The sequence below is a fragment of the Schistocerca gregaria genome, chromosome 6 (genome assembly GCF_023897955.1).
Source record: "Schistocerca gregaria isolate iqSchGreg1 chromosome 6, iqSchGreg1.2, whole genome shotgun sequence".
Classification (NCBI taxonomy): domain Eukaryota; kingdom Metazoa; phylum Arthropoda; class Insecta; order Orthoptera; family Acrididae; genus Schistocerca; species Schistocerca gregaria.
In genome coordinates this window covers 90,379,858-90,524,036 of record NC_064925.1, presented here as the reverse complement: position 1 = coordinate 90,524,036, position 144,179 = coordinate 90,379,858, and the positions used below count along the sequence as shown (strand labels likewise).

General features: G+C 45.0%; 1 protein-coding gene across 1 annotated transcript; it reads left to right on the top strand.

Annotated features, from left to right (window-relative positions):
• Window positions 1-79,207: 79,207 nt before the first annotated feature.
• LOC126278668 (uncharacterized) lies at window positions 79,208-134,740 on the top strand. The gene is made up of 3 exons (XM_049978906.1): window positions 79,208-79,290; window positions 105,333-105,539; window positions 134,086-134,740. The coding sequence occupies exons 2-3, from the start codon at window positions 105,439-105,441 to the stop codon at window positions 134,675-134,677; spliced, it is 693 nt and encodes a 230-aa protein (XP_049834863.1). The 5' UTR covers window positions 79,208-79,290; window positions 105,333-105,438; the 3' UTR covers window positions 134,678-134,740.
• Window positions 134,741-144,179: the final 9,439 nt, after the last annotated feature.

Sequence of the window (144,179 nt, the reverse complement as noted above, 5' to 3'; positions counted from 1 at the left end):
CCTCTCCCTCCCTCCCTCCCTAACCCCTCTCCCTCCCTCCCTCCCTAACCCCTCTCCCTCCCTCCCTCCCTAACCCCTCTCCCTCCCTCCCTCCCTAACCCCTCTCCCTCCCTCCCTCCCTAACCCCTCTCCCTCCCTCCCTCCCTAACCCCTCTCCCTCCCTCCCTCCCTAACCCCTCTCCCTCCCTCCCTCCCTAACCCCTCTCCCTCCCTCCCTCCCTAACCCCTCTCCCTCCCTCCCTCCCTCCCTAACCCCTCTCCCTCCCTCCCTCCCTCCCTAACCCCTCTCCCTCCCTCCCTCCCTCCCTAACCCCTCTCCCTCCCTCCCTCCCTCCCTAACCCCTCTCCCTCCCTCCCTCCCTCCCTAACCCCTCTCCCTCCCTCCCTCCCTCCCTAACCCCTCTCCCTCCCTCCCTCCCTCCCTAACCCCTCTCCCTCCCTCCCTCCCTCCCTAACCCCTCTCCCTCCCTCCCTCCCTCCCTAACCCCTCTCCCTCCCTCCCTCCCTCCCTAACCCCTCTCCCTCCCTCCCTCCCTCCCTAACCGCTCTCCCTCCCTCCCTCCCTCCCTAACCGCTCTCCCTCCCTCCCTCCCTCCCTAACCGCTCTCCCTCCCTCCCTCCCTCCCTAACCGCTCTCCCTCCCTCCCTCCCTCCCTAACCGCTCTCCCTCCCTCCCTCCCTCCCTAACCGCTCTCCCTCCCTCCCTAACCGCTCTCCCTCCCTCCCTAACCGCTCTCCCTCCCTCCCTAACCGCTCTCCCTCCCTCCCTAACCGCTCTCCCTCCCTCCCTAACCGCTCTCCCTCCCTCCCTAACCGCTCTCCCTCCCTCCCTAACCGCTCTCCCTCCCTCCCTAACCGCTCTCCCTCCCTCCCTAACCGCTCTCCCTCCCTCCCTAACCGCTCTCCCTCCCTCCCTAACCGCTCTCCCTCCCTCCCTAACCGCTCTCCCTCCCTCCCTAACCGCTCTCCCTCCCTCCCTAACCGCTCTCCCTCCCTCCCTCCCTCCCTAACCGCTCTCCCTCCCTCCCTCCCTCCCTCCCTCCCTCCCTCCCTCCCTAACCGCTCTCCCTCCCTCCCTCCCTCCCTCCCTCCCTAACCGCTCTCCCTCCCTCCCTCCCTCCCTCCCTCCCTCCCTCCCTCCCTCCCTAACCGCTCTCCCTCCCTCCCTCCCTCCCTCCCTAACCGCTCTCCCTCCCTCCCTCCCTCCCTCCCTCCCTCCCTCCCTCCCTCCCTCCCTCCCTAACCCCTCTCCCTCCCTAACCGCTCTCCCTCCCTCCCTCCCTCCCTCCCTCCCTCCCTCCCTCCCTAACCCCTCTCCCTCCCTCCCTCCCTCCCTAACCCCTCTCCCTCCCTCCCTCCCTCCCTCCCTCCCTCCCTCCCTCCCTCCCTCCCTCCCTCCCTCCCTCCCTCCCTCCCTCCCTCCCTCCCTCCCTCCCTCCCTCCCTCCCTCCCTCCCTAACCCCTCTCCCTCGCTCCCTCGCTCCCTCCCTCGCTCCCTCGCTCCCTCGCTCCCTCCCTCGCTCCCTCCCTCCCTCCCTCGCTCCCTCGCTCCCTCCCTCGCTCCCTCCCTCCCTCCCTCGCTCCCTCGCTCCCTCCCTCCCTCGCTCCCTCCCTCCCTCCCTCGCTCCCTCGCTCCCTCCCTCCCTCGCTCCCTCCCTCCCTCCCTCCATAACCCCTCTCCCTCCATAACCCCTCTCCCTCCCTCGCTCCCTCCCTCCCTCCATAACCCCTCTCCCTCCATAACCCCTCTCCCTCCCTCGCTCCCTCCCTCCCTCCATAACCCCTCTCCCTCCCTTGTTAATTCCAAAGAGCTGTTATTTCTCAGTCTTGTATATGGCCTTCCATTGGTTTGTTTCAGAGCTCTCTGCCCGGTTTTCAGGCGGTCTTTTCAGATGTGTTGAGGAATATGCAACAAGTAACTGAAGAACAAACGGTCCAGGAAGCTGAAGAATCGGTGCTGTTAGAGCAGGAAGGAGAGGAGGCGGTAGCTGGAGGATCTAGAGACAGTGGAGCACCAGAAGGTGCAGGTTTTGCCTTAACTGTACCTTTTACAATAGCCCTTTCAAAGGATTCAGTTTCTGGGAAATCTGCACTCGCATCGACACACACAGAAGAACGACATTTTCTATTCGCTTCGAAAGAGGCTCAAGAAAATGTCCCTGTAACGGAGAGCACTTACACAGGTTCAGCAACAGAAAGCGCCACAGATCTGATGCCGATCCCTAGTGCTATTGACTTTAATCTGCAAACTGTACACTTCAGCAGTGAAGACAAAATTTGCTTACTCAGGATGATTGGAGACATGGCTTCTTCCCCACAGCCAGAATCGCCAGTGCCATTAGAAATCCCAGTACCTGTTTCCGGAGGTGAACACCAGACGAGCGCCAAACCATGGAGAAATCCACAGTTCGCTGTCGGAGCGTCCACGTCATCCGCACATACCGCACAGATGGGATCAGTAGCATCTATGGAATATGAATCATTGCCACAAGTGGAAGCTCAAACTATTCCTTTGCCAGCACATCCACCCCATTCAGAGGCGTCTAGAATGATGGGAACTGAAGCTATCAGTGATACTATACTGACCCAGCCCCTGCCACATTATTCCTCACCGCCAATCCAGGTCAAATTGAGTTCCGTTGGCTCTGGATCTGGCCATCAACAATTTCATCAAGCTACTGGTTCCCAGACAGGGTTTCAACCCATGTCATATGATTCATGTACTGTAAGTGATATACCTCACATACCATTACAGCGACCTGGAACACTATCGCATGGTGCTCCACACAGTTCTACATCGACACAGCAGCTTTCTGTCATAAAACATTCCGCAAAAAGACACTGGAAACGTTCGTTACATTGGCAGGAAAAACGCAGTAGAAGCCAGGCATCCTCTGGGTCCTCTGGGTCGAGAGAGACATTATCATTAGATACATATGAGCAGCTCACTCCAGCCTCTTCCAGCCCATCCATTCCAACTGTGGAGACGTCCACCATGTACCAGGGTTCGGGCCAATATCTGCAGAATGTGCCACGAGACCTGAGGTCTTCACAGCAAATGTCTGCTGCGCCTGCAGTGCCAGTGGTAAGTTTCGTATTCAAACATTTTTTTCTCATTTTTCGAAAGACTTTGTTGAATCCTTGTTATGAGAGTGTACTGAAAAGTAATGCCTCAAAACTTTCATGTAAAAGCTCTTAACGCTTTTTTAAATAAAGCAAACTTCCTCTTTCTAGATTTTCTGTGTGTGTGTGTGTGTGTGTGTGTGTGTGTAGAATGTTTGACGCTATAGATGTACCCAAAACCTTGTTCATCCTTGCAATGTTTCACCACTACCAAAGTGAACGTCTTGAAAGCGTTAAAGTTCCGAAAACAGATGGTAGTCGGATGGTGCAAGTGAGGACTGTGTGGATTTTGATAGATGATCATGAAGGAAAAGTGTCGGATTGTTACAGATACTGCAGTGCTCGTGTGTGATCTGGCATTGTCATGCTGAAGGTGAGCATGCTCCATGAGCAGACAGAAGCTTTCCACGGTTATAAACTCGTCTGCAGCACGTTGTTCTTCAGACACCGACGTAGTTCGGTTAAACACCCCCATGATACACACTACAATTCAGAGCACTCAGGTTTTATAGGGCTGCAAATTGAGTTAGTATAGTGGGACAGTCGACTGAGTAATACGTGTGACAGGTGATACCTCTATCGATTTTGAGAACTGAATAAAATACTAGGTGATCAAAAAGTCAGAATAAATTTGAAAACTTAATAAACTATGGAAAAATGTAGATAGAGGGGTAAAAATTGACACGATTGGAGTGACATGGGGTTTTATAAAAAAAAACACCCAATATTGCTACACGCATGAAAGATCTCTTGCGCGCGTCGTTTGGTGATGATCGTGTGCCCAGCCGCCACTTTCGTCATGTTTGGCCTCCCAGGTCCCCAGACCTCAGTCCGTGCGATTATTGGCTTTGGGTTTACCTGAAGTCGCAAGCTTATCGTGATCGACAGACATCTGTAGGGATGCTTAAAGAAACATCCGACGCCAATGCCTCACCATAACTCCGGACATGCTTTACAGTATAGTGAACAACATTATTCCTCGACTACAGCTATTTTTGAGGAATGATTGTGGACATATTTAGCATTTCCTGTAAAGAATATCATCTTTGCCTTGTCTTACTTTGTTATGCTAATTATTGTTATTCTGATCAGGTAAAGCGTCATCTGTCCGAAATTTTTTGAACGTTTGAATTTTTTGGTTTTATTAAACCCCATGTCATTCCAAGCATGTGTGTCAATTTGTACTTCTATCTACATTATTCTGTGATTTATTCAGTTTTGAAATTTATACTGACTTTTTGATCACCCGGTATTTCGAGGAATTAATCGTGCACCACGTGAAATGCCATAACAAACGTATGTAACGTCAAATTGCAGTGCCACCAGGGGGCTCGCAGCTCTTTACCAGGTTCATGCTTGGCTACCATGTGTCCCCAGCCTTTGCAGCGTCTGTCTCCTTCCGTACTGCACATACATCCTCTTACTATTCTTTCTCCTCCCTTGGCGAACATGTCTGGGATGTTGTTGGAAATGGGTTCTGCATATTCAGTCGCCAATATCAGAACTCTCTCCCCACTATCTGTCGTTCCTTCTTTTTTTCGTTCCCGTCCTCCGCTTCGGCGTTTGAGGTTCCTCTTTTTCTTGCTCCCTGTGCGCTGCTGATGTTTAACCCAAGCGTCACGGGTAACAGGGTAACGCGAAATTTCCAGCTCGGGTTGACAAGTGGGTTCGCACACACTTCCTGGTTTAGGCCCAGAGGGGGTGATTGCCTGAGTTTCTACCTTTCTAAATGGCCGATTGGTCCCTCTGTCATGTCTGAGAGAGGTGTGACCTCAGGTGTTAACAATCAGCTAAGGTGGCTGCGCCCCCTTTTGAAGGGGCCCCAGTTAGGAGGAGACGATAGTAATAAACGAGATTTTCTGGCAATGAGCCAATTATTATATTAAGTCAACGTCGGCCATGGTGGCCGAGCGGTTCTAGGCGCCTCAGTCTCGAACCGCGCGATTGCTACGATCGCAGGTTCGAATCGAGTCTCGGGCATCGATGTGTGTGATGTCCTTAGGTTAGTTAGGTTTAAGTACACTCCTGAAAATTGAAATAAGAACACCGTGAATTCATTGTCCCAGGAAGGGGAAACTTTATTTACACATTCCTGGGGTCAGATACATCACATGATCACATGATCACACTGACAGAACCACAGGCACATAGACACAGGCAACAGAGCATGCACAATGTCGGCACTAGTACAGTGTATATCCACCTTTCGCAGCAATGCAGGCTGCTATTCTCCCATGGAGACGATCGTAGAGATGCTGGATGTAGTCCTGTGGAACGGCTTGCCATGCCATTTCCACCTGGCGCCTCACTTGGACCAGCGTTCGTGCTGGATTTGCAGACCGCGTGAGACGACGCTTCATCCAGACCCAAACATGCTCAATGGGGGACACATCCGGAGATCTTGCTGGCCAGGGTAGTTGACTTACACCTTCTAGAGCACGTTGGGTGGCATGGGATACATGCGGACGTGCGCTGTCCTGTTGGAAAAGCATGTTCCCTTGCCGGTCTAGGAATGGTAGAACGATGGGTTCGATGACGGTTTGGATGTACCGTGCACTATTCAGTGTCCCCTCGACGATCACCAGAGGGGTACGGCCAGTGTAGGAGATCGCTCCCCACACCATGATGCCGGGTGTTGGCCCTGTGTGCCTCGGTCGTATGCAGTCCTGATTGTGGCGCTCACCTGCACGGCGCCAAACACGCATACGACCATCATTGGCACCAAAGCAGAAGCGACTCTCATCGCTGAAGACGACACGTCTCCATTCGTCCCTCCATTCACGCCTGTCGCGACACCACAGGAGGCGGGCTGCACGATGTTGGGGCGTGAGCGGAAGACGGCCTAACGGTGTGCGGGACCGTAGCCCAGCTTCATGGAGACGGTGGCGAATGGTCCTCGCCGATACCCCAGGAGCAACAGTGTCCCTAATTTGCTGGGAAGTGGCGATGCGGTCCCCTACGGCACTGCGTAGGATCCTACGGTCTTGGCGTGCATCCGTGCGTCGCTGCGGTCCGGTCCCAGGTCGACGGGCATGTGCACCTTCCGCCGACCACTGGCGACAACATCGATGTACTGTGGAGACCTCACGCCCCACGTGTTGAGCAATTCGGCGGTACGTCCATCCGGCCTCCCGCATGCCCACTATACGCCCTCGCTCAAAGTCCGTCGACTGCACATACGGTTCACGTCCACGCTGTCGCGGCATGCTACCAGTGCTGAAGACTGCGATGGAGCTCCGTATGCCACGGCAAACTGGCTGACACTGACGGCGGCGGTGCACAAATGCTGCGCAGCTAGCGCCATTCGACGGCCAACACCGCGGTTCCTGGTGTGTCCGCTGTGCCGTGCGTGTGATCATTGCTTGTACAGCCCTCTCGCAGTGTCCGGAGCAAGTATGGTGGATCTGACACACCGGTGTCAATGTGTTCTTTTTTCTATTTCCAGGAGTGTAGTTCTAAGTTCAGATGTTGAGTCCCATAGTGCTCAGAGCCATTTGAACCATTTTAACAGTCAACGTCTACCAAACGTAAAAGGAATGAAGCTAACGATCCAAAGACCCTCCCAGCCGCACCACAGCTCCTCATGGTTTCACGTACTGTAGACAGTCAGTCCTTTGCTATGGTAAATCCGTTTATTAATTCGGAAAGGTGTTGACGCAATTGCTGGCCCTGTGAAGTTCTGCTCTCATTTAGGAAATGACATTTCGCTTTTGGAGACTGCTTCTGATTCTCGAGCCCAACTGCTTCGAGCTTCGCTCCTCCATGGCCATCCCGTTTGTGTTGTTGCCCATCGAACCCTGAATTCTCCCCATGGTTTTATTCACACTAGGCTGCTCGATGATCTGACTGAGGCAGAAATCCTAACGTGCCTCACTGATCAGAGTGTCACTGCACTCCACGTGGTGCTGAAAAAGTAGATGCCTACTTAGCGACCACTTGCACTCTTTCTCTCGCTATTGATAGATCGGTTCTTTCTTCAAAGGTCAAAGCAGATTATGAGGCTACCACAGTATATTTCGAACCAGACGCGCTGCTACCAGTGTTCTCATTACAATCACACTCGAAAGTCCTGACACTCAGCGAAATGTGTTATCTGTGGTAGGCATGCTCACAAGAACGATTGCCTGCCTGCTCTTCCCCGCTGTATCAACTGCAATGGCGAGCATGCCACCTCCTCCCGCAATTGACCCACGTATCTCGATGAGCAGGCTGTCCAGGAGATAAGGGTGAAGGAAAAGGGCCTTATCCAGTCATTACCAAGTTGTTGGCTAGTCAGAAACACTGCATTCTACCATCTGGCACCTTCGGTACTGTTCTTGTTACATCTCGATCCACGAAGGACATGGCCATGCAGACATGCGCCTTCAAATTGAGTACTGTGGTTCTCAAATCGCCCAGTGTCGTGTTAGCGTCCCTGTCTCCTCCTCCAGCTGGGAAACAGTCCACCAAACTTTCGCCTCACAGAGCGAAGTGATCTGCTACGCAACTGCAGGCCCGAAAGGACAGAAGGAATAGTCCTGCGAATATTTCATGTCCCTCCAGCCACCAAACATTTTAGTCTTTCTCTGCCAACTGGAAAGGGTGCAGAAGTCAAACGGAAACGTTCTCCTCCTTTGGCGCCGACTCAGATCCTTTTAGTGTTACCACGTGATACCCTCACATGGCCGACCTCCATGTCGCTGGTGTGCACCACCAATCGTTTTTCTGCCCAATACTCCGCAGACCAACAGAAGGCGAATGCTGACACCTCTGTAGACTTGATGGAGCATCATAATCCTGCCTCTGCGCCCTGTAGCAGCGAGTCTCTGAAGGCTGGCCCTTGGCAGCAGCTGAGGTGACACCCTTTCATTTCTGCCTTGTCATGACTCTTCTCAAACGGAACGTTCGCGACCTTGTAACCAACCTATAGGACTTACGGTTGTTCATAGAATCGCAGCTTCCTCTGTTACTCTGCCACCAGGAGAAAAAAACTGCGTCCTTAGGGCCACTTCGAACTGTTTCCGTTTCTTCCTGGTCTGCTTTGACCTTCCCCCCCCCCAACCCCCCCCCCCTCCTCCGAGGGTGGCATTACATATCATAGGGAGTCATGCTGCTCATCTGGGATGTTCATAGTCAATCCATCTCCGTGACTACCTGGCTGAAAGCCGTTAGTATCCATTTTAATCACTTGACCTTTTCCCTGTCTTCCATTTACATCCCTCAGTCATTCCATGTCACTAGAGCAGATGTCCTCCAACTTATTTGACAACTCCCTCATCCCTTCAATACGCACCATCCCCTTTGTGGCTCCCACACATCCTATCAGTGATGCGCCCTCTTTGCTGACCTCTCACCTTCACCTCCTCTTCCATAACACATTAGCACCCACGTTTCTTTAAACTCCACTCATACAATTCCCATTTGGACCTACCCTTCTGCACTGCCCATCATCTCGATCAGTCCAGTATCTGACACATACTCGAGTAACCATTTCCCTTGTGCTATCCGATTGCTGACTCCTGCCCGACCTATGTGCGCACCCAAATGGTAGCTTTCTAATGCCTTCCAGGTGCCTTTCGACGAACATTATCTCCCCAGTTACAATGACCAGTAGAATATCTTACAAAGGTTATCCTTCACACCACAGAATGTTCCATTCCTCCCACTTCTTTATGCGCAGTGTTATGGTTCCTTGGTGGACTAAGGCGTGCAACGCTGCCATTCGCGCACAGACATGGTCTCTGCGTTTTTAACTGTCGTCCTACGATGGCAAACAGCATTCATTATGAATGGTTGCTTGTACAGTGTCGTCGCTTTCTTCAGGATAGCAAAAGGTTTGTTAGATTTCATTTACTAGTATCTAAAACAATTCAATTTCCTTTTCTGTCGTGTGGGCCTAACGTCCGACGGCACTCTGGAACCAAGAGCCATTCCCCAATTTCTGGCCTGCCAGTAACAGACGATATCATAGTGGACCTTATTGGTATCACCTTGGGCCGCCAGTTTGCGGAGATTTCGAGCTCCTCCCGCTATGACCCTGCCTTTTTCCATTGGAAACGAGTGCTACAATGCCGCCTTTACTATGAGTGAGGTAGATCAGGCTCTCACTTCATCCTGATCCTTCGCGCCAGGGCCAGCAATGTTAAAATTCAGATGTTGCAGAACCCCTCTCTTTCAGGCAAGCACTTCCTCCTCCATACGTACAGCCACATATGGGCAGAGGGCACGTTTCCCAAACACTGGCGTGAAGCCACTGTCACACCCACACCTAAGCCCAGCAAGGACAAACATCTTCCTTCCAGCTACCACCTTTTTTCTCTCACCAGCTGTGGTCGCAAGGTGATGGAATGTGTGATTCATGCCCGCCTGGTATGGTGGCACGAGTCACACAATTTAGCCATCCCATCACTTTGTCCAACCATGTCATGAATGGCTTCTGCGGAAATCCCTGACAGTGGCCGTGTTTTTCGAATTAAAGAAAGCCTACGCACCTGCTGGAGGACTGGGGCTTGTGTGGTTGTACACTGATTCCTTCAGGAATTTTTGAATGACCGTGTTTTCAATGTATGTGTGGGTTCTGCCTTGTTGGACAGCTTTATACAGGAAAACGGTGTGCCTCAGGGTTTTGTCCAGAGTGTCGCCCTCTCCAGTATCGCCACTGATCCTATCTTGGCCTGTGTCGTGCCGGGCATCTTCACTCTCCTTTCGTCGACGATTTTTCCATCTATTGCAGTTGTTCACGGAACTGTCTCACTGAGCGGCGTCTTCAGCTATCTCTAGATTGCCTTTACTCGTGGAGCATGAACAATGGCTTTAGTCTTTCCACTGACAAAACCGTTCTATTAATTTCTGGCGGCGCAATAGGTTTCTTCCAACATCTTTACATCTTGGGTCTGTCTCTCTTCTGTTCATTGAAACTACGAAATTCCTGGGGCCTTAAGAAACTTTCTTGGTCCTCCCACGTCTCTAGTCCGGCAGTCCACTGTATGCAGTCCCCCAATGCCCTACATACCCTCAGTGGTACTTCCTGACCAGCTGAACGAACCACCCTCCTCCGTTTGTACCAATCCCTTGTCCCTTCGACACTAGATTAAGGGTGTTAGGTTTACGCATCTGCATGGCCGTCCTTATTATACAGTCTCAATACTATCCACCATCGTGGCATCCGTTTGGCCACTGGTGCCTTTTATACTAGCCCAGTTGAGTGTTTGTCTGGAGAAGCTGCCGAACTACCACTGTTTTACCGCCGTGGCTTTCTCCTCAACAGTTATGCCAGTGTAGGGCGCGTCACTCTTCATTGTTACTCCTGGAATTCGCTTTCAGCTCCAGCTCCGGCAGCTGAACTTCACGCTACCTGCCACTTAACCAATGGGTATGAACCCTTCACCAACTTGGATTCATGTGGCGGCCTTCATCACATTCTAAAATCATACTCTAGCCTCACCCTGTCGCCTTCAGTTTCACGACCTTAACAGGGAATTTCGCAAGAGTACCTTCGTGTACACTAATGGCTGTCGGTCTGACCGTGGTGTCAGGTGTGCCTTCGTCATTGGCACCAAAGTTTTTCGGTATTGGATTCCTGAACGCTGCTCAGTATTTACAGAAGAACTCTTCGCACTGTATCAGGCCACAGAGTACATCCAGTGGCGCAGGCTTGTCAATTGCGTCATCTGTTCCGATTCTCTGTGCCCTTCAAATCGTCTGTGAGCTGAATACCGTCCATCGCTTAGTGCAACAGGTACAGGAAGCCTGTCACTTGGTCACTCGTGATGGAGCCCTGTGATATTTACGTGGGTTCCTGGTTACCTCGTCCTGACAGAAAACGAGGCCACTGACTTTGCTGCCAAGGCTGCAGTCCTCGTACCTCAGCCCGCTAGTGCTTAAATTTCCTCTGATCTCTGTATTGCCGTCTGTCGGTAGGTGGTGTTACTTTGGCATCACCACTGATTCTCCCTTTGTGGAGAACAGCTCTGTGTTGTTAAACCATCGCCCTTTAAGTGGTGCTCCGCCACCACTTTGTGTCTATTGCGCTCAACCTTTGACAATGCGCTATTTCCTGACGGAATGCGCTTTTTTAACCACTTAGGTTCTCGTTTTTGTTTACCATCTGAGTTAACGGCCGTTTTAGCGAACGACGATCGAGCTGCCCAACGCGTTTTCTTTTTTCCGTCACTATGGCGAAGGACATTAAATTTTTAGTTCTAGACCTCTGTTCCTCTATGGTGTATTTTGCAGACATTGATCCACGTTCATGTTTTCACCTGTCTTCTCTTCTGTTGATTGGGTTTAATGTGTAGTCGTTTTTAAATCCTCACCCCCCCCCCCCCCCCAGGGAGTCCACAACTCTTTTGCAGATACATGCGTAGCGAGCACGGGACACCGAGCTCCTTCCTTTCCAGGCTGCAGACTTTCCTTTTCCGCATCCTTCCCCATCCCCCATCCTGCGCCCCCCCCCCCTCACCTCCGCCTCTTTCCTTCACTTTCTCTCCCTCTGGGAGTATGTTTCGTGCCTATGTCAGGAGACAGACGCTCGAAAATGTAACAAATTCCTCGCTTTCTCTGCTTGGAAGTCTTCATCCTTCCTTTGTCGTCCTCTTTTCCTTACCTCTTCTCTTTACCCTTTTCTCCACTGAGGCGTTTGAGAACACTCTTCTTTCCTTTCCCTTTCTTGGTTTTCCCTTCTCTTTGTCCTCCCTGTGCGTGTCTGAAGTCCGACCCACGCATTTCCATGCATAGCTGGTGACGGGGTAACGCGTAATTCCCCGCGCCGGGTCGACAGGTAGCACACGTACGTACCCCTTGGTAAAGGCCAGGCCCAGGGAGCGGTAATTACCCGAGCTGACACCTTCCGAAAGTGCCGATTGGTCTCGTCCGTTTCTCGGGAGGTGTGACCTGAGGTGTGACCTGAGGTGTGACCTGAGGTGTGACCTGAGGTGTGACCTGAGGTGTGACCTGAGGTGTGACCTGAGGTGTGACCTGAGGTGTGACCTGAGGTGTGACCTGAGGTGTGACCTGAGGTGTGACCTGAGGTGTGACCTGAGGTGTGACCTGAGGTGTGACCTGAGGTGTGACCTGAATCACCTAAGGCGAGAGTGCCCTTGGAAGGGAGGAACACGCCATCAGAGACGCCGGTAATCGTGGGGGATACTTACGCAATGGTTTCCTCATCTTCTTCTATGTCTGCTCACAAGCGTAAGTTCAATGAGTCTCAGCCACAGACAGTTCTTCCATCGTTGCCACAGTTCCTTGTTGTCTCTCGGTCTGACGAAGGTCATGACTTCTCCACAGTCAACCTTTTCATTATTCAGAAAGGTGTCGCCGCAATTTGAGGTCCTGTAAAGTCTTGTTCCAGATTAAGAAATGGCACCTTGTTGTTAGAAACAGTCGGTGCCCTCCAGGCACAAAAATTGCTGCGTACTTCACACCTTCCCTGTCCGGGTGGAAGCACACTGCACTTTAAATTCATCACGTGGGGTCGTTTATACACTCTCCCTCGACGGACTGTCCGACGAGGAAATTAAACACTACCTGTCTGACCAGGGCGTAACGGCTATTAACTCATGAAAAGAGTTGACACGAACATCGTTCCAACCCGTACAGTCTTCTTGACATTTCACAGAGTTAAACTCCCACATAAAAGTGGCCTATGAGATAATTTCCATTCGCACTTACATCCCAAACCCTACCGTTGCTATCGGTGTCAGTGGTTGTCATACCAGCCACTCCTGTTCCAATCCGGCCAAATGTGTTACGTGTGGCAAGGATGCCCTTGAGGGTGCTTGTCCACCTCCATCCCCTCATTGCATCAGCTGTATGGGTGACCACGCTGCTTCCTCTAGGGATTGCCCCATTTTCTAAAGACGAAAAGCTCATTCAGGAAATCAGAGTGAAGGAAAAGGTGTCGACCTTTGCTGCTCGAAAATTATTCGCCAGTCGAAAGCCCACTGTGCCTGAGACAGGAAAATATAGCACTGTCCTTGCCTCTCCTCAGCCAACAAAGGAGGTAGCCACGCAGACTTGCGATGTCACCTTTAGTGCCACGGTTGTCAGACCGGACAGCGCAAAGATCGCCCCTTCAACCTCCCCACTCTCACCTGCTCACTCTATGGCTCACCCTTCATCGGGTTCTGCTAAATCTCAAGCCCATAAGTCAGACACCCTGACTTCTAAAAAAAGCCCACTCTTGAAGATTTTTTACATACTCCAACTATTTCACAATACTCCAACTATTTCACAATACTCCAACTATTTCACAATACTCCAACTATTTCACAATACTCCAACTATTTCACAATACTCCAACTATTTCACAATACTCCAACTATTTCACAATACTCCAACTATTTCACAATACTCCAACTATTTCACAATACTCGGTTCCTACTTCCAAGAAGGCTAATAAGAAACCTAGTTCCTCTCCTTGTTCGCCATGGCATGTCTCATCTATAGCACCAGGTGGTAGTAGCCACCCTCGTACATCTTCTGTGTCGCTGAGGCACACTGCTGGCGGCCGATCAACCCGCTGATGGCTGGTGGCAGGAGCTGCTGCTGAACAGCCTATGGATCAGGATCTTCAGCTGAATGCCATTCCACGCTGTCGCTCGCAAGCTCTGAGCAGTTGTTGAGGGCAACCTTGGTCACCTTCCATTTTCTGTCCATCCTGTGTCCATTATGCATTGGAATATCTGCGGCATTAGAGCCAATCAGGATAAATTGTCGATCCTCTTACTATCCTACTCGCTAGTCACCTTCTGTCTTCAGGAAACAAAGCTGCGTCCCTACGACCGCGTTGTTTTACCCCATTTTCATCCAGTCCGATTTGATCTCCCTTCTGTTGAAGGCACTCAAGCACATGGACTAATGATTTTTCTCCTTGATACTCTCCATTACCACCGAATCCCCTTAAACCCTTCCTTCCAAGCTGTCGCTGTCCGTCTTTCCCTTTCTGGATACACCTTCTCTCTTTGCACGGTATACATTCCATCGTCCACACCAATGGCACTAGCTGATACCCATCTTCTTGATCAGCTTCTGTCCCACTATTTGCTGGTTGGGGACTACAATGCCCACTACCCGCTTTGGGATCTCCGCATCCTTGTCCGCGTGGCTCACTGTTGATAGACGTCTTCCACCAATCAGATCTCGTTTGCCTCAACACTGGGGACCCTACGTTTTGTCTGCCTCCACGACAAATTTCTCTCATTTTGACCTTTCGGTCGGTACTGTTCCGCTAGCTCGGCGCTTCGAACGGTTCGCTCTTGCTGATACACACTCGAGTGACCACACTTGGGAAGTGTCGACCAATGTGTATGCCATAAAAGAGCAACACGATGACATAAAACACTCCGTAGATCGGCGAAGGGAATAGTGCGAATAACTGGCTGAAGAAGACTTCAGCCGTGGCTGCTATATCGGCCGCCTCATTTCCACAGATACCAACGTGTCCTGGGATCCAGGGGAACGCCACAGAGACGCCCCCCCCCCCCCCAAGCGGAGCAAGTGGAGGCAGACCTGAATCCGGTGGACTAGAAGGTGGACAGGGTAGAGAGCTTGGAGACTGAGGAGAGAGCTGAGAGAATCTGAACAGATAACATACTGTAGCCGCCGATGGCGACGGATGTATTGGACAACCTGGAGAACAGCGTAAAGCTCCGCAGTATAAACTGAACACTGGTCGGGAAACCGAAATCGATTTGGGGTGTCGCCAACAATATAGGCACTTCCTACACCAAGTGATGTTTTTGAGCCATCAGTGTAAATAAATGTGGCTTCCTTCATTTATGCACATACAGCACCAAATGCCCGACGATATATAAGTGAAGGGGTACCATCCTTGGGAAACTGACAAAGGCCACAGAGCAGGCAGGTCCTTCGATTGCAGCCACAACGGCCATATATGCGCCCGAGACGCTGGAAGTTTGCACAAGCCGATTGGACACTTTTTTCGTCACTAGCGACATTCGATGACCGTCACTTTCCTAGCGTCGACGATGAGGTCACTGATATTAAAGACATTATTCTTACAGCTGCGGAACGTTCAATACCTCGCACCTCCGAATTGCCCCGACGCCGCGGCGCCCCCCCCCCCCCCTCCCCCCAGTTCCTTGGTGGAACGAGGTATGCCGTGACGCAATACGTGAGCGGCGACGCGCTCTTCGCATTTTCCGCCACCATCCTACTTTGGCCAACTGTATCCGCTATTAAGCAGTCCCGTGCGCGATGCCGTCGCGTCATCCGCGATACCAAGAAGGCAAGCTGGGACTTCTTTACTAGCTCATTTAACACCTTCACTCCCTCCTCGGAAGTTTGAAGTCGGGTTCGACGGTTATCTGGCGCGCCTAGTTTCTCCCCGGTCTCGGGGTTCACTGTCGCCCATGATACATTAGTGGACCCCGTCGCAATTTTTAACTCATTGGGTCAACACTTTGCTGAGATTTCGAGCTCTTCAAATTACCCACCGGCGTTTCTCCAGAAGAAACGTGCATCGGAAGTGCAACCTCTTGCTTTCTCCTCTCAAAATCGCGAAAGCTATAATAATGTATTCTCCATGCCGGAACTCCAACATGCACTCTTCTTCTCGCTCCTCCGCCCCAGGACCGGATGGTATCCACACCCAGATGTTGCTCCATTTATCATACCATAGTTTGCGTTACCTCCTTCGCCTTTATAATGGAATTTGGACCGATAGTACTTGCCCCAGACGATGTCGGGAAGCAATCGTCGTTCCTGTTCCGAAACCTGGAAAGGACAAACATCTCCCCTCTAGCTAGCGCCCCATTTCTCTCACGATTAGTGTATGTAAGGTTTTGGAGCGTATGGTGAATTGCCGTTTAGCTTGGTGGCTGGAGTCCCACAGTCTTTTAACACCTGCCCAACGCGGTTTCCGAAAGCATCGTTCTGCAGTTGACATTCTGCTGTTGACCATCTTGTTGCTCTCTCCACTTATATCATGATCAATTTTCTCCGGAAACACCAAACAGTACCGATATTTTTTGATCTGGAGGGAGCATACGATACCTGTTGGAGGACAGGCATCCTCAGTACATTGTTCTCTTGGGGCTTTCGAGATCGGCTGCCCTTTCTCCTTCGCGAATTTATGGCAGAGCGCACATTTAAAGTGCGGGTGAACACTACTACTCTCTCCCGCACTTTCTCCCAAGAAAACAGGGTACCCAGGGCTTCGTGCTAAGTGTTTTACTGATTGCCATCAATCCAATTATGGATTGTCTCCTTCCTGATGTCTCGGGCTCCCTCTTTGTGGAAGATACTGCGATCTACTACAGCTCTCAACGGACCAGCCTTCTTGAACGACGTCTTCAAAGATGTCTCGATCGCCTCCACTCTTGTAACATCGAAACAGGCTTCCGCTTTTCTCCCACTAAGACCGTTTGTGTTAATTTTTGGCGTCGTGCGGAGTTTCTTCAACCTTTCTTACATTTAGGACCTGTCAACCTTCCGTTTTCGGACTTCGCTAAATTCTTGGGTCTTATGTTTGACAGAAAACTGTTCTGGTCCTCCCACTTTTGTATCTTTCGGCTCACTACCTGCGATCCCTGAACACTCTGTGTCCTATATGGTACCTCCTTGGGAGCGGACCGAGTGGTCCTTCTCCGCCTATATTGCGCCTTAGTGGGCTCGAAATTGGACTATGGAAGCATAGTTTACTCCTCCGCTCGGCCGTCTATTCTTCGGCGTCTCGACTCTATCCACCACCGTGGATTATGTTTAGTGTCTGGAGCTTTTTACACCAGCCCTGTGGAAAGCCTTTATGCTGAGACTGCTGAACCTCCGCTGTCCAATCGGCGAGCTGTCCTTCTGAGTCGTTATGCTAGCCATCTGTCTTCCATGCCTGCTAATCTGGCCCATGACATTTTTTTCGACGTGTCCTTGGATTTAGGGTATGCAGGCCGCCCTTCCTCCCTACCACCATCAGGAGTCCGCTTCCGTCAACTGCTCCATTCTCTTTCCTTCCGCTTTCCTAAAACTTTCTTGACAACTTGGGGTACAGCACTGCCTTGGCTCCATCCCTGGACCTGCCTGCTCCGTGGCCTTCGTCAGTTTCCCAAGGATGGTACCACTTTACTTATATATCGTCGGGCGTTTGCTGCTGTATGTGCACAAATTAAGGAAGCCACATTTATTTACAGTGATGGCTCAAAAACATCGTTTGGTGTAGGGAGAGACTATATTGTTTGCGACACCCCAAATCGATTTCGGCTTCGCGACCAGTGTTCGTTTTATATTGCGGAGATTTACGCTGTCCACCGGATTCAGGACTTCCTCCACTGCCTCCACTGCCGGGGCGTTCTACTGGATCCCAGGACACGTCGGTGTCTGTGGAAATGAGGCGGCCGATGTAGCGGCCAAGGCTGAAGTCTCTCCAGCCAGTTATTCGCACTATTCCCTTCACCGATCTACGGAGTGTTTTATGTCGTCGTGTAGCTCTTTCATGGAACGCACATTAGTCGACACTTCCCCATAATAAATTGCGGGACGTGAAAGCTCTTTCCTGTGCTTGGACATCTTCCTCCCGACCACGTCGTGGGGAGGAGGTAATTTTAGACTCCGGATAAGGCACTGTCTATAGCCATCGACATGTTTGAAGCGGCGATCCTCCCCCACTCTGTCCCCACTGCTCTCAACTGTGGACGGTGAGACACTTTACTTGAGTGCCACTATTTTACTCCGTTACGCGCCCGTCTACAGCTGTCGCCTGACGTATATTCCATCTTAGCAGGTGATACGCGCTCAGCCGATCGCGTTTTCGAGTTCATTAGTGTCAGTGAGATGACGCTCATTTGAAGCTCTTTCTTGGGACAACCAACCCCCTTGTATAGTGGTTTTTAAGCTTTCCTTCTGTATTTAGTTTCTCCAGTATTTTGAGTTTCGTTCCCATTGCTACTGATTGTTTCATTTTTTTAACTTTTCCTAAGTCACAGACCGGGCGCTAATGACCGTAGCAGTTTTGCGCCCTAAAACCACAACAACAAAAAAATCCTCACCCTGTCCTTGCGTTCCACAGTTCTGACGTGGGTGCGTGTGACCCTAGTTGTTACTGCGCCCTGAAACAAAACCTCAAATCACAGCTGTCACAAAACTGTTCTTGCCACAGTCATCGTTCTGAAGACACTGATGCAGCGCTTCACGCTTCTTAATCGTGTGCAGAATCTGTTTCTGCATAATCACTGCAATTTAATTGAACATGTTAGCAGCAATCGAGCCTCGGTCCCCCTCTAAAATCTTTATCTCCCACATTAAAATTCACTAGCAAACTGAAAATTCCTTCACATCTCTGGGTGGGTCCTGTCAATAATTACCTTCTTTAGTCAGTCTGTGGCATAAATTTTTTTTTGAACCCAGCTCAGTTTAGTGCCGCCACAGTACACAATATATCAGACTACTCAATCTTCAGCGTTTTACTATAACAACCACAATTCTAGTTAGGACGGTTAATGGTCCACGATTCTCTTAACTACAAGACTACACTCAGCCCAAGTACCTTCACAAAATACTTCCTAATGCTTAAATTTAAATTAGATATTAACAATTTTCTTTTTTGAAATCATCTGTTTCTTTCGCCAGTCGGCATTCTATATCCTCTCCTCTGTTATTTTGCTGCTGAAATAGCAAAGGTCATCGACTTTCCATTCTAATACGCTCTACGTCACCTGGTTTAAATCTACTACCTTGTATTACCTTTGTTTTACTTTCGCTCATCTTCGAATCTCTCCATCCATATCGTTAATATGCGCTGTCAGGTCCTTCTCACTGTCAAGTTATTTTCTGATGGCATGGTAGATATCTTTCCTCACTGATTCTTATTTCCCTTTCCGAATTTCTCACTGGTTTCCTGCATAGTTTGCTTATTGCACAGACTGAATGAGGTTGTGTAGTCTGCAACCCTCTCAATAAAGCGTCGTTGTCTTCAAACCGTCTAAGACATTGTTGAGAGGGAGAGGCGGTGGCTGATGGCTCAGCTAAAGAAAGATTCACAGATGTGAGACGAGTTTGCCCAGACGCCAGATACAGCGCCGAATTGGATTAGCACAGGCAGGTGTATGAAAGCAGCACAGGAGAAAGTCACCTGGGCACCTGTTAGACTTTCATGGAATACTTATGAACAAGACAAAAGGAATTATTACAGATTTTTAGTTACTGCCTGTAAGAATCATCTGGAATCTTTCAATAGCTTCGCCGCTATTTTATTCGTAAATAAATTTCATGCTTAACATGGATCTCACTTTATCCTTATATGACTATGTCCCTCGACTGAGACTTCATATACTGATAAGCCAAAACATAACGACCTCTGCCCACCGCGCTGTAGGATGACTCCTGGCATCGTTGCGACACGTGACGCGGTAACAAAAGCAAGCAAGAAATCACAGCTGACGTGGGCGGGGAATCGCCATAGCGAGGATATGAGCTGCATATGGGGAAATGCATTGAGATAAGCGTCTCTGACAGAGGACAGATTATTATGCAGAGTTTGTCAACGAGTATCTCTAAAACGGCGAAGCTGGTCGAATGTTAATGTCCTAATGTAGCGAGCATCTACTGAAAGAGATAAGACAGTGAAATCACCAGGCGCTAGTTGGTTAGACGCTGTAAAGTAGGGTAGATGATGATCTGCGGCATCTCTGCCGGAAGAGCACAATGCTGGTATAAGCCCAATTGTTCCCAAGCACACCGTTCATCGTTCATTGTTGAACATGGAGCTCCACATCAGACCAGTCCTACGCGTTCTCATGTTGATTGTTGCTACACTAGGTCGATGGTCGTCTCAACAAACGCCCTCATGGAGGCGAAAGGCGGCTCGAAACGTGCAGCGCGCGACGGACGGAGGCTGCTAGGAGCGGTATTGTGCTGTGGGAGACATTCTCCTGCGCTTGCATGGAACCTGTGGTAGTAATCGAAGACTCGCTGACAGCTGAGAACCAACTGCATCCTTTAATGCCTGATGTCTTTCCCAATGACAATAATTTCACTGGGTCGCTTGTGGGTGCCGTCACCGCGTACGCAAATCAGCGGCCAGTTACACTCCTGGAAATGGAAAAAAGAGCACATTGACACCGCTGTGTCACACCCACCATACTTGCTCCGGACACTGCGAGAGGGCTGTACAAGCAATGATGACACGCACGGCACAGCGGACACACCAGGAACCGCGGTGTTGGCCGTCGAATGGCGCTAGCTGCGCAGCATTTGTGCACCGCCGCCGTCAGTGTCAGCCAGTTTGCCGTGGCATACGGAGCTCCATCGCAGTCTTTAACACTGGTAGCATGCCGCGACAGCGTGGACGTGAACCGTATGTGCAGTTGACGGACTTTGAGCGAGGGCGTATAGTGGGCATGCGGGAGGCCGGGTGGACGTACCACCGAATTGCTCAACACGTGGGGCGTGAGGTCTCAACAGTACATCAATGTTGTCGCCAGTGGTCGGCGGAAGGTGCACGTGCCCGTCGACCTGGGACCGGACCGCAGCGACGCACGGATGCCCGCCAAGACCGTAGGATCCTACGCAGTGCCGTAGGGGACCGCACCGCCACTTCCCAGCAAATTAGGGACACTGTTGCTCCTGGGGTATCGGCGAGGACCAAGGCACACAGGGCCAACACCCGGCATCATGGTGTGGGGAGCGATCTCCTACACTGGCCGTACACCTCTGTTGATCGTCGAGGGGACACTGAATAGTGCACGGTACATCCAAACCGTCATCGAACCCATCGTTCTATCATTCCTAGACCGGCAAGGGAACTTGCTGTTCCAACAGGACAATGCACGTCCACATGTATCCCGTGCCACCCAACGTGCTCTAGAAGGTGTAAGTCAACTACCCTGGCCAGCAAGATCTCCGGATCTGTCCCCCATTGAGCATGTTTGTGACTGGATGAAGTATCGTCTCACGCGGTCTGCACGTCCAGCACGAACGCTGGTCCAACTGAGACGCCAGGTGGAAATGGCATGGCAAGCCGTTCCACAGGACTACATCCAGGATCTCTACGATCGTCTCCATGGGAGAATAGCAGCCTGCATTGCTGCGAAAGGTGGATATACACTGTACTAGTGCCGACATTGTGCATGCTCTGTAGCCTGTGTCTATGTGCCTGTGGTTCTGTCAGTGTGATCATGTGATGTATCTGACCCCAGGAATGCGTCAATGAAGTTTCCCCTTCCTGGGACAATGAATTCACGGTGTTCTTATTTCAATTTCCAGGAGCGTATTTTCACGAAGTACATGACTTGTGCGTAGACATCTAATGCCACATACCTCCACAAACCTACCAACAATCTGTCGGAATGTGTTTCGTTCCAAAGATTAACGAGGAAGCTGTTAAGCAGGTGGCATGAAGTTCAGGCTTATCAATGTATAGTCGCAACTGAAACAGTATTGCACTATGTTAGTGCCAGCAATTTCGTCTACAGAGCCAGTCAGTCAGACAGTGTTATGATACTAGTATAATACTATTAGATTTCTGGTAGTTAACACAACGGCTGTAATACCTGACAGCTGGCGTCCCTTCGTGATCAATGAACAGCAGCAGAATGAGGTAAGCTGAAGGGACTGTTGAATCTGTGAGTTTCACTATGTTATCAAAAGTATCCGGACACCAGGCTGAAAATAACTTAAAAGTTCGTGGCGCCCTCCATCGGCAATATGGTGTTGTCCCATCCTTAGCCTTGATGGCAGCTTCCACTCTCGCAGGCATACGATCAATCTGGTGCTGGAAGGTTTCTTGGGGAATGGCAGCCCATTCTTCATGGAGTGTTTCACTGAGGAGAGCTATCGAAGTCGGTCGGTGAAGCCTGGCACGAAGTCCGCGTTCCAAAATATTACAGATTTGTTTTATATTATTCAGGTCTGGTCTCTGTGTAGGCCAGCCCATTAGAGATGTTATTGTCTAGTAACCACTCCACCACAGCCCTTGCATTATGATCAGTGCTCGATCGTGTTGAGAGATGCAGTCGCCATCCCGGAATTGCTCTTAAACAGTGGGAATTAAAGAGGTGCTTAAAACATCAATGTAGGCATGTGCTGTGATAGTGCCACGCAAAAAAAATGAACGTGTGCAAGCCCCCTCCATGAAAAGTACGACCACACCACCGTCGCTTCCGAATTTTACTGTTGTCACTACACACGCTGGCAAATGACGTTCACCAGGCATTCGCCATACCCACACCCTCCCATCTGATCGCCACATTGTATACTCTAATTCGTCGCTCGACACGACGTTTTCCCACTGCTCAACCGTCCAATGTTCACGTTCCTTACACCAAGCGAGGCTTCTTTTGGGATTTACCGGCATGATGTGTGGCTCATGAGCAGCCGCTCGACCATGAAATCAGTTTTCCCACCTCCCGTCTAACATAGTACTTACAGTGGATTCTGATGCAGTTTGGAATTCCTGTGTGATGGTCTGGATAGATATCTGCCTATTACGAGTCTCTTCAACTGTAGCCGCTCTCCGCAAGTCAAGAGATGAGGTCGATCTGTACGGTTTTGTTGTACGTTCCTCTTCACGTTCCTGCTTCAGTATCACATCGGAAACAGTGGGCCTAGGGATGTTTAGGGGTGTGGAAATATCACACACTGTCCTATGACACAAGTGACACCTAATCACCTGACGACGTTCAAAGTCCGTGAGTTCCGCGGATCGCCATATTCTGCTCTCAAGATGTCTATTGACTACTGAGGTCGCTGATATGGAGTATGTGACAGTAGGTGGCAGCACAATGCATCTAATATGAAAAACGTATGTTTTGGGTGTGTCCGGATAATTTTGATCATATAGTGTGTGTGGTATCGAGGATGAAAAATGTAAGTTGCTAGTGCTATTATTCTAGCGAACGTAGACTACTAAGACAGTGCATCACTACATGAGTAGTGACAACGGCAGACGGTTAGAATTAGGTAAGACTGCTTTTGCGCGCTGTACCTGAAACACAGGAAACTGAAGTAAAATTTCGAGCAAGCCCCAAAGATGCGTTAAGGATTATGACTTTTAAATGTCAGCTGTTCCATGACGCTTTTCACGACGCTTTTGGATACAGAGAAATCGCAACGCTAGAAAACAGTACCGAAATGTAAGGCTACCAGCAGTGGATCGACTCTTGGTATAGGGGTTGGGAGTTGATCTCAAACATAAATAAACGATGTGGTCCCGGTAAATAGGCACATTTTCTGCAATCACTGGAAGCATTTGCATGAATTAAATACCTGGGACTACGCGTTCAGAGAGATTTAAAACCAGTCGCAAGTAAGGCAGAGGCTACAATGAGTCACTGGAAGAATCCTCGGGAAGTGTAACACATCGTGGATAAGGGAATTAAGAAAACCCTCCTTGGACCGAAACTAGAATGTGAGCTGTCAGTTTTGAGTCCATATGACAAGGGATTGATAGCGACAATGAAGAACCAAGGAAATGCAGTGTGTTACGTTAGAGGTTAATTTAGTAAGAGCGAAAACATCTCGGAGATGCCCATACAGTCTCACGCCATAAAAGGCTTTCTGCCTCATGGTGTGGTTCAGTCTCAAAATTCTGGCAGCGTACGTGCATAGTCAACGAATGTCGCTTCCTCCCACTTTTATCTCGCGAAGAGATGCGAAGCCTCACGGACGCTTTCCGGCAATGTTTCTTCCAGTGGACCATGAGCGACTGCAACGTGGGACTGGAAAGTGACAGCGGCGCACAAAGCAGCCTTCATCACACATAATGTAGCTTACAGAGTGTGGATATAGATCCGACTCTTAACAATGTTGGTGCTTCATACACCACAGAGTTGGCTGCCGCCAGACAAGTTACAGTACGTCACTGTGTCCTCAGTCTTTCGTAGCGGCGCGTCTGAATATCACCTCGGTTTTCTAGCCACACCAATTCGAATAAAACTTTCGCGCTTTCGATGGCTATCTCCGACATTGTCGTCAGGAATAAAACCAATGACTGCCAGGGTTGGTACGTTTTTCCACTTATACAGCCACTATTGCAGCTTCTGGCACCAATCGGTTAGGACAAATACATTTGAGCGAAAGGTGAGTTGGGCGGCTGATAGCAGTTCGTGGGGGCGGGCACTGGATGTGCAATATGCTTGATGCTTGTAAGGAGGCGGGAGCGGCAGTATGTCCTGGCAGAGGCACCGTTCGCGCCAGCTGAGGTCACTCGGACACGCGCCGTGCCGGAGTTGCTATGGGCTGCCCAGCTAACCTTCCGCGCACGCGTCGTTTCGGCACACTCTGGTGACAGATGCTACAGTCGTTCATGCGGAAAACAGTGCCAGCCCCGGGAGCCAGTGATCTTACTCCTGACAACGGCAGGATAGCCATCGGAAGCTCGAAAATATTCTTCTGGGGCGGCTTAAAAACCGAGAAGATTTTATTCAAGTTACGTGACTGCTGTACCGGTTTCAACGGTTCCTCAGTACGCTCGCACCGCGTCATCTCCTATCAGAGGTAACGTACCAGTTGTCTCATGATAAAAACATAGGGTCTCGGTTATCTAGTATCCTAACTGCGCATATCTATGGAACGAAGCAGTAGCAAACTCCGCATCTGTCGTCTGCCTTAGAGCAATCAACCCTGCATTCTGTGCGCAATTGTATGCCCGATTTCTTTTACCATGAAACTGAACATCATTACGTCAATGCCCAGTGTACCCACTGTCAAACAGTAAACCAAATGCTCCCACATCTCTTCTCCCTTACCTTCATAATTTCATCACGTCCCTCTTTCTCCTCCTCCGACACTCTCCTGCCCATTGCTGATAGCGCTGGGCGCTTAAATCTACCTTCCTCTAATTTTTCCTTCTACTTGACACGAACGATTACAAACTGCTTCTTCACTGCAACACTCTAATTTCTAACGTTTTATTCAGTGTTAAATGTAGCTTAAAATATACTTACCTTAATGAATGGCTTGTAAAATATGTAGAATATCTGGTTGTAGAAGTCGCCTAGCAGTAATTGCCACATTAAACAAACAAATTGAAATCTTGACTGTTTGAAGTTAACCTGTCCACATGATACAAGTGAGTTTTCGTTACTGTACCTAGAATAAACTGACAATTTGCATGTTCATATCTGATCCCGAGTGAAATTTTGCCGACTGCCTCCCTGCTAATTGACACCTTTCCAGGCTCGTTCTCTTCCCTCCACACTCTTGATTCAATCCTTAGCATCGTTGATTAATGTGAATCATTGCCAACCACTTTATCCATACTTAGTGTGGTAGACCCTCTTGTCGTTAAACTTCTGTCTGTAAATAGTTTAGTGAACCAACCCTGCTCGTTCAGTAGACAGTGTCCCAAGGCAGACGAAACTTGCGAGTAGTCATATTGTACTATGTTTGGCAATTCCTATTACAAACTTCTAACAGTTAGATGATAGTTCTTATAAGGAAAGCATGTCCAGGAAATGTACTGTATGGCTGTAACAGTAGTTCGAAGATCGGATCACTTTCACGATACGCTCCCAGCAGAAACAGTGGGTGCTGAGGTGCGTTGTCTACAAAATACCACGACATGCGGAGTGTTGAGAGAAATTATTGCAAGATTCTCTTCCACGTGATGGACGTCATCCTCAGAGCCGAGAGCGCGTCGTGTCCGTGGAGTATGTCAACCTTCCTAGCTGCGAAGCTGTCAGTTTCTCTCAGCCCTTGTAATCAGAGGAAAATAGTATGTGACGTCATTAAGACATGGACTAACGACGGTGCCCTCATCTCGTGTGCGTACTATAAAGAGGGAGATTTGTAAGTGATCCGATCTTCAAACTTATTATATAAGCAAACGGTACATTTCCGCACGTGGGTTTATCAGAAATTTATCTGATAAGTCCTTTACAACCCACAGATGTCTCTAGTGGAATTTTGAAACACACTATGTAATCTTAAGAAATTCCTGCTGCCGCTACTGCTGCAGCACCAGATTGAGTAGTGTAAATAATCTGCATCCTCAGTTATGTATCTTGCTTAATACTTCCAATTTTAAAAAAGTTTAGAGTGCAAATTGCGTGGACTGCGGCCTTCATTCCGAAGACTAGTTACATAAAGCTCCCCGCATTGGTCTGTCCTGTGGAAGCTTCATCTCTACATTACTACAGCAACCTACATCTACGGCTTACTGTTGTCAAGTCTAGGCTCAGTTCCACAATTTTTACCCCAGCACTTGCCTGCATTACCGAACTGACCATTTCTTGGTGTCTCAGGATGTCACATGAACAGATTGCTTATTTGCCTATTTTTTGTTAACTTAAAGATTTCCTTACAATACTGCTTTTCTTACGGGTTTTACAAGTATCTGTTGATGTCTTTAACCCTGCAAAAGATATCTGCAAATGCTTTCGCTTAGTCATTTGTAATACATTCAGAGAACGTATTTAAAAATGGAAATTTCTTCTTTGTTTCTGATACATTTCCATTGTTGTTTAATTTCCAACACTCTACAAAATATAGAGGTCATAATTAATTCCTTATCTTCTCATACTTCAGTTTTTTGGTCTTATAATTCAGTAATTAACACTGGCTGGCATGAGGGCATTCCAGTTTCACCATTTCCTTTCAAGATTTTTAGATAGACATTTTCTATTGCTATTACCCTTAATTATGTTGTAAACCCCTTTCCACATTACGTGTCGTTACCTATCTGACGTGTTTTTGCAAACCACACTTTGATTCCTCCGTCTTCGGCCAACGCCTTTTCCATTCTATATTGATGTTCCGTTCTTCTTGCTTACGGAGAAACTACTGTAGTGATGAGTAACAGGGTGAAACTTCATGGATGAAAACTGTATTCTGGGATTGGGATTTCGACGTAGACATTTGTCTTCAGCGGACATTGCTCTGACTGGGCTATGCACATAAAATTCTCCATGTTGCACAGCTATCAGCTGGGTATCTCAGATGGTAGAGCACTTGCCCGCGAAAGACAAAGGTCCTGAGTTAGTCTCAGTCCGGACCCAGTTTTAATCTGCTAGGAAGTTTCACATACAGGAAGAGTTAGTGAGGTGTTGGAAAGTACATTGAGAGATGTGGGACCCCATGCCCACTCCAGTTCCATGGCCAGCTGCGCTTAGGTTTCATGAGGATTAATGGCGCGAACTGCCTGACAGAGGTGATTCTCAGCTGGGTAATCCAAGGAGCTTCGTGCTCAGGGGAGTGTGGTAAGGTCACGTTGGTGCTCTTCAAAACACACACACACACACACACACACACACACACACACACACACACACACACACACACACACACACTCACGTTGAAAACATTCGCCAGTCCATAACTCTCCCTCTTCCAGCAGGGTGTTGCTTTCACACGTTTCACGCCATACATGCCAACAGCCATCTGTCCGATGGACCACAAAACGTGATTTATCTGAAAAGGTCACCTGTCTCTGCTCAGTGGAAATCCCAGCCTCCATTGCAAGTCCACAGCAGTTAGCACTGATGCATGAATCTAAGCACCTGCTGCAGAGGGGCCCGCACGTGGCCATGTTCACTATACGATCTCTGCAGCCATAGTTCAGTCATCTACGGCCTGTGGTGCACCAATGTTGGCTCATCGCGAGAGGTGGATAGCGCTATATTTCCATGCATCGAATACTTTAACCACGGCTGCACACATACAGTCCACGGAAATGCTTGCATCCTTGGCCCAAAAGCCAATGACCCTGCACTTTCGGAGATAAATAGCTCCAATTCTGCATTACGACAGTAACTGCACTGGGCACAAAGCCTTCTCTCTTGTCGAACAAATTGAAGAGAAATACAAAATTGCAGCCATCTCGAAGAAAAGTTCCTTCTTGCTTCAGACGTCATCTCCTGCCCTGTCAAAGGCGCTTCTCTTGTGAAAAATTGAGTGACATTCCCTTGTCACTCCCCACAAGTATCTGAGTATGGTTAGGGCATAATCTTTCACGGTGATAGTCTTTTGCAACCCGACAATGAGCTGTGGGCCAGTTTACAGTGATGGGGGTGTGCACTTCGTTTTGTCTGGGTCCAAGGAAAACAGAGTTCCTGCTTAGACCTTCATTTTGGCTTTCAGGGCTGATTCGTTGCCTGAGAAAGTAAAGCTGGTGGTCTACCTGTGTGACGTGAAATCCTGCGTTTCTCCTCCTATAAGATGCTTAAAGCATATGAATTTCAGATAAGTTTTCCCACTGCACCGCTGCCCTGTCTGCATTGCGTGGACTGTGGACATGGGGGTGTCATCAGTCTACTGACTGGTTTGATGCGGCCCGCCACGAATTCCTTTCCTGTGCTAACCTCTTCATGTCAGAGTAGCACTTGCAACCTACGTCCTCCATTATTTGCTTGACGTATTCCAATCGCTGTCTTCCTCTACAGTTTTTGCCCTCTACAGTTCCCTCTAGTACCATGGCAGTCATTCTCTCATGTCATAGCAGATGTACTATCATCCTGTCCCTTCTCCTTATCAGTGTTTTCCACATATTCCTTTCCTCTCCGATTCTGCGTAGAACCTCCTCATTCCTTACCTTATCAGTCCACCTAATTTTCTACATTAGTCTAGAGGACCACATCTCAAATGCTTCGATTCTCTTCTGTTCCGGTTTTACCACAGTCCATGTTTCACTACCATACAATGCTGTACTCCAGACATACATCCTCAGAAATTTGTTCCTCAAATTAAGGCCGGTATTTGATATTAGTAGACTTCTCTTGACCAGAAATGCCTTTTTTGCCGTAGCGAGTCTGCTTTTGATGTCCTCCTTGCTCCGTCCGTCATTTGTTATTTTACTGCCTAGGTAGCAGAATCCCTTAACTTCATTGACTTCGTGACCATCAATCCTGATGTTAAGTTTCTCGCTGTTTTGATTTCTACTACTTCTCATTACCTTCGTCTTTCTCCGATTTACTCTCAAACCATACTGTGTACTCATTAGACTGTTCATTCCGTTAAGCAGATCATTTAATTCTTCACTTTCCCTCAGGATAGTAATGTCATCAGCGAATCGTATCATTGATATCCTTTCACCTTGTATTTTAATTCCACTCCTCAACCTTTCTTTTATTTCCATCATTGCTTCCTCGATGTACAGATTGAAGAGTAGGGGCGAAAGGCTACAGCCTTGTCTTACTCCCTTCTTAATACGAGCACTTCGTTCTTGATCGTCCACTCTTATTATTCCCTCTTGGTTGTTGTACATATTGTATATGACCCGTCTCTCCCTATGGCTTACCCCTACTTTTTTCAGTATCTCGAACAGCTTGCACCATTTTATATTGTCGAACGCTTCTTCCAGGTCGACAAATCCTATGAACGTGTCTTGATTTTTCTTTAGCCTTGCTTCCATTATCAGCCGTAACGTCAGAATTGCCTCTCTCGTGCCTTTACTTTTCCTAAAGCCAAACTGATCGTCACCTAGCGCATTCTCAATTTTCTTTTCCATTCTTATGTATATTATTCTTGTAAGCAGCTTCGATGCATGAGCTGTTAAGCTGATTGTGCGATAATTCTCACACTTGTCAGCTCTTGCCGTCTTCGGAATTGTGTGGATGATGCTTTTCCGAAAGTCAGATGGTATGTCGCCAGATTCATATATTCTACACACCAACGTGAACAGTCGTTTTGTTGCCACTTTCCCTAATGATTTTAGAAATTCTGATGGAATGTTATCTATCCCTTCTGCCTTATTTGACCATAAGTCCTCCAAAGCTCTTTTAAATTCCGATTCTAATACTGAATACCCTATCTTTTCTAAATCGGCTCCTGTTTCTATCACATCAGACAAATCTTCACCCTCATAGAGACTTTCAATTTATTCTTTCCACCTGTCTGCTCTCTCCTCTGCATTTAACATTGGAATTCCAGTTGCACTCTTAATGTTACCACCGCTGCTTTTAATGTCATCAGAGGTTGTATTGACTTTCCTGTATGCTGAGTCTGTCCTTCCGACAATCATATCTTTTTCGATGTCTTCACATTTTTCCTGCAGCCATTTCGTCTTAGCTTCCCTGCTCTTCCTATTTATTTCATTCCTCAGCGACTTGTATTTCTGTATTCCTGATTTTCCCGGAACATGTTTGTACTTCCTCCTTTCATCAATCAACTGAAGTATTTCCTCTGTTACTCATGGTTTCTTCGCAGCTACCTTCTTTGTAGCTATGTTTTCCTTCCCAACTTCTGTTATGGCCTTTTTAGATATGTCCATACCTCTTCAACTGTACTGCCTACTGCGCTATTCCTTATTGCTGTATCTATAGCGTTAGAGAACTTCAAACGTATCTCGTCATTCCTTAGAACTTCCGTATCCCACTTCTTAGCGTATTGATTCTTCCTGACTAATGTCTTGAACTTCAGCCTACTCTTCATCACTACTATATTGTGATCTGAGTCTATATCTGCTCCTGGGTATCTGATTTCGGAATCTCTGTCTGACCATTATGTAAACTAATTGAAATCTTCCCGTATCTGCCGGCCTTTGCCAAGTATACCTCCTCTTGTGATTCTTGAACAGGGTATTCGCTATTACTAGCTGAAACTTGTTACAGAACTCAGTCTTTCTCCTCTTTCATTCCTTGTCCAAAGCCCATATTCTCCTGTAACCTTTTCTTCTACTCCTTCCTCTACAACTGCATTCCAGTCGCCCATGACTATTAGATTTTCGTCCCCCTTTACATACTGCATTACCCTTTCAATATCCTCATACATTTTCTATATCTGTTCATCTTCAGCTTGCGACGTCGGCATGTATACCTGAACTATCGTTGTCGGTGTTGGTCTGCTGTCGATTCTCATTAGAACAACCCAGTCACTGAACTGTTCACAGTAACACACCCTCTGCCCTACGTTCCTATTCATTACGAATCCTACATCTGTTATACCATTTTCTGCTGCTGTTGATATTACCCAATACTCATCTGACAAGAAGTCCTTGTCTTCCTTCCACTTCACTTCACTGACCCCTACTATATCTAGATTGAGCCTTTGCATTTCCCTTTTCAGATTTTCTAGCTTCCCTACCACGTTCAAGCTTCTGACATTCCACGCCCCGACTCGTAGAACATTATCCTTTCGTTGATTATTCAATCTTTTTCTCATGGTAACCTCCCCCTTGGCAGTCCCCTCCCGGAGATCCGAAAGGGGGACTATTCCGGAATCTTTTGCCAATGGCGAGATCATCATGACACTTCAACTACAGGCCACATGTCCTGTGGATACACGTTACGTGTCTTTAATGCAGTGGTTTCCATTGCCTTCTGCATCCTCATGTCGTTGATCATTGCTGATTCTTCCGCCTTTAGGGGCAATTTCCCACCCCTAGGACAAGAGTGCCCTGAACCTCTATCAGCTCCTCCGGCCTCTTTGACAAGGCCGTTGGCAGAATGAGGCTGACTTCTTATGCTGGAAGTCTTCGGCTGCCAATGCTGACTATTTATCAAAATTTAGGCAGTGGCGGGGATCGAACCCGGGACCGAAGACGTTTTGATTATGAATCAGACGCTACCCATAGACCACGGGGCCTTCGCTAACAGCGCGATATCGCCTGCAACGACTCTTCTGGGCTCGTGACCATTTTGGCTACACACTAGACGATCATGCCTGGTCAGATGAGTTCCAATCTCACTTGGTAAGAGCTGATGGTAGGTTTCCACAGTGGCGCAGGCTCCACGAAGCCATGGACCAAAGTTGTCAACGAGGCACAGTGCAAGTTGGTGGTTGCATAGTGGTGTGGGCTGTGTTTACATACAGTGTACTAGGTGATCTGGTCCAAATGAACAAATAATAAACTGGAGATGGTTATGTTCAGCTCCTTGAAGAGCATTTGCAGCCATTCATGGACTTCATTTCCCCAAACATCAGTGGAATTTCTATGGATGACAATGCGCCATGTCACGAGGCCACACGTGTTCACTATTGGTTTCGATAACATTTTGGATACTTTGAAAAAACTGTTTGGCTGCCCAGATCACCCAACTTTAATCCAACTGAATATTTGTGGGACCTAATTGAGAAGTCAGTTCGTTCACAAAATCATGCACCGGCAAAATTCCCGCTTTTGTTAATGGCTATAGAGGCAGCATGGCAAAATATCTCTACAGGGGACTTTCAATGACCTAAGTCTGTCGCATCAAGATGCTGTGCTATGCTAGACAAAAAGAGGTCTGGTATGATATTAGGAGATATTATGGCTCTTGTCATTTGGGGGATGATGGTGTACGCATAAGTATTTGTTTCGTGGCACTCTGTCTTCCAAGGACACAATGAGAGGAGGGTATATGCAGATAGGGCATTTACTCAATTTATCCCCTCAATCTGCCTTCACTCAAAGGCCACGCAAAGTTGTTGACCTGCATCAGCTAATCATTGTCCTATCATAAATCACAAAATTTATTAATCATTTTTCACAAATCCCTCCACCTGCTGCCTGTAGCGGGACAGGCCCTACTGATAACATGAAAGTAACTTAGGAGGGAACTACACACTGCTGCTAATCTTAACACTCGTGTTAGCAACCTCTGGTCCATTCAACTAGCCAGTGCAGCACTCAGGATAATGAGACTGTAAGTCATTCCAGTTTATCACTCTTCACTGCACCCTGCAGTCTTTTCTTTTCGGGTTGCCCTCTTCTATACATCAATGTCAAATATGTAGGGCAGTGGAATCCCACCTCCCTGTAGGACAGCAGGCCTGAGACAGTAGCACACGAAGCAGTTATCTGTGGCAACGTATCTCCCAGTGGTTACATCAGCGTGGGGGCTCTTTGTGGCCTGCAAGGAGTCTGATCGTAGATCAGCTGATGGCAGCAGGCAGTGACATGTGGGCATGATGGCATGATCGGTCTGGACCGAGGCTGGTGGGAACTCAGATGGGCTGTGGAATGGGAAGCAGCAGGAGGTGGTGGCTACTGTTGCTGCACGCAGACCATCCTGTCTGAGCTGTGATCTTTCTTCTTTTTTAACCAAGTCTGAACTTCAGCTGGCCACAGGTATACTTTGCCTCGAGATTCGATAGTGGCCTTGGCATTCGTGGCACGTTGGCTTCCACAACCAGATCGGACCAGAATATGGTAGCTTGCACCTGTGGTTCACTCTTCTGCTTCTGCCTCCCCCACCTCCCCCAGAGTGGTGGTGCCATGCCTCATAACAATGTACGCGCAATCGAAAAATGGCGGCCGGTTTCAGGGTAAGAAATGAATTGTTGAAACTGCTATTAACCACACATTTACTTAAGAAACAAAAAACCTAAATTTAAAGGCATTTAAAATGTAATTGAACAAAATAGATACGCAGGGTAAATGACCTAAAACTGGCGCTGCGAATATGTTGAAATGGAAAGTGTTACTGATCTGTGGTTTTCACAGATGGTATTTGCAGTCAGGGGCACATATCATTAGCCAGTCAACAGATTGTACTAACGCTTAGAAAGTGTATTTTTCGTGAAAATATACAGTTTCTAATTGGAACAATACCTACTGACATTAATAACTAAAAGTAGGGTAAATTAAACTGCCGGTTGTATTTGTTGCGGGATTCTACTGTGAGTTGCTTACGAGAAACCATATTTTGAAAAGTTCTCACGCCCACACTGTTAAAATATGTGGTAGCAGATACTAAAGAATAACACCAGTCTGTACTCTAGTAATGCCTCCCAGCAGCCTCGCCACCCTTTGGCAGGTTCGTGCTTGACTACCATGGGGCCCCAGCCTTTCCAGCATATTCCCCCTCCCGTGCTGCATGTCTGTCCTCTTGCTATTATTTTTCACCTCCCTTGGGGAACATGTCAAGGCTGTTCATGGAAATGTATTTGGCATTTTCGTTAGCCACTATCAAAATTCTCTCTACTGTTGTTCGTTCCTTTTCTTTCTTCGTTCACCTTCTCCTATCCTTCCTACGCGTCGGCGTTTGAGGTTTCTCTTTTTCATCTTCCTCCCTGTGGAGCCCTGAAGGCCAGCATGGTGCATCTGATGAGTAACAGGTGACTGAGTAATGCATAGTTCCCAGCCCCAGATTGACAGGTAGGATTCGCCATGCCCAGGAAGGGGTGATTACCTGATCTGCTACCTTCCCGAATCGCCGATTGGTCCCTCTGTCAGGTGTTCGGGAGGCGTGACCCGAGGTGTCAGCAGTCACCTTAGGGGGGGCGAGCTCCCTTCTGAGTGGAGCCCCCAGCTGCAAGGAGCACGCCATCGGGCACGCTCGCAACCATGGGGATTTTTTTGTAATGGGCCAATCATCTTATTCACAGTCAGTCTCTACTAAACGTTAACAGAATGAGGCTGATCATTCAATGACCCTCCCAGCTGCACCACTGTTCCTCATGGTGTCACGTATTCAAGATGTAGTCCTTCGCTACAGTAAATCCGTTTATTATTCAGAAAGGTGCGGACGCAGTTGTCAGCTCTGTGAAATTCTGCTCTCGTTTACACAATGTCACTTCACTTTTGGAGACTTTCCGATTCTCAAGCACAAAAACTGCTTGCCACTTCACTTCTCCATGGTTATCCAGTTCGTGTCGAGGCCCATAGAACTGTGAATTAGTGTCGTGGTATGGTTTACACAAGGCTGCTCAATGGTCTGACCAAGGCAGAAATGCAAACGTAACTCTCTGGTCAGGATGTCATAGCACTCCATTGGGTGATGAAAAGGTAGATGGACCCTTAGTGCCCACATGCACTCTTTTTGTCACTTATGATAGTGTGTTTCTTCCATCCAAGATCAAAGCAGGCTATGAAGTTATCACAGTACAACCATACATTGCAAAACCAATGTGCTGCAACTACTGTGATCGTTTCAGCCACACTCAAAGGTCCTGTCAACACTCGGCCAAATGTGTAACCTGTGGTAGGGATGCTCACGATGGCGATTGTCTGCCGCCTCCTCCCAGCTGTTTCAACTGCAGTGGCGACCATTCTGCCTCCTCTCGAGATTGTCCGGCGTATCTCGGTGAGGGGGCTGTCCAGGAGCTCTGGGTGAAGGAAAATGTGCCTTACCTGATTCCTCACAAGATACTGAATAGTCGCAAACCTACAGTCTACCATCTGGCACTTACAGTACTGTTCTTGCTACATTTCGCTCCATGGAGGACATGGCCACACAGACATGCGATCTCTAATTCACCACTGCAGTTATAAAGTCGGCTAGTGTCATTGTAGCGTCACCATCTCCCTGTCCAGCTGTGCAACAAGCCACCATACATTCGCCTCCCTGGGCGAAGTCACCTGATACACAACCAGAAGGTCAGAAAGCATGGGAGGAATACTCCCACGAAGACTTCCTGCGTCCGTCCAGCCAACAAATATGAGTCTGTCTTTGCCAACTGGGACGGCTCTAATAAGTCAAACAAAGGGAAATGTCTTCTCCTTCACTGACTCTTAGATCGTGTCGCCACATGAGTACCCTCGCCCAGTCGACCTCCGTGTAGCCATTGCGCACCGCCAACCAATTGTCTGCGCTAGGCTCTGCAGATCGACAGTAGTAGTGTGCCGACACCTCTGTAGATCGCACAGAGCTGGGTACTCCAACCTCCGCACCCTTTAGCAGTGGTCTTTGAAGGTTGGCACTCCGCTGTCGCCGAGGTAACATTCATTATTATACCTCCTCCGTTTTCCTCGTTATGATTCTCCTTCAATGCCGCGAACGTTCCATTGAAGTTCGTGGCATTCGATCACACAGAGGATTTACGACTGCTCTTAGAATCGGAGCGTTGGCTTGTTTTCTACCTCCAGGAAACAAAATTGCGTGCTGCCGACTGCTTTGGCATTTTTTCCTCGCCGGTTTTGACCTCCCCCACACCTCCCGCCCTGCAAAGACGGCATTCCATCTAATGGAGTCATGCTGCTCATGCGGATTGAAGTTCATAGTCAACCCATCTCCCTGTCTATTCACCTTACAGTGTCGCATTTTCCTTCCTCAATTGACCTTTTCCCTGTGTACCATTTACATCCCTCAGTCATTCTGTGTCACCTGGGCAGACTTTCTCCAACTTAGTGGGGAACTTCCTTATCCCTTCAACACGCACCATCCCTTTTGAGGCTCGCCCAGAACGTGTCAAAGAGGTGCCCTCTTGGCTGACTTCTTAATAAACTTAACCTCCTCGTCCTTAACATAGGAGCACCCACATTCATTTCAGACTCAACAAACTCCTATTCCCATTTGGACCTACCGTTCTGAACTGTCCTGCTTGCCCATCATTCGAGTGGTCCATTCTCTCTTATACATACTAGAGTGACCGTTTCTTGGGTGCTGTCCGTTTGCGGACTCCTACCCCACCTACATGCAAACCCAAATGGTAGCTGTCTAGCTAAGGCAGACTGGAGGCCTTACTCCTTCCTGTCGACCTTAGACGGACATTTCCCCAGTTCTGATGACTGGGTAGAATATTTTACAAACGTTACCCTTACCACTGCAGGACTTCCATTCCTCTCACTTCCTCTTAATCACAGTGTCCCAGTTCCTTGGTTTACTGAGGCCTGCAACGACGCAATTGGCGTGTGGAGATGTACTCCCCGCATTTTCAACCATCATCCTAAGATGGCAAACTCCATCATAAACAGTTGCATACACAGTGTTGTCGTGTTCTTCAGGATTTCTAGGTGGGTTTCATTAACTAGTTCTTCTAACAGTACCACTCCCTCTTCTATCGTGTGGGCCAACCCCTAACGTCTCTCTGGGACCAAGATCCAGTTCCCAATTGCCAGCCTGCCAGTAGCACATGATGTCATAGAGGACCCTCTTGCTTTCTCAAACATCTTGAGCCGCCATTGTGCAAAACTTCAGAGCTCCTCCCACAAACACCCTGCCTTCCTCCAGAGGGAACGAGTCGAGGGTCTGGTGATACCCTTCTCTTGTCACAATCGTGATTGCTACAATGCGGCCTTCACTATGAGGGAGCTAGATCATGTTCCCACTTCACACCAATCCTCCACCCCAGGGCCAGAGGCTGTTAACATTCACATGTTGCAGCACCATTCACTTGTGGGCAATCACTTCCTGCTTCATATGTGAAACAGCATCTGGGAAACGTGCACAGTTGCCAGATGCAGGTGTGAAGCCACTGTTGTACCCATACCTAAGCACGGTAAGGACAAAAACCTTCCTTCTAGCTACCACCCCATTTCCCCACCACCTGTATTTCCAACGTGATGGAACGTATGATTCATGCTTGGCTGGTATGTTGGTGTAAGTTTCGCGACTTACTAACCACTGAACAGTGTGGATTTCAAGCGCGCCGTCGTGCAGTTGACAATCTCGTCATTTTGTCCACCCATGTCACGAATGGTTTTCTGCGAAAATTCCAAAGTGAGGCTGTGTTTCCTAAACTCCCATCTCAGGGATTCTGAGACGGCGTGTCCAGTTTCCTTCACAAATTTTTAAGACATAATTTTAAAGGTATGTGTGGGTTCTGCCTCCTCAGACATTTTTACCCAGGAAAACGGTGTGCCTCAGGGTTCCGCCCTGAGTGTCTTCCATTTTGCTATCGCCATTAACCCTGTAATGGGCTGTCTCCCGCCGGGCATCTCGGGTTCCTTTTTTGTTGACTATTTTGCCACCTATTCCAGTTTCCCATAGACCTGTCTCATTGAGCGGAGTCTTCAGCGAGGTATTGATCATCCTTACTCATGGAGCATCAACAGTGGCCTCTGTTTTTCCGCTGATTAAACCGTTTGTATTGCAATTGGTTTCCTCCATCGTCTTCACATCTTGGGCCTGTTACTCTTCCATTAATTGAAACTACGAAATTCCTGGGACTCATACTCGACAGGAAACTTTCTTGGTTCTCCCACGTGTCTTGCCTGGCAGTCCCTCAATGTCCTACATGTCATCAGTGGTACTTCCTGTTGACCATATCAAACGACTCTCCTCTGTTTGTACTGATCCCTTGTCTGTTCGAAACCAGACTGTTTCGTTTATGCATCTGCATGTCTGTCCTTACGCCGTCTCAGTTCTGTCCACCAACGTGGCATCCATATGGCACTTCTTACGCAATCCCATTTGAGTGTCTGTTTGCAGAAGCTTTCGAACTACTGCTGTCCTACCGCCGTGACTTTCTCCTCAGCAAATACGCATGTCATTTGTCTGCCACGCGTGGTCACCCATCCTATGTCTCCTTATTCGATGACTCATTTGGTCGCCAAAGTGGGTTGCATCCTTCTGTTACCTCCTGGAGTTCGCTTTAGACTCTTGCTCTAGCAGCTTAACTTCTACCCCTTTCTCAATGGGTATGAACCCTTCATCACCTTTGCTTCATGCGGCGGCCTGACTTGATCTTGGCCTTCATTCGCTTTCTAATGACACTACTCTAGCCTCGCTCTGCCGCCTTGAGTTTCACGACCTACACAGGGAACTTCATAATAGTACCTTTGTGTGCACTGATGGTTCTCGGACTGATAGAGGTGTGGGGTCTGCCTCCGTCATCGGCACTTTCTTCGGTATCGGCTTCTGGAGCACTGCTCGGTATTTATAGCAGAGCTCTTCACCCTGCATCAGACCACGCAGTACATCCGGCGACACAGACTTTACAATTGTGTGATTTGCTCACACTCTGTGCCCTTCAAAGCCTCTCCGTGCTGTACACCATCTATCCCTTAGTGCACTAGGTACAGGAAATTTGTCGCTTGCTCACTCTTGATGGAGCCTCTGTGATAAGTATGTGGGTTCCTGATCACTTTGGTCTGACAGGAAAGTAGGCCGTTGACGCTGCTGCCAAGGCTGCGGTCCTCATACCTCGGCCTGCTAGTTCTGATATTCCCTCAGATTTTCGCTGTGTTGCTGTCTGTTAGCAAGTGGTGCCACTTTGTATCAGCACTGGTCCCCCCTTCATGGTTTAAAGCTCCGGGCAATGAAGCCTTTCCCAGTGGACGACCTCCTCTCGGCCCTCTCACCATGAGAACATTTTAGCTAGGTTGCGTAACAGGCACTGTCATTTTAGCCGTCGGAATTTAAGTGGTGCTCCCCCACCACTTTGTGCTCAATGCGTTCAGCCTTTGACGGTCCGCCATTTCTGATGGCCTACCCATTTTTAATCACTTACGTTCTCGTTCCTGTTCACCGTCTGTGTTATCGGCCGTTTTAGTGAACGACGAGCGGGCTGTCGACCGCGGTTTCTTTTTCCGTTCTAGCAGTATGACGAAGGACATTTAATGTTTAGTTCTAGACCTCCGTTGGTCTTTGGCGTATTTTGTAGACTTTTCTCCACGTTCCTGTTTATAGCTGTCTTCTCTTCCGTCGGTTGAGATTGACGTTTAGTCGTTTTAACTCATCTTTGTCGTCGTGTTCTACAGTTCTGACATGGCCGCGAATGACATTAGTTGTTTTTGCGCCCTAAAACAAAACAAGACTCTAATTATGTGGAGTCTGACCAGTAACGGGATAACTGAACAAAACGGGTTGTGTTCAAAATTACCACCAGCAGCGGCAATACACGCTTGCAGTTCAGTATGGAACGACTGCCGCCCGTATGCTAGCATTTCTAAGGAGACGTCGGAGTGGGCTGCAGTAATACATCTACATTGGTACTCCGCATGCCACCCAACGGTGTGTGGTGGAGGGCACTTTACGTGCCACTGTCATTACCTCCCTTTCCGGTTTCAGTCGAGTATGTTTCGCGGGAAGAACGACTGCCGGAAAGCCTTCATGCGCGCTCGAATCTAATTTTACATTCGTGATCTCCTCGGGAGGTATAAGTAGAGGGAAGCAAATATTCGATACCTCATCCAGAAACGCACCCTCTCGAAACCTGGACAGCAAGCTACACCGCGATGCAGAGCGCCTCTCTTGCAGAGTCTGCCACATGAGTTTGCTAAACATCTCCTTAACGCTATCACGCTTACCAAATAACCCTGTGACGAAACGCACCGCTCTTCTTTGGACCTTCTCTGTCAACCTGACCTGGTACGAATCCCACACTGATGAGCAATACTCAAGTATAGGTCGAACGAGTGTTTCGTAAGCCACCTCCTTTGTTGGACTACATTTTCTAGCATCCATGGATGATTTTCTATTGATAGGCTGCAATACTTCTGTGCGTTCAGTGTTCTAAGAAAAACGTGCCTATGAGCTGATGGTTTACTATACCGCACCACACTTTGTGTCTATGGACGCTAATGTACCACATGACGAGGCCAATGGGACCAGTAGAGCACGGTTCGATGGTTTACTTAGCCATGATGGGTAAATGTGGCTTAATCACTGAACAAGATAAAAGATGCATCTGGTGTATCTTAACGCCTACGTACAAAAGTTAATAAGATTCTCATAGTTGTTTCCATTCAGCTCTTGGAGGGAGACGATAGGAATGGAACCTATGTCTACGAATAATGCGTAGGACACTTTCCAGACTCGTCACTTCCCTCCGCGATTGTATGCCAGCTAACATGGGGATCAACTGGTACAGCAGCAGGAACATTTTCTCTCTCTTCTGCCGTCCCTTGTTTCCTTCTGTTACGTTGTCAAGGTGTTGCACACTACTTTCGTACAAGTAGTTGAAGAGGTTGTTAAATAACTGCCCAGATGGCTTACGTCTATTGGGATATCTTGCCACGTACACTGTACAAAAAAAACTGCAATCCCCTTACACTTCGCGTACAACATGAGCATGTCAGAGTTTTCTTTATTTGTAAATACCATCGTCCACTCAAGACCTACTGCTTGGACTGCCACACACTGAATAGCAAACAAAGATGTACTCAAGAATCACACAAGCGAACTGTAAGCAAACATAACATCGTAGCTAGCAACTACGTGGGTTGAATGGCTCAGGTATGTGTGGAAACTTTTCAAAATGCAAATCGTAAATTAATCGCACTAAAAGCATGCAACAATACCACTAACGTCCTAATTTCTTAATTTTCATTTCACTAGCCATTATTCCACTTAAAAATTTTGTTTGCACAAAATACGTATTATTAATTTAGTGGCTAACAATACGGGCCCCTGACTAAAAGCCCATTCTGTGAAAATCGCACATTACGCTTTCCGTTTCCGCAGTTTTTACGATGCAAGTTTTAGGTGATACACCCTGCGTAGGCAAGCCACAACACTGCTCATACCCCACCGTGACAATGAACATCATTTGTTGCCGTTACGATTGTTCTAATTCGGTATGAGTCTACACAGATGAATCTGAAGTCAATGACAGGGTTGGTCACACTTTTGCACGTACAACTATACATGAGAAGCACTCTGCCGAGGGCCTGTAGTGTATACACTGCAGAATTGACTGTCGTATCTCAGGCTTTGCGGTACATAAAGTATCTGGCCACGGCGAACTTTCTGATTTGTAGCAATTCTATTAATTATAACCCTTAGGGGGCTCAGCATTCAGTTGCTGGGTACGGGCTTAGCGACCTCAGGGTCCCTGAGCTGGGGACTGGGAAGCGCCACCAGTCCTCAATACTGTAAGCTCTGAGCGTGCTTCAACGCCGACCATAAGACGCGACGGTGGAACGTTGTATGGTACAGAGTCCGGGGATCTTGGCTTAACTGCCTGGGTGGCGAGAGTGGTATAAACGTCTATAAAAAAAAGCCTCAGTCTCAAGGTGTACTGTGGGCTAAGGAGACGCATGGCTGTTTAGGTAGAACAGTTACTAGCGGGCGACCTCTGGGGAACCTGCCGCTCCCCGGTTGCATTATGCTTACCCAGGCAAGTGGGAGTCTGTCTGGGTGGACAGTCCTTTCTCTAGCTGCTTGTGGGACCACCATGAAAAGAAATGCCAATATGCGCAAGCACGAGTCTCTAAGAAAGGAAACTTTAATGCTTTAAAGTATGATCCCCAATCGTTCCCTTCCCTTCCCTGACCACACCAGGGGAGGAATGGCAGTCTAAATTACCTGGTTTGACGTATTCTCCTCGATTTCTGGTTTGCAGCCGAACAGATGGGGACTCATTTCTGACCACAAAGCCCCAGTTTTTTGTGGAAAATTAAGAGGACAAGTTCGGAGAAGTTGAAGGCATGTCTAAAATGAGGTATGGGGCAGTCCTAATACAGACAGCATCCCCAGCACTCTCATGCGCACTGCTTGTTTGTGACAAGCTCGGTGAGGCTGCAGTCTATATTACGCCTCAATATGGTTCAGGGACTTACTTTTCATCGTTAGCTGTTGTTACAGTCTGACGACGAGCTCCGTGCAAATCTGGAACGCCGTGGTGTCCATTTTGTACGACGTGTCTTCAAGGGACCTAAAGATAGTAGGGTCGCCACTTCATCTTGGCTTTTGAGGGTGACACCCTGCCTGAGGTCAAGGTGGTGGTATATCGATGTAATGTTAAGCCTTACATCCCTCTTCCCATGCGCTGCTTTAAGTGCTGGAGGTTTGGGCATATGTCATCGAGATGTGACGCCAACCCTACCTGTCAGGATTGTGGACGTGCCTCCCACCCCAACATCCCATGTTCGCCACCCCGTTTGTGTCAACTACGGCCAGAAATATTCACCTTGCTCGTCAGACTGTGCAGTTTATCACAAAGAACGGAAGATTATTATGGAGTGTAATACGTAGGACAGGCTCACTTACACAGAGATAAACTTCACCCTGTGTACGTTTCATCGACGTTTGGTGCAGCAGCTTCAATGTCGCCATTCCTGGCGATGAGCCACCAAGCTTAGCTACTTTTTGTGGGCCCTCCAGCCCAGCCGTCTATTCCTGTCCCCCTAGTAGTTGGGAACACCCTCTTCCATTGCTCCCCTGTTTTCAACATCGGGAGTACCAACCCCTCCTTCTTTGTGGACTTCAGTCCCCACCTCTGCGCCAGAGAAGTGCCCGCATCCTCCGGCTCCCCACGCGCAGAACGGATCGCTTGGTGCCCTTCCTTCCACGGTTACTGCCCCTCCAGATGTCAGCCAGTGGCTGAAAGAGCCACCACCTGAGGGCCATATAGCTTCCAGGTAATCCTCGGTCCATGAGACTGGGTCGGAAAAGCCAACCCAGCCTGATAAACCGAGGGATGAATGGGACCCTACGAAAAATAAGAAAAAGCAAAAGGACATAGACAGAAAAAGAGTTCACCGCACCACCAGAAGATGATGTGGAGCATCTAGCGTCCACTCAGGAGCTTGATGTTGATTGACCCGCAGCTCCTATGGAAGTTGTGCTTATGTTCTTGTCACTGTTCCTTGTGCCCCAGTGCCCCAGTGCCACTTCACACACCTCTCGAGGCTGTGGCTGTTCGAATCTGGGCAGGAATGGAGCTTACCATCTGTTCCCTCTACCTTCCCCTGGATGAGGTTGTCCCTTTTGCTGACATAGCTGCCTTGTTCCCTCAGCTCCCCCTAACATTCCTCCTTTTGGGGTACTTAAATGCCGACCACCATTTATGGGGTGGGGCCCAGATCTCAGACCAGGGTAGGAACATAGAGGGTGTCTTGGCACAACAGGACATTTGCCTCCTTAACACTGGTGCTCCCACATATTTTAGCTTGACTTATGGCATAAACTCGGCCATTGACCTCTCTCTTAGTAGGCCCGGTCTTCTTCCATACATCATGTGGAGGGTCCACGACGACCTCTGTGTTAGCGACCACTTCCCTATCCTGGTCTCTTTTTCAATTCCTACCCCCTGACCAGCTACCATGATGGCCTCTTCATGGAGCCGACTGGGCAGCCTACACCTCAGCTACTATGGCCATTGCTCCGCTTCTAGTGACAGTGATTTGGCAGTGGACGAGGTCACTATGACTATTTTTTCTGCTGCCGAGGCAACTGTCCCCTGTTCTTAAAGTACGCTAAGGCGTAAGTCAGTCACTTAGTGGATATCGGAGATTGTAGAAGCTATCTGGGACTGCCGGCGAGCCCTGCAACGACACCGGTCTCATTCTTCCCTAGAGAATCTGGTTGCCTTTAAATGGCTATGGGCCCGAGCTCCACGGTTAATCCAGAATAGCGAACTGGACTGCTGGGAACGATATGTTGCCACCATAGGTTCTCGCACCTCCACATCTCACGTATGGACGCGGGTTCGGCGCATTTTGGGCTTTTGCCTCATACATCTGTCCTTTGTCTTTCTCTTTGGGGTACACTTTGTACTGATCCAGTCGCCATCGCCGAACATCTGGCAGAGTACTTCACTCGTAGTTCTGCGACAGCAGGCTACAGTGCAGAATTCCGCGTCATTCAAGAGCAGGCTGAGCGTATGCAGTTGTCGTTTCACACGGACTGTTGGGGATGATATAACGCCCCATTCAGTGAATGGGAGTTCCAAAATGCAGTTATAGCTTGCCCCAACACCTCTCCAGGTCCAGACCGAATTTACAACGTTTCTTTGCCATTCCTCGGCGCTCGGCCAGGGTGAATTACTCACCCTGTTTAATCGCATCTGGATGGAGGGCGTTTTCCCAACTAGTTGGCAGGATAGCGTTACCATCCCGATGCTAAAACCTGGTGCAGATCTGCTGGTGATTGATATCTATCGTCCTATCAGCCTTACCAACGTTATGTGCAAACTCCTGGAATGAATGGTGAGTCGGCGGCTCATGTGGATCCTCAAAGCTCAGGGCCCCCTTGCCCAGCAACAGGGGGGCTTCTGTCAGGGCCGCTCAGCGATCGACAATTTAGTCTCGCTAGTGTCGGCTATTCATACAGTTTTACTCGGCGAGAACATCTAGTTGCAGTTTTCTTTGATCTTCAGGAGGTGTAAGCTACCACATGGCGCCATCATATCCTTGCTATGCTGCACGGATGGGGCTTACAGGGTTCACTTCCGATTTGTCTACGGAATTTTCTCTCCAATCGTTCCTTTTGGGTTAGAGTTAGCACTTATTTTAGCTCTGCTCATATTCAGGAGAACAGTGTCCTGCAGGCCTCGGTTCTCAGTGTTCCCTCTTTTTGGTGACAATTAATGGTCTTGTGGCTGCGGTGGGCTCAAAAGTCTGTTCCTTTCTATATGCCGATGACTTTCGTCTTTATTACAGTTCCCCAAGCATCAGTGTCACTGAATGGAGGCTGCAGGGAGCTATCCGTAAGGCACATTTTTGGGCATCCAACCATGGTTTTCAGTTCTCAGCCTCTAAGTCCCGAGTGATGCATTTCTGTCATCGAACAGTCCACCTCCATCCAGAGCTCTACCTTGCCAATGAACACCTTCACACTGAGGAGACACATCGTTTCCTTGGCATGCTGTTTGTGCTCAGCTCACTTGGACATCTCATCTTCACAAGCTTTAACAATGGTGCAGACTGCACCTCAACATCCTTCGCTGACTTGGCCTCAACGTTTGGGGTGCTGCGTAAACAACCCTCCTACAGCTCTAAACAGCCTTAGTCCAGTCCCATCTCGACTACGGGAGCGTGGTGTACGACTCAGCAGCACCGTCAACGTTGCAGATCCTCGACCCGATTCTCCAGAATGGCGACAGGTGCCTCCTGCACTAGTCTGGTGACTAGCCTTCTTGTAGAAGCTGGAATCGCTCCCCTACGATTCTGCCGACAACAGTTGCTTGCATCATACATCGCCCTCGTCCATGCCTCGCCCGACTGGCCAAACCTCCTGCCCCTTTTTCCATCTTCTGTACTCCCCTCCCCAGGACGGCGGCCTAGGTCGGGTCTCCCGATCGCGGTCCGTGATCTTTCCTTCTCTCGTCACTCCAGTCCTTTCCCCTTCCTCCATCCTTCTGGCCCTCTTCTTCTACCCCTTCTTGGTCCCTCCCTCGCTTGCAGTTTTGCTTGAATTTGTCCTGCGACTCAGTCCTCAGTTCCACCTGCCAGTTTTCAACAATTCATGGCTCTTCTTGCCTCGTTTCACGATGGAGATGTAGTCTACACCAATGGTTCTGTGGTCGATGGACGCACTGGGTTTGCTTTCATCCATGGCTACTACGTTGAGCAGCATTCCCTGCCTTGTGGGAGTACTGTTTACACTGCAGAGCTGGTTGCTCTTTGTCATGCACTCGCTCACCTTTCCTCCTGCCCAGGGAAGTCATTTGTCGTATGGAGTGACTCCCTGAATGGATTGCAAGCACTGGACCAGTGTTTTTCTCGGTAACTTTTGATGCGCGGTATTCAATATGCTGCTTTTGCTCTAGCCGAATGTGGTCATTCAGCGACGTTTGTGTAGACCCCAGGCCACATCGGCATTCCAGGAAACGAACGTGTCGATTGGTTGGCCAAGCAGGCCACCACTTCGCCACCCCTGGAGCTTTGTCTCGTGGAAAGAGACCTCCGGTCAGCCTTATATCGCAAAGTCCGTCACGTCTGGAGCTCTGAATGGTCTGTCTTGAACACGCCAAATAAGCTCCACATGGTAAAATCGTCCACGGCCGTATGGAACTCATCCTTGAGGAGCACGCATAGGGACTCAGTTCTTCTCTGCCATCTCTGAATTGTTGACCCACAGCTATCTCCTTCGCCGTGAGAACCAGCCCAAGTGTCACTGTGATGCAGGGCTGACAGTGTTCCATCTTCTGATGGACTGCCCCCTTTTAGCCCCCTTGCGGCACTCCTTTAAATTACCAGCTGCACTTCCTTCAGTTCTAGGTGACGATGCCTCTATAGCTGACTCAGTTTTACGTTTTATCCATGCAGCTGGGTTTTATCACTCACTCTAGTGTGGTCGCTCTCGCATGATTTCTCAGGCTACACCCACTCCAGCAACTTTTGTGACATGGATACCAAAATAGTGTCTTTTATGGTAACAAGTTGTGTTGGTACCTCTATCAACGCTTTCCAGCTAGAGGTTCTTTGTTTGGAGTTGAGTGGTTGGCCTTCTACCTGATCCATCAACCACTGTAGTCTATTTTACTCTACTTAACTATTTGCTCTGCTCCTTTTAAGTGTCCTCTATTTTATGTTATTGCGGTATTCATTTTAGCTCTGTACCCCTTGGTGTTTCCTCCCTCTGAGTGCCGAGGTTACGCATTTACTGTATAGGCCTTTTACAAGTATGTCTGTTTGGAACATGGGACTGTAGACGTCAATGTTTAGCACCATCAAACCCCAAAACAAACCAACAAACCAACCAACCAACCCACCCTGTGTTACCCCAAAAATCTTTGGTTAGTCAACATCCAGGATCTCTACAAATCTGGAAAGACAATGACGTTCATATGAACACTGAGTCACATAGGCATCTCAGAAAACGAACTCTCCAACTGTCAAGCTAAAGACGCAGCTGTAGATAAACTTGATGTCCGAATCCTGGACACAGACCTACAATTACAACTTTGACGAAATACTTTGAGTCTCTGGGAATTGGAATGCCAGGCTACTGCGACCTAAAACAAGTTAATAGCGATTAATGGGTTCTAAAAATTGTCACATCCATCTTTCCAGGTCTCTCAGAAAGATGCCATTGTGTTGTGCCGACTATGCATTGTTGACGCTAGACTCAGCCACGAGTTTCTTCTGCAGTGGGAGGATCCTCCTCACAGTAGTCTTACTGGTTTACTTCTTTATCTCATGAGACGGAAGGACTGGTGTTACAGTAGTTTAGTCCCTTTAAACACAACGCCACCGCCACTAGGAAATAGAATAAAGAATAAAATAATCCACAAGTGTGTGAAATATAGGTGGAAACTCAATGTATCAAATGATAATCTAAGAAAACACAAATTAGAGAACCATTAGAAAACAAAAAACAACAATCATGGCGTGACTAGTCTGTTCCACGATGAGTCAGTTTACAGAGACCATCTGATCAAGATATGCTCTGAGATGCATGTTGCTTACTATCAGAAGGCTGTTCCAAAGTAATTGCTTTGTTGGATAGGAACTACCGAGGTAATATTGGCTCAGTCTATCAAATTTCGAATACTGTTTCGTATAAGCGAAATGTACTAGTGGAAATAAACAAATTGCAGTATAATTGGACAACATAGTCCTTAAGACTACAGCATAACCATGGTATTTTGCAGGAAATTGAACAGCAAGCACAACATGGAGCTTTCCAGGGCCCACACCTGCATGCACAACAAGAAGCTTGGCAAGCCCCATACCTGCATCCACAACCTGGACCTTCGCGTGGTGGCGGTTACCTGCGGGGAAAACCTTCTGCACATTCGCGTGGTGGCGGTTACCTGCGGGGAAAACCTTCTGCACATTCGCGTGGTGGCGGTTACCTGCCGGGCAAACCTTCTACACATTCGCGTGGTGGCGGCTACCTGCCGGGCAAACCTTCTGCACATTCGCATGGTGGCGGCTACCTGCCGGGCAAACCTTCTGCACATTCGCGTGGTGGCGGCTACCTGCCGGGCAAACCTTCTGCACATTCGCATGGTGGCGGCTACCTGCCGGGCAAACCTTCTGCACATTCGCATGGTGGCGGCTACCTGCCGGGCAAACCTTCTGCACATTCGCATGGTGGCGGCTACCTGCCGGGCAAACCTTCTGCGCATTCGCATGGTGGCGGCTACCTGCCGGGCAAACCTTCTGCGCATTCGCATGGTGGCGGCTACCTGCCGGGCAAACCTACTGCGCATTCGCATGGTGGCGGCTACCTGCCGGGCAAACCTACTGCGCATTCGCATGGTGGCGGCTCCCTGCCGGGCAAACCTACTGCGCATTCGCATGGTGGCGGCTCCCTGCCGGGCAAACCTACTGCGCATTCGCATGGTGGCGGCTCCCTGCCGGGCAAACCTACTGCGCATTCGCATGGTGGCGGCTCCCTGCCGGGCAAACCTACTGCGCATTCGCATGGTGGCGGCTCCCTGCCGGGCAAACCTACTGCGCATTCGCATGGTGGCGGCTCCCTGCCGGGCAAACCTACTGCGCATTCGCATGGTGGCGGCTCCCTGCCGGGCAAACCTACTGCGCATTCGCATGGTGGCGGCTCCCTGCCGGGCAAACCTACTGCGCATTCGCATGGTGGCGGCTCCCTGCCGGGCAAACCTACTGCGCATTCGCATGGTGGCGGCTCCCTGCCGGGCAAACCTACTGCGCATTCGCATGGTGGCGGCTCCCTGCCGGGCAAACCTACTGCGCATTCGCATGGTGGCGGCTCCCTGCCGGGCAAACCTCCTGCGCATTCGCATGGTGGCGGCTACCTCCAGGGCAAACCTCCTGCGCATTCGCATGGTGGCGGCTACCTCCAGGGCAAACCTCCTGCGCATTCGCATGGTGGCGGCTACCTCCAGGGCAAACCTCCTGCGCATTCGCATGGTGGCGGCTACCTCCAGGGCAAACCTCCTGCGCATTCGCACGGTGGCGGCTACCTCCAGGGCAAACCTCCTGCGCATTCGCACGGTGGCGGCTACCTCCAGGGCAAACCTCCTGCGCATTCGCACGGTGGCGGCTACCTCCCGGGCAAACCTCCTGCGCATTCGCACGGTGGCGGCTACTTGCCGGGCAAACCTCCTGCGCATTCGCACGGTGTCGGCTACTTGCCGGGCAAACCTCCTGCGCATTCGCACGGTGTCGGCTACTTGCCGGGCAAACCTCCTGCGCATTCGCACGGTGTCGGCTACTTGCCGGGCAAACCTCCTGCGCATTCGCACGTTGGCGGCTCCCTGCCGGGCAAACCTCCTGCGCATTCGCACGTTGGCGGCTCCCTGCCGGGCAAACCTCCTGCGCATTCGCACGTTGGCGGCTCCCTGCCGGGCAAACCTCCTGCGCATTTGCACGTTGGCGGCTCCCTGCCGGGCAAACCTCCTGCGCATTCGCACGTTGGCGGCTCCCTGCCGGGCAAACCTCCTGCGCATTCGCACGTTGGCGGCTCCCTGCCGGGCAAACCTCCTGCGCATTCGCACGTTGGCGGCTCCCTGCCGGGCAAACCTCCTGCGCATTTGCACGTTGGCGGCTCCCTGCCGGGCAAACCTCCTGCGCATTTGCACGTTGGCGGCTCCCTGCCGGGCAAACCTCCTGCGCATTCGCACGTTGGCGGCTCCCTGCCGGGCAAACCTCCTGCGCATTCGCACGTTGGCGGCTCCCTGCCGGGCAAACCTCCTGCGCATTCGCACGTTGGCGGCTCCCTGCCGGGCAAACCTCCTGCGCATTCGCACGTTGGCGGCTCCCTGCCGGGCAAACCTCCTGCGCATTCGCACGTTGGCGGCTCCCTGCCGGGCAAACCTCCTGCGCATTCGCACGGTGGCGGCTCCCTGCCGGGCAAACCTCCTGCGCATTCGCACGGTGGCGGCTCCCTGCCGGGCAAACCTCCTGCGCATTCGCACGGTGGCGGCTCCCTGCCGGGCAAACCTCCTGCGCATTCGCACGGTGGCGGCTCCCTGCCGGGCAAACCTCCAGGACCTCCACTGGCCCTAGAGTGGGCACAGCATTCCAGCAGAGTTGAGGAAACACATCTGCACTTGGGATACCTTGCAGGACAACACCGAATATCGCGCCCCCTCAGTGCTCCACCACCGCGAATAAGGTAAGTTAGTTAAATGATGACAGCTCCCTTCCCAAATACTTCAGTATTTTATTGGTTCCCTCATGTTCACATAAAAATTAAACTAGTTAATAGTGGAGGTAGCACAGTGCTCAACCAGGTGATCTGTTTGAACACCAGCATTTTACTAGTCGTGGATTTGTTGGGGGTTCTTGCATTGCTCCAGCCACTGAACTGACTTGCCCAATTATAGTAGGGCTTAAAGTTTCACATAGTCTCCAAGCGAAGTTGCAGATTATCAGTTTTAACATTCACTAATAATTATGAGGTGAAGGAAGAAATAAGTGACAAATAACCCTAATACCAATTGTGGTTTGAACTTTGGAACTGTACTGTCACACTAATCTGTGGATCTACTGAGCCTCAATAGATAATTGAATACTGGGTGTATTCTTCTAAAATTGCATGAAATTTTCTTTGTTAAGCAGAACTGCCTTCTGCAATTACAAACAGAGCTAGACTCTGCAGTAAAGCCTGAATTGGTTCCAATCTTCTTAGCTGATTAAAATTGTTAGTTGGACTGGGCCACAAACCTAGGGCTTCTTTCCTTCATGGCTAAGTGATCTACAAACCAAGATGCCCAAACACAACCCACAGCCCGCACTCTGGTACTGGAGGAAGTAAAGCTGTTAGCATTGTGACGGGTCGTTCTTGGATAGCTCAGTCGTTAGAGCTATACCCAAAGTAAAAGTACCCTGGTTAGGGTCCTAGTCACTCAATCTACTTTACCAAGAATTTCCAGAGTTAAGTATGCATTTTAGGGTCCGTAGTCGCTACAGTTTGCTTTGGCATTACGTCAGTGTGCAGTATTTTCAACGAGACGACACTTCCTCATGACTTTCACTACGTTTACCAGATTCCTGCTTGACTCAGGAAGGCGGTTTGCTAGTCTTCGTTGAATACTGGCCGATAGCGTCTGATCCAATACTTATATTGTGGTTCTAGAAAGTTTTGAATTTGTGATTTTGCTGTTAATTGTGAGAATAGTACCTGTATTGTGGAGGAAAATCTATCAACTGGTAATTGTGCCATAATACATGGTTACGTACTTTTGCGATCTCTTCATTCATCTTCAGATACGCTGCCGGTAACTTTTACACTGCAAGGTCCCCATCATTGTTTTGTAATACAGTACTATAGTTCATTTAATTTGAAAGCAATCAAATTTATACAAGTGAGAGAACTTGCAAACAGATCACACCCGGTGGACGACGAAACCATGCATCTACTTCCTGCAATGTGCTTCACAAAATTTAGTGATGACAAGCATACTTTCCAAAAAAAATGTCCGTTGATTTAGTTTATTAACCTTCAACAATACAACACTTCTGATTCACACATGTAATAAGCAACTCAAGATCCGTTTGGTCCAGAGAAGCACACAGTTCATATGTGGTCACTATGAATCCGATTAAAAATACGTTAAGATCGCCGATAAGCTATTCCCTGAGACAGTGTCTTGACTGACAATGGGTACTCACACAGGAATTAGGACAGTGACATGTAGACTACTGTGCTTCAGTTATGCGCCCAGACCAAGTTCCATGTGTTGGGTTCTGCTAGTGGTGTCTGAGTGCAGGATTTTTATATTCTTAGTTTCAACTAACCTGTCGGTATGTGAACTCACGTATCATGTTCCATTATGATTCCGTAAACTGCCATCAGTACATCCACAGTGACAACCTTGTCAGGAGTGCTAAAGGTGGACAGTGAGGAGAGGACCACCGGTAGAGGTAGTGCCATGTTGTGACCACCTCAATTGCCTGTGATATTTATCTTCGGTGCAAATTGTATCAGGTGTACTTAAACAATCTTCACACATACTGGAAGAGCTACAGCAGAACACTGAATACACTATTGCTGCTGTTCCGACAGGCAGAGCTACGAGTGTGTTCTAGTTTCATAACTAGAGCACAGTGCTAGACAGAGGTCAATGGTGGCGACTTAAATGAAATTCTGTGATATTTCTTTAACAGGGACCCATGATGTCTCACTCTCATTGTAAATATTTCAGTCATTTCCATTTTGCGACCACCCCGTAGGGGTAAGGCTCACTCGTTAGTGCATGCTAACCCAGAAACTAAAAGTGTCACGCTGTTCTCTTTCTAAAAAATAGACATGTTGGGGCAAGGTAGTTTCTAGTGCACTGGGCATTGTTGTCAGATGTATCAAAGATTGCGGCGTGCCCACTTGGCAACAGCTCATGACATCATCAAAGATGGCGGATTTTGGCGGGAAGATGTCAATTGGGCAACCTCCACTAACCTAAACCCCTCCCTCCCCTCCTCTCCCCTAGAAAAATGGAGGGAAGATCAAATTCCAACAGGATAATACATCACACCATAGTTCCTCATCCAACCTAAGAAAATGGTGGGAAAGAAAGGTCATCTCCACTGTCACCTAACCGCCACCTCCTCCCAGGGCTTTGACAAGTGCTGGACATAAGTCTGTCCTTAAACAATTAAGTGCACTGCCGAAATCTTGTCTGTTCGCCACGAGGTCCTGAGCCCAACTGACATAGTACACTGTAGCACTACCAGAGGGTGCTGTCGTCCATTCTGTGATGTAATCCAAGGTCACAGCCATGACATCAGCTGATGATGCAAGTACAGTTATCCAAGATGGCGGCAGTGTGTTAACCACGAGGTCTGGACCTAGTACACAGTACTGCCACCAGAGAGTGTTGTCATCCATTGTGTGATGTAACCCAAGATGGCAGTCTTGTGTGGGGGAAAGTTGCAGGAAAACGACTCAGCCTGCACCGGGTTGCTGGATAGAGTAAGGAAGGAGTGTACTTAATTTATTTTAGAGCAATTTATTTAGGGATGGATTATATCACACTGATACAAAACACATGCTTGGGGTCATGACACACAGTCCAGACATGTGAACTACTCCTAAATATCGCTCTGCACACACTCAAACAATTCCTAACTTACCAAAATAATTTCAGTACAGAGATGCAGACTGTTCCTAAATAATGCAGTAGACTGATGGAGACACACACTCAATACTCGTACACTGTCCAAATAACGCATAATGCAGCATACAGACACACTCCCAAAATAATGCAACAGACACAAAAACAACTCTACAGACACCGCCCGTTGCACCCTTACTCCATTGGACTGCGCAGGAGGGTACTGCACATGTTACCTGAAGTCAGGATGCACCGACACCCCCCCCCCCCCACAAAGTGATACACAGATGCCCATTCAGCTCCCACATGCATGAGGTGACGACATCCCTTTCATAGTCCTCTTGACATACGTGTTCACCTAGGCACCGTTGCTGACGTGACAGGAAGGGAGCAGAGACCTTTTTACAAAGAGCAGATGCTCGAAGGTAGGCCGTGCGCACATGTGTTCGCAGCTGCTGACGTGAATGCTCCCTCTACCTGCAGTCCAGCGGAGAGCTAACTGCCGAGTGACGCCCCAGAAATCCGTTCCCGAATAGCACAAGCTGCTTTCTCCATAGCAATTCTAATGGACCATGTGCAACATGTGACTGATGCATCGCTGCGTGTAGCTGCATACCATCGAAAGTGCATCTAGCAATGTTCTCAATGTTACACTGAAGCCACATGAATATCTAAAATAACAACAAAGTCGAACTCTGGTCAATTTTTAGTGTCCCAGAAATACTTAATGTGCACTTTTGTAAGAGTTTTCGTGATGTCTCAGCTTGTATGCACGGAAATTCTTGCCCTAACAGAACCTGTTTACGAAAACAGCGCAGAATAACGTCGAATGCAGTCTTGCTAGCGGCCCTAACAAGGGACCCCATTCATCACGTGTTACCCCTCCTGCTTTCAACATACACAAACGTTCTCAGCACTATGTAGAAACTCTTATATCCCTGCACAAAGGATGTCTTGTGAACGAATGGGTGATTATGATTGGCTCTCATTGAATGTACCCTTCGAATTACTGATGCCGTCAGTGTGGAAGCACCGTCCACCTTGTCTTTTCCTTGCTGCAAACGAGACTTCCAGCAGCAAAAACTATTTTACACTGATCACCATATTGCACCGACAACTAAACCTCGCAATGTGCCCTATGTATCATCAAGTACAGAAGGACTCTTATTCAGTTACACTGCCCTCCCACTGAGGACAGGAGTTTGAATATTAGACCGTGAAACTGATCTCCATCCCAGCCCTATATCACCATGTACCTTTTACCATGTCAATGTAGTAAACTTACAATTCGTATCCTATGCCATACCAAAAGCGCCCCTTTTACATCATTCATACATTTATCACGAAGACAGGCAGCGCCATAGATACACTTGTGGCACTACATCGTTCCCTGCGAGGTTGGCAGTCATCCACTCCTGGCATGTGATCAGAGCGCTGTCAGCGGGCTGAAGTCAGAACTGTTCTACAAATTCAGGATGGTTCCTCCTAGGCAGCTGGCTGTTAAGACCGAGTGGTTCTAGGCTAAGATTGCAGGTTCAAATCCTGCCTTAGGCATGGATGTGTGTGATGTCCTCAGGTTAGTTAGGTTCAAGTAGTTCTAAGTTCTAGGGGACTGATGACCTCAGAGGTGAGGTCCCATAGTGCGCAGAGCCATTTGAACCCTCTAGACACAAACGCACTGTGTAGACCTGCTTCCCTGCTTGCTTTTTTTTTTCTACATCCATCTCCATACTCGGGGATTACAAGAACAAATATATTTCCACATGGTCCGCACACAGCAGTAGCCTACTGATCGCTCATGCAACATAAATCTGAAGATGCAGACTGGAAATTATTTCTCAACAAATCTCTCCACTGAGTAACTAGGAACTCATCCCCTCTGCGAAGACCTTTACATGAGAACTCTAAACAAATAGAGGAAATATACTTCCACTCGTGAATACTGATGTCGGTGATTTAACAGATTCCAAATCATCTCTATGATTTACAAGGTCAACTAAGGTGGTTCTCATGTCTAGAGAACCGGCAAACGTTTCTTCCACATGCTAGATGCACACACCACAATTGATATCTCACCTAAATCAAGACAGGAAGTGTGAAGAAACTGTCAACTGAACAATTTACATGGGAGGGAATAACCATCCAATGCAAACTCGCCTACATACTTAAGATTAAGTTTTCACTCGATCATGAAAGCTGTCCAACACATACTAAGCATTAGTTCGCTATTCGGTCGTCTAGAGGACAACACAGTTAATTCATCTACATTCCTACACTCCAACAGACCTATCCATTCTGACAGCTCCTGCCGTTAATGGGAAACGCGTATCATTCCCACCACAGGCCACGTGTACACGGAATCACGCCAGAAAACAGGTCACTTTTATATATTTGATCGCTATTGATGTGTCCACATCGACCTAGCGGTTATCCATCCCGTCTGCCTATATAGCGCGCAGCCACGGGAAGAGAGAGTGAACGCGGAACAGCTAGGAGGCGTGAGTTGCGGATGCACTGTGTTGGGAAGCACACTGGGTGGTAGTGTAAGCTGGCGACGCGTAGAAAACTGAGGCCGTTAGTACTATCGTTGGTGATACCGACGGTCATTGGTTGACGGGACTCTGAGTGGACAGCCTTGTTTCTGCTCACGACGGCATTGGAACAATGGATAGCTCTCTTCTTTTTTCTTTTTGTGAGCAAAATTTCAACCCCTGAACTGTGGTAACAACGTCATTTAATGTATTGCTGCCTCTTGTTGCCTCCTCCGAAATTCTCGTCAGCTACTTCAATCTGGGCTATGAGTATTGCCATCTGCCTGTCCTGATCGATTTCCTTAGTAGTGAAATGCCCGTTTCTTGATGGTTTATCAAATGTGGTTAATTTTTTATTATGTTTACTGGACCAATTGGTTGCTTGAAGTTTTCCAGGCCATAGTTCAAATACACTATTGTCTGGCCTGTATTCCCTGAAGCACGTATGAGCATGTTATTGAGGCTTGTTGAATTCACATCATCTGCTTGTGTTTTAGAAGTTTGTCTTGTTACTTCGTGTTCTCTCCCGTGTGTACAACGCCCTGCCTGAGGAGACAGGCGAGCTGGGCCTGTCGATTGTTGGAGAGTAAAAGGGCTCGTACCAAGAGCGGCAGTTCATATGTAATGGGAGGATAGCTGTGTAATCGTGCTTAAAGTACACACCTCCATTTATAACCATTATCTCTTGATGCATTTGTAGTTGCGTGACTGGTGGCTCAAGTTTCAAACAACGAGTTTCTTCAATGTTATTTAATGATCCTGTGTTGAACTATTGCAGAAGTTAGCTCTAAAGTCAATTACTTGTCAGCTTGAATTTGTTTTTGAGATTTCTATATTTTATTAGATTGATGTTTTTATGAGAAACTTTGTCTTAAAATTCTATGCTCTGTGCTTTTTTTAACAAGACCCAAGGAATGAAACTTGGTCAGAGTTATATTGTAATAATTCTGCGCTATAACCACTGAGTAATAGGCGATGACTGACGGAGAAGATCACAAACAGCAGTAGATGGTGAGCTGATTGAGGTCGTAAGACATGTACACCAGCTTTTTAGATGTCTAGAAATGATGCATATGATTTGTATAAAGTCCTCCTAGTCAACTACATACCCCCCCTCTCTCTCTCTCTCTCTCTCTCTCTCTCTCTCTCTCTCTCTCTCTCTCTCTCTCTCTCTCTCTCTCTCTCTCTCTCTCTCGCACGCACGCACGCGCGCGTACACGCGTTTGGTAAACAGGTAGTGCTACGGCAAGAATTTACATGCATGAAAGCTGACACATCACGAAAACTCCTACAAAAGCGCACATAGTATTTCTGGGGCACTACGCAATTACTTCGTTAGACTCAGTTATTATTTTAGATATTCATGTGGCTTCAGTATAATATTGAAAACGCTACTAGATGCACTTGCGATGGTATGTAGCTACACACAGTGATGTCAGCCACACGTCTTCCATGGTCCATTAGAATCACTTGGGAGAAAGCAACTTGTGCTATTCTGAAATAGGTTTCTGTAGCATCGCTCGCCAATTAGCTCTTCGCTAAACCTCAGGTAGAGGGAGGGTTCACGCCAGAAGTAGTGAACACACGTGCATGAGGCTCACCTTGGAGCGTCTGCACTCTGTAAATAGTTCTTTGCTCCCACCTGGTCACGTCAGCAACGGTGCCTAGGTGAAAGGGTATTTAGAGAGGAATATGAAAAGGATGTCGCCACCTCATGCATGCAGGACCAAAACGGGCATCTGTGCATTACCTTGCACGTGGTGTCGATGCATCCATACCTCTGGGAGCGCCTGTGGTACCCTCCTGCCAATGGACAGGGTGCGACAGGCGGTGTCTGGGTATGTTGTTTGTGTGTCTGTTGCATTATTTTGGGGGCAGGTCTGTAGGCTGCGCCATGCGTTATTTGGACTCTGTAAGAGTACTGAGTGTGTCTACTCATCAGTGTACTGCATTATTTAGGAGCAGTCTGCATGTCTGTACTGAAATTATTTTGGTAAATTAGGAGTTGTTTGCGTGTCTGCAGAGCGTTATTTAGTAGTAGTTTACAGATCTGTTGGCTGTGTCTCATGACCCCAAGCGTGTGTTTTGTATCAGTCTGATCTACTCCATCCCTAAATAATTTTTCCAAAATAAAGTACACTTCTTCCTTAACCTCTCCAGCAACATGGCACAGTCTGAGTCATTTTGGCGCCATTTTCCCCCTCCAGACCACTTGGATTATGTCACAGGAGGGATGACAGCACCCTATGGAGGCTGTACTGTGTAAAAGGTCAGTTGGAGTCTAGATTATGTGGTAAAGACACAGTCTCTAATATAGGCTTATGTCAAGCACTGGTTCAGTCGTTTTACCAAGAATCCCTGGAGAATGTGGCAGTCTGGTGACTTAGGTCACTTCGACTACCTCCACTAACCTATCTTCAGGTGATTTTCTTAGATTAGTAGAGATAACTGGTGTGATGCATTATCCTGTTGGAATTTAAGCTTCCCGCCATTTTGCTGGAAGTGGGGTGGGGAGTGTTGGGTGGGTTAGGTTAGTGGAGGTTGCCCAATTGACCTATCTTCCCTCCAAAATCCTCCATCTTGGATGACGTCACAGCCACAATCTTGGATGATGTCATGCACTGTTGCCAAATCTGCACATCAGAACTTGGCTGACGCCATCGCCACCATCTCGGATTCATCTCGCAACAATGCAGAGTGCGCCAGAACTGGTCTTGCCCCCAATTCCCATGTGTGGTTGGATTTTCTTCTGATCCTTACATAAATACGTTGCTCCTTCAGCATATAATTAAGGTAATCGGATCTGTCAGATTCTGCGTGTATCCCTGCGAGTCCCACACAGCTGACAGGTGATTGCAACGAAATATAATATACATCGATTTTATATAGGTCTACTTTATAAAAAACACAGTGCACCTCACTGTTAGTGGGAGATATTGCAAGGCTCAATCCAGTGACCTTCATGTTCACATATATTTCGTGCTTGCATATTACCAAAATTTTCAACAGTATGATTGAAAGTACAGCACAAATCTCCCACTTCATTTTGCTGTCTATTTGTGCACAATGTAGTTTCGCATTCCCTGTCCAGTTAGGTCTTGGCTCAGCTGGACTCACAATCTCATAAATGGATTCCACGTACTCTTTCAGGTATGTTAACATGAAACTCTAAAATTAGTCAAAAGTTACTTCTGTATTGCCGGTACTTCGCTTTTGGCAGTCTTTGTTTATTTAACAATGAGACATACTGAATTACCACACTGCAATGTAATGTTTAAGTAATGTCTTACGAGAGCCAGAGACACACAGAGACAATATTAAAATCTAATACCACTGAAGCACGGCATAAGGCGTCAATCTCGCTCTGCGAGACGCATAGCTATCTGCCCTAGTCTACCATATGCTAGTATAATCTCTGCACAGAGTAAAGCGCAGCTTTTGTTTCGATGTTTGTTAAAATCTTTCTGAAACACTAAGTTTTAAGCGTACGGCTTCTTCGCAAATTAGTTACGTATCGTGTGCTTCTCTGCACTACTGACTGTGTCGAATAGAGAGATAAAATATTGGAAGTGCCGAAAGAAAGATACTAACGCAGAACAGTGGTTATAGATAAATTCAATGACCTAGACACATTAAGTTCGTTCAGCTGATTGACATTGGGTGAACAGAATCTCAACGCACACATCAATTACGTTATTCTTTCCAAAGTCCATAGAAAATGAGCAGCACAATTAACTAAGAATGGTAAAATTCAGAGCGATATTAGCAACTTATAGTTTGTATTTCCATTTCACAATCACATTACATGGATTGTCTCCTTCCCAATGTCTCGGACTACCCCTTTGTCGACGATTTTATAATCTCCTACAGCTCTCAACGGACCAGCCTTCTTTACCGACGTCTTAAAGATGTCTCGATCGCCTCCCCTTATGCAGCATCGAAACCGTTTTCCGATTTTCTCCCAGTAAGACCGTCTGTGTAAATTTTTGGCGTCGTGCGGAGTTTTATCCGCCTTACATACATCTAGGCGCTGTTGACCTTCCGTTCGCGAACGTCGCCAAATTCGTGGGACGTATGTTTGATAGAAAACTGTGCTGGTCTTCCCACGTTTCATATATTTCGGCTCAGTGTCTGCGATCCCTCAACAACTTCCGTGTTCTAAGTGGAACCTCCTGGGCAGCGGAGCGAGTGTTAATCATCCGCCTATATTGCACCTTAGTGCGCTCGAAATTGGACTATGGAAGCACGGTTTACTCCCCCACACGGCCGTGTATTCCTCGGTGTCTAGATTCTGTCCACCACTGTGGATTGAGTTTAGCGTCCGGAGCTTTATAGCAGACCTGTGGACAGTCTTAATGCTGAGACTGCTGAACCTCCGTTGTCCAATCGGCAAGCTGCCTTAGTCGTTAAGCTAGTAATGTCTTCCATGGCTGCTCATCCGATCCATGCTCTTTCCTTCGACGCCTCCTTGGATTTAGGGTATGCAGGCAGCCCTTCCTCTCTACTACCACCAGGAGTCCGCTTCTGTCACCTGCTACATTCACTTTCCTTCACATTTCCTGGAACATTCTTGAAAAATAAAGGCACGTTGGCTTCGTCCTCGAACCTGCTTCCTATGTGACCTTAGTCAGCTTCCCAAGAACAGGAGCCCACATCTTGTAGTTTATCGTAAGGCATTTGTTACTGTATCTGTACGAATGGAGGATCCCACATTTATTTATACTCTTGGTTCCAAGGCCACCTTTGGTGTCTGGAGTGCCTATTTTATTGACGACACCCCTATCAGATTTCGGCTTCCTGATCAATGTACGGTTTTTACTGTGGAGCTTTACGCTGTTCTCAAAGCTGTCCAACATATCCGTCGCCATCAGTGGAGTCTGTATATTATATGCTCGGATTCGTTCAGCTCTCTTCTCTGCCTCAAAGCTCTTTATCATGCCCACCCTCTGGTACACCAGACTCAGGACTGCCCCCACATGCTCCACTTGGGAGGGCATCTCTGTGGCATATCTCTGGATCCCAGGGAATGTATACGAGAAAACGGGGCAGCCGATTTAGCGGTAAACTCTACTGTATCTCTTTCTCGGCCCACTGTTCGCAAGGTTCCCTTTGCCGATCTACTGAGTGTTTTATGTCGTCGTGTTGCCTTTTTATGGCATACACATTGGTCTGCACTTCAGGATAATATATTATGGGAGATAAAACCTCTTCCCTGTGCTTTGACCTCTTCCTCCCGGCCTCGTTGTTGGGAGGAGGTAATTTTAACTAGACTCAGGATTGGGCACTGTCCTCCTAGCAATCGACATCTTTCAAGTGGCGATCATTCCACTCTTTGTCCCCACTGCTCTCAATCATGGACAGTGGATTAAAATAGGGGCACTGAAGTAGAAGACGTCTCACTAAGCGCCCGTTAACTTCTTTCGCCTGCTACATCTTCCCTTTTGGTGACGCGCACCTAGCCGATCGCGTCCTTGAGTTTGTGTGTTACTGAGATATCTGTTATTTGAAGTTCTTTTTTGGTATAAACACCCCCCTTTCAATAGCACTTTTCTAAGATTTCCTTCCAATTTGAGTTTCACTCCGTGAGTTTCACTCCGTGAGTTTCACTCCGTGAGTTTCACTCCGTGAGTTTCACTCCGTGAGTTTCACTCCGTGAGTTTCACTCCGTGAGTTTCACTCCGTGAGTTTCACTCCGTGAGTTTCACTCCGTGAGTTTCACTCCGTGAGTTTCACTCCGTGAGTTTCACTCCGTGAGTTTCACTCCGTGAGTTTCACTCCGTGAGTTTCACTCCGTGAGTTTCACTCCGTGAGTTTCACTCCGTGAGTTTCACTCCGTGAGTTTCACTCCGTGAGTTTCACTCCGTGAGTTTCACTCCGTGAGTTTCACTCCGTGAGTTTCACTCCGTGAGTTTCACTCCGTGAGTTTCACTCCGTGAGTTTCACTCCGTGAGTTTCACTCCGTGAGTTTCACTCCGTGAGTTTCACTCCGTGAGTTTCACTCCGTGAGTTTCACTCCGTGAGTTTCACTCCGTGAGTTTCACTCCGTGAGTTTCACTCCGTGAGTTTCACTCCGTGAGTTTCACTCCGTGAGTTTCACTCCGTGAGTTTCACTCCGTGAGTTTCACTCCGTGAGTTTCACTCCGTGAGTTTCACTCCGTGAGTTTCACTCCGTGAGTTTCACTCCGTGAGTTTCACTCCGTGAGTTTCACTCCAATCATCAACAGTCGACCTCAGTAGACTTAGGAAGGTAGGAACATCATTGATGAGCTTGTTATTCAGGTGACATCGAATGACTAGTCCAGTTCAGAATTCCATCCTAGTCTGCTGTTACTGCATCTCTACTGACAAAATGCGCTAACCTGTCCAGAGCGACTCCTCAAAGGAACATACACAGCCGGAGTAGTAGTGTTGGGAGCGTCTGAGTGGGTATCAAAAGATATGAGTAGAGGTTCATTGCCGAGCTTCACACTCAAGGATAGAACAGCCTACGCTCCATATTCCCAAACTGACTGACCCCGACAGCACTTCGGGCCCATGTGAGTAATCACTGTCTTTTTCATTGTTTATTATCAGAATTTCAGAAGTAAGCTCAATGGATAAAAGCATTTCATCTACTTTGTTGTCCTCATTGTCTCATCTGATAGCTCCTGTCTTAAATCTTTTGGTAGAAATTTCAGATTTCCCATGGCTGCGGAAAAATCAGTCTAACATGCAATCCTGTATTTGGATTGGCTAGTATTCCTAATGATTGTGAATTACCTGCCACCAACATCCATGAAGCAGAGTTAGTACTTTCTGCAGATGACACAAGCGTTAGAATTAATCTTGGTAGTGAGAAAGCAACAGAATAAAATGTTAGTAATAGTTTTCAAATAATTTTTCAATACTTACCTGAAAAGACCCACTATCTTGTAGAAAGACAGTGTATTCAACTACGGGCAACATACTGACCACCAACTACTGATAGGCCTTGATACTTTCAACATTGCAGCCCAGTCAGCAATCGGGATAATCTAGTATATAAGAAACTATCAGCCTCGATTGCGGTAATGAAACCAACCTAGGTTTCAGCCCAAGTATTTGAGCCTTCTTCAGAAGATAAACCTGAATCTATAATTTGTCTAAGAGGGCATGGTCTAGAAATAAAACTAAAACAGCCTGAATAGGCGTAGTCACATTTTAAAAATGCGGCACTGATAGACCTTATAAACTGGAGACAGTAAATAGGACATGAGAGTACCAATTTTTTGGGTAAATGATGATTTCTACTGGAACCTAGCACTGAGCTGCTCAAAGAACTTACTTGTAACTTTTACTCTTAGCATAATATCTAGCTTTGAAAACAGCAAAATTGTGGTTTGTGTTGTTCTTAAATTGGTCTTATGGCGCAATTTTCTGGATTAACGCTTCAATTAGAACATATTTATTGCTCTACATCGAATATGTGATGTGTATCCACAATAAATTTGTGGACTGCTCATAAAGGAGTTAAATTTTAAACGCTCGTCAACATTACGTATGTTAGTCATAAAATTAATTCTAAATATTACTGCTTGGAAAGAATAGTTACGTCCACAGTTAGAACATAGGAGGAAAAATAACTTCCATCACTCAATAGTAAATATATCATTGTCCTAGAACCCACGGTACTCAGCAGCAGTGGGTCGTATCCGCGCCTGGAGCTGTCACAGCTGAAGTGGCGCGACCTTGTGACGTCCTCTGGCCGGCGCTGGACCTGGTCAGTTGCTATTGATGTAGACCGTCGTCGCTACGTCTTCAGCTGGGAGTGCTGGCAGCCTGTTTCAGCAGTGACTGACGACGGAAACGATGGCGTTCTGAGAGTAAACCTCGGCTCTGACATATGTCTGGCGACAGGGATACTAAATGGTTTGGTCGCTAGAAAGGTCCTAGTTTGACCCTCATCCTATTGGAACTTACGTTAGACCATATGGCAAGCAGTCCAGAAGACGACGAGCGTGGCAATGCTCCTCAAAGCCATGTGGAGGTAGCCTTCTCCACAGTGGCCGGTGTCAGTATCTTCTCCCAGTTATGTGGCAGCTAGCACTTACATGCCCAAGGTTTAGCCATGTTTACGTGTACATGTCCCATGTGTCGTCTCTTAATGCATCCCAAGTCTCTGTAACACTGCTGGTTGCTGACCGGTTGGTCGTAATAAAACAGGGGCCAGCTACATCGGAAAAATACTAATTTAGATTCTTGCTGTAATTTAGGTGGTCATGGCAGCAGTGGCTTGTGCCAACCAGTGCCATGACAAGGCCCCCTATCTTTTTTGGGTTCAAATCCTGAGTTAATTGAACAACTAGATGTTTCAATCGATCATCACTGTGACTACACGGCTACAGAGAGGCTGAGTGGAGACTCTTGCAGGAAGTCAGTACAGCTGTTGGGAACCTGTGAAGCATCTTCGACACCAGTAAGACATTAGTTGGAGTTTATTCACAATGTTTACAACTCGTCTTTCTTCTGCACCATGCTTGGCTGTTGCTCATTCAGCTGTGTGTTCGAGTCTAGCTGACGTCTGTCCGTTCAGACGCTGAGTAACGACCTCAGCACTGAGGCAGATTCCTGGCGAGTTGGTACGACTGTTGCCCAGTGCTAAATGGTCTCATGTTGGCTCCCAGTGTGTCCACTGTCCCACTCAGAAGTCTACTCCGTTGAAGACCCATCAGCACTGAATCTGGTGTCTGTAGTCTTGTGGTTGGCTGATCTTTGTTACCAGCCTGATAGATTTCAGCACCAGGAGGCATCTGAGTGTTGAACATGAACCACAAGAGGCCCTGTTGTTATCTTCCACTTTGAAGTTAAATGCTGGCAGCACCCTGTGATGTGTCATGGTCAGAAGTCAGTCAGTTGATGTACCAGGATTTGATAGATGGCAAACAGCATGAAATCCACCAGGTGAAGGTCACCACCTCGAGTACATCTGCAGTTAGTTCGGTGTGTGTGCTAGAGAATCTAGCACTTAGTCACTACAGTATTGTAATCATAGAATCAAGTGTTGTTGCTGTAAATGGAATCAAACCCCTTCATCAACTCGTGATGAGCTGAAACGCTGGATTATTCAAAAAGAGCTACGATGAGGTTATCACACGAGGCTCAGTTTGTAATGAAAACATGTCCACCTTGCTGTTGTATTCATTCAAAAATGGTTCAAATGGCTCTAAGCACTATGGGACTTAACATCTAAGGTCATCAGTCCCCTAGACTTAAAACTACTTAAACCTAACTAACCAAAGGACATCACACATATCCATGCCTGGGGCAGGATTCGAACCTGCTACTCATTTACGGAAAACTCACCTATCCCCAAAAGCTGGAGACTCTTCATTTCCTGGGTTCAGTTTGTTCAGCAACAGCTTCAGGTAACTTTGATTTCTTCACCAAGCTTAGTGACAATCTGCTCTAATCGCAGTTACTACATATAAAATAACTCTCCAAATAGAAATTTAGATCGTACTCATACAATTAGTTCTCAAACAACTCGTTTGTTGCTCCCTGGAAAATTTCAATATTTCGAAAGAATGACATCGCTAATCTGACCCTGCACGTTCTCGAACTAGTCATTCTTTCTTTAGGGGTCATCAGTCTTCTGACTAGTCTGGTGCTTTACAGTTTGGACTTCCGTTGTGCCAGTCTCTGCAACTCGAGTAGCACCTACATTAATCTTAAATTATTTGTTAGCTATGTCTTATATGTCGACTTCGGCAATGTTTGCCCTGCACGTCCCTTTGGTAGCATAATTTATTCCCTGATTACTGGAGATCGACTATCATCCTATCCCCAGTTCTACTTACTTTCCCACATTTAACTGACACTGAGAAGAACATCGTTTCTTACTGTCAACTTGATTTGAAACATTCTTCTGGAATATATTTCAAAAAATTCTCTGCTTTCCGGTTTCCCAAGAGTCCGTGTTTTTAACATGTACATTGCCGAACATTTATTTCTCAAGTCAAGTTGTGCGTTGGCTGCCTCTACGCTTGTTTTGGCGAGAAATGGTCTTCCTTCTTCTTCTAGTCTGCTTCTTATGTAATCCCCATCGTTCTAACCTTACTTTTCTTGGACTGAGAGTACAACATGTGCTACATAGAGGATGGCAATATCAGCAGCGTATCTTGTCACTGACATCTGTTCACTCTGAATGGTAATCCCCCATCTGAACCTATATTTCTTTCATTGCTTCTTTGCTACAGTAGGGGAGCGCCTGCTTCTTTGCCTTAGTGCCTTTTTGATACAAGTACTTCCGTCTGCCGTTCTTGTTGTTCGCTGTTTGTCCTTAAACGTATTGCATATTTCCAGTCTTTCCTTATATTGGCCGCACGGGGTAGGCGTGTGGTATGAGGCGCCTTGCCACCGTTTGATTACCTCACATACCAAGAGGCCAAGAAGAAACAGGATCGCCTACATTATAGACATAATACGATGATGAATACTGCTGCTATGACATCATCCGTCTTAGACTCACTGCAATCACCTTCCATGTCCTCTATGCCTGGCCCTTGGGGTCTCCTCATTTCACTTGCTCTGCTGATGGTTTGGCGTGCTGCTCCTAATAATTCCCCCACACCCCATTTAGGAGCATAGGCTACCTTCCCACCGGGACATCAGTCCCTGAGCCACAGGCAGAGAAACAAAGCCCTCCTCCAGCACTCTTCACCAGAGAAAGGTCCGTAGAGGGACTCTTCTGCAGCAGTATAAAGCGCTGATACCATGGTAAGATGATTATAGGATCCTGCAGTAAGGCTCAGCATCGCCTTAAGTATTTCAGATGCTCACCCACTACACCATTGTGGGGTCCAACTTCCAACACAGGCCTTAAGACCAGTCCTGTGGACAACTTCTTGTAAACACTGCTGTCCCTCCCTTACAAATCAAGCGTCAACAACTGCTGCTAAACTACACAATACACATCAGCTGCACCCCTGAGGATCTAAACTACTGTGTCCTTTTTCCCAGTAGGGAGATCTACCTCCCACAACACACACCAAGGTCTTCATAGTGTCTGTGCGCTGAACTCGTATTTCCTGGCTGTTGCGTCCTGTCATGGAGAAATTGCATGTGCTCCAGTGGTGTGGTTTGCCCCATCTTTGGATGTTCTTCGACCTTTCCTTTGCACTGAAACACTCAATAGGCCCTATGATTTTCTACCTTGCTGTATTTCCAAGCTCAGACATGGTATACACTGATAGCTCTGTGTTACAGATAAGCCAATTCTGTCTACCCATGTGCAAGAGGCAGTGAAGTACATTACCTAGTAAATGGGTGTGGTGTGTTCACTGCAGAATTGGTACCATTACTTGAAACCTCAACCATCTTTGTTCTTTCACTGGCGAGTCGTTCTTGCATTGACTCATTGAGTATCCTTCAGGCTGTCAACCAGTGGTACCCTCGACACCTGTTGGTTGTGACCGTCCAGGATCTCATGTATAACCTCCACCATGCTGGACTAGTCAGTCATCCATGTACGGGCCCTTTGTCACATTGGGATCTGTATTGACCAGCTGGCAAAGTTCATTACCAGGATGCCAACTTCGGAGATAGGGGTATCGGAACCAGACCTTTGCTTGACTCAGTGGTGACTATTATCGGGGCCTTGGAATGCAGAGTGGTGTCCCCTGATTACTCTCAATAAACTGTGAATAATAAAGGAGACCACGACCATGTGGCAGTCTTCCGTTCGTGCTTCTCACAGAGAATCTGCTGTCCTCTGTTGGCTTCACAATGGCCACACTTGGCTGACCCACAGCCACATCCTCCATCGTTTCAATGCACCCCACTGTCGGTTTGTTGCCTATCTCACTGTGGCACACATCCTACAGGGCCCTGCTGACACCGTAAATTTCGTGCCACTGAACGACATCAGAGTGATCTGGTTATACATTTTACCAGTGACTCCTGTGACATAAAGCACATTATCCTTGTTGGCCAATAGAAGGATTGGAGTGGTGCCCCATCACCAGCTCCCATTTGATTGGCCCATGGCTACCCTTGCTCATTGGTCTCGTTTGACTACTGCCCTTCCACCTTTTATCTCCTCTTATTTCTTTAAATCTCTCGATGATTGCCACTGCCGTCAATGTTCTTTCCTGAGATTTTATCTTGTCACTGTAGCTACTTTTCTTTTGGTGCTTTCACACCAGTCAGAGGCAGGGGTATGTCTCTGGTTGTATAACGTGTTCTGGGGACCTCCACCTTCTTTCTGGGTGGGGAAACCCTCCCACCTTCACCTTTTCACCCCCTCACTACTTCTTGCTTCTATCTATTGACTTTCTTGATTCTCAGAACCACAAGAGTCCATTGGGATTTCTCTTCTACGTACTTACTCTAAATAGATGTTCCAGATTGACACACAAAGGATTCACAGACCACTGACCTTGTAGTTTAGTTCATTTAACCGCAGTCATTCCTCTATCTTGTACCATTGTATATAGTCAAATGCTCTCTGTAAATCGACAGGTCCTATGAAAATGAAAATGTCTTCAATTTTAAGTTTTGCTTCCACTATGAAATGTAACATCGCAACTGCTTCTGATGCCTTCACCTCCATCAAATCCAAATTGATAGTGATGTATCATGCTTTACCATTTAGATAACAAATTTCTTTATGTACTGAGTTTTTCGTTTGAGACGTGTATCACGTAACCAGAATCGTAAACTCTAACATAGTTTCAACCGTCTCAGAATGGAAACACATTATTATACGCAAGGTATAAAACCACCCATATTTGTACAAAATGATACCTTTCAGACATACAATATACAGGCTCAGCAGAGCACCTCTAAGAATAAGAGCAATGAAGAACTAAACAACCATCTCCATAGCGCAAGACAAAGGAGCAAGACGGTACACAAGATACATATCAAAATGGAAATACTCGCAGGAGCAGAAGACTGTAAAATTAAAAATATCCTCCCTCTAGAAAACTCAACCATCAACACACACACAAAATAGCACACCATGATACATCATAATTAACTCAGACATAAGATTACTAACGTTTTCAAATCAGATAAAATTGATGTATCCCTTAAAACAAACCGAACAATATAAAATGAATTGAGAGAGAGAGAGAGAGAGAGAGAGAGAGAGAGAGAGAGAGAGAGAGAGAGAGAGAGAGAGAGAGATTCAGCAGTTTTTGATGTTTCCCACAACTTTGATAAATATAGAAATAACATTTTCTAAAATATGAAACTGCTGTACAATTTATTTCTAATTATATTATCGGTTTTGGTCAGACACTTTTCCAGCACGTGTTGTACAATGTTATGGAAATAGGATAATTTTCGCGCAAAAAGGACATTTAAGTCTTACTAAAATACCTGCAATTTTTACAAATTCTTATTAATAGAACGTCTCAGAATTGAAATACTGATTTCATTTTATTACAATTTTCGAACATCGTTGTTGCGTGAAAATTGTCCTGTAACCTCGGCGTTCTAAAACAGGTACTGGAAAAGTCTTACGGAAACCAGTCGTAAAATTAGAAATGAATTGCACAGGAGCTTCGCGTAGTTAAAATGTCATTGCTATCATAAAACAGTTCAGGAATATATGAATTAAGAAGTAGTACCTACAATAGCTTTTAATATCAAGTACAAGGGACACGTAAGTTACATTAAAAATTGATGTGCAAAAGGCCCAACCGTGGAACAGCTGAACAAAATCACCACCACACTGGGATAAAAACAGATAACACAGAGGGAATGCTCACTCTAACAGGAAGAATGTCATACAGAAGCCCACAAGTGAAACCACACCAAATAAGCAAAAGAGCAGTAACAGAACAATATGCATACTCATTCACTCGCTTTAAACGATTGTGAGATTAGTCCCAGACTTCACGTAACGGAAAAGCAGTTTCCTATAAATAGAGATTTAATTGTTCACTGATAGAACAGGTCAACTAAATTGCAGTAATGGAAATCAGTAGAGAGACTGTATTACTACGAAAGTAATATAAAATATCTGACAAAGTTTCTGCCATAACACAAGTAACAAAATGAGGCTTCTGTATCTCATGAATGGGAGTTGGTATAAAGGCACACAGTGTCTTGTTGTTATTGCGTTGTTAATATTTAGCCCAACTACTGTTCTAATTGTCAGAAATTCTCTTCGGCATTGATTTTGTTAGTTTGTAATTTTTGCAGTGAAATTCTCCCATTCGTCTCGCACCGCTCTTCTCAGCTCACTTATAGCCTCAAATTGCCGTCGATTGTGATAAACACGCCTTGCAAGTATTCGCGAAGGTGTTCCACAGGATTCAAATCCAAACTACGTACAGGCCAGGGCAAGACATACACATCATCTTCAGACCACTTTTTTGTTGGCAGAAACAGGTACAGATGCATTATCTTGGGGAAAAAATTTGATTTTCGTCTCCTACATACATTCAGATCCATCCATTCTGTCTCCAGCATCTCAGCACGTATCAGATCATTCTAGCGTTCACGCAAGCACTGCGTTATTTACCTTCAGTTCAGAAGGTTGCCAAATCACAGCACTTCCACCAAAGTTTCTGCTCACTCTTATCTGCTGCTCTGTTCTCAGATAATGCGAACCATCTAGATTAAACTATTACTCCTCACTGAAGATTACTTTTCCCATTCTCAAGTCTGACAGATGTTTTTCAGGAAACCCCTATCTAACCAGTTATGTTTGGGTATTAGAGCAGGTTTCTGCAGTTGTTTCTTGAATACAAGATTTCTTAATGTGACAACATTTCTCGTCCACTTTTGGCGGTTACTGGTAATGAAAATCAGCAATAAGTTCACAATGACTGTGGCCCTTGCTTTACGCAGAGGCAACTGTTTCTGTGCCTCAGATAAATTCCTACTTCGTCCCCGATTTCCGTTTTGTCCATATCGTGCCCACACCATTACGGAGCTACCACCAGTTTGCACAGTGCTGATTGTTGACAACTTGGGTCTGCGCCACACTCGAACCCTACCATCAGCTCTTACCAACTTAAATCGGGACTCGTGACCACGACACGGTTTTCCAGTCAGCTACGGTCCAACCAATATGGTAACGAGCCCAGGAGAGGCGCTGCAAGTGATGTCATGTTGTGAACAAAGGCACTCGCGTCGGTCTCTGCTGCCACAGTCCATTAACTGCAAATTTCGCCGCACTGCCCTAAGGGATACATTCTTCGTACATCCCACATTGATTTTTACGGTCATTTCAGGCAGTATTGCCTCTTACTACTGACAACTCTACGCAAATGTGACTGCTCTAGGTCATTAAGTGACTTTGAATGCGGAATGGTAATTGGAGTTTGACGCAGGAGACATTGTTTCGGAAATCGTTAGGGAATTAAACATTGCGAGATCTATGTTGTCAAGAGACGGCCAAGAATACCAAATTTCACGTCTGAAGGCCGTGTGTCGTCTCTCATAAGAGTAATGCCTGAAATCTCTTGTTCTCGGCACTCTCATAACTACGTGGATCTCGGAATATTGAACTCTGACGCTTTCGAAGTAGAATGTCCCATGATTACGACTACGCGTTCAAAGTCTTAATTCCCATCGTGTGACCATAATCGCATCGGAAACCCTTTCACATAAAACACCTGCATGTAAAGGACAGCTCCGCCAACGCACTGCCATTTTATTCCTTATGTCAGAGACACTACAGCCATCTTTATATGTGCATGTCGCTAGCCAATGACAATCACCTTAATGTATATTCTTTGTTCTCCTATGGCTATCTACCGGTGTTCGTCCTTCACAGCCAAGAAAAGAATAACAGCGCGTTGGTCCTGTCTCGACGCATTAGGTGGTGATGTCGCCACAGTTCACATTTCCGCATTGGCCGGACGCACATCGGAGAGACAGAAGTACCATACTGATACCCTGCCTAGACGTCGGTGCTGATATACCCGCATCGCAGTCGACGCTACGTTGCGTGTACGCTGCGGCAATGTCCTCAGAAGGAAACTTTCAGATCGTGCCGTACATGGTGCAGGAAGAGGAAAACCACACTGAATCATTATTTATCCATTCCGCGAAGACTGGAAGCTACACTCATGGAAATGGAAAAAAGAACACATTGACACCGGTGTGTCAGACCCACCATACTTGCTCCGGACACTGCGAGAGGGCTGTACAAGCAATGATGACACGCACGGCACAGCGGACACACCAGGAACCGCGGTGTTGGCCGTCGAATGGCGCTAGCTGCGCAGCATTTGTGCACCGCCACCGTCAGTGTCAGCCAGTTTGCCGTGGCATACGGAGCTCCATCGCAGTCTTTAACACTGGTAGCATGCCGCGACAGCGTGGACGTGAACCGTATGTGCAGTTGACGGACTTTGAGCGAGGTCGTATAGTGGGCATGCGGGAGGCCGGGTGGACGTACCGCCGAATTGCTCAACACGTGGGGCGTGAGGTCTCCACAGTACATCGATGTTGTCGCCAGTGGTCGGCGGAAGGTGCACGTGCCCGTCGACCTGGGACCGGACCGCAGCGACGCACGGATGCACGCCAAGACCGTAGGATCCTATGCAGTGCCGTAGGGGACCGCACCGCCACTTCCCAGCAAATTAGGGACACTGTTGCTCCTGGGGTATCGGCGAGGACCATTCGCAACCGTCTCCATGAAGCTGGGCTACGGTCCCGCACACCGTTAGGCCGTCTTCCGCTCACGCCCCAACATCGTGCAGCCCGCCTCCAGTGGTGTCGCGACAGGCGTGAATGGAGGGACGAATGGAGACGTGTCGTCTTCAGCGATGAGTCGCTTCTGCCTTGGTGCCAATGATGGTCGTATGCGTGTTTGGCGCCATGCAGGTGAGCGCCACAATCAGGACTGCATACGACCGAGGCACACAGGGCCAACACCCGGCATCAATGTGTGGGGAGTAATCTCCTACACTGGCCGTACACCTCTGGTGATCGTCGAGGGGACACTGAATAGTGCACGGTACATCCAAACCGTCATCGAACCCATTGTTCTACCATTCCTAGACCGGCAAGGGAACTTGCTGTTCCAACAGGACAATGCACGTCCGCATGTATCCCGTGCCACCCAATGTGCTCTAGAAGGTGTAAGTCAACTACCCTGGCCAGAAAGATCTCCGGATCTGTCCCCCATTGAGCATGTTTGGGACTGGATGAAGCGTCGTCTCACGAGGTCTGCACGTCCAGCACGAACGCTGGTCCAACTGAGGCGCCAGGTGGAAATGGCATGGCAAGCCGTTCCACAGGACTACATCCAGCATCTCTACAATCGTCTCCATGGGAGAATAGCAGCCTGCATTGCTGCGAAAGGTGGATATACACTATACTAGTGCCGACATTGTGCATGCTCTGTTGCCTGTGTCTATGTGCCTGTGGTTCTGTCAGTGTGATCATGTGATGTATCTGACCCCAGGAATGTGTCAATAAAGTTTTCCCTTCCTGGGACAATGAATTCATGGTGTTCTTATTTCAATTTCCAGGAGTGTATTTTGAATGCCAAAAGTTTTCCTAAATTGTATTAGATTGTTGTTTCTTCGTGTTTCTTTAATTTGTTCACCCTCTGTATATCTGCGGTATGTTGTTTTGTATTATTCTTCCTTCTCTTTTTATTTATTGGTCGTATTTCCCTACCCCACAGGGCTCAAGGCCTGGGAGAGGGGCAAAGCGGTAGAGGCAGTCTTCTTGCAAAAATGAAGTTTCCACTCTCTCTCTCTCTCTCTCAATAATTGTGGCATGTAGCCTACTATTACTGCATCGTGTCCAGGTGTACGTTCCAGAGGCCATTAGGTCACAGACAATAAGTGTGGTGCGGCCAGTGGCTACAAAGCCAGATCGACGAAGTTCAACGTCAGACACCTTCCTGTCTGGCTTGCACCAAAGGACCAGATTCAACACCCCTCCAGAGCATATGTGGGCTTCAACTGTTTGTATGCTAAACTTGTATTTGAAAGTCAACCGTTATGAAACGACTTGGCAAATTAAACCTGTGCCAGACAGGGACTCGAAGATCGGACCTTTGTGTTTTGCAAGCAAGTGCTCTACCAGCTGAAAGAAAGTAGGAGATAAGGTGCTGGCGAAAGTAAGTCTGTGAGGACGGATCATGCTTGGGTAGCTCAGTAGGTAGAACACTTGCCATCGAACTGCACAGGTGCCAAGTTTGAGGTCTGATCCGGCACACACTTTTAATGTACCAGAGAGTATCATATTAATGCAGTTCATTCTGGAGAAAACTGTTGCCTAGTATCTAGTTTTTCGTAAGTACCTCTGGGATTTCATAAGAAGACTGCAAGAAAACAACGTACAGAAAATACACCTGTACTGGTGGGTAGAGCATGTAAAACTTCGCAACTCGCGTTATAGGTGCAAAACGAGTAATGTTTGTTATTTGGCGCACATCAGGATGGTGGTTAAGCTATTACAATACACATCCCAATATGTGGTGGATATGGGCGACTACATACTTACCCTTTCTCACAACACTTCTAAATTAAGTCACAGCAGAGGCAGGGACACAAAACCTCATAAGAAGAAATCGTAGGGGATTGTGGGGTCCACTGAAGAACAGGAGTTACGATAAGCAAGTCAGATCCATTGCTGAGGTAGTTTGGCATTGAGGTCATCACAATAATCTGAAATAAACAATAGTGAGGCAGTATTGTTGCAAAAATGAAGTTTACACTGTCTCACAGTCATGTGGCATGTAGCCTACTATTACTGCATCATGTCCAGGTGCACGAAATCAGACAGTTTTCTCCGCAAAAAAGCCGACAAACGTGTGTAGATAACCTGGAACATAAGAGCTTAACTTCAGGTGAATCATGAATGTGGCACAGAGAACATCCAAATGTACCTTTAACAAACTCGCGCGTTAAAACGATTCATCTTTCCAGAAAAATGAGACAACTGCTACCGGATTCTTTTTTATTATGGAGTCTGGGGTTTAAGGTTTAATTACAAGCGAATAAGTAGACTTATCGAAAATGAGTTACACCAATATTTTTCTTGTTTTATTTTGCGTTAGGTTTTATGGAGCAATATATATATGTTAGGTTTTATGGAGCTATATACGAGCTGCTCACTTCGAAACTATATCGCTTGAAACATATTTGTCCGATGTTAACGATGTTTTCATACCGTTATAGACATACATGTTGGCAACGGAAATCTCAAATTACAGAATTTTTCAACGACCCATAAAGGCGTTCTTAAAATTTTCCTAAAGTAACTGTCTCATCCTAGGATAAACAATAACTTAAAGAGGAGTTTCTTTTGCAGGTCTCTTTTGACTACAAGAAGCTACATCCATCATGACCGTACAGTGTGCTACAGATTTCATAGAGAGTGATATTGAAGACAGGTTCTGTGTGTGCTGGAACTATAGAGTAACAGCGGTGGAATCAGGTGCTACGTTGCCAGTCACAGGTTCGCAGCAACGTCGCATTCATTTCAAGACTGCGCACACTGTTAGAGGTCTAGCACACACACAGAACCAGTCTTAAATATCACTCTTTATAAAAATCCTTATCATACTGTACGGTTACAGTGGTTGCAACTTCTTACAACTATGAAACATTCAAAACAAACTCTTTCTGTTGTGTCTTTATCCTGGGCTGAGCAAAAGTTACTTTAGAAAAATAACATTTTATGGGTGATCGAAATTATTCTATAACTTGAGAGTTGCACTACTAATACTTCTGCCTATAGCCCATTAAAATTTCATTGACGTCGGACAAATAAAAATCAAGGTATATAATTTTGAAGTGAGCAGTTTCTAGCAAAGACACGGGAAAGACAGTTCTTACTACAATCTAAAATTTGTCTCGAACTTCTAAAACAAATTGCCTCGTGTAGCCTAATGCAGAATGAAACAAGAAAAATATTGGTATATCTCATTTTTGGTACAGGCTTACTGGTTTGCTTGTAATTAAAGCTTAAACTCGAATTTTCATAGTAAAAAAAATCGAGAGTACAGTGCAAGTCTTCCTACAGTAAACAACGCAGGCCATAGCCTATGTCAGAAGGAAGTTCATTGTCAGGAGTAGTCGGAGCATATAGCAACTGTAGCAGTTGCGGTTTCACACACAGACGTTCGTGTAGCATGCGGCAGATATTCCCAGAGGTCTCGGGTGTCCAGCCAAATGCGATTGTTGATAGGTGAATAACCTTTCCGTCATCATCAGGTGGTTCTGGTGGGATGGTCTGTCTGCTCATTGTCAGTGTTATTTATGTCAGTCACACGGGCTTAGATTCGCTGCGCCGCCAGTCAGATTTCTATCTTCTTCTCATTTCTGTTCTCTTTGTCAGAGGTTGTGGTTGTGGAGGGTATTGTCACGTTTGGACATTTCTTCCTCTGTTTTGGATGGCGTTTGATGTACTGTTTTTCTGCTGTTTGCTATTCTTTGTGAGAGTTTTTCTTTTTCCTATTGTGTGCAGGAGTAGCGATTTGGGTCTTCTGTGTTTATCTTCCTTGGCCATATTGCCCAAGTGTGTTAATCAGGTAGTTCTGCGAATTCGCCGCCTTGGCATACGAGGCTTCTTCTGCCAAGGCCCGGAAACACGTTGTTAGTGGTTGTATGTCTGCAGCTTCATGTAAGTCTGCCGTGGGGAAGCGAATGGGGATGTGCAAAACTCGGCGTAGCGCTCTGTTTTGTACAGGGCTATCGCAAATGATTGAAGCGATTTCATAAATTCGCTGTAGCTCCATTCATTGACATATGGTCACGACACACTACAGATACGTAGAAAAACTCATAAAGTTTTGTTCGGCTGAAGCCGCACTTCAGGTTTCTGCCGCCAGAGCGCCGTGAGACAAAATGGCGACAGGAGCCGAGAAAGCGTATGTCGTGCTTGAAATGCACTCACATCAGTCAGTCATAACAGTGCAACGACACTTCAGGACGAAGTTCAACAAAGATCCACCAATTGCTAACTCCATTTGGCGATGGTAGCGCTGTTTAAAGCTTCTGGATGCCTCTTAAGGGGAAATAAACAGGGCGGCTTGCAGTGAGCGAAGAAACGGTTGACACCTGCGGGCAAGTTTCACGCGTAGCCCGCGGAAGCCGACGAATAAAGCAAGTAGGGAACTAAACGTATTACAGCCGACGTTTGGAAAATCTTACGGAAAAGGCTAAAGCAGAAGCCTTACCGTTTACAATTGCTGCAAGCCCTGACATCAAATGACAGTCAAACGCTTTGAATTTTCGGCGTGGTTGCAACAGCTCATGGAAGAGGATTCGTTCAGTGCGAAACTTGTTTTCAGTGATGAAGCAACATTTTTTCTTAATGGTGAAGTGAACAGACACAATGTGCGAATCTGCTCGGTAGAGAATCCTCACACATTCGTGCAGCAAATTCGCAATTCTCCAAAAGTTAACGTGTTTTGTGAAATCTCACGGTTTAAAGTTCTGAATCTGGTGTTAACACTTTCCCACATGCGATCTGTTCAAATCACTTTTCACCAACAAAAACAGGCTATTAAAACAGATGACTGCCCAGGGATTCGTCGTCAACGGTATTCAACAGATGGGCAAAGTTGAAAGCAAATTGCCTTTATTCCCCCAAAACAAAAATAGATAATAATGGTAGTGGCTGTGCCTGTCGCCACCGAGCCACTGCACCACAAAAACAAGATGGTGCAGTGCTTCAGGTGTCAGTCGTCACGCACTGCACTATGGCGATAAGATTCAGGAAGTGCACCAAACACCATGACATGAGGTCCTGTACACTGAAACCCACGGACCTACAAATAAGGTGCACGCTTGTGGCAAAAACCACACAGCTGGTTACCAAGGTGTGAGGTCCATAAGACACGCACGACAGGGAAAAGGCGTAAAAGCAGCCACCCCTAGCACACAAAAACAAACCCACCACCACCACCTCTAGAAACACAAAAAATCAAGCACATCAACATATGCAGACACGACTTACATTAAACCAAGACCTGATATGCTGAGCAGTTCCCCATCCCCTCGGATCAGTTCTTAGGCATGATTGTCCAGACCACGAACCAAGGCAAAACATGTAGATCCTCATTGCCCTTCAGGCAGTATTCCAGCAGTCAGTCTCCCCTCCGACTTCACGAGTAACAGAAAACCTCATCTTGGATAGGCAACCAAAAATTCAAGGCCTGACAGTGCACATCTTTAATGCAGTTGGCATTAATAATAAAGTGGTCGAATTCAGAGAGTTCATGAAATAATTATCAATTGACATACGCATGATGGCGGTAACTCACCTCAAGCTGGGAATCAAAGTGACAGTTCCTAATTACAATTGTTAACGTGTAGACAGGCCAACCCAAGGTGGGGGAGTGGCTATATACATAAAGAGGGAGCCCCCCACCACCAGGCATACATACCAGCTACCAATAAAATCCAAGCAGTGGCAATAGAAGTAACCACTGCTACCGGATCCCTAACACAAGCTGCAATCTACCGACACCCAAATGGTGAAGTAGATGAGGGAGATATAACAGCTTTAGGCCAAACAGAAAGCAAACTCCTAATTGGAAGCGACTCCAATGCGAAGCACCCACATTGCAACTCAAGAATAACCTTCAGAGCAGGTGCCAATCACACACTATGGCTAGCAACCAAGATATTCACAAAAAGACGCACTAGCATGCTGCCACTGCATGGCAAGTGGGGTTTGGCCTACAGCCATGCTAAAATGACAGAAGCAGTTTCAAGCAGCAGAAACCCAGGATGAGGAACATGAAGCTGTAGTCCATCAACAAACCAGCAGTCTTCCTCATTGCTGAGGTGGAACCAGAGGATGTGGCAAAAGTAATTAGGTCGCTCCCCACAAAAAAGGCACCAGGACACGACAATGTCACCAACCAATTAGTTAAAAACCTCCCAAATGATCATTGTCCATGAGCGTGTTCATAGCCTTTTTGCTAACTCAAAATATGACCACCTCACGCTTCTCAAACACGACACTTACCACCATATGTGGACTTCAATTCTCTGTTGATATCGATGGGTATCCGTTCCATGCTTCACAGAAAAGAATCAAACTCTGTTGTACACAACCGACATGGGAGTCTCAACCACAGTTTTCAACGACTAAGCAGCACTGTGCTGCAGAGCTACCAGCAGATAAGGCTGGCTCAGTGCATGGAAGGTCCTTTGCTGGGAATTGGTACCTTGATTTAGGATTTACAACTGTAAGGAAATAAAGGCAATGACTTGGTTTGCCTTTGTAGATAATATGGTCAATTTTTATGCATATTTGCCTTTTTTGCGCACATTTTGATGTCTTTTGTATTACACTTTGATAGCACCAGGAGAGACGTGGAGGCAATGTATGGCGTCGGCACACTGGGAATGGCAGCAGTGTATCAAAGGCACACAGAAACCTTGCCACAGGAGCAAGGTCCCGGCACCTACCCTGTCACACAGGAGCAAGTCCCAGGCACAGCTGATAAAAAATACGACTCCACACCACAAACCAGGCTCAGTCCAACCTCAACAACTGGACAAGGCCACCGCAATGAACGCAGGTATGCATTGCTAAACCACTCCAGTGTGGGCACATTCAATTTAGTTTTCCTGGTTTGACCATAATTAGATAGCAGATACATAAATTGGAATAATAGTCTGACAGTTCACAAACTTGACACTTGTTCATAATTTTGTCCTGATTGCACACTGTTATACAGGATAGTTAAAAAAATTCTTGTTTCCAGAAATATATTCCCCATATTGGGGTATTCCCCATATTGGGGTATTCCCCATATTGGGGTATTCCCCATATTGGGGCCTTCAGAACTGTGATATGTCACATGCCTCTCCGAACAAAATAAGAAATTAAGAGTATTTTGTATTTTCATAATGTGCCTTAATTATGTTCTGAAGCTCTAAATGCAGAAATCCATTTCCCACAATGGTGACCCAGATCAATGATTCAGACTGCAGTCTGCATCAGTCCCTCCTCTCTGAACTCCAGTACTTTCTTCTACCGCCTCTCTCATACCTCAGTCACGGCATGTCTTCACCTATCGCAAGGCCCAAAAGACTTGGTTTGTCATGAGGCCCTCTGCCATCAATTTTTCTCCATCTTTGGTGCATCTTTATGGTTGTTGGTCACATATGCTTTGCTTCCATGCAAGTGGGACATAACAAACTGCACATCTTGCCAGTTGACTGTAGCGTTTTCAATGCAGAGTTAGTAACCATCTCTTGAGCATAATCTGTTCCTGCACCAGTGGGTTCTTTCTCATATGCCATGAATCCTCCTTCAGTCTGCAGTGTTAGCATCACCATTCCTTGGGCATGGCTGTTGAGGATTTCCTGTGTGCCCTTAAGCACTATGGATGCTCATTTACCTGCTTCTGGACACTGGGTCACATGAGGATCCAAGAGAATAAATGCACTCGTAGGTAACCCAAACTGGCTACCGGTAACTCAACTCTTGAGATAGGTGTTCCGGAAACAGATCTCGGATACGTGTTACGGCATCACGGTTTAGGAACCTGAAACACAGAATGGCTCACTCAGACCACCAAACTAACTGCAGGTGATAAAGGAGCCTATGAATCTATGAGGTCCTACAGGCAGGTCTCTCACAAGGACTCTGCCATCCTCTGCCTTCACTGCATCAACCATACTCCACTGACTTATGGTCGTCTTCCCTCATCATGAGGAACCATCCCACTGTTGTTGTTGTTGTTCCCATTTGACAGTGGTTTGCAGTTCACTGAACTGTCCCAACCTGTCCACCTGTCAGTGGACTCATTATCTCCCTCACTCACTACCCTTGGTGTTAGGAGACAATGCCTCAGTGGCTGACTTAGTTTTACATTTTATCAATGAAAGAGGCTTTCAACAGTATCTTTAAGGGAGTGCCACTTAACCTTATTGGCCTATTGAGATATTGGCAGAACACTATGTTACATTCTCTGCCCACACCAGGTTGTGGATGTCTGGCTTAGTGGTACACACCAACCCTCTCCCTACCTGCTCTTTCACTCTTCCTCCCCCTCATGCATGGCCTGTTCGACTTATTTGTGTTTCATCTATCTGTTCTCCTGTCTTGCCCTCTCCATGTTGCTAGTCTTTTCTATGCAATTTCTGAGTGGGGTACCTCTAGCAAGTGGTGGGAGTGACAGATGTACATACCTTCATTGCACTCTGCTTTCGGGGGCTTCAGGCTGCTCCTTATATGGTGCATGTCGCCTGCTTTTCTTGCTATGTCTCCCCTGATTTTTTGTCCCTTATCCAGTCATCATTAACCTTCGGTAGACGTTAGCCTTTTCTTCCCTTAGGGGCTCGCCTGAGGTAGGGCATCTCAGGGGTACATGCTCGGAGACCTGTCTAAGAAGGAAGGGACTGATGACCTACTAGTTAAGTCCCTTTAAACATCCTACCTACCATCCAACCACCTAACATTTTGAAGTGATTCCATGTCAGGCACTGAAGATAATACACTAATGATCTTGAATAGTCCCACAATTAGAAATCTGTATGACTGAAATTGGGTGAGTGTGGAAGCCAAGTAATTGGGCCATTTCTACCCATCCAGTGATCAGAAAACATTCGAGAAAGTACTGGCAAGCTGTGCAGCTGGTGTGAGTATAAGCACCGTCATTCAAAAAGTGAGCTAGTCAATGAAAGACCAGTGTAATGTCTTCAAAAGTGTGAAGTATGTTCTTCTTCCAGAAATTTGTGAACATCTGCTCCTTAAGTTTGTTAGCAAGTACATGGAATCAAGCTGACTGCCAATGATAGTGGTCCCTATCTTGAGGGAGAACAGCACTCAGTGAAGAGTTGGAACAGTTACATGTGGGTTTGTGTGTACCCATATATGCATGCTGTGGAGGTTTGTAATGCCGTCTCATGTGTACTATGCTTCATCTGTGAATAGCATTAAACAGGGAAGACTGCTGCGAGAGCTACTGGCAGAAAACAACTTGTGCAGTGTAATCTGCTGGTGACGGCCTGTAAGCCTGACAAATATGGATAAAACTGCTGTTCATGTAACTGTCTCCAGACAGTTGTACCAGAAACATTCACTTGAAACTTTAACCTTCATGTGCTGATGAGTCATGATCACAAAATGCCGAATGTCCAACTGAAGCTGCAAACCTTGGCCATCCTTTCTCAACTCGCATACCAATTTCCCATTGGCAGACACTGTGATGGAGATGTTCAAATGTCATCTAATCTAAAAGCCATCACTGTGGGTACCTATCCTGGTGCAAACTGAGCCCATACAGCATTGTGGTTATTTTAAGTCACCAGTTATCTCTGACTGGTTTGATGTGGCCCAGGGCCCCAGCTTTCGCAGCATCTCCTCCCTCCTTCCATGCTGCATGTCTTTCCCCTCTTGGGGAGCATGACTGGGCTGTTTCTGGAAAAGTATTCTGCATTTTGGCAGTCAACTTCAGAATACTCCTCACCATTTTCTGCCCCTTTTTTTCCCTTTCTTCATTCATCTTTTCATATCCTCCTTCCACTTAGGTGTTTGAGGTTCCTCTTTCTCTTCTTCCTCCCTGCCGCTCTTGCATCTGACATGTAACAGGTGACTCGGTAAAGCATAATTCTGAGCCCTGGGTCGACATGTAGGGTTCTCACATACTCCCTGGTACAGGCCAGTCCAATGGGCAGTGATTGCTCAAACTGCTGCCTTCCCAAACTGGTGATTGGTCCCTCTGCCAGGTGTTTGGGAGGAGTGACCTGAGGTGTGAACAATCACAGGTGGGTGCACCCCCTTCTGAAGGGGTTCCCAGTTGGAATGCACCATTGGGGACAATGGCAACTGGAAGAGATTTTCTCACATTGAGCCAGTCATCTTCACAGTCAATGGCTACTAAACGTACATGGAATGAGGCTAACGATTCTAAGCAACATGGTTCCTTGTGGTTTCACCTACTGAATATGGTCAGTCCTTTGTTACTATAAGTCCCTTTATTATTCAGAAAGGTGTTGATGCAGCCCCCTGTAAAATCATGTTCTTTTTTACGCAATGGCCTTTAACCTTTCAGACTACTCCTGATTCTCCACAGCTATTGCATTTGTGTCAAGGCCCGTCAAATGCTGAATTCTTCTCAAGGTGTTATTTACACTAGGCTGCTCAATGGTCTGACCAAAGCAGAAATTCAAATGTACCTCTCCAATCAGAGTGTCTTTGCACTCCATTGGGTGATGAAAAAGATAGATGGCTCCTTAGCACCCACACACACTGTTGCTCACTGTTGATAGAGTGGTTCTTCCATCAAAGAACAAAGGAGATTATGAAGGTACCATGGTCAGACCGTATATTCTGAACCCAATGCACTCCTACTAGTACTGTCTTTACAACCACATACCACATTCTTGTCGACACCCAGCCAAATGGGTAGCCTGTGACAGGCATGCTCACAAGGGCAATCGTCTGTCTCCTCCTCTCTGCTTCAGGAAATGCAATGGCGACCATTCTGCCTTCTCCCTCGGTTGTTCTGTGTATTTTGATGAGCTTGCTGCCCAGGAGATCAAAGTGAGGGAAAAAGTGCTATACCCCGTTGCTCACAACACTTACAGTACTGTTTTTGCTACAGCTCACTCCATGGAGGACATGGCCACGATGAAATGCAGCCTTAAATTTAGCACCACAGTTGTGACATTGCCCAGCATCATAGTAGTGTGTCCATCTCCTTCTCCATCTGTGCAACACACTACCAAACTATCGCCTCGTGGAGTGAAGTTAACAGCTACACAACTGGCAGGCCAGTGAGGAGAGAAGGAATACTCACATGAGGACTTTCTTTGTCCCTCGAGAAAAAATATTTGAGTATTCTTCTGACTGGAAAGGCTCCAAGTAGTCAAAGAAAGGCAGTCTGTCTTCACTTTTGTTGACTCAAAGATCCTCTTCGACAATGTCGCCATGTGTCACCCTCCACGGCAATGTCTGGGGTCTTTGATCGAATAAAAGGGATTTACGGCTGCTCTTAGAATTGCAGCATCCACTTGTTGCTCCCTTCAGGAAACAAAATTGCATCCTCATGACCATTTTGTGCTCTCGCATTTCCTCGTGATCCATTTGACCTTCCCCAAGGACGGCTTTCCTTCTCCCCATTGGAAGTCACGTGGTGTAACATTTATAGTTGACCCATCTCCTTCAAACTGTTGCCTTTTCCCTTCCTTATTAGACTTTTCCCCTTTGCACCATTTACATCCCTCCGTCATTCAGTGCCACAAAGGCAGACTTCCTTCAGCTTATTGGGCAGCTACCTCACCCATTTCTGCTGCTCACTGACTTTAATGTGCACCATTCCCTTTGGGGCTCCCCAGAATCTGCCTGAGATGTGCCCTCTTGGCTGACCTTACCAATCAACTTAGCATCTTCTGTCTTAACACAGGAGCTCCCATGTTTCTTTCAGGATCCTCACATCTCTCTTCCCATTTGGACCTATCCTTCTGCACTGCCCTTCTTGGCCGTCTCGAGGGGTCCATTCTCTGACATGTACTCAAGCAACCATTGCCTACGTCCTATCAGTTGGCTGACTACTACCCCACCTATGTGCACACCCAAATGGCAGTTTACTAAGGCCAACTAGAGGCCTTACTCCTGCCTGTTAATCTTTGATGAACATTATTTCCCCAGTTGTGATGACCAGGTAGAATACCTTACTTAACTTATCCCTACTGCCGCAGCATGTTCCATTCCTTGCACTTCCTCTTTACCATGCTGTCTCTCAGTCCCTTGGTGGACTGAGGCATGTCACGATGCATTTCACGAGTGAACACATGTGCTCCATGTTTTTAATCGTCATCCTTTGATGGCAAACTGCATTCATTATAAACAGTTGTGTCCACCGTCTTGTAGTGTTCTTTGGGATAGCAAAAAAGTTAGCTGGCTTTCATTCACTACTTCTTTTAACAGTTCCACTCCCTCTTCCAATGTGTGGGCCAACGTCCAACAGCTCTCCAGAACTGAGGTCCATTCCCCAATTTCCAGCCTGATAGTAGCAGACAGTCATAGTGGACCCCCTTGCTATCTCAAATGCCTTGGGCTACCACTTCGCAGAGATTGAGATCCAATATCATCCTGCCCTCCTCCATCAATAATGAGCAGAGGCTCTTCTTAGAATAGTGAGTGCTACAATGACACCTTCACTATGAGGAAACGAGATCGTGCTCTTGCTTCATACTAGTCCTCCACCCCAGGGCCAGATGATGTTAATGTTCTGATGTTGCACCACCTTTCTCCTGCAGGCAAGCACTTCCTGTTTAATACATACAACCACATCTGGGTGGAGGGCACAGTTTCCCAGACACTGGCATGAAGCCAGTCATACCCATACCTAAGCACAGTAAGGGCAAACGTCACCCCATGTCTCACCATCTGTTTTTGCGAGGTGATGGAATGTATGGTTCGTGCCAGGCTGGTATGGTGGCTCAAGTCTCGCAGTTTACTAGGCACTGTGCAATGTGCATTTTGAGGGTGCCTTTCTGCAGTTGACCATCTCGTCACTTTCTACACCCATCTCAGGAATGGATTTCTGCACAAATCCCAGACTTCGGCCCTGTTTTTTGATTTGGTGAAAGCTTACGACACCTGCTGGAGGACTGGTATCCTCTGTACACTCTCCACTTCAGGCTACCATGGCTTCCTGCCCCGTTTCCTTCTGGAATATTTAAAAGACCATGTTTTCAAGGTATGTATGGGTTCTGCCTTGTTGGACAATTTCATACACAAAAATAGTGTGCCTCAGGATTCCATCAGAGCATAATCCTCTTTGCTATTGCCATTAACCCTGTAATGGCCTGTCTCCCGCAGGTCACATCCGCTCCCTTTTTAGTGACGATTTTTCCATCTATTGCAGATCTCCATGGACCTGTCTCATTGAGCACCATCTTCAGGCGCGATATCTCAATCGTCTTTACTCGTGGAGCATCTACAGTGGCTTTTGTTTTTCCACTGACAGAACAGTTTGCATGATTTTCTGGCGACGAAATTATTGGTTTGTTCCCCACCTTGGTCCTCTCATGTGTCGCACATGGCAGCCCACTGTACGTGGTCCCGCAATGTTCCACATGTTCTCAGCGGTGCTTCTTGGGAAGCAAATCGAACCACCCTCCTCCATTTGTACCGGTCTTTCATCTGTTAAAAACTGGACTATGGGTGTCTCATTTATGCATCTGTGCGATCATCCCTCTTATACCCTCTCAATACTGTCCACCATTGTGGCATCCATTTGGTTATCGCACCTTTTACACTAGCCAGGAAGCTGCTCTACTACTGTTGTGACTTTATCCTCAGCAGACATGCATGCCATTTGTCTGCCATGCGTGGCCACCCACCTTTTACCTGCTCCTTTGACATCTCCTTTGATCGTCAGTATGTGGTGCGTCCCTCACATCTATTATCTTCTAGCGTTCACTTTCAGCTCTTGCTCTGGCAGCTTAACCTTGTGCTACTTGCCACATTCCTGATGGATATAAACCCTTCACAAATTTGTCTTCATGCAGTGGCCCATGTTCACCTCATTCGTCATTCACTTCTTAAGGACATGACTCCAGCCTTGCACTATTGTCTTCAGTTTCACGAACTTTGCACGAAACTTCGTGATACTACATTTGTGTGCCCCGATGGGACTAGTGCATCCAACACACATTTTCTGTAAGAACCATGAAGACTAGATAAGCAATGGCTTGTACAGAGGAATATGGGCTCTGTTCTTATCTCACTCCATTTTCAAGTGGAACTGGAAAGGAAAGTCTGTTAGTGGTACAAGGAAAACGCTGCCATTCACGATATGGTGGCTTGTCAATGTAGATGAGCATACAGAAAAAAATTTCTAAGAGACATAATAAGGATAATTTGTCTGGCAACATCACCTGCTTTGCACATGCAGATAGATGAAAAAGTGAGAATGGCTGGCTTGAAGGTAATGTACACTTCGACAAAATAAGCTGTAGCTGGTAAATGGCCCTTGTAATGAGGTAACATGTCTAGCATAATATATCCAAAAGTTTGAAATAGAGTAACACATCATTAATTGAAGTGGTTCCTTGTGGTTGAGCCGTGAATCTAACAGTCAAAAATACAACACATTGTTACGTAGTAACAAAACCCATACTTAAAATCGGAATACAATCAGATCAGGAGTATCTGGACACCACTCTGTAAAACAGATTTGACAACTAGATCTCTTGAGTGGCAGATGTATCAGTATAGGAGGACACAGTGACTCTTGTCCGTAAAGAAGCAGTAACAGCAGAATACATCAGTCTTGAGAGCTCAGTGAGTTTGACATAAACTTGGCACGGGAAGTCATCTGAGTAACAAACCCACAAAAGACATTTCAAACTTCCGAAGTTGACTGTTGACATGATTCTAAAGTAGAAATGCAAAGGACCAACAACTAAAACAAGACCAGACAGACCTCATGTACTGATGAGCAGTGACTGTTGAACATTACAGAGTGTTGTTCTAAAAGGTCACTTAAAATCAGCAGAAGGAATGAGTGAAGCATGCCAAAGTGATGCCTGTAGTCCAGTTTACACAATTACTATGTGTAGAGACTTAATAAGCACGAGATACAATGGTTGACCAGCTCCTCATAAGCCACCCACTTTTGTACACAGTGCTGACTGACTCCACTGGATGGACAGTGAATTACTGGCAACAATTGATTTGGAGAGATGAGTCACACTATGCCCTGTGGCAATCTGAAAGCAGGGTCTGGTTTAAACTGTGCATGGAGAAGATTGATTGTAATCATGTGTAGGTCAACAGTGAAGTACAGAAGTGCTGGTGTTAGTGTGTGGTTATTTTTGGTAGTTAGGATATTGTTCACTTATTGTGTTTAAGAAAACTGCAAATGCAGAATAATATAAACACCCGACAGCACTGTGTACTCTTACAGGGGAACAATTTAGAGACTGATCGTATCAGTGTCTCAATGCACCCTGTCATAAAGCAGCATCTGTGAGGCAATGATATGCAGACAATAACATTCCTGAAATGGGCCAGCCTATCTAGAGTCCCAGCTCAAACCCAATGGTACAACTTTGGAATGAGTTCAAACATTGACTTTGCTCCTGATACAAGTATCCCACATTCAAAAGTTTTCTGATTTTGGCTCTTGAAGGAGATTGGGCAGCCATTCCTCCACACGCATTGAGATATTTCTTAGACGGTGTCCCCAGCAGAGTTAAAACCTTCATGATGACAGTGTGTGGACATGTCCCATATTAATGTTCTATATTGGGGGTCTTGATACTTTCGATCAGAATGTTTAACACTATTAAAAGTTTTACACTACCTGTTAACAGAAAACTTTCTACCAGTGCAAGGTAATTAAAACAAGATTTTGCATGAATGGTACTTAAATGAAACAACAAACAATTTGTGTAGGATTTGATGGCTGACAGCACATATGTCAAGTCTCATATTTAAATTTATATGCTCATTTAAACACTGTGAAACTGTTGTAACTAATGACTGTTAGTAACCTATTTTAAACTATTGTATTTGTGATGCTAGACAGTTTTTACATCACTAACACCTTCTGCTGGTTGTAACTCATGTGGCATAAGTACGAAGTCTGTTCAAAAAAATTCCAGAACTTTGGCCACAACATTTTTCTACACTTACTTTTTACTTGCAGTGCATGGTCTCCTTCAAAAAACTCGACTCCACAATTGATACACTGCTGCCAACACAGTTTACACTTCCAGAAGCAGTCTTGATATTCTCATGCTGGGTCATGCCAGAGGCTATCTGTGAATTTTCTTTTATCTCATCTATCGTTGCAAGTCTTCATCCTTTCAATGGGGTTTTGAACTTTGGAAATAAAAAAGTCCACAGGGGTCAGATCTGGAGAATGAGGATTGAGACAGCACAGGGATTTCATTTTTTGTGCAATAGTCACGCACCAACAGGGACAAATGTGTGGGTACTTCATAATGATGCAACAGCCGTGAACTGTCCCACCACATTTCAGGCAGTTTCCTTCTCACCTTTTCTTGTATGTATTGCAATACATCCCAGTAGCACCATCGATTAACAGTTTGTCCCTTTGGCATAAATCCGTGATGAACTAATCCTTCAATGTCAAAGAAAACTACTTCATGAGTTTTTTTTAAAAAAAGAACCTTTCATGACCGTGAAAATTGAAGCTTGGTCTCAACACTATAACTTTAGACCCTTGTCACATAATGAGTTAAGATTCTCTCAAGGAACATCTTATTCTCATCTTCCCAAATTGTCAGGCAAAGGCCTTTCTGGTCTTAACTCATGAGCCATGGGACAAACTTGGCAGCAACACAGTGCATTCAGAATGCATTTGGTCCTCAAACTCATATTAGAATACTTTCAATAATATTTTATGGCTGTCAGCTATGTTGTTGTTATTACGTACTCTGACTTGTTTCTTCAGAATTGGCCTCAGCCGACTGAACCTATTATTGTTAGGTCAGTCTTCTTTTATCTGGTGGCAATAAGCAGAAACCATTCATACTGTGAATTATTGTATGTGTGATCACAATGGACAATTATGAATATAAATGTCAAATAGGTCACAGTTCTGATTTGCTACTTTAGATTTATATATAAATTCGACTAAAGTAGGAATGTTTGGCATTGGACTCAGCCGGGAGACTGGTTGGGAACACCTTATAACACTACCAGTTACTACTACAATATCAATAAACCAATAACGTTAATGCCTATGAAAGGAATTTAATTTGATACCTTTCCGTTACATACAGTCACAGTCAAACTTTTTTCATTATCCAAAAGGTTGTTTGATAGGAAGCAGTAACCAGACTAGCAAAAATAGAACCAAGGTTCCAATGGTTAGAATGCAAAAATGACATAAAGGAAGCCACCAGCCTCATCAGGCAAATTGGCATAAAGTATTTATACTGTACGTCAAAAAAAAGAAAAAGAAAGAAAGAAATACTACTGTATAAGACTAGCACAATCTAGCATGCCTCGAACACATTTGCAATGAGCAACATAGGCGGAACTTCAAAATACTCTGGCAATAAACAGTGTCTCACTGTACACTGAAGTGCCAAAGAAACTGGTATAGGCATACATATTCAAATGAAGAGATCATTAAACAGGCATAATATGGTGCTTTGTTGGGCAATGCCTAGATAAGACAAGTGTCTGATTGGTTACTGCTGATAGAATGGCAGGCTATCAAGATGTGAGTGAGTTTGAATGTGGTGTTCTAGTCAGCGTATGCAATGGGACACAGCATGTCCGAGGTAGCGATGAAGTGGGGATTTTCCCATATGACCATTTCATGAGTGTTCCATGAATATCAGGAATCCAGTAAAATATCAAATCTCTGACATCGCTGCGACTGGAGAAAGATTGTGCAAGAATGGGACCAATGATGACTGAAGAGAATTCTTCAACATGACAGAAGTCAACCCTTCTGCAAATTGCTGCAGATTTAAATGCTGGGTGATCAGAAAGGTTCGGCGAAACACTGATATGGGCTTTTGGAGCTGAAGGCTCACTTATGCACCCTTGAGGACTGCATGACACAAACCTTTATGCCTTGCCTGGGCCCATCAACACTGACATTGGACTGTTGATGACTGGAAACATGTTGCTTGATTACAAGAGTCCCATTTCAAATTCTACCGAGTGGGTGGACATGCATGTGTATGGAGATAACCTCATGAATCCATGGACCCTGCATGTCAGCAGGAGATTGTTCAAGCTTATGGAGGTTCTATAATAGTGTGGGGCATGTGCAGTTGAGGTGATAAGACACCTGATACATCTAGTTATGACTCTGACAGTTGACACATACGTAAGCATCCTGTCTAATCATGTACATCCATTCACGTCCATTGTGCATTCCGATGGACTTGGGTAATTCAGCAGGGGAATGCAACACCCCACCCACCCAGAATTGCTGCAGAGTGGCTCCAGGAACACTCTTCTGAGTTTAAACACTTCTGATGGCCACCAGACTCCAGAGACATGAACATTATTCAGCATATCTGGGATGCCTTGCAATGTGCTGTTCAGAAGAGATCTCAATCCCCTTGTGTGCTACAGATTGATGGAAAGCCCTGCAGGATTCATGGTGTCATTTCTCTTCAGCACTACTTCAGTCATTAGCTAAGTCCATCCCATGCCATGTTGCGGTACTTCCGCATGCTCACAGGGCCGTACAGTGTTAGGCAGGTGTACCAGTTTCTTTGGATTTTCAGTGTACATTACTTATATTTTAAGCACTCAAAGGCTAATGTTCATTCCAGTGCCACTACATGGAGGAGGGCCACTATTACTTTGGACAAGAGCTTTCAGCATAAAATAGAGAAACACTGGCTTAGAATTCATCTATAGATGATTGTGTTAAATGATCTGCTTACTGTTCTCATTGGCAGGATTTACTACTTCGTATTAAGCTTATATGAAACATGAGGTCCCTGAATCTGATGTAAACTGAAAAATTGTAGTCGGTTAAGCTCTAAAGAACACACAAGCTATTAAACTGACTGCTGCAGTTAAGTACTTTTACTGAAATAATAGCTGTAGTAGTGGCTCAATATGTTTTGTGGCAACCCAGAAACTGCGCTATCAGTTTACTGAAGACAGAACTAAACACTTCGAGCAAGACACAATACAGAAACAATTTTAAACACAAATACACAAAGAAAAAAATTTTTTACTGACAAGTGAAGCAGATACTCATTAAGTTAGCCTTTAAACTGCAATTACAAATAAGAACTTACTTATTGTTGCATTCATTGACTTCTAATGCTCATCATAAACTTTAGTAAAGTACTTAGTTCTCTTCTTTATTTCTACAGTTACGTTAAGTATTGGCGCAACACTTACAAAAATTTATGTGGAATATTTCAGAAACAAATAACTGGACACGTAAAGAATTTAATACTCAAAAAAAAGTTAATGAATGCTATTAAAGCAATAAATACTTTCCAGTTCAAGAAAATAGGTATTAGGATTGATTCAGTGTTCTCAACACAAAGTTGAACTAAAAACAATTATTATTTATAAAAAAAGAGCAACTAATTGGCCCATGAAGGTGGAACTTAATTATGGCTCTTGCTGTATTAAAGCTCTGAAAACTATATTCTTGGAATTGGATTATCGCAATTCGTAACTAAACAGTAAATTCTATGAACAATTTGCCGGTTACCTTCCACATCCAAGGCACTACCATTCAATCTTGTTGCTTGCTAGTCTCATTCAGCATACAAGATGTGAGCAGTTTGCATGCTAACAATGACTGACTATGGTACAGACTAATGGGATTTCTACATAGATATGGTAATTGCATGCACAGATTAATTACAACGAGATAAACTGTCAAGAAATGAGAGTAAACATTTAGAGATGCTTAACCAACCAAAAAAGATAGATGTAACAGTAAGCATAAGGATGAAGAGCATGTACATGATACAAGCTCCGGTAGACAAGCACAATAAAATAACATATTTAAAGGCAAAGAGTTTGGGCAGAGATATCAGTCGAGGTGGAAGTGCAGAGACAAAGACGATGTTGAATGACAGGTGAGGTATGAGTGGCGGCAACTTGAAATTACCGGAGGTTGAGGCCTGGTGGATAATGAGAAGAGAGGATATATTGAAGGGCAAGTTCCCATCTCCGGAGTTCGGATAGGTTGGTGTTGGTGGGAAGTATCCAGATAACCCGGACGGTGTAACACTGTGCCAAGATGTGCTGGCCGTGCAACAAGGTATGTTTAGCCACAGGGTGATCCTCATTATCAACAAACACTGTCTGCCTGTGTCCATTCATGCGAATGGACAGTTTGTTGCTGGTCATTCCCACATAGAAAGCGTCACAGTGTAGGCAAGTCAGTTGGTAAATCACATGGGTGCTTTCACACGTGGCTCTGCCTTTGATCATGTACACCTTCCGGGTTATAGAACTGGAGTAGGTGATGGTGGTGGGAGGGTGCATAGGACAGGTTTTACACCGGGGGTGGTTACAAGGGTAGGAGCCAGAGGGTAGGGAAGGTGGTTTGGGTATTTCATAGGGATGAACCAAGAGGTTACGAAGGTTAGGTGGACGGTGGAAAGACCCTCTTGGTGGAGTGGGGAGGATTTCATGAAGGATGGATCTCATTTCGGGGAAGGATTTTAAGAAGTTGTATCCCTGCTGGAGAGCCACATTCAGAGTCTGATCCAGTCCCGGGAAGTATCCTGTCACAAGTGGGGCACTTATGGGGTTCTTCTGTGAGAGGTTCTGGGTTTGAGGGGATGAGGAAGTGGCTCTGGTTATTTGCTTCTGTACCAGGTCGGGAGGGTAGTTGCGGGATGCGAAAGCTGTTTTCAGGTTGGTGGTGTAATGGTTCAGGGATTCAGGGGATTCAGGACAGGAGCAAATTAGTTTGCCACGAAGGCCTAGGCTGTAGGGAAAGGACCGTTTGATATGGAATGGGTGGCAGCTGTCATAATGGAGGTACTGTTGCTTGTTGGTGGGTTTGATGTGGACGGATGTGTGAAGCTGGCCATTGGACAGATGGAGGTCAACGTCAAGGAAAGATATATATACATATACAAATATACATATAAAACAAAGATGTGACCTACCAAACGAAAGTGCTGGCAGGTCGATAAACACACAAACATATACACAAAATTCAAGCTTTAGCAACCTACGGTTGCTTCTTCAGGAAAGAGGGAAGGAGAGGGAAAGACAAAAGGATGTAGGTTTTAAGGGAGAGGGTAAGGAGTCATTCCAATCCTGGGAGCAGAAAGACTTACCTTAAGAGGAAAAGGACAGATATACGCGCGTGCACATGCCCGTCGGCACATGCCCGTCGGCACATGCCCGTCGGCACATGCCCGTCGGCACATGCCCGTCGGCACATGCCCGTCGGCACATGCCCGTCGGCACATGCCCGTCGGCACATGCCCGTCGGCACATGCCCAGACCATGTTGAAAGACAGATGAGGTATGAGCGGCAGCAACTTGAAATTAGCGGAGGTTGAGGCCTGGCGGATAATGAGAAGAGAGGATATATTGAAGGGCAAGTTCCCATCCCCGGAATTCTGACAGGTTGGTGTTAGTGGGAAGTATCCAGATAACCTGGCTGGTGTAACACTGTGCCAAGATGTGCTGGCTGTGCACCAAGGCATGTTTAGCCACAGGGTGATCCTCATTACCAACAAACACTGTCTGCCTATGTCCATTCATGTGAATGGACAGTTTGTTGCTGGTCATTCCCACATAGAAAGCTCCACGTGTAGGCAGGGCAGTTGGTAAATCATGTGGGTGCTTTCACACGTCGCTCTGCCTTTGATCGTGTACACCTTCCCGGTTACAAGACTGGAGTAGGTGTTGGTGGGAGGGTGCATGGGACAGGTTTTACACCCGCGGTGGTTACAAGGGTAGGAGCCAGAGGGTAGGGTCTACGCGTGCGTGCGTGCGTGCGTGCGTGCGTGCACCTGTCCATTTTTTCCATTAAGATAAGTCTTTCCGCTACTGGTATTGGAATGACTCCTTACCCACATCCTTTCGTCTTTCCCTCTCCTTCCCTCTTTCCTGAAAAAGCAACCGTTGGTTGCTAAAGCTTGAATTTTGTGTGTATGTTTGTGTGTCTATCGACCTGCCAGCGCTTTTGTTTGGTAATTTACATCATCTTTGTTTTTAGATACATTTTTCCCGCGTAGAATGTTTCCATATGTGTGTCTTAAATGACAAATTCATGTGATTCAAATCTCCAAAGTGCATAGTTGAAATGAAAATAAATAAAGATTGCTTACAGTATATGTACAGTTTGACTTTTGAATTAACAAGTCATTACCAGATCAAGAATATCAACACAGTCCCCATATGAATTATTGGAGACACCGAGGTCCATAGAAAAATAGCATAACAAGACACAGCTATACTATAGGAGCAGCCATTATAGTTAAAATCTGTTGGGGGCTGAGAATAACCTGTGAGTCCTGAAAAGGAGCACCAGGCTTTTCAGTATTTGCAGGGGCAATGATATCAATGATTGATTGATTGATCTGATTTTGGAACATTAGCAAATACTGAACTATGTTGGTTCTATGGACAGCTGAAAGCTAAGGAAAACTGCCATTCTAATGTGTGGCTTAGTCATAATGGCATCTTCCTGAGCAAAATAGTCCATTCAGGGACTATTTGGGAGATTGTCATCAGGGACAACTAAAATGGTGCTATACAGACTGGATTGTGGAATGTCCCACCTCTTAGTTGGTCTGGCAGCATAGAGAATTTAAAAAGGAAGTGGATAGATTAAGATTACAGTGGCAGGAAGAAAACTGCTTCTGACAAGGTGAGCACAGGGTTATAAATACAAAATCAACTTGGGGTAAGGCAAGACGTTGCCTAATAATGAATAAGAAAATAGGAATGTGGGTAAGTTACTACGAAAAACATAATGCATTAGCAAAGCCTATGGGATATGAAATTAACAATCACCAAAGCAGTAAAAGTTCCTCTGCCTCCTAGCTTCACAAATTAAGGGATGGAAAGAATGTATGATGAGAACACAAATGATACATGTAGTTAAAGATAAAAAATTTAGTAGGAAAATGGAAGCAAGGTAAAATCATATGATTCAATGGACTGGGAAACAATAGTAGTTCAAGAATAATGAGAGTAGTTAGTATATGTTGAAGAGACTGCAGAAACCAGAAGTTTGATTATGAAATAGTAAGACTGATTTTGGAGCAAAAATTAAAAATGTAGCACAAATACAGATTGACAGTTCACAGATTTTTTTAAGTGACAGATAAAAGTGAACATATACTACGAGGAAAGCATGACATGATGCTGCCTTGTAATACTTATTCATTGTGACTGGTTTCAGTCTTTGACTATCCACATGCCAAGCAAGATTACAATCGCATCATTACATGTCACAAATACCTTCACATACAAAGAATAACTATAACATGATCAAAATGTGTAAAACAATGATGGTTAGTTTAAAGTACTACAGCAATGTTGTTATAGACTGGGTCACATTGCTTCAGTACTGAAAACTTGTGATCATTGTTTTGCACATTTTGTACTATGTTAAAGTTATTCTTTATAGATGAAGACGTGTATGATGTGATTTGATCCTAATCTTGCTAACCATGAAGATGGTCAATGACTGAAACCATTTGTAATACGCAAGTATTAAAAGACTGCACTGTGTCACTTTTTAGCCTTCAAGGAAGGAGTTTATAAATGGCAGATTAAAAATGAAGTTGCAGGAAGGGTAGAAAATTGAGGAGACTGGCTTTGGATAAATTGAAGAAAAAAAACAGATATTGCTAGGTTTCAGAGGGACCATTAGGCAATGTTATCACTGAAACAAGGAAATGGAATACAGAAAAATAACAGAATATGATGGATAGCTTTGAGGGATGAAATAATGAAGGCAGCAAGAGATAAAATAGATAAAAAGAAAAGAGCCAGTAAAAATTATTCAATAATAACTGAGATATGGAATATAAATCACAGAAGGCAAAATATAAAAACACAGCAAATATGTTGTCGAAATAAGATCAACAGAAAGTGTGAAGTGGTGGTGCAGAATAATTAGAAGTGAGCAGCAAAGCTGTAGAAATGTGTACAACTAGGAAAGATTGATTGCCACCTACAGGTAAATTTGAGACATTGTAGTTATGCAGCCACTTCTCTTTCCTCCGAAGAGCTGTGCCGTCAATCCAATGATGGGAAGATAAGGCTGGAAGTGGGAATGAACACACAGACTAGCTATACAAAAGAAGTGAACTTCGAGGTGGAGAAAAGAGGAAGTAATTGTAATGGAAAATAAGATACTGAGAGAAGAATCTTACAGATGATGCAGACCTAAGTTGAACAAAGTCCCACAGGGCAAACAATATTTACTTAGAATTATGAGGATCCTTGGAACAGCCAGCCATGACAGAACTACTCCACATAGTGCACAAGATACGAGAGAAGCAAAATTCCCAGAAGCTGCATTCACACAAGCCATGCCACACTAAACCAAAGAAAAGATGTTTGGCACAGCACAGTGCATGTAGTATGGATGCCAAACCATGCACACTGTGCCATAATGAAAAAGTTCTGTAGTATGTTGGGACATTGAAGGAAATGGTTCATTTGTCCACACACTATTTGGACAGCACTCCTCATTTTTCATTCTTATTGCTGTTGCCACACCAGAACATTGCTGCACGCCTATGAACATGCTGCTCTATTCAGCACAGTTCTGCCCTGGTATATATACACTAGAACAGTGCTGTGCACAGATGAATACTCTGCTCTATTCTGCACAGTTCCATCATCACACTCTGTAAGATGCCTGAAAGCATGGTTGCTCAAATATTATGCTCGGTTCTTGAATCTCGGGCCCTTTTGTCCCCCTATCAATGTGGCTTCTGGGTGGGATGATGCACAGCTGATGCTCTGCTTAGGTTGAAAACAGCAATCTGACAGGCTTCTTCTAAATGCCAATATCTGTGCACTTTTTCTTGACCTGCATAAAGTATTGGACACCATTTGGTGAAATCACATTTTACTCAATGACTGGTGCCTTTGAAGTCCCTTACCAATTACCACCTGTGAGTTTTTATCCCACAAGTTACTCTGGGCGACTTGGCACTTCACTCAGCTCCCCCCGTGTCTAACAGAAAGGTATCCCACAGGGCTCTGAAGTTAGTGTAAATCTTTTTCCTCATTGCCATTAACATGTCAGTACCCTCTGTTGGGCAGCTGGTAACCCTGAGTTGTATGTAGACAATTTTTGCATATGGTACAGCTCCCACTCAGTAGCCTCTGCTGAATACCAGCTCCAAGGTGTCATACGGGGGTCTCTGCATGAGCTCTTTTCCACTCTTTCTATTCCTTTCCTACAAAACACAAGTCATGCATTTATGCCATCGTACCACAGTCCATATTGGCACAGAACTCTACCTAGGTACCCAGCTCTTCGACATTGTAGTACAGTCCAGTTCTTGGGCCAGCTGGCTGTCCCATATTCATCACCTGAAGACTAGTTGCATGAGGAAGCTTAAAGCTCTGCTTTCTTGCCCTCACATCTTCGGGTGCAGACCATTCTACTCTTACCCATATTTCCCAGGATCTGATTTCATCCCACCTGGACTAGGATTGCCATTTTCATGGCTCAGTGGCTTGGTGGTTCCTTCAGCTTTAAAACAGTTAGATCCAGCACACAATCATCGCATGCGTACGGCCACCAGTGCCTTTTGAACTAGTCCTGTAGACAGTGTCCTTGCGGAAGTGTGGATCTTACCTTCTCAGATTCGATGCAAATTTCCTGATTCTTTGTATCCCATTCTCTACACGGGGTGTCATCATCCTGAACCTGCCCTCAGGTGGGATTACCAGTTGGAATGCACTCCTCTCCCTCTGCCAAGATCTCCACCTGCCCTCCTCGCACACTTCTAGTGTTACCTTGTACACTCCCTTGTCGATGGTACCCAGGTACAGATTAGAACTGATCTCTTTGAGGGTCCTAAGGCCTATCACCCCCATGACATTTTGGCATCTGATACATCCACTTCTTAAATAGTTCCAGGGTGTACCATCTTTTAGACTGACAGCTCTAAGACTGTGGATCAGATGGGATATATATTTACATCTCCTGTCTGTATGGAACCCCACTCCTGCCAGGAACATGTACTATGTTTATGGTAGGGCTGACAGCCACTGGTAGGGCAATTCATTTTATTATACTGGCCTCCCTTGACCATGTTTTAACATGTACTGACTTGGTGAGCAGGCTTGAAGCTATTGACTGATGGCTGTTCTTGCCACCTATTGATCTGCTATTCCTCCTTACTGACCATCATGCTTCCTGCCCAGTTGTATTTCTCTGGGTCCCTTGTCATGTAGGTGTTGTGATAGTGCCACGACATTTAACAGTGCCGCCACGACAGTACGCACAAACGGCGATAGAGGCGCTCCGCAAATCAGACGAGCGCGGGAGCGCCACCTAGCTACGAACGGCACCGGCCGCATGTCACGGCACAGCAGTCGAATACGAGAGACTGAGTTGTAATCATGTGATCAGTTATTGTTTCTAAGAGAGAGTGTGAAAATCCACGCAATTATTGTGATTAAAGGTTATAACACTTTTTGGCGACGAGGTCGGGATATTTTCACCGCGTTGTGGATTTGCGTGTTCGTGACGGGGCAGACATGGAACAGCTTATGCAAGCGCTCATTGAACAACAAACACAGCTGACGGCAGCGATTCAGGCGTTGTCGACGTCGCTTACTCATCGTCTGTCTTCCTCTTCTCCGCCTCCATTCCCTCCTTACGACGAGGCCTCTGAAGACTGGGAGAATTATGAGAAGCGTTTGCGGCAACACTTCTTGGCTTTCGGCGTTGTCGACGCTCCTATGTGTAAGTCGTTATTTCTATCTTGGATTTCTCCTCGGGTCTATCAGCTGCTATCTCAGTTAGCCCCTCTGCGGGAACCAGCCTCCCTGTCCTTCCAAGAAATGTGTGACTTATTGTCTGCCTATTATCGAACAAACACCCACGTCGTTGCCGCCCGCGTGGCGTTCTACCGGTGTCGTAAACAGCCCCATCAATCTTACCGGGCTTGGGCGGCGGAACTACATGGCCTGAGTAGGAAATGTCAGTTTGTCACGGACACTCATCACGAGTCTTATGCGGATTCAATGGTTAGGGATGCTATTCTACGGCTTGCTCCTGATAAAGAAGTTCGGCAACGTGCCCTACAACTGCCAAACCCGTCGTTGTCGGAAGTTCTAAGCATCGCTCAATCCTTTGAAGTGTCTCACGCTGCTGGCGCGCAAATAGACGCGTGGTGTGATGTAGGCGCTGTACAGTCAACTCTCGACAAGGACAATTTGCCTGTTGCACAGGAGAACGAAGATGTGGCGGCGGTTCACTCGCGTAAACAACGTCGCGTTGGGCCGCAACGCTCGCAGCGGAACCAGCAACCACAGAAGCCGGTTCGTTCCGCGCTTCCTTCTTGCCCCCGTTGTTTCGTACAGCACGACAGGGCAGCGTGTCCAAAACGTTGGGCCACGTGTAATTCATGTAGGAAAAAAGGCCACATTGCTTCTGTGTGTCATTCCCATAAAGCTCCTGTCGACGAGGACGAGGCGTCGGACATGGATGTTCACTGTGTGCTTTCTCAAACAAATAAGTTGTTTGTTACTGTTCGTGTTCTGAATAAAGACATCCGCATGCAAGTGGACACTGGCTCTGCAGTAACTCTCATTAATTCCCGCACGTATTTGGCGTTGGGCTCCCCTCCTTTGTCTCCAGTTACGCGCAATCTGAGGACTTATAATCAGCAGAAAATTCCTATCATGGGCCAGTTTGATGCTTCCACTGCCTACAAGTCTGTTGTTCGGCCCCTCACGTTTTATGTGGTGGATCATGCGGGCACTGAAAACCTGTTCGGTTATGATGCTTTCCAGTTGTTTGGATTCTCCATTGATGATGATGTGCACCTCATATCTGAGGACATTCCGTATCAACAGCTTGATGGATTGTGTTGTGAATTTTCGTCCGTGTTCTCTGCTGGTCTGGGTTGTGCCAAGGATTTTGCAGCCCACATTACTCTTAAACCTACGGCTCGCCCTAAGTTTTTCCGGGCACGCCCTATTCCAGTGGCGTTGCGTGCACCTGTCAAGGCTGAGCTAGACAGGTTAACAGCTTCAGGGATTCTCCTTCCGGTTACCTCCAGCGAATGGGCATCGCCGATCGTGGTGGTTTCTAAACCAAACGGGAGTCTGCGATTGTGTGGTGACTTTAAAGCCACTGTCAACGCTCAGAGCGTCATTGACACTTATCCTCTTCCTCGTCCTGAGGAGTTGTTTACCAAGCTCGCTGGGGGCCAGTTCTTTTCCAAACTTGACTTATCGGAGGCGTACCATCAGTTGCCGTTGGACGCTCCTTCCAAGGAATTTCTCGTTATCAACACTCCTTGTGGGTTGTATCAGTACCAGCGATTACCATTTGGCGTCGCTAGCGCACCGGCCATTTTTCAGCGGTTTTTGGAACAGCTCACGGCTTCCGTTCCCGGCTGCATAAACTATCTGGATGACATTGTTGTCACGGGAGCCTCCACTGCAGAGCACCTTCGTAATTTACGTTCACTGTTTCGGGTTTTGCATTCGGCTGGGTTGAGGTGCAATCTGGACAAGTCACAGTTCTTCCAACCCTCCATTGAGTATCTTGGTTTCCAGTTGTCCCGTGAGGGCATACGCCCTCTCCGTGAGCACGTTGCGGCCATTAACGCTCTACCCCGGCCGTCTACGGTCAAAGAACTTCAGGCGTTTCTAGGCAAGATTGCTTATTATCACAAATTCATTCCATCCGCAGCAGCGGTAGCTTATCCTCTGCACCAGCTGTTACGCAAAAACGTCCCCTTCTGTTGGTCCGACGGGTGTGAGCAGGCTTTTGTCCGCCTGAAGGCTCATTTGCAGTCGGCGCCTTGTCTTGCCACATTCCGTCCGGGTCAGCACTTGGTTCTGGCGACTGACGCGTCACAGTATGGCCTAGGGGCTGTTCTCGCCCATCGGTATGAGGATGGGTCGGAACGACCCATTGCCTATGCTTCCAAGACCCTCAACGAGGCGCAACGGCGTTACTCTCAAATCGAAAAGGAGGCGCTCGCTATCATTTATGCTCTAAAAAAGTTCAGCGTTTTTTTGTATGGTTCTAAGTTTCACATCATCACCGACCACAAACCGCTGGTCTCTCTGTTCAGCCCCTCGGCGTCACTTCCGGATAAGGCAGCTCACCGCCTGCAACGTTGGGCCTTATACTTGTCTCGTTTTCATTATGAGATTCACTATCGCCCCACGGCCCAGCACGCAAACGCGGATGCATTGTCGCGATTGCCGATGGGCCCCGACCCTGTTTTCGATCGCGATGAACTCCTCTGTTTCCACATTGATGAGGAAGAACGTCGTGCAGTCGAGGGCTTTCCACTTACAGGTTCGCAGGTCGCGTCAGCTACTGCGCGGGACCCGGTCCTGCGTCGGGTGATCGGTTTTGTTCAACGAGGTTGGCCAGACAGGACCGGGGGCCGGGCATCGGATCCCCTTCGCAACTACCATGCCTTGCGCCTTCGTCTGTCTGTTCGTGATGGTGTTGTTCTTCTGGCCACGGATGGCGCATCTCCACGGGTCGTGGTGCCAGCCTCTCTTCGCAAAGATGTTCTCAAACTGTTGCACGGAGGCCATTGGGGTATTTCTCGGACTAAGTCCCTGGCCCGCAGGCACTTGATTCGGACATCGCCCATATGGTTGCTGCATGTGGCCAGTGTGCTCAACAACTGGCGGCACCTCGTACAATGCCCTCTCCGTGGCCTGATCCAGCTCAGCCATGGGAACGGGTGCACGCCGACTTTGCTGGCCCCTTCCTCGGTACTTATTGGCTACTGTTGATTGACGCCTTCTCGAAGTTTCCATTTGTTGTTAGATGTCCGTCGCCCACCACTGCGGCGACGACGCTGGCTTTGTCCAAAATCTTTGCGCTAGAAGGTCTTCCATCCACGATCGTCACGGACAATGGCCCTCAGTTCTCTTCGCAGGCCTTCCGTGATTTTTGTACTGGACAAGGGATTCATCATGTTACCGCACCTCCCTTCCATCCGCAATCGAATGGGGAGGTCGAGCGCCTTGTCCGCACTTTCAAATGCCAGATGAAAAAATTCCTTAGTGATTTTTCCACAGATGACGCCCTGCTGCAATTTCTGAGTTCTTATCGCTTCACGCCTCTGGGTGATCGCAGCCCTGCTGAACTCTTGCATGGCCGCCAACCGCGCACTCTACTGCACCTGCTTCACCCTGTCAGGCCTTGTACTGTGTCCCCTAGTGCGGGAAAATACTCGGTGGGCGCCGACGTGTGGGCACGGGGGTATGGATCTCGCCCTAAATGGATTCCAGGGGTGGTCAAGGCTCTTCGCGGCCGCCGGCTTTGTGAAATCCGTACGGGCGACGGCACGGTTGTTCGCCATTACGACCAGATGCGCCCACGAGTGGTGGCCACGCCTGTGCCACCGCCCCATCCTTCGCCTCCACCAGCCCGAGACGCCAGTCCTGTCGCTGCTGCCGATCTACCGTCCGTGTTGATGCAGCCGCCGTCGCTGCCGCTTCCAAGTACTCCGGAACCGGCCCCAGTCGCGACGCCGCCTTCTCCGGGACCCATCTCGCTGGAGCACACTCCCAGGTCAATGACACCTATGGATGCTGCTCCGGAGTTTTCACCCATCATCTCATCCAGGAGGCACGTTCCTCGCACGAGCTTCCGTCCTGGACATTTTCGACCATACTCGCGTGTCTCTGCGCGGGATCTCCTCGGGGCCTCACAAGAGGCCATGGATGTCTCTGCGCTGTCCATGTCTCCAAGGAAGTGAGTGTTTATTTTTTTCAAGGGGGGAAAAGTGTTGTGATAGTGCCACGACATTTAACAGTGCCGCCACGACAGTACGCACAAACGGCGATAGAGGCGCTCCGCAAATCAGACGAGCGCGGGAGCGCCACCTAGCTACGAACGGCACCGGCCGCATGTCACGGCACAGCAGTCGAATACGAGAGACTGAGTTGTAATCATGTGATCAGTTATTGTTTCTAAGAGAGAGTGTGAAAATCCACGCAATTATTGTGATTAAAGGTTATAACAGTAGGTATCCTGGGGAGTACTGACCATTTGGTTAGAAGAGCATTTACTCACTGCCTGTTCACTTTGCTGACACACATGAGCATATTTGCAGTTGCACAAGAGACCTCTGCTCACTTGAAATGGAACGTTGTCTTGTGGGCTAGTGCTCCAGCCAATAAACTCTACTCAAGGAGACTGCTGCACCATGGTGCTCTTCCTTCTGCTTCTGGCAGGAGGAATCCAGTTGTATATTGTCTCCATACATTGGCCATACCAGGCTAAGCCATAGTTCCTTTCATGCGATGAGTCATCCCCACATTTTGGTTGTGGAACACTACAGACAGTAGGTCATCAATGGTAGAATGCCCTCTCCTTTTGGTCCTTCACCCAAATACTTACCTCCCCATAACACACAACACAGCACTACTATCCTTCTTTGTATGTGTTAAATATCCCAGTTAATACATTTGATATAGATACCACATATGTCAGTGGGATTTTGGGATGGGTCACACATTAACTGTTCAAACAAACTGATTTGTAAGCTGGCTGAATCTTTCCAGTGTCACACCAATTGACTAACATCTGCCACCTCGTTTATCAGTGACAGTGTCTGTGGTCATGGCTTTTCGTGGTCCTACAAACTGTTACTCTAGTCTTTAACCTAGGATTATGTTCCATAGTTGTTAAAACTGTGCACATTGTCTATATTCGAAACATGCATGTGGAGAGTTCCCATAAATTTGATGCCATTAATAAACTGTAAGTATGTTGTCAGTCTGCAGGGTGTTCATGACATTATCAGAAGCATATCTTCTCTCTAAATATCAGACATCCTACACATTAAATTGGTTTGGTAATTACTCAAAAAGTAATTAAACCACATTCAGGACCCACAATTTCAAGACAATGTGCTCATTTCTTGAAAATGTTGCCTATAGTTACTCACTCCCTTCATGTCCACATGCCGGTACTAGTCGATAGATATAAACATGTAGTAGTTGAATAATGTAGTAAAAACAGCACATTATTTTTCTTTCAGTGACACAAGTATTCTGATGCAAAAGTGATTTTGGGCACAATATGTAAAAACAACATAGTAAACAATACTGGAAGTTGTACGAATCTTTTCACGAATGATCCTGATGTATGGAGAGAAGTAGCAATGATAGAGAATTGTAGCGAAATGCAGGAAGACATGCAGAGGATACATACTTCATTCAGGGAGTGGTGGTTGACCCTCAACAGAAACAAATGTAGCATGTTGTGCATACATACACAGAAAGACAATTTATTGTATGATTACATGACTACAGAGCAATAGCTTACAAAACCCTTATTCAATCAGTACATGAATATTGCTTGTCAATATGAGTCTGTACCAGATAGGATTCATAGAAGAAATAGAGAAGATCCAAAAAAGACCTGTTTCATTTAGTAAGGGTGAAAGTGTGCATCAGAGATTGTCAAGCAACTCCAGAGGCAGGTGCCAAAAGAGAAGCATTCATCATCATGTGTAGTTTACTTTTGAAGTTAAGGAAACAGTCAACAAATATATTGCTTCTTTCTATGTACATCTTAACAAAAGATTCTGAAGACAAAATCAGAGAAATTAAGGCCCACAGGGAGACCTACTAACAGTTGTTCGTCCCATGAGCCATACATGACAGGCACAGGAAAGGAGAGAGTGACAGTGGTACATAGTGCTCCACACATTGAAAAATGACTTTCAGAGTGTAGGTGTAGATGTAGAAATCATCCCTACATAAGGTTTCCACATCTGATATTCTGTAACAGTAATAGTCACTGAGAAGGCATACTGTCACTCAGGGCACTCCAGCAATGTGTAGTGTACCTGCTATACACCTCTCTTTGTACCAAATTTTTAAAGGTAAAGGTATTTCTATCCAGCTCTCTTTCAATGTTTTCTTTCCTGCTTTTGTAATGTACTGGATTGTGTTTATCTACAGTGAAACTGAAGATCTACCAGCCAGGTTCAGTTCTGAGACATCTGCAGATGAAGCAAAAAACTTCCCATCCGGATCACAGCAGTATCCAACATCTCATCCAGAGGTAATGGAACAGGATCAAATGGGTGCGTCATTGCAGTTGCCAGTTGGGCCAACTGCAGAGGACACATCAGCATTTCGTGAGAGATCTCAATCTTATGGAAGTCTGTAAGTAAAAACTGACTTCAAATGTCTCAAACTATTGCTGAGTAGTGTAAGTGAGAAGCCTATGGAAAAAACCAGATTAGAATATCAACATAGGCATAAGAGGAAAGGAGCAGAGAAAGGGAAAGAAATGGTGGCAGTGTGGGATACAATGAGGGTGAGGAGACATGAACTGGGAGAAGGTATGATAGAAGGGATGGAAATTGTTGGGTGGAGGGTGTGGGGACAGTAAGTTACTGTAGGTTGAGGCTGGGATGATTTTGGGAGTGGAGAACTACCATCTACCCAGTTCAAAAAGCTTGTGGTGGAGGCGATGTTCTGTATGGCCTTAGTTGTGAAGCAGCCATTGAAGTCAAGCGTGTTATGTTCAGCTACATATTGCACAACGAGATGGTCCACTTTGCCCTTGGCCACAGTTTGGCTGTGGCCATTCATCCTGGCAAATAACTGGTTGGTAGTCACAAAAATTTAAAAAGTCATGCAATGATTGAAAGCAAACATGTCATAACAGTTCTGTTTGCAAAGGTGCCTCAATCTTTGATAGGTGTTGGATATGTGTGTAACAGGACTGGAATGAGGTGTTCTGGGTGGGTTGACTGTGCAAGTCTTGCCCAGGGATACGATTCCAGTGCCAAGGGATTGGGATTGGGAGTTCCATTACAATGGACTACAATGTTTGGAGGTTGGGTGGGTGGCGAAACACCACTTTAGGATGGGTGGGAATGATACAGGGTAGGATGGCTCGTATTTGAGGGCATGATGATCACAACCTTGATGAAGTATGTGGTTCAGCTGTTCCAGTCCGGGAATCCTTGACGAAGGATGTGGTTTAGCTGTTCCAATCCACTCCTAAAGTGGTTTCCCTCAACTATTCAAGCTCAACATCATTCTATTCCATCTTTAAGAGTCTGCTAATCCCAACCCCTCGCTACAAGGATCGTATCCTTGTGCAAAAACCAGATGCAAGCCCTGCACAATACACCCACCCAGCTCTTCCTATTAGTCCTGTTTCAGAATTATACCACTGCATCAGTGGGTAATGTACCTGTGAAAGTGGTCATGTCATATATTCCAGCTCTGCTGCAATAATTGCTTAGCCTTTTATATTAGTGTGACTGCCAAGTGGCTATCCACTGGGATGAATGGCCACCACTATACTGTGGCAGAGGACAAACTTGACCATCCTGTTCCACAATATGAGGTTGAACGTAACACACTTGATTTCAATGGCTGCTTCAAAACCTTGGCCATTAAGGTCCTCCCTTCGATCACCAGCTTTGCTGAACTGTGCAGTTTGTAGTTCTCAGACTCTGACATCATCCCAGCTTCAACCTACTGTCCCCAAGCCCTCCACCCAAGGTTCTGCCCCCTCTGTCGTATCACTTCCTCCCAATTCATGTCCCCTCAGCACCACTGTGTCCCACTATCTGCCAATGCACCCACAGGTCTTTCCCCCTTCTCTGCTCCACTCCTTTCCAACTCACTGTTTGCACCATCCCTCCCCACAGCCTCCTGACACTGTTTGTGGCAGTGTTGTCCTGCCACCTAGTCCCTACCACCTGGCTGCAAATCAGCATGTCATCTTTACAGTGAGTAGCAATCTATCCTTTTCATAATATTGTTGAAACCTACATAAGGTTTGATTTGATCTCCTACAAGGGTTCAAGTAGCAAAATTTCTTGTATTTGGCCAATAAGAGACAGAATAGTCAAGAGATCAGAAATGTCTCTAATGACGTCATTGTTGATGGGACGTTAAACACTAACCACCACCACCACAAGATCAGAAATGAGCCCTGTATACTCACTTTAAACTCCCCAGTAAGTCCTGTGACCACCTCTGCAAACTCACTCTCTGCTTTTCACAGTAGATTTGACTCGTGAGTCTGTCACAGGCCAATCATCACCTGAATCTGTTGACAGGTACAGGTGGACTTGATTCACTCAGGAAGGAGAGTGAATACACCAGATAGTGAGTATAACTGCAGACTCACAGCATTCCCACTAGTTACACAATAATTTTGAAATAAATTTCCACTGTTAAACTGGAAAGTAATGTTAATTTATTTCACAATCATTTTTTCATCTGTATAGCCATTCTCTAGTGCAAGCTGAAATGTCGCAAGATGTTTGACCTACCTAAATGACAGAAGTGATTTGAATACCAGTATAACAATGATTGCTCAACTCTGATTATTATCCTTTTGATACATACATTTATTTAGGTAAAACTTCTGAAGACTGCTGTAGATTTATTTTAATATTTAATACGTATTCAGAGAATGCCTAACAATTATATTGACATGTTTATAGGTATTACTGATCTGTAAAGACAGTAACAGAACGCATGACATGAGGGTGAACTGTAATTTCTAAATGGTGATTAATTATTAAAATAAATTACAGAAATAAATGATAAGCAACACAACTCACAGCTAGCCCAAAAAGACAAGTTGGCATCACAAAATAAATACATAAATAACACACTCTTTTGTGGCGCAAGTATAATAGTGATGTTGCTCTGTGCCCAGTTTTCATTTGATGCACCACATATATTTTCCCATAGTGGAGGTGAAATAAACAAGAATAAAACCATTTTGTTTACATTTGACAACATTTGTATGTTTCTGTGTGAAGCATGGACTATAGTGTAAACATACTGAAGATATCACTCCACCTCTAATGGAACACTTTTGCAATTGCATATTTCCCATCAATTAATTTTTTATTTACATCCTCCACAGTCCCATAAGACAGCTTCCTTAAATGCCATTGGATCCTGACAATTGGTCATTTCCTCCAGTTGGTTCCACTTCACAGCAGCAAGATCGTGTACTCATCTCCTGCACTAACAGTAAGTGGGAACAAGCCAATGAGTATGAGGCGACTGCAGCACTGTAGTTCTCAGACTCCTCTTACTCGCAAAACTACAGCAGGAATGTGCAAACACATTTGCATTGATGTAGCAGCAGTGCCTTGATGTTTTAAGTAAGCAGTCCTAACATCACTCATACTTGCTCCATTTGTGATCTCTAGAACTGCACGGACATGCAGTTTTAATTTATTGGATATCCAGGTCTTCATATGCAATCGTCAAACTGCTGCATAGTGTGTGGTAGAGACTACCTTGCACAAAAGTTAGTTTGTTTGCCACGTTCAACTGGAATATGTTGAAATGCATCTTCATCTTGGCCTTTACATCCTTACCATTTCAGTATTATGGGAGATACGCACGCACACAACAAAATAAAATGTTGCTTCCAGAATGAGATTTTCACTCTGTAGCAGAGGGTGCACTGATATGAAACTTCCTGGCAGATCAAAACTGTGTGCTGGACCGAGACTTTAACTCAGGACCTTTGCCTTTCATGGACAAGTGCTCTACCAACTGAGCCACCCAAGCACAGCTCACGCCCTGTCCTCACAGCTTTACTTCTGCCAGTACCTCATCTCCTACCTTCCAAACTTAACAGAAGCTCTCCTGCGAACCTTGCAGAACTAGCACACCTGAAAGAAAGGATATTGCAGAGACATGGCCTAGCCACAGCCTGGGGATGTTTCCAGAATGAGATTTTCAACTGTGCAGCGGAGTGGTAGAGCACTTGCCTGTGAAAGGCAAAGGTCTCGAGTTCGAGTCTTGGTCTGGCACACAGTTTTTATCTGCCAGGAAATTAAAATGTTGCTGTTTATTTTTCATGACTAAATCTATATAAGGCACATGCTGGTAACCTGAGCACATGTGATTGTTAAATTAAGCACTCATAAGGTCATTACTGAATCACTAACAAGTAAATCACACTGCAACATCAAAATATAGTCTCCTAAAAGGATCTCTGTGCCTCAGAGTTCAATCAGTTCAAAACTAGTAACTGATAAAAATTCCAATAACAAGAGCTAAATGAAAACAGCATAGCAATAGCTGAAAAAGGAAGTTAGATTCATCCTGAAAAACTCTGTTTAGAAACTGGTACAAAAACTATTTAAATTTGCCACAGGTCTCAACAGGCAATCTCACCATGTTCAGACAGGTGTAATGAAACAACAAGGTTACACAGCTCCAAAGCAAAAAATAAATTCTGAAACATATCATATCAATTTGAAACATTTACATGTAATTTAAGAAAAGTTACCACGGCTGCGCCTTTTTCACTAATCAACTCTGGCCCAGTTGCACACATTTCGACATATTATAAGCCAATACTTTTAAGGGGACCCGGAACATCCTATACCTCCAATGTTAAATGTAAGGAACATTTACTTATGAACTATTAACACCAGAATGATGAAACTTTTACAGTATAATATTACATATATTTAATACCATGTACCATATGGATTTTAATTTATTGCTGTCTTTTGGGAAAATATTAATTATTTTGTTACTGAAAATAGTTGTCACATTTTTTGGCATAGTATCTTTGAAATAAAATCTGTTATCAATTACGTATCACAAAAAGCCTAGGATATGAGGTGTATATTGGCACTGTTTACATTCCTTGAAACTTTAAAGTCCTTCTCTCTAATAGTTTAGTAGAAAATGTTCCTTATATGGCAAAAAAATGAACTTGTGGAAAAAGTGTTTCAAAGTTTCACTAACATTTTAGTGGAGTCCAGCATCATAAGAGGGGTTTTCACTGTCATTAGACAACTCCCCATCTAGCCTTCTTTTCACACCTTTCATTCCTTGTCTGGCTTGCCTCTCACTCTCCTTTTCTTCCCTTTCAGCATCCCATTTCCTCTCATTGTCTATCGACATCATTGCACTCGCCATGTACTTTCCGGGCATCACATCCAACTTCTGCAGCACATTTCACTTTATAATGTTACCTTTGTTGTACATAGCAATGACATCATATACTCCAAAATGAAGAGTATGAGTTTCCACAAACACATTTTTTGGGATTCTGGTCCAAATTACATTATTCACACTCTCATTTTGATTTTGTGTACGTCCATGGAGACATTCCTTCAAAAGTTCAGTTGCAGAAAGATCTCTGAAAATTAGTTTTGTAGCCTTCATGACAGTTTCTGGTAGACTGTGATGATGCTTGTATACACGTTCAGATCCCTGATATTTGTTGTGCTTGCATCAGGAACTGGGTCCCTGTGGGCATAGTCCATGTAGTTGTTCCTTGTCAGTCGATAAGGTGTGGTAGTAAAGTGCCATTACAGCCTTTTCCATTGCTTCAACACTGTGAGTATTTTATCTTATTACCAGTCCATAGTCTCTCTGCAATCTGTTGATTACCTCATCGGTCAATGTTTTAGCTCCACGCAAAAGTTTTCTATCACTAAGTACTTTGCCTTTCATTGTGGTCTTCAGTCGATGCAGCCTTGTTCCCATACGTTTCTGAATGTGACCTATACACTCCTGTTTAGTAATGGTAAAATAGTTTCCATAAGGTTTCAGCTCAGACACAGCAGCAAAAGACTTCGAATCACCATCACCCAGGAACTGTAGGTATCTGACCTTGTACCACAGAAGAGAGCGACTGTCTTTCACACCAGAAACTTACATGGCCCCACTAGACCCACTGTAATTCCTTTGACAGATTTCTGCATGCTCATCCTTCACTCTCTTAGGACACCTACAGTGCTTGGATTTAATTACAACATCTATAACTTTTGTAGTATCAGCACTTGTTGCCGTTATTACCCCATTATGTGAAGTGTGCCTGCATTTCTGCTATGTACGGTGGTGGTGGTGGTGGTGGTGGTGGTGGTGGTGGTGGTGGTGGTGGTGGTGGTGGTGGTGGAAGATTTATTACACCACAAAATATTTGACCAGCAGAGTATCCTTTATCAACTGACCTTGGAGCATAAACACATTTAATATTTACACAATAGTACTTGCTTTTCTCACTATCAGTTTCACCTTGGCCTATTTCAACATATTCTGAGTTCCAAAATGAAACACTGTAATGACAACTAGTACAATAAGTCCTGTGTGTCACTTGATATTTATTGACATACTCAATTTGCAACATTCCTTACACAGTACTGAACTCTCATTCACCTTTGAGAGCAATGAAATGTTAATTATTTCGTTCACATTATCCTCACCACACTTTTCCAATAAACTGCAGTATTTTTTCAGTTGATCCATGCAACTTCTTGCTTTTGCTAGAGACAGGAGTAGATTTCACTTCATGAATAACCTCACTATTTTCAGAATCATTTCCCGAGGTCGGAGAAATTGTCACATTTCCAATAGTGTACCTCGGAGGAGGCTTCTTCCTCTTGTAAACTCTGTTACTAAATTGAGGCATATTTGATAAGTTGCAGTTACGCAATAGAAATACAACACAAATCGTGCAGTAACCGCCAAATGCTCAATGTAAACAACAGTATCCAATGACTGTGTATTGTAGACAAAACAATTGCCTATCAAATCGTGTTGCCAACATAATATAAAGTCTTTGGAAAGACTGGAAGTTTTGAAAAACGATGTTTTCAATGAAAATGTATCCATGGAAATTCAATGACGCGAAATGCTGTCTACAGCACATTATTGAAAATATTTTCAATACTTGGAGTTGAGCTACAGGTAAGATTAATCTGTCATTTTAAAGAGGAAGATCTGTAGTATTTTATTTCAATAAACTGAAAACCCAAAATTTCATCATTTTTAGGTTCTGGGTTCCCTTAGCTGCTACTGGGGAATTAACTCCTCTGTAATTGATTAAATTCAATCACAAGACAACATAATAAACTTAACTACAGTCAATCAGCTCACCTACTTTGAAACAAAGTGAAGTTTGTGGCAATATTTCACCCAGGGGTATAATATATACGGATTTGTGGTTATCACGGAAGACTAGTTGAGAGGTAACTCACTTCAATCTAAAATATACATTTATTGATCACTTGTACCTATAACAATTATGACAGTTCCACATCTTATGCACCAAAAGTTCACACAAGACATATTAGTCAAAAGAAGAAAGGTGTTAAAGATAGGACACTCTGTGCCGGAGACACCACAGATTAATTTAAATCACAAGAGCACACCAGTTACTTACTGCACTCCCTTTCAAATCTTAAAGGAACACACAAATTTAACATACTGTACCACAATAGTTACCACCTGGTTTCAGAACATCAAACACAGAACCAATTTTTGTAAACACACAAATGATGGGCATCTGATCTTACATGAGTACCATATTCACCCACACAAGTAGTATGCTCACTGGCTTTGTACAACTAAGTCCCACTTACAAGGGAATGATACCATAAGACATGTTGAAACGTACCCTGAAATTTTTTACACTGGAAGAAAACAAAAGAAATGTGCACGCGACTTCGGCAGCACATTTGTAAACAGGAAACACAACAGCACTAGATAGAAATTTGTAAAGGACTTTTCAGGTTGCTGTTCACTGATAGTTTCTCTGATTCAAACGTGTGACCGTAGCGGTCATGTGGTTCCAGACTGTAGCACCTAGAACCGCTCGGCCACTCTGGCCAGCTTAGTCCATGCACATTGACAGTTGACAACATGGAAAGGCAGCAGGTTTTTCAATTTGATGATCGCTATATGATTGATAGCCATATATAAATTCATTTCTTCTTTTTTCTGCACTTCAATTGCTGGTCTGCAATATTTCCATATGATGGATCTATGTTCTAATTCTGCCACAAAAATAGTTCAAGGTGTACCTGTTCAGAGATCACTGTGGTATTCATTATCATATACCATAACAGAAGGTAACGGTTAGCTCCCATCTGCTGAATTACATCTAACAAGGGAATGGTCCATTGAGACATGTCGAAACCTACCTTGACATTTTTTACATGGGAAAAAGACAACGAAAGAAATGTACTGCCAAAATTTTCACTGTTAAGAGGCACCACAAGCATTTAGTAAAAATGTTGAAGTTACAGATTTATGCTGCACAAAGAACAGTTTATAACTGCAGTTTGTACAGCCCTGCCTGCCTAGAGTGCAACTCGCAAATCACTCGTGCAGCCCCTAAAGACTGGTTTACAATGGAATGAATGGAAGTGAACATGTGCGAATGAGCATTTGCAGAAAATATACTACCGTTCACTTGTATATGGGTAGAATCATTTATACTACAGGAAATGGAACAGAACACGAGGTAGCGAACATTGACTATGAACACTTTGTTTTTAGTTTTTTGGAGGTAATATACAACACACAGGATAAAAATCTATCTTGTTAGAGCCACAGTGCAAAACTTTGCTATTCAGTGAGGATCATTTTGCTTGGAGAGTGCACTGTTCTTGACGGAGTATGTAAAATGGCACAGGGAAGGAAGAATTTGTGTCAATTTGTATGGAAGTGTGACGTGTGGAGATCATGCACTTAACATGGAATTGCATCTTCACCTCCCCTTAGAACTGGTACAAAATTTTCCTTGTATGTTGGCTGTCATTTTTCCCTGGCTTCCCATTACCATTGAGAGGATATTCATAAACAGAACACTAATTACCAGTGTCGAGCATCACCTCAAGAAGTGACACAGCTAGCATTTCCACTATGCATGTAAGGTCTAATGGTTATTTTCTTTCCTCTGTTTTTCTAAAACAAAAATGGTCTAGTGGCAAAGAAAACACACACTTAGTAATCCAGATAACACAGGATGTAATCCGGATTAGACTGCAACTTTTTCACTATGATTTTTAACTGAGTATTCAATTCTCACAGATGTTGTAGTGGCCACAAAAGACATGCTCTGGATTTCCCGTTAAACTGCAGGTCTCCATTTTCCAATTAGCTAATGGGGGAAGGTTAGGGACACATAAGTAGCTGCAGTGACCTCCAATTGAAAGACCTGCAAGAGGCCTATTGCTACACCAGGCAGAATTATCTTTTGCTTGTGCTTGTTAGCTTTTTTGCTGCTCTGAAAAACTGGCTTAAACTATACAAACAATTTTTTGAATAACTTCATATTGACACTTCAGTTCTTGCCCATGTATCTGATAAAAGTGGCTGGTACAGAAAAAAAAATCATGGCAGCGCTTGATGTCACATGACTTCTGTGTTGAAATGAAATATGTCCTGCAGTAAAGTGTTTTATAACAATACCTGTAGGCCATTCCTTATTACAATGTCTGAATGTTGTATATTTGATATCAGTTAAACAGTTCTTTGCTTATTCCCTCTAGTGTCACAAAAATGCGAAGTGTGTATTGAATGACAAAATCAAACATTATTCTTGCACCAGGCACACTGGACAAAGGAAGAATTGAAGAAGTCAGGCACTTTGCAGTAACCTAATTTTATTTAGACAGAACTGGGATGGAGTCAGAAATGTTTGTTGTTCTGCATATTGTGCTGCATACTGTGTGTACTTCATCAAATTCGTGAAGCATGGTGAAGCAAACTGGTAATGCACATATGACTGGAGCTTAAGAATACTGTTCCGCTCATAAACCTGAAGTAAGAGAGACGTAGCAGAAATTATGTTGTCTGATTATTTCCAGAAAAGTGCTTTCCACTGATAAAAAAATTCTTTATCGAGAGGTTGAATCACACTAGCAGTTCCAGATGAACTCCACACTACATCTACAGATTTTTTTTTTTTGTCATCCTGCACAAAAACAGAGGTGTCATTACATCCAGACGATGAATCCAACAAAAGCAATTTATTAGTTTCTGCAGCTGATAGGAATATGTTTAGATAATTATTCTTTCCCATTTTTCCAGATTTTGATTCGTTGATTAAAAGATATTTGCAACTAAACACTCCATTTTTTATTTGTGGTCCTGATTTGCCTTGCCATTGTTTGAGGGATATACAGCTGTGGAAACAGTAAACGACTCATACTTATCACTGGCATTATTGTATGTGAAGGTGTCATTGCATTCATTGATTGGGCAGCCAACTCTATTTGTTTTATTCATTTATTTATCCCTCACCCTGCACCCTGCACCCTGAAATGATAATGTGTGGTGTGCACGCAGTTCTTTCATGAAACCTGATTCATCAGCATTATTAACAGCAGTTCATCTTTGTCAACTATGAATTTCTCTATAGCACTGTCTCTCAGTGGCAGCTGCTGTACACGTTTACGTGATGTAAACTTTGTAATTTAGCGACTTCCTATTCTGTAAGATTTCTTAAACATGCGTGGTCAGTTCAACGAAGCCTTGAAATAAGAAATGTTCATGTTGGCTGTAATTTGGAGGGCCCAGTCTCTTAGATCCCTATTTGTAATGGTGCATAGTCTCTCACGAGCTGTTTTAAATCGTTTGAACAGTTTTTCATTCAGATGGTTTCGGGTTTCTGCTTGGAGCATATTTCTTTCTTAATGTAATTCATTCTTCCATTTGAACAGTTCACACTCAAATTGTACAAAACGAAAATGCCTTTGCGCACTGCGTAACTTAGTGTTTTCCTCCTCTTTCATTTAACTAATATTACACTGCCTTTTCTTTGTCACTGAAAGCAGTTTCAGTGTGTGTCTTTTTAGGCTTGAAAGGTATTCTTCATAACTGTTATTGGCACAACTGGCTTCATATGAATCACAATCACATCAAAGTTATTTCCTATTTCTCCTAATGTATCCACAATTTCAAACAAAATGTCAATATCATTTGAATGAATGTCAAGGAAATAAACTAACAAATGACACACATGTACATCCTCAGGAGAAGTGATTTTGGCTGGAAACAATATTCTTCATATTTCATCATTGCTAAACTGATAACATTAATTGGATTCCACATTACTGTGAAACTGGAAGAAGAAAAAAAAAATATCAGGCGTTTTATGAAAGCACAAAAATATTAATTCAACTTTATCTGCATTGTCAATCTTAACAAACTACAAAAAGCAACTGATAATTTGTAATACTTCAGTAGCTAATTCGAGAGAATAGTAACTGTGTACTGCAGCGTCAGTGAAACTATCAATGAACAGCAACCTGAAATGTCTTCTACAAATTTCTATCTGGTTGGGTTGTTTTTCCTGTTTACAAAGTAGGGGTGCACATTTGTACTGCCGCCTGGTGCACTAAGAATTTGGCAATTTTTAGCTGTTTTTTTGTTATTTTTTTTTAATACTTGCAGTGCCTCTTAGCAGCTAAAATTTTGACAATGCATTTCTTTCGTTGTCTTCTTCCTGTGCAAAAATTTCAGGGTAGGTTTGACATGTCTTTTTGGACCATTCCCTTGTTAGTGCAAAGAAATGTAATTTGATACATCAACTTTGGCTAATGATATCTATAAATTGAAATTTTTACAGGGTTATTCATATGTACCTCCAGCATTTCAAAGGCAAACTATCCAAAAACAAGGCATACAAAGAAATGATATTAGTAGATAGAGCATGAAGTAGTTCGTGAAGCATGTTAGAAACATGGTCTGTAGTGGCATGGTGGGTGCATTTTGTGATAACAGGTAAAAGCTCCGACAGAAAAAACAATCCACTCGAGAAAACACATTCCATGGGACTGGCTGCTTATGTGACACAAGGAAGGCAGGTCAATTTTGAAGCATCGGCAGAGAAAGTGGTGTGCAGGAATCATTCGTCTGCATCCCGAAGAAATTGATGATGCATGTGGCCAGAGAACTGCAGATACTGCATTCAAATGTCTGGAACATTCTACGCAAATTTGGGTGTTTAAAAGCATGACAGCTGCAGTTGTTCTGTGTTCTAACCTCTCAGGACAATCATCACTGTTCTGACTTGTAGTGAGATGTTTACTGAAGGAAGACTTTCACAGAAATTGATTTTCAATGATAAAGCCATGTTCCATGCTTCTAAACTTTAATCATAATAATACACATATTTTGGGCTCAGAACCACCACATAAGATTGTGAAACAGTTTTGTGATTCACCTAAAGTTATTGCCTTTTGTGCCATCTCCTTGTAAGGACAATCTTCCTTTGTGGAGGAAAGTGTGACTGGTTTTATTTATATTGACATTGTGCAGTAATGACACAGCTCAAATTACTGGAAGACAGTGGAGACCTCATTGTGCAACAAGATTATGCTCCACCACTGTTTCTTTCAGATGATGATTATTTCAATGCCACATTACCTCAGCAATGGATTGGACATGCTCCCCATTACGGCTTTCCTTTCCTTCAGTGTATCCTACAGTCACCCATCTTAATCCCATGTGATTTCTTTTTACACAGGGTTATGTCAAAGATTGTGTGTTCCTGCCTCCACTGCTATTTAATATGGAAGAAATGAAAGGCAGGATAATTAATGCAGTTGCTGATATCGACCACATGTTGGTACATATATGGCAATAGTTTACTATTATATTGACATTTACCATGTCACAAATGGTGCCCACATTGATCACCTGTGGAGTCGAGAACTTGGAGAAATGCTCTATCGATTGACACATGTCTATTTTCTGAACGTCTGGCAATTGTTCCACAATAGTTTTCACAGACTCTGGAGACACACATACCGGTAACACTGTACACTGTATTTTTGTGGAATTCCAGTTGTGCAATAAAGTAATGTAGTTGCCTGTCCTAAAATGGACAAGTTTTCTGGTAATTATTTGTTACTATCAGACGTCATGTAACAGTAATTTACATGTGTATTGATGAGATCAGTAATTATGTGTGTGGGAGTAAATTCTCATAGTCCGGGGATAAAAAAGTTAGTTACATTGACGTGCAGAATCACAGCTTTTGAACTGTTTAAAATATTAATAAATTATAATAAACAAATGAGAATTGTATGGATTACCATAGAATGTGAGACAGCAATGACAACATTGTGATCTCACGTTCTGAATTGCTGTAAAGTCTGAACACACTTTTCCAAATACTTGAAATTCACAATCAATATTACTGCATTTAAATCTAAATTGCTACAAAGCACCTTGGTGACATTGGAAGCAGGTATCAAAGACATCTATACAAAAATTGATGAGATCACAGTTAATTAATACAAGTAAATATGAGGTCAAATTAACTAGGATTCAGGAGATCCAACTGTTAAAACAGTATGTTCAAAGGCATCTGCAGTTTGATCAAAAGAGTGGTTTAATTTGGTAAATTAGTACTAATTTTTTTATGAGAACAGACAACAGTAAAATGCTGAAGGATTATAATAAGATTGACACCATCCATCGAAACTTGGATTTTATCATCAGTGAGCTACATTGGTGGTTATACAAAAGTTGGATCTATTGAGAAAGAGGAAGGAGAAACTACGGGTTCAACGCCAGCTGGGTGCCGTAAAAATAAGAGCCATCTATGAATGGGTCAGCAATCATTTGTTGAGGGGAAAGTTTCAAACAGCACAGAGGCAATCTAGACATAAACAATAGTGATGCTCGAAAAACATCTGTGGCTATTGCCAAAACTATTGGTTCAAGACTGGAACAAAACCAATGAAATAATTTAAAGGCAACCCTGTACAGAAAAATAATCACTCTGTAACTACCACAAGAAGAATCTGAAAGACACGGGCATAGGACAGGACTGATGCATCTGAAACTGACATCAACCTATCATATCGGACAATCAGACTGACAGCAATATCAGTACTGTCTGAAAGGGCTATACTTATCAGTGATGGCTACAAGGATCAGCATGAAACAAATTATTCAATCTGCTAAAGTGGCGCTCTGACTATTCCCACAAGCTGAAGCCAAATACTAGAGAGAGTTAAACCACCCAAACATTACATCTCTTGGGAAGACCGACCCACTGTAAAAGTAATTAAGGATAGAGGAACATAGGAATGAATACATTGTGGTTTTCATGTGGATGAAGAAAAAGCCATATGATTGTAATAGGTATTATGCAATATGAATAAAAACTGACAGATTTGTTGAATGAGCCCATTTAAAACAACTTACAGTGAAGGTTATTAAGAAGGTGCAATCATTAATCCAAAACTCAGGTCTTGATAATGATATAGCCTGGGCACTGGCCACAAGTTCTGTCAACACTAAGAATTTATTGATTACCTTTGATATGAAATGAAAGCATGCTCCCTGAGGTCCATTGTTAATGGGGCTGAATTGCCTACCTATTGAGTTGCTGCACAAGTTCATAGTGTTCTTCCATAAGTTTCATAATCACAACAGATACAAATAATAAACTTTAGTCATTAAGAATATATTTCCCTTCACTATTTACAATAGTCAGCCAATGCTGGGGTACCATTTTGATTCCGCAACTGTAGAAAACATGTGGTTTTCAGGTGAAGAATTCTTAGCCATGTTTGGAGTGAAATTTCATCCAGAAAGGAAGTTCCTTAAAGGTTACTTGATTGAGAACAGAAAAGGTGAAAAATCTGAGGGAGCAAGCTCATGTGAACAAGGTGGGTGTGGAATGAATTTCCAACCCATCTTCGGCATAGTATTTTTTTGTCAGTCTAGCAGAATGCGGGTGACTGGTGTTATGGAGTAACATCACTTCACACTGTATTCGTGACCATTGTTCTTGGATTGGTTCTGCAGGAAGCCTCAGTTGTTGACCATAAACGTCAGCAGTGATGGTCATACCTTAGGGCATAGTACACCACACCATTGCTATCCACCAGATGGATAACTTTATTCTTCATGGATGTGCATAGGTCTTTGTATGGGGAATTGCTTGGTCTGAGCTCAGCCATTTTTTTCTTTTCCTTATGTTGGCATAAAGACACCATTTCTCATCACAAGTAATGATACAGGATAGGAAGGGCCAGTGTTGTTCATGAACCAAATGATTACGAAGAAGCAGAGATGCACATATGGCAATCCACCAATTTTTGTGATTTTGACTTGGAGCAAACAGTAACCAGACACCCAATTTTTAAACCTTCCCCATTTTCTGCAAATGCTGCATGCTGCATGATGATGGAATGATCAGTTAATCACATTTGCCAATTCTTGAGTACACAGAGTTTGATCATCATGAATTAATGCACTTAAATGATTATCAAACTGAAGGTCTTTCTGAACGTAGAGAATCACTAATGTCTAAACAATCTTCCTTAAAATGAGAAAACCCTTTTATTCCCATGCTGTATGGAATTACCACATACACAATACACATGCTTGTGGCTGTCTTTGCTGCTGTCATTGATCTGTTGAACCAAACAGAAGAATATGTCTTAAATGTTAAGATTTATGCACTTAGCACTCTATTTTCTAGTGTCCACAGTTCCATTAACTATCTCCAAATGACAAAATGACAATATGTAAACTCAAATAGAAACTGCAAATAAAAATGATCAATAAATAAGCCCATAGCAACTGGACTATTAACATGCCAAACAAAAATGTTATGAAATTACACACGATCCTAATGAAATAATATGTGAAGGATTATACTTGCTTCATTTAGCTTACATAGAAGCAGTGCATACAGCAAACAGATACCTATTCTGTTCCTGGACATGAGGCCCACAGAAATCACAATGGCACACACATGAGGTCTACTGGAAACTTACATACATCAACCAGTGCATACATACCAAACCCCATCATCTCATTCAGAAGTGTTCTACCCTACACACGGCAACAACTAGAGCCCACAACATCAGTATCCAAAGCAAGATCAAACAACAATCAAGAGAACTGTTTAACACCTATGGAGCTGACAGATACAATAAGCGGTCATGTGCTTACCACAAGTCTAGGGTGTTGATGATAAAGAAAGCAAACTGCTTTGCCAAGGAGGCATCAAGTCTATTTCTGGAATGACAACAGGATTCACGATTTGGTAGGGACCACTAAAGTTACAGTAAAATCCCTCATTATCTTGCTGCAAACATACAAAACAAGAAGCAATAAAAATCTGCAATCTACAGGGAACTGTCAGTCTACAGCTCCAAATCTTCCTGGGACCAGCCAACTACTTTACATCCCTCTGCAGGTTATATTGACCTGATATAAACCCAATAGCCAGTCACTAAATGCTTCCAATGTCTGCTGACCATGCCTACTTGCTAAAAACCCCCACAGAAAGGATAGTATCATAGAATTAGTTAAATTTGTGTCTTGTATGTTGTTAGTTCTTCTCCTAAATGTTCCCGTTTGTTTTCCATCAGGGTTCCCTTATGGTGAGTTTGTGTCTTAATCTCCCTCGTTTCGACTAGTAATTTCACCTTAAGACTTCTACAGTGTAAAATGTGCCACACATTTAAAGGTAATCTTGTAACTGGGCGCTACCAGATTCTTCCTGTTTGTTATGGGCATTGTCTTAAATTTATCAATGCCTAAAGAATATTGGTATTCACTACACAAAATAAATACCAAATCATAAATTCACTCAAAACTATTAAATGATCATACATTTCTGCACGTAACATCATCTTTACAGTATCAAAATGAATCTTCGTTACCTTTTACCAGCCATAGGCAAACAGTTCCTAGACAAACATGAGAGTTTTGGCTTTATTGAATGAATGGCAACAATAATTATTTATTTATAGTTTATTATTTACTTACTGTTGACGTCTGGGCCGCACTGTTGATGTCTGGGCCGCAAACTCCACATGTATGCCAAGCAGAATGTGTCCATCGTGACTGTGGCGGAAGGACTCTGAGTAATGGATTACTGGCAAGGTAGCCATTGCTGATGCTGAGTAGTGCCAATGGAGAGACCCCCCATTTGGAGTAGGTGGCACCAATGCAGGTGAGCTGCAAATGAAGCAGAGTAAGTTCTATCACTGGTGGCCATACAGGCCCAGTAGTCACTATAGAAGGAAAGCCCTCTTTTAGTGTAAAGAGATACAAAACTAAAATGTCCCTTTCTCTGGCTCTGCCATGGGCAGAAGGCTCCAACATGGGAGGAGCATAGGGCTATGTGACTAGCAGAGAAATACTCTCTCCAATATTTAGTGTGCACAAGGGCTGATATGGATTCCTTCTTGGCCACAAAGCCCTCATTCTTTGTGGAGAAGTTAGAAGACAAGTTTGGGGAAGTGGCAGTCATCTCTAAAATGAAAAGTAGGTCAGTTTCTATCAAAACAGCATCCCATGCAGACTTAAGGGTGCTGCTCACTTGTAAAAAGGTGGCTGACATAACAGTAACTGTCACTCCCCATAACAGTCTGAACAACTTGGAACTAGGGGTGTACACTTCATCTGCCATGTATATAGGGACCAAAGTACAATAAAGTCACCTCCAGTACCTTCATCTTGGCAGTTGATGGAGACTAATTGTCTCAAAAGGTCAAGGTGATGGTATACCAATCCAATGGGAAACCCCCTTCACCATGCAGTGCTTAAAGTGTCTTTGCATTGCTACACTAGCCCCCTTCTGAAGAGACTGTTGAGGAGTGCTGCATGCCAATGCTCCCTGTGCATGTCTCCCATATCAGTCAGCTGTGGAAACCACAATTCTCCCTGCTCACCAGATGAGAGAGAGAGAGAGAGAGAGAGAGAGAGAGAGAGAGAGAGAGAGAGAGAGAGAGAGAGAGAGAGAGGAGGGGGGGGGGGGGTACTAACTTACCAAGAGGCCAAAAAGAAGAAAGAGCAGTTGCACTCATCATGTAAAACAAGTTTGTGTGCTAAAGCTATGACAATGTTGCCCCTCCCCCCCCCCCCCCCCTGCACTTGGGCATTGGTGCTCCTGCCTGTTAAATCTCTTACATTGAACCCTCAGGGCCACTCAGCCATGCCTGCCCTCCCCTCGCCCCCCCTCCCCCTCCCCCTCCCCCGATGGTTGGGGGCTCCACTCTCACTGTTTCCCTTCTTCGGGATTGATGGTTTCAATTGACCCACCAGAGACATTGGTCCCTATCTCCTAGCCAGAGACAAATCGCCTTTCTCTAGCGTCTCCCGCCAGGAAGGGTTACTTCATGACACAGTGAATGTTTCTGCTGGTCTGCAACCAGACACTAGCCAGTGGCTGAAGGTGCCACAGGCCGCTAGTCAGAGCTTCCCAATCACCATCTTTACCTGGAACTGATTCAGAGAAGCCCTCACAATCATCAAAAGCCTCTACGGAGAGGAACGACTAGTAGTAGTCCTCAAAAAAAGACATTCCAGTGGCCCCCACATCACCAGATCCCAACTGTTCCACTCCTGCGGCTGAGACAGATTTTCCAGCAGCCCCGGGTGCACCATTTTGCATCACACAATGGAACCTGGAACCTATGTATATGGAGGCCATAACCACTCAACCAATGGCAACAGATGACTGTAGGGCCTGCCTCCTTGGTATTTTCATGGCCTCAAGCACACTGGCAACATTATTCTCCAGTGGATTTGTTGCAGTTTTTTCCACCATCTGGCTGAGATAAGACATCTTTCAAGAACTTAGCCTGCCTTCTGCACTGCCCTTTAGGAGACCTAGTTTCCAGCATAGACCCCAGCCCTTTATGGATACCAGGCATATTATAAGAATTGTCCTAACTATGACAGGATGCAGGGCAGAGTTTGCACATATGTTCTGGACACACTGTATAGCAAACTTGTGCCTTTTAATACACCTTTAGAGGCTGTGGCTGTTCAAGTAAGAGCATTTCAGGATTTAACCATCTGCAATATTTACATACCTCCCTCTTGATGGTGAAGTCTCAGAACATTTTGTTTGCATTGGTTGATCACATCAGCTCACCTTCAATAATGTTGGATGTATCAACACCCTTAAGCCTTTGTGGGGCTGAGCCAAGATCACTGGCCACAATGAAGACCTCAAAAACTGGCACAACTAAACGCTTGCCTCTTGAATACTGGCATCCCCACACACTTCTGTGTGACACACAGAACTTGGAAACTCCCTGGCAGATTTAAACTGTGTGCCGGACCAAGACTCGAACTTGGGACCTTCACCTTTCGCGGGCAAGTGCTCTACCAACTAAGCTACCCACATGCTTGGATAGCTCAGTTGGCAGAGCACTTGCCCATGAAAGGCAAAGGTCCCAAGTTCGAGTCGGTCCAGCACACATTTTTAATCTGCCAGGAAGTTTCAAAATCAATGCACACTCCACTTCAGAGTGAAAATTTCATTATGGAAACACGGAACTTTCTTGGCCATTGACCTTTCCATTTGCAGTCCTTGTCTTCTCCCATCCATCCACTGGAGAGTCCACAATGACCTGTGTGGTAGTGATCACTTCACAATCTTCTTGTCCCTCCCTCGGCATCACTCCCATGGATGCCTGTCAAGATAGGCTCTCAACAGTGCTGGCTGGGATGCTTTCACCTCTGATGCCATCTTGGCTCCCCGCCGCATGGTGATATTGATGAGGCAGTCCAGAGTCCAACTATAGCTATACTGTCGGCAGCCAATTTGGTGATACCCTGTCCCTCAGAATGGATGACAGTACCTTGGTAGTAACCAAATATTGAAGTGGCCATTAGAGATCATATATGAGCCCTCCAGCACTGAAGTGGCACCCATCAATGGAGCACATCATTGTCTTTAAACAGCTACATGCTCGAACCAACCACCTAATAACATGACAGAAAAAAGAATTCTGGGAACAATGTTTTCACCATAGGACCACACACACACACACACCTCCCTTTTGCATGTTCGAGCAAATATCAGACATCTCTATGGATACCAGATACCTGCAGGTGTAGCTAGTATTACCTTGATTGGCGCTGTCTACACTGACCTAGGTGGCATAGCTGAACATTTTGCTCTCCAGCTTCTGAAGAGTATGAATCTGCCTTTCATGCCTTAAACAGTGGGTGGACAGAAATTATCTTTCACTATACCCCACCTGAAGCCTTATACTCCATTCAGTGAATGGGAAATTTTAGTTTGGCGTACTTTGTCTAGGAGAGTATGGTCTACACACAAACGTGCACAGGCATGCATACTGCTTACCCCCATCATCATTACTGGGGATCTTGTCTGTATAATTTGAAAGGATATTTTGTTAAAACTGGAGCTGTAATGCTTAGGCTGCAAAAGACACACACATAGTAGCTGAATAGAGAGATTTATTTTCTTTTATATAAACTCAGACTGCAACTGCATTAAGTGCATTTGCCACTCATTGCCTGTAGCTCCATAATACATGTTCTAGTTCTCAGAGGATAAATACCAAGTAGACTGAGCAAATTACTTTGTTTCAGATAGGTCTTAAAAATGCTCATTTTAAGGTGACCATTAAGGCAGTTTAAAGTTCCACTTCAAATGTATCACAAATTTGTGGATTTTCTGCATCAGTAATAGGCAGATACCTCACTGTATATGTACAGCTGCAGTTTACTGGCTACTTGAGCATGCCTATAGTTACAAACACTGAGGGTGACATTGGTGTAACTTTCATTGTGTTCCTAGATGCGATAATTAATTTCATTAAACACACCACAAAACAAAGCAAACAGACATTGTTGCTGAGCTTATTTTTAGCTGGCACTAACAAACTGTATAACTGCAGTTGAGTACATTTCAGTAAATGTTTCCAGAAATTGCTGAGAACATCTTTACTTTGGCTAGAAAGAAGTTAAAATTATGTAAATATTTGAAACTATGAGCAACTGAAATGTTGTTTGTAGTAGTGACACTACATTCTAGCTAGTTTGTTCTAAATTGCCAATATAGTAGCTTAAGCTCAGATTAAATTATTTCATACATTGCTGTGAGAAACAGATTTGAAATGAATGTAGAAGTATGATTCCAGTCCAAAAGTGATGGTAGCTAAAAAAGTCTTAACTGGATGTTAGTAACAGGTGTTACAAAATTAATAAGGATCTTAAGGCTTTGTAGTGTTCATTACATTAAACTTAAAATTATAAATAATACAGCAACTCATATAGCTAAAGTAGGAAAAAAGCACATATACCTGCCCCCATCCCAAACCCCAATTCTGTGTGCAGCCTTTTCATATATATAATTGTTACAGTGTGGAAGTGCTGTAAGGTTAATTGTAAGTTGAATGTAATATATGCTAAAAACACCTATATTCATTTTAAAATCCCCAGTATATATTACAGAAGTAGCACACAGTAAATGGTTGGCTCCCTGTATTCTGGTACCATAGGAGAATTTTATTTGGCAACACCCCTCCCACCACCAACCCCGAGCCCCCACCCCACTTCTGTTGGCTACTCAGAACAAAAACTAAGTTATTAATCTAAGTAATATAATATCACAAACTATTGTACAGCACCATAACTGATTTAAGAACACATTTTGAAATTTCATTATGAAAAAGATTAATTGCAGAATAAAGCAACATATCGGGCTGAAGGGAAAGCAGTTTTTCGTTCTTGGTGTAGGGTGAGAACAAAATTATCCAATGTGGAGTCTGAGTGTTACAGCAGTGCACATAACTTTCAGAAGGACTGACAAGAGTAATGTCTTGATATCATGGTGGTCATGAGTCCAATATCATAAAAATGCAGAAAAACCAATAATTTTCATATTATCAGTGTGTATCAAAATAACATTTGCAAAGGACATTTCTGCCATGTTCTGTTCCCATAAATTCCTACAGAAATGTTTAAATAAGAAATGTAGGCTATCTTAATTCGCCCCCTTGTAAACATACTGAGAACATATATATTCTTTAGTTTGATGTAATGATACAGTGCTGAGAGCATGGAACCTGAAGTCATTCATTTGTCAATTTACTCACTAACTTATTGCTAATCATCTATTATACTCCATAGATCCATCATGAACAGTAGTTTTCACTGATGTGGAATGGATATACGCAGACTTAAGACTAATTATGTGTTCTCTCATAGCAACTACCTATCATTGGATCAGCAGAAAAATTACCTAAAAACTTATTACTTTCTCAGTTAGCAAAATTAGCTGCTGTCTAGCTACAAACCTTGGTTAATATTGTAGTACCAGAGCTGATAATTGCCAAATAGTTTCCCTTGACATTATAAGAATAGATTCCTGTTTAGAATTAACATTGTTACTTGATGTGGTGATAATACTAGTTTGCATTTCTTCAGAGTATTTGACGGGGTAATTTATGTAAGAAGTTATAAAGAAATATAATAAATATCTTATGTTTTTGTTAACACTTTCTAGTTTAGTTTCACTTTAGTTGTGAAGCCACTTTCCATGTTTTGGGAAATTGGGAAACATCAAAAGAATCTCTCTGTCTCTGTCTGTCTCTCTCTCTCTCTCTCTCTCTCTCTCTCTCTCTCTCTCTCTCTCTCTCTCTCTCTCTCTCTCTCTCTAAAAACAAAGATTCCAAGACTTACCAAGCGGTATTTCCCTCTCCTTCCCTCTTTCCTGAAGAAGCAACCGCCGGTTGCGAAAGCTAGAAATTCTGTGTGTGTGTTTGTGTGTTTTATTTATTGTGCCTATCTACCGGCGCTTTCCCGCTTGGTAAGTCTTGGAATCTTTGTTTTTAATATATTTTCCCATGTGGAAGTTTCTTTCTATTTCATATATATTGGGGGAATCTATCGAACACATCAGAGTATGTGAGAAAATTTGTGTGTTCTGTGTCATGTCAAAAAAGCCTATGGACCATCCTTCACTTCAAGAACTACAAATGGCATTACCTACTTTAACATAATGCAACTGTGGTTCATGTCACAACTTGAAACTGATTGCAGGAATTCAGTCTTGCAACAAGATATTACCACTCCATATTTGCAAAACTATGTATAAAACTATCTGAATGAGGCATTGGCACTGGTAACCTAGTGCTGCTCAAGTCGTCTTCTTGTAGGTTTACGTCAAGGATTTTGTTTGTTCCATCTCTACCACATACTTGCAAGGACTTCTGATACTGCATCACAGCACCTGTTGTTACCATCACCCCTGATAAACTGGGTTGGGTGTGGGCAGAATTGATGCAAACAGTTATCTGTGTCCACCCTTCATCACAACACCGATAACATTCATAAACATTGTTAAAAAACTGTTTGCCTATTACATAAAGCCGCTTGGAGTGGAGTAGCCACGCAGTTTGAGGCAGTCATGTCACAGACTGCACGGCCGCTCCCGCCGGAGGTTAGTCCTCCTGTGTGTGTGTGTGTGTGTGTGTGTGTGTGTGTGTGTGTGTGTGTGTGTGTGTGTTTCTTAACAAAAGTTAGTTTAAGTAGTGTGTAAGTCTAGGGACTGATGACCTAAGCAGTGATCATTCATTATGTTGTCATTAGTAGTTTATCATTTTTTTATTTAAATGTTTCATGGAGTTCTTAATTAACCTGCATCATTTATTGTTAATTGTTATCTGCCCCTCTTCTTCTCTGGTTCTATCACTCTTCTCATTTCCTACCTCATATATTATCTTTATTTCGTTACATGAAGATAAGTACCGAGTAGAACAGTTTGTTATGAAACTTCCAAAGAGACATGTGCAACTGTATAATAGGTGTAAAACAATGTGTAAAACTACAGATAGAGAGATGCTGAAGCACATTTATTTGGCTGCCAAGAGAGCAACACATGACGCCTTCAATTACTAGCATAGCAGAATTTTGTTTAATTATCTTCCAAAAAACTGAGGAAATTTTCATTGAATGTGAAGGCTGTTAGCAGCACCAGAATTAGTGTCCAGTCACTTATGGCCAAGACAGGAACTAAAACTCAGTGTATGAAAACAGAAGCAGATATGCTTAGTTGCTACTGACCATACAGCAGAGATCCAGAGTCTCAAATAGGCACAACAAAATGACTGTCAGAAAGTGAGCTTTTGGCCAACAAGTCCTTTGTTGAAAATAGACCGCACACGCGCACGCACGCACGCACGCACGCGCGCGCGCCTCAGTCTCTGGCAGCTGAAGCCAGATGCGAGCAGTAGTGCATGATTAGAGAGGCAACTGAGTGGGGGTAAGGAGGAGGCTGGGGTGGGGCGGGGGAGGGATAGCAGGGTAAGGGTGGAGGATTGTAAACTGCTGCTAAGGGGAGTGTGCAGGGGTGAGGTGGAGAGAGGGTAGGGCAGATAGGTACAGTTGCTAGGTTAGACAAAGGATGGGGGAGAGGTAGGGGGGTAGTGAGAAAGAAGAGAAGTAAAAACACTGTGTGTGTTGGTGGAATAGAGGGCTGTGTAGTGCTGGAATGGGAACATGGAAGGGACTAGATGGGTAAGGACAATGACTAACGAAGGTTGAGGCCAGGAGAGTTACGGTACTCAGTATTTTGCAATTACGTTTTGTAATGAGCTATAGTGACATCAGAGCAGTATTGTATACAGTGCTAATGGCATTAGTGGGAAAATATGCCTGGAGAGTTCCCTAAAAGATTAAATTTTTGGCTGACTGGTGACCCTCTTGAACTCTACTCAGATGCTAAATCATAATCAGTATTCAAATTTAACAAAAGTAAATGGATGTCATGGTGTGTGAGGCTACATAATTTTGTTCCTTAGACCAGTATATAAAGATATTATCAGTGTCTGTTTTTGACCAATTAGCTATTGTAGTAGAGAAGTTTACAGGGAGACTTAAACTGAATGGTAACATTACTGATGACCATAAATGCTTATTGGAAGAGTCTTAAAAAAACTACTTTAAAACAATAAGAAAAGGTCATTTCTTTGCTCATTACTGTTAACTAGGCCAATAAAGCTTAAATGTTCTTTATGAAAATGTTAAAATTATCTATAGGTGCTAAGTATAACTATTGTAATAAATTAATTATGAAATTCTAATGAAGTTGCACGTGTTTCTATATGCTCCTGTAAGCTAAATTTTTCAGTGTCTGTTCTTACATTCAAGAAAACTTCTGATGAATGTAGCAACTTCTCCTTTCTCCATTTCTTTTCTGGAGAAGTGAAATTCTAACATAAATCCTATAGTACGTAACACACAGATACCAGCTATCACAAAACGGACAGGCAGATTTTCACAACTGGGTTTGACAACACTTGTAAACCATTTACCTGCATTGATGAATTAAGTTTACTTCAGTCATAGAATTCGGCATTTCACACTGAAATGTAATTGGGTGGAAATTAAATTCCTAGTAACTGTTGAAAATTTTCAGTCAATAACTGTTTGGACTGATGCAACAAGCCAGAGCTATGTCGCAAAATTACTTTTTTTAAAAAGTTTGTTTGAATCCTGTTCCCTCTTAAAAAAATTTTCTCCTCTCAGCAGTTCTAGAAAAGATGTCTCCTCCCAATTCTAAAGAAGACTCAAATCTTAAAACTGTAACAACTGGTATTTGTCACTCACAGTGCATACCCCCCTCCCTGTCCACTTTCTGTTGTTAACCCTGCCAGTTTACCTTCCCTTTCCTGTCATGAAGGATATCCCTAGTATATTCCCATCCACCGACAGCATAAAAAGGAGCATCACCAATAGATGGCCCAGCACATCACATAAGCTGCTGTTAAAATTTGAAATTAACTTTTCTGAAGTCTTCCATGGCATCTCTGGACTGTTAAGAACTCAGTTATTGTTCAATGTCACTTCAATTGTACCAAGTCTTACTCTATTCTGTGCCCATATCCCTTAGTACTACAACCTGGCCCACCCACTATATTCATGGTGTCATCCTTAGTGAAGACTTAATGAAGTGATCACAAAGATCATGTAAGACAGAGGTTAAAACATTGGTGACCTGGTATTCCAACCCTAGTTCATCCTGCAAATGCCATCATACACTTCTAGCTTGGGGATTATCTAATATCAAAGTTTTCTTTCTTTTATCTTATGAACATTCTTACTTTACAATTTATTGCTGAAAATTTATTATGCTCTGTCCATACATAAATCTGCCAGTCTCGTCCACTTCTAATTGAGACAATGGGCCAGTTATTTTCCATTTTCACCACAAATGTATCACATGAAGTTCTGAATTATGAGAAGGCAAATTTCTACTCATCATATAGCTAAGATGCTGAGTAGCAACTTCCCTACTCATAATATTGTTACACTCCATTCTGGATTTCCCATTGTTAGATGAAGTTCTTTGCATGTTCTGCCTATAACCTGTTTCCACATCCTTCTCTTTACCATCCTTCTTCTTTTCCTGTCCAGATCCATCTTAGTTTTATTTAATTAGGTCTGAAAAGCAGCAATTTTCCTGCCCTGTCTCTCTCTCTCTCTCTCTCTCTCTCTCTCTCTCTCTCTCTCTCTCTCTCTCTCTCTCTCTCTCTCTCTCTCTCTCTCTCTCTCTCTCTCTCTCTCTCCCCAGTGTCAATGCTTACTGCAAGAATCCATTGTCCATTCAGGGCCTTGTTTGCAAAAATAGCAAATTGGTGATTCACTCTGTAGCTGACAGGCAGTAACATCGAAAGCTACTGGTTAAACGTCTAACACAAACACTGCTGCATCAAGCCACCTATATACCCGGGCCGCTGAAACATTGCACTTGACGTTTGCGTATGAAGTTGGCAGCGTAACAGAGTAACAAGTGGAGAACGATAGGCGCTAGGCGTTCAGCGTGGGGCGCCAGCCAATCACAGCGCAGTGAGCACTGCTGTTACTCACGTGCTGTGACGTCAAAGTTCCCGCGTTGCCGGCTTTGTTTAGTGCATGTGTATACAACGTGAGTTGTGTGTTGTTTACCGCGTGTTTTCGTTGTACTGTGTGCTCTATCGTTGTGACTTTTGTTACGTTGGGAGTTTACGTACTTGGAAAATGCCACCGAAAAGACTTCGTTCACCTAGTGACAATCCTTTGCGTCGAGGGGTGCCACTAAACAGCCAGGCACTAGAGTTGCTACGCAGAACTCGTGAGTTTTACGAGCAGGAGAAAAACTACGTAAGCATTCATGGACAGACAGCAATTCCTGCCGACAAAGTGGTGGAACGTACGTCGAAAACTCTTGGTATTAGTGCAAGAACGGTAGTAAGGGAGTATTACTACAAAACTTGGAAGATACTGAAGTGAGCCGTAATGATTCCGAGCTGTCTGGATCAAATAATACATTTTTATCAACCCCGGGAAAGAAGAAAAAGCGGCGAAGTCCTGTCACAGATTTAGATTCTTTCCAGACTGATGCAGTTCGTAGGCATGTTTATGCTTACTACAGCAGAAAAGAGTATCTGACTGTAGCTAAGTTATTAATCTCTTTAAAAGAAAGTGAACTCTTCAGGGGTGGTAAAACATCACTAAAAATTGTGCTAAAAAATATGGGTTTTCGTTACAAAACGCTAGACGGACGCAAAGTACTGTTAGAGAGGGCACATATTGTTACCGCTCGTAACATTTTCTTGCAGAGAATTGTGGGCAGAGACATTCATTCCATAATTTGGCTAGACGAAACGTGGGTTAATGCCGGGGAAGCTGTCAGTAAATGTTGGACAGATAACACACCCAGCAGTAGCGGCCATCAGCCGACGGGAAGAGGAGCTAGATTAATTGTGGTCCATGCAGGCTCCTCCAGTGGTTTTGTCCCTGACGCACTTTTAGTTTTTAGATCAAAAAAGACTGCTGATTACCATGAAGATATGGATCACGCACGATTTGTTGAGTGGTTCAGGAACCTTTTAAAACAATTTCCTGTCCCTACAACAATTGTAATGGACAATGCTCCATATCATTCGGTGATACAGAACAAAGCCCCAACTACAAATGATCGGAAAGAAGTTATGGTGCAGTGGTTACAGGCTCGAAATATTGCAGCGGATATGGGTATGACAAAGGTTCTGTTATATTCTCTTGTTAAAGAAAATAAGCCTACGACACCTATATACGTAGTAGACGAAATTGCCAAGGAGCAGGGTCATACTGTAATAAGGCTGCCACCATATCACTGCCATTTCAACCCTATTGAGTTAGTATGGACTGACGTAAAAATGTACGTAAGGAACAACAACGAGTCCTTTACAATAACAGAGGTAAAAAAGCTGTTGCGTGAAGCTCTTGTGACTGTGGATGCAGCCTCATGGAGAAAAAAAGTAGAGCACGTCGAGAAGCTTATACGAGCAGCAGAGACAATAGAAGGCATTATCAGTGGCCATGAACAATTAATGATTTGTCTTGCCGATGACGACGATGAAGACGGTTTTAGCGATGAATCGGACAATAGTGACGATGGCGAGCTGGATGGAATTGCGCCATTATCGCTGTAAATTGGCGAGTGAAAAAATTCTAATATTGGTTATTTATTGCAATCTCGGTTATTATTTATTTTGTAAACTACGTACATTATTGATTTTAAAGTACCAGTCGTCAGATGCTTGTTTTTTGTATTTCTTTTCTCCGTTATCGAAAGGGTGCGCATTGTTATGCTTTTACATGCATTATTATACAGTTGTTTACTTCCTGTCATTGTAGTACAACTAAAAACGAGTTTTTATATACATTGTAATTGCTCAATCGCTTGCATTTACGAGACGGGACGGAAAACTGTATCGTCTGCTGTGTGTATAGAGGCTGCTGTTGCAACATCGCTATTACAGTATAGCCAACCTAACTAGACAAAAAGCGAACTGTCAAGTGCAATGTTTCGCCGGCGGGGGTATAGTATCCAGTATCGTGCTACAAATGTGAATATGTAAACTTCTGTATGCTTAATCTAAACAAGAGCCTGAAAGATGTTGAAAACTATTTCATAGAAATTATATAGCAAATCACTGGCCTTAGCCATTTTAGTTACATTTTATTTGATGGTGGTTTGCTTTCCTTATCTTATTGAAGAATTCTATCCCTTTGCAGCTACAAAATATTAGCCACTTAGTAATAACTTCAGCTAGCCAAATTCCTCTACTGTTATATAATATTCCTCTGTAGTGAAATGTCTTTCACAGTTATCTTATAAACGTATTATCCGCAGATCGTCAGAGGAAACACCCAAAGGAAACACTGCTGGGAAAGTGCAAACAAGACACAGCTGGCATGGAAGTGGAGAGCTAATTTGCCCCACACAGCAAACAACTGGTTGGGACAGCTGGCTGTCAATAGCTGGCCCATCAAGAATGGCACAAGAACAGTTACCAGGAGAACGTCCAGTGCAAGAGGCAACTGAATTTTCAGGGTCAGCCTCAGCTAGTCAGACAGCAAGTGAAATGACACTACTACAAGAACAAAATGTCAGTTCAACATCCAGCTTCATCCCAACACCTGGGCCATCTGGTTTAGCACGCAAACGACGAATAGGAGGAGAACTGTTTGACTACCAGCATAAAGTGAGAAAGGAAGCTGAGCGATCAGACACAGCAAGACATAGCTGGCATGAAACAAAAAGGAAGGTTTTGCCACAACAGGGTGGAAGTACCAGAGCCAAAGGCAAAAAGAGCACCACATCACCACAGCAGGCTGATAGAGAAAGGAGAGGTGAGTATACATTGGGCAAACAGTCAGGAGGCAGTCCCTTCACAGCATCAGAAACTAGTGAAACAGGCGACGATGACTCTGAAGAGCAGTAAGTTCAAATGTTACTGAATAAAGTGACAACTGAAACTAAATTGACAGTGACAGTATATTGCCTTCGGAAGAATATTTTGGGTTGGGGTGGGAGGGGGGTGGGGGGGTGTATTTTAAAAACTTCATTCACACAAAACATGAAGAGAATTTTTGAAGAAACTGCTCAGTTCTACAGAATGGACTAAGCACTTTAATTTTTAAAAAAGTGACAACACTCATAAACAGCATTGAGAATGTTTGTGAGGGAGTATTTTGCCGATAACTTGGTGATATTTGCTGCTTAAATATTTGGACTAGACTTTCAGAAGACCCATAAGAAGAGTTATGCTTGGTGATAAATTTGACATCAATGCTGCAAATACATCAAGAAAACAAGGATTGTGTAAATGCATCACAATAATTTTCATATTGCCAATATAGAAGTGAACAAAATAATTTTTAAAATCAAAACAGTTAGGGACAAAAGAAAATTGATGCCATGTATTTAAGCAGCTTTTGTTGAAAAGCCATTTAGCTTAATTGCTTACCTAATCGTAATGGATCTGACAGAAGTATGCAAACCATATAACTAAAATAACTTGACTGCAAAAATCTACATCTATACTGAGTTTTCAGTATATGAATCTGTTATATAAATATATAAGGCGTCAACAAAGAAAATTTTTGGTAACATTAATACAAGGTAATTGAATTGGAAAAAGGAAGATAGTCTATTCCCCCCCCCCCCCTCTCCCCCCCCCCCCCCCCTCTCCCCTGAAAGTAAGCTGAGATATACATATGATTTTGGAGCTGTCCAATCATTGATGAGTGGAAACCATAAGAAAAAACAGTTAATAATACGGAAAGTATTGCCTTTCAAAGTTTTTAATTAGTGAAATAGAGAATAATTTCTGGACACTCTTCCGTTTTCCACTTGCTTGTGTAAGTAGCACCACCAGATGTCAGGCAAAGAATGTTACAACACTGCTACTAAGTGGCATTTAAACACTTTTTTTCAGTTTTATTGTCCCACATTGTCAGTGTGTTTACATAAGTTGCTGTTTGTAGACTCTTAGCATATGAGTGAAAGTGACTCTGTAATTGAAAAAGTGCAATAGAGAAGAAAAGGTGTAAGAAATATAGATGACTATGTCAAAGAAAGAATCAAGAGAGCTAGATCACTAGGACAGGAAAACATAACATCTAAAGGATTAAATGTGCCAGCAAAATGGTCTGATACACCATGCAAGTTAGTTCTATATAAAATGTTTTCATGTGATACGTCTTCATTTTAATGCTTAATATTTAAGTGAAGTATATTGTATCTTGCTCCAACATTGTTTTATTGCAGTTGTTCCAAAATGTGTTTTGAACATGTCAAAGATGAGGATCAAATGGAAATAATTAGGAGAGGGAGAAAGATCTGTATTTAATTGGACTGATTGAGCATTCACCTGTACAAAGGAGATAGAGCAAAAAGAAAATAAGAAATTTTCCGGCTGGAGTCATTCCTGTTGTGGAAAGGGTCCTTCCGCATGCCATCAACAGCACAGGGTGCAGCCAGCTGCAGGTGGTGGCACATGTCGGCACTAATGACATGTGTCGTCTTGGCTCTGAGGAAATTCTTTCTGGATTCCAGCAGCTATCTGATTTGGTTAAGGCTACCGGTCTTGCTTAAGAGATGAAGGCAGAGCTCACCATCTGCAGAATCATTGACAGAAACGACTGCGGACCTTTGGTGCAGAGCCGGGTGGAGGGTCTGAATCAGAGGCTCAGATGGTTTTGCAACCGTGTTAGCTGCAGATGCCTTGACTTGTGCCATAGGGTGGTGGGGTTTCGGGTTCCGCTGAATAGGTCAGGAGTTCACTACACTCAGCCTTTGCTACCCATGTAGCCACCAGCTATGTGGCATAGACTGGGCAGTTTTTTTAGGTTAGAAGGCCTCAGGAAAGTATGGGATGGGCTGGGCTGACAATCTCAAAGGGTGCATGGCAAGTACAGGACGTGCTTGGATCAAGGAACAGTCGGAATTGTAGTTGTAAAATGTTGTAGTTGTGCTGGGAAAGTCCCTGAGCTTCAAGTGCTAATAGAAAGCACAGAAGCTGAAATCGTTATAGGTACAGGAAGCTGGCTAAAGCCTGAAGTAAGTTATGCAGAAATTTTTATGAAGTCTCAGACGGTGTTCAGGAAAGATAGATTAGGCAGAATTGGTAGTGGAGTATTTGTGTCTGTCAGTAGCGGTTTATCTTGTAGTGAAGTCAAAGTAGATACTCGTTGTGAATTGGTATGGGCAGAGGTTATACTTAACACCCGAACTAAATTAATAATTGGTTCCTTCTGCCGGCTGCGGTGGTCTAGCGGTTCTAGGCACTCAGTCAGGAACCGCACGACTGCTGCGGTCGCAGGTTCGAATCCTGCCTCAGGCATGGATGTGTGTGATGTCCTTAGGTTAGTTAGGTTTAAGTAGTTCTACGTTCTAGGGGACTTATGACCACAGATGTTGAGTCCCATAGTGCTCAGAGCCATCTGAACCATTTTGGCTCCTTCCGCCGACCCCCAGACTCTAATGATACAGTTACTGAACAGTTTAGAGAAAATTTGAGTCTCGTAACAAATAAATCCCACTCGTACAGTTATAGTTGGTGGGGACGTCACCCTTCCCTCGATATGTTGGCAAAAATACTTGTTTGAAACCGGCGGTAGGCAGAAAACATCTTCAGAGATTGTCCTAAATGCTTTCTCCGAAAATGGTTGCGAAAACACACTTGACCTCTTAGCCACAAACAATCCAGAGCATCATGACTGATACAGGGATTAGTGATCACAAGGTCGTTGTAGCTAGGCTCAATACCGTTTCTTCGTGATCCACCAGAAACAAATGCAAAATAATTTTATTTTTAAAAAGCGGATAAAGTGTCACTAGAAGCATTCCTAAGAGACAATCTCCATTTCTTCTGAACTGACTATGCAAATGTAGACGAGATGTGGCTCAAATTCAAAGATATAGTAGCAACAGCAATTGAGAGATTCATACCTCATAAACTGGTAAGAGATGAAACTGGTCCTCCATGGTACACAAAGCAGGTCTGAACACTGTTGCAGAGGCAACGGAAACAGCATGCGGAGATCAGAAGAATGAGAAATCGCAAAGACTGGCTAAAATTTACAGACGCGCGAAATTAGACACGGACTAAAATGCAAGATGCCTTTAATAGGTTCCACAACGAAACATTGTCTCGAAATTTGGTAGAAAATCTGAAGAAATTCTGGTCGTATGTAAAGTACACAAGCAGCAAGATTCAGTCAATACCTTCGCTGCGCAGTGCCGATGGTACTGTTACCGACAACTGTGCCGCTAAAGCGGTGTTACTGAATGCAGTTATCCGAAATTCCTTCACCAGGGAAGATGAATGGAATATTCCAGAATTTGAACCACAAACAGCTGATAGCGCGAGTTTCTTAGAAGTAGATACCTTAGGGGTTGCAAAGGAACTCAAATCGCTTGATAATGGGCAAGTCTTCAGGTCCAGATTGTATACCGATTATGTTCCTTTCAGATTACGCTGATACAATAGCTCCCTACTTAGCAATCATATACAACCACTCGCTCACAGATAGATCTGCACCTACAGATTGGAAAATTGCGCAGTTCGCACCAGTGTTTAAGGAGGGTAGTAGGAGTAATCCATCGAACTACAGACCTATATCATTGGCGTCAGTTTGCAGTAGGGTTTTGGAGCATATACTGTATTCAAACATTATGAATCACCTTGAAGGGAACGATCTATTGATACGTAATCAGCATGGTTTCAGAGAACATCGTTCTTGTGCAACGAAACTGGCTCTTTATTCGCACGAAGTCATGGCCGCTATCAACAGGGGATCTCAGGTTCATTCCATATTTCTGGATTTCCGGAAGGCTTTTGACACCATTCCTCACAAGAGACTTCTAATCAAGCTGCGGGCCTGTGGGGTATCATCTCAGTTGTGTGACTGGATTCGTGATTTCCTGTCAGGACGGTCGCAGTTCGTAGTAATAGACGGCAAATCATCAAATAAAACTGAAGTGATATCAGGTGTTCCCCAGGGAAGTGTCCTCGGACCTCTGCCATTGCTGATCTATATAAATGACCTGGGTGACAATCTGAGCAGTTCTCTTAGGTTGTTCGCAGATGATGCTGTAATTTACCGTCTAGTAAGGTCATCTGAAGACCAGTATCAGTTGCAAAGCAATTTAGAAAAGATTGCTGTATGATGTGGCAGGTGGCAGTTGATGCTAAATAACGGAAAGTGTGAGGTGATCCACATTAGTTCCAAAAGAAATCCATTGGAATTCGATTACACGATAAATAGTACAATTCTCAAGGCTGTCAATTCAATTAAGTACCTGGGTTTAAAAATTATGAACAACTTCAGTTGGAAAAACCACGTAGATAATATTGTGGGGAAGGTGAGCCAAAGGTTGCGTTTCATTGGCAGGACACATACAAGACGCAACAAGTCCACTAAAGAGACAGCTTACACTACACTCGTTAGAATATTGCTGCGCGGTGTGGGATCCTTACCAGGTGGGATTGACGGAGGACATCGAAAGGGTGCAAAACAGGGCAGCTCGTTTTGTATTATCACGTAATAGGGGAGAGAGTATGGCAGATATGATATGCGAGTTGGGATGGAAGTCATTAAGGCAAAGATGTTTTTCATTGCAGCGAGATCTATTTACGAAATTTGTTACCAACTTTCTCTTCCGAATGCGAAAATATTTTGTTGAGCCCAACCTACATAGGTAGGAATGATCATCAAAATAAAATAAGAGAAATCAGAGCTCAAACAGAAAGGTTTAGGTGTTCATTTTTCCCACGCGCTGTTAAGGAGTGGAATCGTAGAGAGATGGTATAATTGTGGTTCAATGAACCCTCTGCTAAGCACTTAAATGTGAATTGCAGAGTAATCCTGTAGATGTAAATGTAGATGAAAGGTACATTCAGATTCTTTGTAATGAAACAGACCGAAAGGATACAAGTGTCAAAAAGCATTTTGCAGTTTGCATGCTGTAAGTGATAAGGATGTTGCACGCTTAACGTAGCTCCTTGTTGGTGACTAGTCTCCAGATGACTATAAAGGAAAGCATATTGGGAACAGGGGAAATACAATTGAATGTGATGTCACTGCTAAGATTGATGCTCATATTCAATCTTTACCAACCGACCAGTCGCACTACAGTGGCAAAAGTATTCTATATTTGGATTCCAACTTAAATGTGAAAAAGACTTGTTTTGTAGTAGAAAACAGAATTCACAGTGAAGTAAGAATATTATCTCAAATAATTTAATGAAAATTTTCACTATAGATTCAGTCACCCACAAGTAGCCAAAATTAGATCTCCGTTCCTGAAGGAAGTTGCAAAAGGAGTGGCTGTTGCAGAATTGATGGTTCACAAGTGACAAGCATCTAAGTTTGATAAAAAAAAACAAGAGGCGATAAAACTGTGAGCTGAAAGGAATGATGTAGTCGGCCTGGGTTTTGATTATATGAATAGCGTTCCACTTCCGAAAACTGTAGCTTTTTGTATTTGTAGTCCATAACCTGAAAGACAATACAGCACAGTTTTACTGCTAGCATGAAGGACAAGACAAGTGAGATCCCAATGTAGTGTGCACATTTTTCAGTGACTACATAAGTGGACTACCTGACTCAATGAAAGAACATCATATGTTCAGTGATTCTTGGGGCAGGCAAAAATAAAGAAACTGTTGCACTGTACCTGATGTGTCTCACAATGACTGGGAAATTTCAAAAAATTCAGCATTATTTTCCTGTTAGAGGTCACTCCTTCCTCCCATGTGATAGGGATTTTGCCATAATCAAGTGTCTGAAATGTATCAAGATAGAATCTACTGTCAAACTATGTTGAAATGATATTTAATTCAAGAAAAACACTGAATTAATTTCAAGTCAAGATTATTGAAAATAAAGATATTACTGACTATAGGGAATGGTGGCCACACCACTTTAAAAAAAAATCTTCATTTGCCATAAATTATCAAGCAAGGGAAGAATTTTCACTTGCTAAATTTCAGCATCAGAATGTGGGGAATGTCATTTGTTCGGAATGGATAAATAGACTGCCGTGCAATACAATCAGGCATCAAATCATTCCCTAAACTAAAAGCCTACAAGTGACATCTATTACAAATCAAAATAAATGTGACAATAAACAGAAAATATTTTTCAAAAGAACTATCAAAACAAAGCTCAGATGAAGTGTCTAAGGAAACCAATGTGAATATGAAATTCTCTAAATTCTCCACATTATTTAAATTGAACTCTGAAAAGGCATTTCCAGAAGTATGCCTGTCTGCATCATCATCTCACAAAAACAGGTGGATAACAGCAGGTCTTAACAAGTTCTCCCAAACACTTAACCTCAGTTCCATTACAAAGTTGCAATGATCCAAGATTCTTAAATTTCTATTGTAGATACATAAAGATCTATAGGAAGGTGCTGATTCATACAAAAATGTCATTTAATGACAAAATACACTCCTGGAAATGGAAAAAAGAACACATTGACACCGGTGTGTCAGACCCACCATACTTGCTCCAGACACTGCAAGACGGGTGTACAAGCAATGATCACACGCACGGCACAGCGGACACACCAGGAACCGCGGTGTTGGCCGTTGAATGGCGCTAGCTGCACAGCATTTGTGCACCGCCGCCATCAGTGTCAGCCAGTTTGCCATGGCATACGGAGCTCCATCGCAGTCTTTAACACTGCTAGCATGCCGCGACAGCGTGGACGTGAACCGTATGTGCAGTTGACGGACTTTGAGCGAGGGCATATAGTAGGCATGCGGGAGGCCGGGTGGACGTACCGCCGAATTGCTCAACACGTGGGGTGTGAGGTCTCCACAGTACATCGATGTTGTCACCAGTGGTCGGCGGAAGGTGCACGTGCCCGTCGACCTGGGACTGGACCACAGTGACGCACGGATGCACGCCAAGACCGTAGGATCCTACGCAGTGCCGTAGGGGACCGCACCGCCACTTCCCAGCAAATTAGGGACACTGTTGCTCCTGGGGTATTGGCGAGGACCATTCGCAACCGTCTCCATGAAGCTGGGCTACGGTCCCGCACACCGTTAGGCCGTCTTCCGCTCACGCCCCAACATCGTGCAGCCCGCCTCCAGTGGTGTCGCGACAGGCGTGAATGGAGGGACGAATGGAGACGTGTCGTCTTCAGCGATGAGAGTCGCTTCTGCCTTGGTGCCAGTGATGGTCGTATGTGTGTTTGGTGCCATGCAGGTGAGCGCCACAATCAGGACTGCATACGACCGAGGCACACAGGGCCAACACCCGGCATCATGGTGTGGGGAGTGATCTCCTACACTGGCCGTACACCTCTGGTGATCGTCGAGGGGACACTGAATAGTGCACGGTACATCCAAACCGTCATCGAACCCATCGTTCTACCATTCCTAGACCGGCAAGGGAACTTGCTGTTCCAACAGGACAATGCACGTCCGCATGTATCCCGTGCCACCCAACGTGCTCTAGAAGGTGTAAGTCAACTACCCTGGCCAGCAAGATCTCCGGATCTGTCCCCCATTGAGCATGTTTGGGACTGGATGAAGCGTCGTCTCACGCGGTCTGCACGTCCAGCACGAACGCTGGTCCAACTGAGGAGCCAGGTGGAAATGGCATGGCAAGCCGTTCCACAGGGCTACATCCAGCATCTCTACGATCGTCTCCATGGGAGAATAGCAGCCTGAATTGCTGCGAAAGGTGGATATACACTGTACTAGTGCCGACATTGTGCATGCTCTGTTGCCTGTGTCTATGTGCCTGTGGTTCTGTCAGTGTGATCATGTGATGTATCTGATCCCAGGAATGTGTCAATAAAGTTTCCCCTTCCTGGGACAATGAATCCACGGTGTTCTTATTTCAATTTCCAGGAGTGTATTATATAAGGCAGAGAATAAAAGCAAAGCAGTCTGGGATGTTGTTTGTTGTTGTGGTCTTCAGTCTTGAGACTGGTTTGATGCTGCTCTCCAAGCTACTCTATCCTGTACAAGCTACTTCTCTTCCAGTACGTACTGCAGCCTACATCCTTCTCAATCTGCTTCATGTATTCATCTCTTGGTCTCACTCTAAGATTTTTACCCTCCACGCTGCCCTCCAATACTAAATTGGTGATCCCTTTAAGCCTCAAAAAATGTACTACCAACCGATACCTTCTTCTAGTCAAATTGTGCCACAAACTCCTCTTCCCCCCAATTCTATTCAATGCCTCTTCATTAGCTATGTGATATACGCATCTAATCTTCATCATTCTTCTGTAGCACCACATTTTCGAAAGCTTCTATTCTCTTCTTGTCCAAACTATTGGCATCCATGATTCACTTCCATACATGGCTACACTCCATACAAATAATTTCAGGAACGACTTCCTGACAGTTAAATCTATATTCAATGTTAACAAATTTCTCTTCTTCAGAAACCCTTTTCCTTGCCACTGCCAGTCTACATTTTATATCCTCTCTACTTTGACCATCATCAGTTATTTTGCTCCCCAAATAGCAAAACTCCTATATTACTTTGTCACATTTCCTATCTAATTCCCTTGGCATCACCCAAGTTAACTCGACTACATTCCATTATCCTCATTTAGCTTTTGTTGATGTTAATCTTATATCGTCCTTTCAAGACACTGTCCATTCCGTTCAACTGCTCTTCCAAGTCCTTTGCTGTCTCTGACAGAATTACAATGTCATCAGTGAACCTCAAAGATTTTATTTCTTCTCCTTGGATTTTAATACCTACTCCAAATTTTTCTTTTGTTTCCTTTACTGCTTGCTCAATATACAGATTGAATAACATCAGGGAGATGCTACAACCCTGTCTCACTCCCTTCCCAACCACTGCTTCCCTTTCATGTCCCTCGACTCTTAGAACTGCCATATGGTTTCTGTACATATTGTAAGTAGCCTTTTGCTTCCTGTATTTTACGCCTGCCACCTTTAGGATTTGAGAGAGAGTATTCCATTAAACATTGTCAAAATCTTTCTTTACGACTACAAATGCTAGAAACGTATGTTTGCCTTTCCTTAATATTTCTTCTAAGATAAGTCGTAAGGTAAGTATTGCCTCACATGTTCCAATATTTCTACGGAATCCAAACTGATCTACCCCAAGGTCAGCTTCTACCAGTTTTTCCATTTGTCTGTAAAGAATTTGTGTTAGTATTTTGCAGCCATCACTTATTAAACTGATAGTTCGATAATTTTCATATCTGTCAACACCTGCTTTCTTTGGGATTGGAATTATTATATTCTTCTTGAAGTCTGAGGGTTTTTCGCCTGTCTCATACATCTTGGTCGCCAGATGGTAGAGTTTTGTCAGGACTGGCTCTCCAAAGGCCGTCAGTAGTTCCAATGGAATGTTGTCTACTCCGGGGGCCTTGTTTCGACTCAGGTCTTTCAGTGCTCTATCAAATTCTTCACGCAGTATCGTATCTCCCAT

What these genes read in the sequence shown, in the direction of transcription:
- LOC126278668 (XM_049978906.1), top strand. Translation starts at nt 105,439, where the DNA reads ATGGAACAGGATCAAATGGGTGCGTCATTGCAGTTGCCAGTTGGGCCA. An exon ending in TCTCAATCTTATGGAAGTCT is followed by an intron (nt 105,540 to 134,085) that starts GTAAGTAAAAAC and finishes TATTATCCGCAG; the next exon opens with ATCGTCAGAGGAAACACCCA.